This window comes from Dendrobates tinctorius, unplaced genomic scaffold, assembly GCF_039654945.1.
Source record: "Dendrobates tinctorius isolate UK_male_01 unplaced genomic scaffold, ASM3965494v1 ptg000332l, whole genome shotgun sequence".
Lineage (NCBI taxonomy): Eukaryota > Metazoa > Chordata > Amphibia > Anura > Dendrobatidae > Dendrobates > Dendrobates tinctorius.
Genome location: NW_027361998.1, coordinates 8,266,589 through 8,410,767, shown reverse-complemented (window position 1 = coordinate 8,410,767; position 144,179 = coordinate 8,266,589). Strand labels below are relative to the sequence as shown.

Sequence of the window (144,179 nt, the reverse complement as noted above, 5' to 3'; positions counted from 1 at the left end):
GACACCTCAGTGGACCATCGACGGAATTCGGAGCTGTACCATTCGGCTGAGTGCTTCCCTTGCCCCAGACCCAAAATAGTGTCCTCTGCCACCCTAACACGGTCCGGTTCGTCATAGATAAGTCCTAGGGCCTCAAAGAACCTATCTACCGACATCCGTTCAGGGGCAGTAGGGGGCAATGAAAAAGCCCAGGATTGGGGACCCTCCCTAAGTAAGGAGATAACAATCCCCACCCGCTGAGTCTCATCCCCAGACGATCGGGGTCTAAGAGAAAACCATAATTTACAACTCTCCTTGAATATATGAAATTTATCTTTTTCACCAGAAAATGTGTCAGGAAGTTTAACTGAGGGTTCAGGAGAGTGCAAAATAACATCTACAGAGTCACCTGGTGGACAAACAATATGGGAGGTGTTTCCCTGCATGGTCTTAATAGTCTCAGTCAGTTCTTTCTGTAAGAGGGTCTGAGACATGACAAGGGACTGATGATTCACAGAAAAGTCCGGCGCCATCTGCGTCAAACTGGACACTTGATCTGCCAAGTTATGCAGCAGATCCATGGCCAAAGAAAAAATGCAAAATCCCGTTTAAATGTGAGGTTAGTGATAATGTCGTGAAACCTCCACCAGGGGGAGCTGGTGAGGGAAGAGAGGTTATACACTAAGAGCAGCAACCCTGAGCAACAGCACAGGTGCCACAGGTAACGAGAGAGAATAGTCAGACGAACCGAGTCAGAAACTAACAGGAGCAGACGTACCAGAAGGAGCAGCAATACACGTAGTCAAAATACCAAAGCCGAGAGTCAGAAAGCCAGAACATGATCACAGGGTCCAAAACGTGAGACGAAATACGTGGTCGGGGTACAGGCCAGGGAGTCAGATGCCAGAGAGGGAACGTAACAGCAGAAACAAATACCAAGAGACGGGGTCAGAAATCAGTCCGGGTCATACACGTGAATATCAGTCCAAGGCAGGAGGATCACCAGGGTACAAGGGTCAGCGGCTCTAAACTGCAAGCTTGAGCTATCACTAACACTGGTCAGCAGGCTGTGAGGGATTGAAATAGCCCAGCTAGCTCCAGAACGAGGCTGAGGAGATTAACCCCCGCATGACCAGTCCGGAGTGAAGACAGCAGAAGATAAACTCCGGACTGGACCATGACAGCATGAAGATGATTTTGCTCCTGAAGGCACGTTTCTGCTTTTTATACCATGGAAGACAGCTGTCAGTCAGAAACTCTATATACTTTGCAGAGGTCATTTTCACACCTTCAGGAACCTTAAAGGGCCATACCAGCTGTTTCCGGCGCAAAACATGACTCCTCCACCTTCTTGCTAACGTAGGAGCCTTGTTGGGACATAGTGGCCATCCACCAATTATCCACTACTCCATCCATCTGGACCATCCAGGGTTGCTCGACACTCATCAGTAAACAAGACTGTTTGAAGATTAGTCTTCATGTATGTCTGGGCCACTGCAACCGTTTCTGCTTGTGAGCACTGTTTAGGGGTGGCCGAATAGTAGGTTTATGCACCACAGCAAGCCTTTGAAGGATCCTACACCATGAGGTTCGAGGGACTCCAGAGGCACCAGCAGCTTTAAATATCTGTTTGCTGGTTTGTAATGGCTCTTTAGTAGCTGCTCTCTTAATCCGATGAACTTGTCTGGCAGAAACCTTCCTCATTCTGCCTTTATCAGCACGAACACGTCTGTGCTCAGAATCAACCACAAATCTCTTAACAGTGCGGTGATCACGCTTAAGTTTTTGGGAAATAGCTAATGACCAAGGCATTGCACTATTTGATGCTTTTCGGCAGCAGAGAGGTCCTTTTTCTTTCCCATGCTACTTCAAAACTCTGGCCTGCTTAATAGTGTGGAACATTCAGTTTTCCCTTTATTGGGCTCACATGGCAAACTAATTATCACAGGTATCTGAGATTGATTTCAGTGATCCAAAAAAGAGCCCTGATACACAATACCATCAATGGGTTTCATTGAAAATATATATATATATATATGACCTGCAGTAGCGCAATCGCACGAAACGGCCAACGTCCTCACACTCCACTTCCCACTGTCCTGCCGAAGATGTTTTACGGCTTGAAATAAACATTGGATTTCATTGACTGGTGGGTGCCACCCTCCCTTCTTTGCTCATGGACTATATATATATATATATATATATATTACAGTGGGGAAAAAAAGTATTTAGTCAGTCAGCAATAGTGCAAGTTCCACCACTTAAAAAGATGAGAGGCGTCTGTAATTTACATCATAGGTAGACCTCAACTATGGGAGACAAACTGAGAAAAAAAAATCCAGAAAATCACATTGTCTGTTTTTTTTTTCATTTTATTTGCATATTATGGTGGAAAATAAGTATTTGGTCAGAAACAAAATTTAATCTCAATACTTTGTGATATATCCTTTGTTGGCAATGACAGAGGTCAAACGTTTTCTGTAAGTCTTCACAAGGTTGCCACACACTGTTGTTGGTATGTTGGCCCATTCCTCCATGCAGATCTCCTCTAGAGCAGTGATGTTTTTGGCTTTTCACTTGGCAACACGGACTTTCAACTCCCTCCAAAGGTTTTCTATAGGGTTGAGATCTGGAGACTGGCTAGGCCACTCCAGGACCTTGAAATGCTTCTTACGAAGCCACTCCTTCGTTGCCCTGGCGGTGTGCTTTGGATCATTGTCATGTTGAAAGACCCAGCCACGTTTCATCTTCAATGCCCTTGCTGATGGATGGAGGTTTGCACTCAAAATCTCACGATACATGGCCCCATTCATTCTTTCATGTACCCGGATCAGTCGTCCTGGCCCCTTTGCAGAGAAACAGCCCCAAAGCATGATGTTTCCACCACCATGCTTTACAGTAGGTATGGTGTTTGATGGATGCAACTCAGTATTCTTTTTCCTCCAAACACGACAAGTTGTGTTTCTACCAAACAGTTCCAGTTTGGTTTCATCAGACCATAGGACATTCTCCCAAAACTCCTCTGGATCATCCAAATGCTCTCTAGCAAACTTCAGACAGGCCCGGACATGTACAGGCTTAAGCAGTGGGACACGTCTGGCACTGCAGGATCTGAGTCCATGGTGGCGTAGTGTGTTACTTATGGTAGGCCTTGTTACATTGGTCCCAGCTCTCTGCAGTTCATTCACTAGGTCCCCCCGCGTGGTTCTGGGATTTTTGCTCACCGTTCTTGTGATCATTCTGACCCCACGGGGTGGGATTTTGCGTGGAGCACCAGATCGAGGGAGATTATCAGTGGTCTTGTATGTCTTCCATTTTCTAATTATTGCTCCCACAGTTGATTTCTTCACTCCAAGCTGGTTGGCTATTGCAGATTCAGTCTTCCCAGCCTGGTGCAGGGCTACAATTTTGTTTCTGGTGTCCTTTGACAGCTCTTTGGTCTTCACCATAGTGGAGTTTGGAGTCAGACTGTTTGAGGGTGTGCACAGGTGTCTTTTTATACTGATAACAAGTTTAAACAGGTGCCATTACTACAGGTAATGAGTGGAGGAAAGAGAAGACTCTTAAAGAAGAAGTTACAGGTCTGTAAGAGCCAGAAATCTTGATTGCTTGTTTCTGACCAAATACTTATTTTCCACCATAATATGCAAATAAAATGAAAAAAAAACAGACAATGTGATTTTCTGGATTTTTTTTTCTCAGTTTGTCTCCCATAGTTGAGGTCTACCTATGATGTAAATTACAGACGCCTCTCATCTTTTTAAGTGGTGGAACTTGCACTATTGCTGACTGACTAAATACTTTTTTTCCCCACTGTATATATTAATATCTATATTCCAAGCAACTCCTTTAAACCTGTCCTTTCATGCAGAACTGATAAAGCCTAGCCTTCCTACCCTTTTCCATTACTACAAGGTAAAACAACTTTTAGCTCACAGACCAGCCTAATATGACTAGGGACTGTCTCCATTTCCGTGCATTTTAAATTGTCATCAACTGTTTTTCAGGCAAAAGTTTCACTTTATCAGAATCCTGCCAGTACTATAGGTGCAGGAACTCCCTTTCACTCACTTCCCAGCATGCAGTTCTCATGTCATTATCCAATGGCTAGCCTGCCTTGAATCAAAAGTTTGAATCACTGTGTGAGCCAAAATCTCCCACAAGTAGGAACTCAGATGTTAAAAGATCTTCTCATGTCTTATGAGAAAACCCGGCCGACGATGAAAATAACGGGGAATGGCCACAGGCACAGTGAGTTGCTGTCCCTTCATGCTATTATTGAGTGTTTACGGAATTTTTGAAATCTAGAGAAAAGGTGAAGGTTATTGGGGCAACAAAGGAAATACCAAGAATCCCAATGTCATGTGTAATTGCTTTATGGCTACGAAGGACTTTCTTATAATTAAATTTTGTAATGAGTTTCTAGATTAGGACCAAGATAGCGAGATAAGGAGGATGTCATAACCTTCCCCACCTGGAAGCACAAGTGATAGGAATGAGAAGGAGGAGTCACCAGTCCGGAGAATTCCAGCAATAATCAGTAATGTGGAGGGTTAGTTAAGTTTCTGGAGTGAATTGTTTCTCATGAAATTAATGTTTGTGAGTTGTTTTGTGTCAGAGCCGTGTTTCTCAGATAGGGCTCCTCAGCAGCCCGGTCTGGAGCTCTCCTGAGAGATACATCATACTGGGACATAGTTACATATGTTTCCCCAAAAGAGCTCCAAAAAAGCTGGAAATTAGGTTAAAGGAGTTGTCCCCTTTTTAAAATTTGAATAAACAAGCAAATAAACTGAGCTTTACCGAGCTTTCCAGTGTTCCTGCCACTGCCGAGAGTGGCTGCTTCTCAATGGTTATGGAGCCTTAGAACGAATGTTCGTAGGCTTTGAATGATGGAATCGAGGGACGTTGAAGGAATCGTTTGGATTACTTTGAACCTGCGTGGGACCTTCTTCTTTTTCTTCTAATAAATTGGTAAACGAGGGACAGAGTCTTGTTTTTCTTTCTCTCATTTTTAGGTTTTTCAGGTTTCCATTTGTAGACCACGTTGGATTCCATGTCTAGTGGAATAGCTTTGCCATTGACTGTCCCATCCCAGATCTGCCCGCTTTGACAACTGGACAAAACTGGACAAAAGTCACCAAATTTTTACACAACTTCATGTTGTGCAAAAATATTGCAGCATTTGAAGATGTTTTACTTCACGATTCTGGCGGAATTGCGCCCACTGACCCAGGTTATACAAAGGAAAAAAAATTTTTTGTCAGCTCACCAAACCGTAGCAAATGCGAAGTCTGGAGGAATGCAATCAATCCTGGGCGGTGCAGGGAACTTGGATTCCGGAAAATCTTGTAGGCACAATACTTAGGAGATGTTCCAGCAACTTCGACCAAAGGATAGTTAAAATCAAAAGACTTTATTCCAAAAAAATGATTAAAAACAGGATAGATGCTATGAGTAAGGACCCTCTAGTCCGAAACGCGTAAGCGTCTGTTACATTGGTGAACCATATGTTTTTTATGCATCTATCCTGTTTTTAATCATTTTTTTGGAATAAAGTCTTTTGATTTTAACTATCCTTTGGTCGAAGTTGCTGGAACATCTCCTAAGTATTGACCAGGTTATAGTTGTCGCTTGTCCCATTCCATTGGCCACAACATCGGTCTGTGGCCGCTGAACAGGGGAGTGAACGCCACCTGTTACCTGCGGGCATGTTCTTTTGCGTAAATGGCTTTGACAAAGTCACACGCACGTCATACTGCATCGATGAAATAGCGTCAGGCTGACTAACCAGTAGAAGAGCCATGGACGTCAGCAGACAAGTGGGAGAACTCCATTGTCATGGCTGAGGCAATGGGATATGTGAGTGGATTTGCACCAACTCTAGCTCAGATTACTCATCCAAGATTTATTGAAGTAATTTTTATTTCCTTCTCTTGTGGCATTTGCTGATGTTTTTTACATCAAATGATGAGTTGGGCCCACAATGATGTCAAATATTTTTCTTAACAGAATTAATGTTCTGACTCGCACTTTCTGGGATTTTTAAAAACAGATACACAAATTTTTCCTTATATTTTCAGATGAAAATCTTTATGAAATTAAATGAAATACAGAGAAAAAAATTTTTCTAACAGAATTTAATATTTAAAACAATTTTCAATTTTCCAGCTTCAAATTAAAATCTCCATATATTTTAATATGACAAAAAAAAAAAATAAATACAAAAATAAAAGAAAAATACAGGGTGGGCCATTTATATGGATACACCTAAATAAAATGGGAATGGTTGGTGATATCAACTTCCTGCTTGTGGCACATTAGTGTGTGGGAGGGGGAAACTGGGTGCTGACCATGGCGGCCATTTTGAAGTTGGCCATTTTGGATCCAACTTTATTTTTTTCAATGGGAAGTGGGTCATGTGACACATCAAACGTATTGAGAATTTCACAAGAAAAACAATGGTGTGCTTGGTTTTAACATAACTTTATTCCTTCATGAGTTATTTACAAGTTTATGACCACTTATAAAATGTGTTCAAAGTGCTGCCCATTGTGTTGGATTGTCAATGCAACCCTCTTCTCCCACTCTTGACACACTGATAGCCACACTGCGTGCGGTAATGTCACTCTGGGGGAAGGCTTTGCAGCATTGAGAATCTCTCCCCCCATGTGCTCACCCACCTATCCACTCTCTCTTTCCCCATGTGCTGACTTCTCCCGTCTGCGCTCTCTTCTTTGACCTGTCTACCCCATGTGCTATCCTCCTTGTCTGCTGTCTCTCTCCTTCCTGTGCTGAGTTCTCCCCTCATGTGCTGTCCCGTTTGAGCTGTCTCCCCCCTGTGCTCTGTCTCTCTCACCCCTGTGCGCTTTCTTTCCACCCATCTGCTGTCTTCTCCTCTCATGTTATCTCTCATTTGACCTGTGTACCCAATCAGTAAACAGTCAGGGCACAGCATGTCAGGAGGAATTTCTATTTAAAGGGGTTTTCCCACGAATGAAAGTTAATTTTAAAAATTGTCTGTGTCTGACCGTGTACAGAACATACTACATCTCCTGGGCAGGGGAGGAAGCAAAAGACAATACTGACATTACAGCAGGAGATCGCAGAGGATACATTTTGTGAGGTAAAATATTGTTTAAAAACAGTCAGTGAAATATTTTACCTCACAAAATGAATCCTCTGTGATCCCTTTAATGTGACTGGCTTCCTCTGCCTGTAGACACGTTGCGCATCTGCCGCCGGGATAAGCTGAATGATTCACTGCGCCTGCGTGGAATTTGTCCATCTAGTGGCCCACATCAGAACTACACTTACCCATGTCTATGGGAACTATATCCTAAAAGTGTCCTCCCCTACTGTCCCAAGAAGGATGCACTAACTTTCCCTAACTGTACATATACAAAGGACACATACAGTGGGGAAAAAAAGTATTTAGTCAGTCAGCAATAGTGCAAGTTCCACCACTTAAAAAGATGAGAGGCGTCTGTAATTTACATCATAGGTAGACCTCAACTATGGGAGACAAACTGAGAAAAAAAAATCCAGAAAATCACATTGTCTGGTTTTTTTTAATTTTATTTGCATATTATGGTGGAAAATAAGTATTTGGTCAGAAACAAGCAATCAAGATTTCTGGCTCTCACAGACCTGTAACTTCTTCTTTAAGAGTCTCCTCTTTCCTCCACTCATTACCTGTAGTAATGGCACCTGTTTAAACTTGTTATCAGTATAAAAAGACACCTGTGCACACCCTCAAACAGTCTGACTCCAAACTCCACTATGGTGAAGACCAAAGAGCTGTCAAAGGACACCAGAAACAAAATTGTAGCCCTGCACCAGGCTGGGAAGACTGAATCTGCAATAGCCAACCAGCTTGGAGTGAAGAAATCAACTGTGGGAGCAATAATTAGAAAATGGAAGACATACAAGACCACTGATAATCTCCCTCGATCTGGTGCTCCACGCAAAATCCCACCCCGTGGGGTCAGAATGATCACAAGAACGGTGAGCAAAAATCCCAGAACCACGCGGGGGGACCTAGTGAATGAACTGCAGAGAGCTGGGACCAATGTAACAAGGCCTACCATAAGTAACACACTACGCTACCATGGACTCAGATCCTGCAGTGCCAGACATGTCCCACTGCTTAAGCCTGTACATGTCCGGGCCCGTCTGAAGTTTGCTAGAGAGCATTTGGATGATCCAGAAGAGTTTTGGGAGAATGTCCTATGGTCTGATGAAACCAAACTGGAACTGTTTGGTAGAAACACAACTTGTCGTGTTTGGAGGAAAAAGAATACTGAGTTGCATCCATCAAACACCATACCTACTGTAAAGCATGGTGGTGGAAACATCATGCTTTGGGGCTGTTTCTCTGCAAAGGGGCCAGGACGACTGATCCGGGTACATGAAAGAATGAATGGGGCCATGTATCGTGAGATTTTAAGTGCAAACCTCCTTCCATCAGCAAGGGCATTGAAGATGAAACGTGGCTGGGTCTTTCAACATGACAATGATCCAAAGCACACCACCAGGGCAACGAAGGAGTGGCTTCGTAAGAAGCATTTCAAGGTCCTGGAGTGGCCTAGGCAGTCTCCAGATCTCAACCCTATAGAAATCCTTTGGAGGGAGTTGAAAGTCCGTGTTGTCAAGCGAAAAGCCAAAAACATCACTGCTCTAGAGGAGATCTGCATGGAGGAATGGGCCAACATACCAACAACAGTGTGTGGCAACCTTGTGAAGACTTACAGAAAACGTTTGACCTCTGTCATTGCCAACAAAGGATATATCACAAAGTATTGAGATGAAATTTTGTTTCTGACCAAATACTTATTTTCCACCATAATATGCAAATAAAATGAAAAAAAAAACAGACAATGTGATTTTCTGGATTTTTTTTTCTCAGTTTGTCTCCCATAGTTGAGGTCTACCTATGATGTAAATTACAGACGCCTCTCATCTTTTTAAGTGGTGGAACTTGCACTATTGCTGTCTGATTAAATACTTTTTTTCCCCACTGTAATATATATGCAATACTATAATACAGGGATACAAGGTAATATATTACAGTTTTCTATATAATGGTAACACATTCAAGTGGCAATACCATAAGCAATGAGCAGTAATACATACTTATACATGTAGCAGTGCCGCAGGCAATTGTCATAAAACACATCTATAAACATAAGACACCCAAAGAGAAAAGGTCAGGGTAAATCGCCCTTCCTAAATGACATATAAATCCTAACAAACGGGAAGAATAAAGCAAATATCAATCAAGATAAATGCAATAAATTTTATTAATGCCCATAAATTAATAAAAGAGAAGTAACAAACAGGTGTGACAACGCCATATGCATCACGATCAGGTTCACATCATATGAGCAGAAAAGATATAATTACATATATGCAATGTGCATAGTATAATACATCCATACAATGAAAAGGCCCAGACAAACATATAATAGTACACCCAGACAAATCCCAAAAGTGGGGGTATATATAGATGTAACCAAAATACAGCCTCTAATGAGGTATATCCCCCAGGGAAGTTTGCAGACAAATGTCATGGGAAAGGTCCGGGATCAATCTATGACGAGGAAAAAATCCCACTTGTATGTCTGAAACACAGATGATTGCACAAATGCCCACTTAAGGTGCTGCCCAAAATGGAGTAAACATGATGAACTACTAGCAAAGTGCTGTGTGCATACCTGGTGCTGAAGAAAAGAACCCCGACGCGCGTTTCGCATCAGCTTCCTCGGGGGTTGTGTGAAAGCAGAGAGAAGGCCTCCATTATATAGCCAGCAAGAATGCCGCTGTCAAAATGCGGTGTGGCGGCGCTTCCGGTGCTAGCACCGAGCGCCGGAAGCCAAGGAGTCGGCGTCCTACGTCACAGGGCTGACCAGCCAGCGACGTGTCAGCTGGGAGGCGAGGCTCGCGGCGCTGCATAGACGCGTGTCCATGGCAACCTGCAATCCGCCGAGCAACAGGAAGCGCTAGACATACAGGTAACATCCAGAGATCTGTGTCCATACACATAGCATGCGCCAACATAAATCACTAAGTGTGCCACAGTCTGAATGCTGCTGAATATCCAAACCAGATCTTGTGAATAAATAATGGATGAACAAATAGAAACACACTACTCCATTGTTAAGATATAATAATTGATAGCCATATTCCTAATAAAGGAGGCCATATAGTAACCAGGATAGTGCATAAGCCCTAAATCCCAATAAGGAGTACACCATTGGAAGTTAATGATCCCAAAGCATCCCCACAAAAAAAGGGGGGTACACTGTGGAATATATATAAATACCCATTTGAAGAGCACATATACTGTATACAGCTGCTTGTGTCTTCTCTTTTATTAATTTATGGGCATTAATAAAATTTATTGCATTTATCTTGATTGATATTCGCTTTATTCTTCCCATTTGTTTGGATTTATAAACATAAGACAATAGGAGGGAAGGGAGGCATAAAAGACATATCTAACCCCCTTACACTCCTTCTTTCCTTGAACTTGGTCGTCCTCAATCAAGGCACGATACAAAAACCAACAATAATAAAAAACGCAAGAAAACCGCAAGTCATTTGGCTTAATACAAGCCGCGTCCATTACGCACCGCAGTCCATGGTGCACAGGTAACACTCCAAGTTCCCAGTCTTTCAGGGTTGCAATGATAGCCAGTCCCAGGAGAGATGCTCCCCTTTCTCTTGAGGGGAGTACGGACTTTCGAGAGTTTTCCGGTTAAAGAGACAGTCTCTCCTATTTCCAGCAGAATGGGCGCAACAAGTGCAACAAAACAAACAAAAATGAGTCCATAGGCTCCAGGTATAACGCCTAGTTCACAGTCCTCTAGGCCGGGATAAATTTATACAACAATATAAACAACGTTTTGTTTTCAACATTGTCAAAGGCCGAAATGGACGTGTGGCTCTATACTCTGCAGAGCATGACAGGGCTCCCCTGCCTTGTGGGGACGCATAACAGTCCCGTATTAAACATGGTGCAACGTGCACAATGTTTTCTGAACTTATTATTTCTTCATAAAGTTAAACGGCGCGCATCGCGTGTCGCTTTCTCAGGCGTCATCCCTGCAGCGGCATAGGATGTGGAGGGTGCTTCTACAGCACCGTCAGATCTCCGGTTGTGAGCTGATGATGGGGCCTGAACCGACTCCGCGTGGACAGTCTTCCTTAAAGAAGGAGACCCGGTCTCCCGTGTTTAAGAACCTCCCGAACTTGGCGGATGTCACATTTACATAGACCTTGGCGTCCGTTCCGTCCTCTCTAATAAAGCCATAGCCCTGATCGGGAGCTGGTGCGGCGTCCCGCCATAGCACCTCCACCCGGCTGTCATAGCTCTCTACAGACTTCCCATTCCCGTTCTTTCTTATTGAGGATCACCCCATCCACCCAGGCAGCCTGCCTGGGCATGGGAAAGGGGCCCTCTGCAGCCGGTTAGATATGGGCAGCCCCCACAGCTGTGTCTGAATAGGAAGCCGATAGAACCTTCGATGGCTGGGGTGAAGGAGTGGGTTCTCCCATAGGAATGATGGTGCGGACAATGGCCTCAGGGACGAAATTGTACGAGGAGGGCCTCCCTTCCGGGGTGGACGACAAGGGTGCACTCACCCGTTCTGCTGTTGTAGAAGTGGTCGCGGCTCCCAAGACACTGGTTCCTCCCACGGGGACCCCCGCACGTGTGACGATTGACTGGTGTACCGGTTCAGGTGTAACTTCAGTAACTTCAGTGCCTCTTGAGCAACTTTCAGCTCCAGTCCTTGCTAAATTAACAGGGGGGATTCCAATGCGCCCGATCTTCGGGCCAGAGAATGGACCGTCATTTCCGCACCACCAGTATCCTGCCTCTGTAAAGACGGTGTCTCCACCAGGGGGACGCTCCGGAGTCGAGGTAATTCTGAGGTTGGACGGGTAGGAGCCTCCACTGGCTCCTCGCTGACTACTGAAGGCTTGACGCTCGTTCTCTCCTGCTTCCACCTATACTCAATACGGCCCACGCCGTGGCAGCTAGGCACACACGAGTGCTGCTTCGTGCCAGTTCATGGGTACAAGATGGCGCTGCACAGCATCTTCTGGATTTTTCTTCAGGGTCCCGTCCTTCACCGGGTAAGACCGCCTCCAGCCGCCTCTCCCCTCCATTGCTGCTCAGTTGTAGGGAGCGAGGTCTCCTTCTCTTCAGCTGCTCCCACCAGAGGCAGAACCGGCCATAATGACAGGCACAGTTGGCGCCAAATAGTGGTGGCAACGCCCAAGAAGGACGTGGTTCTCTTTGTTTACTTCTCCTTCTCTGTCTTTTCTTGCCATTCTTACCACCGCCATCTTGGTCACAGTGAAGGTGTTGGTTTTTCCTCTACAATCAGTCAAATCAGATGTGAAAGTCAAGTCTGGTGTTGTAAAAAAATTAGTGTTTCTTCATCAACAGCAACTTCTGACTCTTTCTTCTGGTCATCTTCCAGGGGTACAGCAGTCACACATACATTCTCATCATCTTTTCCAGCAGATTCTCCACATGGCAAGGCAACCGCATCCTGCCAAACTTCATCTTTCTCAAGCTCATCACTTGCAGCATTTCCTCGCTGCGCGGTGTCGACATCCTGCCGACTACGTCAAGTGTAAGGGAGGGACAGGACTGTAGTCGTGACATGTAATCCAGTGGCAGCTGTGTCCAGTCCTTCCCCTACATGAAATAATGCTATTCTCCTCAGCATACCTGCATCTCCAGATTCAGCTTCACCCGGGCACTTCCCAGGCCATAATGGCCCTCTTCTAGGTGACCCCCCCTCAATGAAGACACAGTCCGAGACAACGTTAACACTGTCTTTACTTAGGATTTTGCACGTTACATCCACTGTTGGTACATTAGAACATTTGCTTGTTTCCTAAACTTTCCCTTGCTTGTTGTCACTTCCCAGTTCCTTCCAGTCCTGACCTCACAATAATGACATTTCCTTCAGCCTGTTTCACCCCAGACATGAATTCATCAATCACTACGTTTGGTGACCCCTGGTGAAGCATCCGGCCCATCTGTACCGATCTCGTCGAAGCTTCAACTCTTTTCATCTCCTTAGTCCAGCCAACTTCTGCCCTAGAAGCATTGGCCCAGATGGCAAGATGCCACCTTTTCCTTTTCCTGCTCTGACCCACTGCTAAGACATGCAGTGGCCGTGGATAACATGGGCAATAACAACTTAACGTCACGTGACTGCCGAGCTGTCCGGGCCTATAGCCCATGTGGACACTTGGACGCCCTGGCCCCATCTGACTAAAGCACTCTTCATAACTAACCTTAACTCTCAACAGCCCCTCCTACAATTAACCCTTTATTAACATCCTATCCATCCCCACTAGTATGCCCCCATCCAGTGGTCCGCAATATAACTAGACTTACCCGTGTCTATGGGAACTATATCCTAAAAGTGCCCGCCCCTACTGCCCCAAGAAGGATGCACTAACTTTCCCTAACTGTACATATACAAAGGACACATAATATATATGCAATACTATAATACAGGGATACAAGGCAAAATATTACAGTTTTCTATATACTGGTAACACATTCAAGTGCTAATACCATAAGCAATGAGCGGTAATACATAGTTATACATGTAGCAGTGCCGCAGGCAATTACCATAAAACACATCTATAAACATAAGACAATTGGAGGGAAGGGAGACATAAAAGACATTATATCTTACCCCCTTACGCTTACACTATACAGGAGAAAGAGAGGACCCCACTGACCATAAGAGCTTACACTCTAAAGGAGAGAGAGGACCCCACTGACCATAACAGCTTACACTCTACAGGAGAGAGAGGACCCCACTGACCATAAGAGCTTACACTCTAAAGGAGAGAGAGGACCCTACTGACCATAAGAGCTTACACTCTACAGGAGAGAGAGGACCCCACTGACCATAAGAGCTTACACTCGACAGGAGAGAGAGGACCCCACTGACCATAAGAGCTTACACTCTAAAGGAGAGAGAGGACCCTACTGACCATAAGAGCTTACACTCTACAGGAGAGAGAGGACCCCACTGACCATAAGAGCTTACACTCGACAGGAGAGAGAGGACCCCACTGACCATAAGAGATTACACTCTACAGGAAGGGGTGAGGACCCCACTGACCATAAGAGCTTACACTCTAAAGGAGAGAGAGGACCCCACTGACCATAAGAGCTTACACTCTAAAGGAGAGAGAGGACCCTACTGACCATAAGAGCTTATACTCTACAGGAGAGAGAGAACCCCACTGACCATAAGAGCTTACACTCTAAGGGAGAGAGAGGACCCCACTGACCATAAGAGCTTACACTCTACAGGAAGGGGTGAGGACCCCACTGACCATAAGAGCTTACACTCTGCAGGAGAGAGAGAGGATCTCACTGACCATAAAAGCTTACACTCTGCAGGAGAGAGAGAGGACCCCACTGACCATAAGAGCTTACACTCTACAGGAGAGAGAGGACCCCACTGACCATAAGAGTTTACACTCTACAGGAGAGAGAGGACCCCACTGACCATAAGAGTTTACACTCTACAGGAGAGAGGACCCCACTGACCATAAGAGTTTACACTCTACAGGAGAGAGAGAATCCCACTGACCATAAGAGCTTACACTCTACAGGAGAGAGAGGACCCCACTGACCATAAGAGCTTACACTCTACAGGAGAGAGAAGACCCCACTGACCATAAGAGCTTACACTCCACAGGAGAGAGAGGACCCCACTGACCATAAGAGCTTACACTCTACAGGAGAGAGAAGACCCCACTGACCATAAGAGCTTACACTCCACAGGAGAGAGAGGACCCCACTGACCATAAGAGCTTACACTCTATAAGAGAGAGGACCCCACTGACCATAAGAGCTTACACTCTACAGGAGAGAGAATCCCACTGACCATAAGAGCTTACACTCCACAGGAGAGAGAGGACCCCACTGACCATAAGAGCTTACACTCTACAGGAGAGAGAAGACCCCACTGACCATAAGAGCTTACACTCCACAGGAGAGAGAGGACCCCACTGACCATAAGAGCTTACACTCTATAAGAGAGAGGATCCCACTGACCATAAAAGCTTACACTCTATAGGAGAGAGAGAGGACCCTACTGACCATAAGAGCTTACACTCTACAGGAGAGAGAGGACACCACTGATCATAAGATCTTACACTCTACAGGAGAGAGAGGACCCCACTGTCAAGGCAAAATGTCACAGGCCACTCTCAAATTGGATCAGCAGCTGAATGATCCACTCATCTTTCCTTATATTAGATATTGTTATTTTCAGAAACACATTGTGTGGCTCTAATATTAGGGGGAAGCCATGATCAACGAATAAAAAAACATTATATTCTCGGTTAAAGCAATACAGTAGCCATAGAAAGAGACAGGAGAAAGTATTTACTGAATCCTTCCCTTAGTTATTGTCATAGCCCAGTGACCGGCTAGGATGGGTGCATGACTGCAAGTAGGTGATTTGCATACATGTGGTCACTTGCCAACTAGACGTGCACCACCTCGCTCAGTGCAATTGTATTGAGCGAGGCCGGACATGTCTAGTCGGAATGTGGTAAGAAGTATGCAAATCACATACTTGTGATCACATGACCTCCAACTCCCAATACTGACCCTGGAGAATCCTGTATGACAGTATGCACTGAGGATTTTCAAGGCTGCATCCTTATACCCACAGATACCTTCATTCCTCACCGCCATCCAGTCCTTGCTGCATTTTCTGATCTGCCGCCGCTCGCATTGGAATCTCCAGCTTCTCTTACAGCCTCGGACTTACATCTGTCATGGTGTCCAGAGGGTCACTGCGCAAGATGTGTGGAGAGGAGCCGTACAGTGACGTTACACATACAAAGAACCAGCACAGTGCGAGAGGACAGGAGATTCCAATGCAAGCAGCGAGGTATTAGAAGATGAGGCAAGGTCCCCAGACAGGTAGCGGAAGGGCTGGAAAAGTGAGTGATAAGGTGAACATGAGGATTCTTTATAAACCTTTTCATGGCCATTTTGGTTCTGAAAAATGTTGCCATGTTGCTGAGTCAGTGCGAAATGTGAATGCCAAAAAAAAAAATCAGCATTTTGACAAATGTGGATTTTTGTAAAACTCGAATAGAATTTTTCCGCTGATCTCTACTAAGGGAAAAAAAAACTCAACACTCTTTATTTTTCTAGTGTGAATTTAAAACCCACCTTTAAAACCGTAGACATTGTGTATAAAAAAGTTCCAAAAGTAGTAAATGTTTTATAGATCTTATTCCTGTCTCCTTACTACTGGTCTCTATTAGTCTGGAGGACCTAAAAAGTTCCTGAGATGGTGAGCTGAAACCTTCTTCACTATTGAGTTTTGCTCTGGTCGATTGCTAAGAACAGATTTCCAACTTGAAATCATTTTTTTCTTTTTTTTATGATGAAACAAAAATACCCAAAATAGAAGGAAAAGAAAACATTTTCATGGTTGAAATATTAGACAAGTCCCGAGAGACAACCACGTGAGCCTTGGCCGATGTATAATATTAGTTATATCTAATTTTCAGCTACTTTTTCCTTTTTTCGGCTCTGTAAAGCAAATTTTTCATTCACAAAATGCAATTTGCTAAAATGCAAAAATAGAATGCAGAAAATCCCCACAGATCATCCTCAGTTGTTTCTAGTTTATTGTGAAAGGATTAAATGATCTCATGAGTTTTTAATTAGTCGGTTTGTTTTTATTATCTTGGGCTTCATCAGGGAATGATTATTATGGGATTCTAGAAATTGTAAAGTTTTATTTCCTTTTCTATTATTTTAATTATTTTTTAATATAATTTTATTTTTGTACATTTATATTCCATAGAATTGTGATGTTTACGTGTAAATTCTGGGTTGGAAATGAAGTGATAAACTTTTTAATGTAACTTTTTATATCAGTCAGCATCAACATCATATTAATATCAGTTAGAACGAAGTAATAGTAATTTTCCCTGTGACTTTAGATCGTCTTTCTTTTCCTCTTTTGCATGTAGCAAATTACAGTAATAACCAACCTAAAAATAGATAAAAAGATAGGAAACAATAAAAATAAAAAAATAAATAAAAGAAAATTAAATATTAAGAAATATAGCTCTTAAAAGTTCTTATGTAGAAGCAAGACATGAATGATAGGAGGCCGTACTTCTCCTGTAACTGGGGCTGGTAGACCAACCAAGTCACATGGGAAATAAGTTCAAAACATGCATCGTTCATTCCACAATCCCATCTGCTCTCTCGTGACGTGATCGTGGGACAACAATGGGTTATCAGGACATGTGGGGGTCTGCTGATGACCTCATGCCTGTCATTACGATCCTTCTGTGAATGCTGAGGCCCTGCTATTTTTTGCACAAGTGATTGGATGATCGCAACTTCAAGTCCCCTAAGGGGATTATTAAATACAGTGAAAGGCAAAAAAAAAAAAGTTTTTAAAAATATGAAAAAGAAAACAATTAAAAATTCAAATCACCCCCCTTTTGCCCCCATTGAAAGTAAAACAACCAAAAAATACATGTATTTGGTATCACTGCGTTCATAAATATCCAGTCTATCAAAATAAAAAAATAAGTGAAACCAATCAGCAAACGGCATAACAGAAAAAATTTTAAAACGCTGGAATTATGTTTTTTTGACCTTCAAAATATTTCAAAAGTACAACTTTTTTCCTAAAAAAGACCAAGCCCTCATTTATTGATGGAAAAATAAAAAGCTATGGCTCTTGTAAGATGGGGAGGAAAAAATTGAACCGAAAGAAAGGAAAATCGCCCCGGGGTGAAGGGGTAGAAGAGGCAATTATTTTCTAATGGTGGCTCAAATTTCATTGAAAACTGTATTGTTAGCAGTAGAAAAGATGAACGTTTTTACTGTTTTTGTTCTGTTTTTTATTCAATAATTCCTTTTGACTTTTACTTTGCACAAATGTCTCTGTGTTATTTAGCATCCTTTCTTGATATCCATGATTATGAAGTCTATAACTGATAGCGTTACACTGTTGTGAAAATAGTGAAAAAAACGCTGAACAATGTGAATAAGCTCTACTGGCTCTCATACAGTATATTCACCAATTGGTATGGATGATATGCTGAGGGTGTGAGCTTTATTCAAGGGACACAGACTTCCTTTCTTTGGCGCATAGGACATGGCAGTCATTCTTCCTTTTCCTTATAATTATGAAGATACCAAACTTGCATAGATTTTTTTTATTTAAGTGGTGAATTAAAAAGAAATTTGTAAAAAAAAAAATAGTTTTTCTGTCGATAAAGCTGTGTGAGTGCTTGTTTTTTTTCTGGTGTGATGCAAGTTTCATTGCTACCGCTTTGTTTGCTTTGATTGCTTTTTATTGTTGTCTTTTTTTAGTCTATGAATACTGCAGTAACAGCATCGTAACAAAAGCATTTTATTATCTTTCAACTACTACAAACAAGGAGGGGCAGTATTAAACCCCTCAGTGCTATTTTTGATACTAAAACAAAATCCTGAATCCTAGGCTTGTGTGCAACAGAAAGTGTGCTGCCTGCATTGTAATTTTATCATGAGCCACTATTCACTAAAGTGGAACAGGTGAGCAGAGAAAAGAAAAGCAAAGTCTAACGAACGAAGTTATTCTCCATACAACTCATTGCTTGTCACATAACAAATATCACATTTCTGGTTTTAGTTGGGACGTGATGATAAAGTATTTTTAGTTTTTTTTCCATTGCTTTGTTTTCAGAGTCATAAGTTTATTAATGGGTTTTGTTTTTATAGTAACAGTTAGATTTTTAATTGGTGCCATCTTAGAGAACATATTTTGACTTGAAATTTTTTATATTTATTATTTGGGGTGCAGGTGAGAAAAGAAAACATCAATTACAAAGATTATTATTTGAGATTTGTTCATACGACATTTACTATGACTATAGGGTGTGCATGACGGGTTATCGCTACTCTTTGGGTCATGATTTTCAAGTTTTATTACTTTTGCATAACTGTAAAAGGTGTCTATTTCTCAGTGACCGGAGGTAAACTTTATACCTCATTTGACAGCGTGGGAACCGAGACTCTCTGACCGGCGGTAAATATTTCACCACCGATCAGAAGTGGTATTTGCCACGCTGTCAGGCACATGACATCGTGGTAAACTTTGGATGTCCGGGCCCCCATTCAAGTGGTGCTGTTCTGATACACGAACCTGAGCATTCATTTTTTTGTAACTGTCCGGCCGCACCCGGCGGACCTGAACATCCGCCTCTAGTTAAGAAGCATTTTTTAAGAGCAAAGGAGTTTCTTTTGGGTTTTGGGGGGAAATTTTGTGTCCGTAACTGACCATGCAATAATTTCATTGTTGAGATCACATTATTCTTTAAGTGACATGATCTATTTTGACTGTTGCAGTGAGTATGGCCAAATCTTCAGAAATGTGAGTTAGGTAGATTCATATGAATTTGTCATGAAAGTTTGATTCACATTTCTCCAAATCTGAGAGTATAATAAACATAGGTGAAACAAAATAAAAAGTTATACTCATCGGGCCCTCACCTGCCCCACTGCACAACCTGTCTCTAGTCTGGTGATCTTCTTCAGTCTTGAGTGGCTTCTTGTGTGTGATGTAGTGTCCTCCTCCTTTTTCTAGTATCCTTAGGACTGACCAGTCCCTGCATCGTCATGATTTACATTGCGCTGCTATGACATGTATTGCAACTAGAAATATATATGAAAACGGAAAACATGCAGTCATATAGTCTATAAAAATTATCATCTTTATTAAACACATAATTTAAAATTAATTACACAGACAAAGGGCTAAAAGATGTAACATGATGATACCAGCATCCAAAATGCCCAAGGTAAGGTATGTCACTGGATATAAACCATATCACATCAAAATCAATGCAGTGTCCACACAGAAAGAATTCCCAATATCATATAATAAGGTCAGCTCAATGGCAAAAATACATATATGAATATGAACAGCACCTTGAATATGGTGGACAATGTTCCAGGACAATACCCACCTACCCCGATGCGCGTTTCAGTAGAAGTACCTTCCTCAACTAGAAATATAGCTGATCACGACATCTATTGTGACTACATATGAGTGGATCAGCCAAATTTGAATTTGCCTGTCAAAAAGGTTTTTCCAGGGAGATTCGATTGGTTGAGTTATTTTCCATGAATTAAATGAACCTTACGCTCTGTGGTCTCTCGAGATCAAAGAGCATAACGCCATAAGTAAAAAATTAAAAACTCTTGTTAAACTCACTTTTTGCTCACTTCATTTGCCTCTCCGCTATTCACTGCCACCCGTACGGTGCTCGCCACATCTTCGGATCTGCCACTGCTTGCACTGTAACCTTCGATCTTCTTGCATTGTGCCGGACTGCCAGCTGTCATTTCGCCCAGGAGGGTTTTGTGTAGGCAGCAGGAGGTCAACGGCATCATCATGTCATGATGCCTGCACAGAACACTCCCGGATTACATGTCGCCGGGAAATATGGCAGAATGCAAGAAGTCTGAAGATTCCATCGTGAGCGGTGGTGGATCAGAAGATGGATCATCGCCTTATGAAAAAAAATTAAAAAGATGCAAAAAAAAGAAAATGACATAAAAAATATTTTTTCGGTTTACAATTTTTAAAAAAATTAAAATATAAATAAATCTTTTACGTTTGCCTCTAATCATCCTGGAGAATCATACTGTACTGCCAGGCCATTTTTACAGCACCATGAATGCAATAAAAAAAAAAATAGTTAAAGAGAAAATAAAATAATTAATTTTTTTAACAATTTTACCACATTTGTAATATTTCCCTTGTTTTTCAGCACATATTGCAAAATAAAAAGTGTCAATCAAAACTGTAAGACGTCCCACAAAAAAACGAGCCCTCACATTGTTCTATCAATTGAAAAAAAAAAGTTATGGTTCTTAGAAAAAGAGGAGCAAAAACTAAAGCACAAATATGGAAACTTGCATGGTCATAGAGTGGATGAATTGCATCTTTTCATCTTTATTTTTTACTTAGATAATTCTTTCTTAAATACTCATCAGAAATTCTCCTGTGTGATTTTCGTTCCATCGGAGCTTGTTTAAAATTGATTAAAGCTCTGGTGTTTTTCAGAAACCATGTACAATTCCGGGGTGGCTCATGCTCAACATTATATAAAGGATCCCGAATGTGAAGACGCTGGCTGTCCGTGGCCAGATGCCTCACGAGTAACTTTGATGTGTTTTATGAGATTTCAGTTTCACAGTTCTTAACTCATTGACGTGTATAGTCGGGGATTTTTGCTGCTCGGCCATGTAGCTATTTCAAACAGTTGAGGAAATCGGGAGCCTGAAGATCTTCTAGATCAAGATACATTATTCAGTAGATGTAAAATCCGTATGTGAGTAATGGAGGTTAGGACATTGCCTCCTTCTTTACATTGACCCTTCATATCGTACATATTGGATCAACTAAATCTAATAGACCAATAGGTCACTTGTGTTTTGCTATTATTAAGGGCTCGCACCTCGATATTCTCCGTTTGCATGTGATCTGACAAAACATCAGTTCGAGCTCGAGCCAAGTCCCAATTTTGCCCGGCACATGTATGGTTCAGTCAAAGGAAAAAAATCACTTCATGCCCCAGTTAGATCCAATATTCGGATTGCACTTGGCCATGCAATTCACGGAAGCATCGGACTGCACTCGATTTACATGACTGCAGTCTGATTTTCGTGCATTGAGACAATGGAGAAGATGGAGAAGTTTTGTTTTCCATCTTCTACTCATCTAAGAAAGTTGCATAACACTGTAACCAAACTGTGATGAGATCGTGGTCAAAATGTCATTTGCCTAATCATCCTGATTCTCTCCGATGAGAGAATCTACAGTCGTGTGACCCTAGCCTAAGCATGTACCACTTGATTTCAGCGCTTGGTGTCCGTATGATTATTTGCTTGAGTTTCTACCTAGCTTTCAATTTTGGGTCCACAGCTTTAGTGCTCTAAAATTGAACTTATCATGTTGAAAATGTCATGTAATCTGCAGGCAAGGTGTGATGGAGCAGGAGGAACTGGTCAGATTCATACACAATTTAGTGGGAAAATTTTCTGTAAAACTTACATTTTATTAATTAAAATCTCAGGTGTTTAAATGCATACGAGTCCACTGGGTGGTCCTGTTAAATGATAGGCAGTCTACCCATGCAGGGATAGCTGTGCTTCACTGATAGGATTGCCCACTGGACTTCTTTTCATTTAAACTCCCAAGTATTTCAATGAATAAACCACAAGATATACTGAATAATTGCCAAGAAAAAGATATATCATTCTTCTCAGCGTCTCCTTCTCTATACGATGCTGTCCACAGATCAGACTTTATTGTACAATGTGAAAGGATCCCTGTAGTGAGTTCATTTTCCGGTCCACCAGTTGTGAGTTCTCCTTCCAGGCTCCCTCTGATGGTAACTGGAGATAGTGAAGCTGATTTAATCAGTAGTGAACTGCCACCTGATACTGAGGATGGCGATTGGACCTCAGGAATCTCAGACTGGATTTAAAACAGCCGACGCCCTAGTCTGGTGCTGGTGATTCCTTCTGGCTTGTCAGGTCTTGGTTTTCAGCTCTGTTCCAGTCATCTAAAGCTAAGTTTTTCTGCTAATGTTCTCACTTGATTTTGTTGGTCTATTCAGTTTTTTATGTGGTCAGCCAGCCCCGGCTGGGGCTGCGCTAAATTTCCACTCTTATTTTTCTGTATTTGTCAATTTGCTTTATGTCCCTTATTAGATTGGCCTCTTTTTGCTCTGTCTCAGAATATTTCAGAGTGATGATATAGTGGGAGAAGTCTAGTGACGTCAGGGTTAATTTTGCTATCAGAAGTGTTGGACTTTATTTTTGTAGGGTTTTTTGCAGATTGCAGTGTCTTTCCTTTCCTGTCCTTTCTAGTTAGTCTGGGCCCCATCATTTGCTCAGCCTATTTTCCTGCCTGTGTTTGTGCTTTCATCTTGTCTCACCATCAATACATGTGAGGGGGCTGTCTTTCCTTTGGGGTCTGCTCTGGGGCAGTTAGTTTTCCCCTTTTCTTGCTTTAGGCTTATTTAGTCCTCTGGCTGTGATGAAGCGTCTAGGACCATCGTAGGCACGCTCCACGGCTGCTGCTAGTTGTGTGGTTAGGATCAGGGATCTGCAATCTGCATAGTTATCAACCTCTCTGGTTTTCTGTGACTTAGCTTGTTTTGTTTTTTCTCCTCGGTGACCCATTCATAACAGAATCACCAGCCATACCGCAGATTCTAGGGTACTCAAAAGCAAGAAAAAGTTGCTAAAGAAAGAAAAAAAAAGTGTCAGATTTTTTGTTTTTAATTTATTTTTTCTTTCTTTTTTTTCTGGGGTCGTAGGAGGATTTTTTTTTTCCTAATGGAGATTAAGCAATTGTCTGATCGTGTGGAGCAACTTGGTGCTGAAGTACAGGGAATTTCCACCTACCTCATTCAGTCACATGCTGCTGAACCTAAAGGTACTGTCACACTTAGCGATGCACCAGCGATCCCGACCAGTGATATGACGCGGTCAGGATCGCTGGTGCATCACTAAGTGGTCACTAGTAAGCTGTCACACAGGCAGATCTCACTAGCAACATCGCTGGGGACGGGGGTCGCTACTTACCTGTCACACCAGGCGATCCTGCGTCCTCCCGCCCGGCTCCACGTGTCGCTCGTCTTCACAGCAGGAAGCCCAGCAGGAAGCTGACGACGAGAAACAGTCCAGCCTGTTCTCGCGCGATCAGCGATAAGCAGCGGGGGAGCGGGTTGTAGGTAAGTATCACACATAGTGATATCGCTAGCAATATCGCTATAACGTCACAAGTTATAGCGATATTGCTAGCGATATCTCTTAGTGTGACAGGCCCTTAAGATTCCTACTCCTGATGTGTTTTCTGGGGATCGGTCTAAATTTCTGAATTTTAAGAATAATTGTAAATTATTTCTTGCCTTGAAGCCTAACTCATTGGGGAGCTCTATGCAGCAGGTTAAAATTGTCATCTCCCTGCTGCGCGGCGATCCCCAGGATTGGGCTTTTTCTCTGACACCTGAAAATCCTGTTCTGACTAATGTGGATGCATTTTTTCAGGCCTTGGGGTTGTTGTATGATGAACCTAATGCTATTGATCAAGCTGAGAGAACCCTGTTGGCATTAAACCAGGGTCAGGATCCTGCAGAGTTGTACTGTCAAAAATTCCGAAAGTGGGCGGTCCTTACTACATGGAATGATAGTGCATTGGCAGCTCTCTTTTGGAAGGGTTTATCAGAGACCGTATAAGATGTTATGGTGGGATTTCCTGTTCCCTCTGGTCTGGATGATTCTATGTTATTAGCCATTCAAGTTGATCGGCGTTTACATGAATGTAAGACTACACGGGAGGCGCTGCCACCTTTTGAACAAACGTCTGAACCTATGCAATGTGATGGGGTTTTGTCTAGGGGGCAACATCAGGAGTTTAGAAGACGTAATAAGCTGTGTTTTTTCTGTGGAGACGCCTCTCATACTATTTCTGTCTGCCCTAAACGAGAGAAACGTTTTGCACACACATTTACTGTGGGCAGTGTACAACCTAAGTTCCTTTTGGCAATTACTCTGATCTTCTCCTTATCCACGTTTTCTACTAAGGCTTTCGTGGATTCAGGAGCAGCGTTGAATCTGATGAATTTGGACTTTGCTAAATGTTGTGGTTTTTCCATGACGCCTCTGCAGACGCCTATTCCTTTGAGGGGTATTGATGCTACTCCTTTGGCGGAGAATAAACCCCAGTTTTGGACCCAGGTGATAATGCGAGTTGCCCCAGACCACCAAGAAAACTGTAAATGTTTGGTGCTGCATAATTTACATGATACTATTGTTCTGGGTTTTCCCTGGTTGCAAACTCATAATCCAGTTTTGGATTGGAAGTCTGGGTCTGTGGTGAGTTGGGGTTGTCAGTGTGTTCTTAGGGACGCTCCTGTTTTCTCCACCTCTCCCCAGTCTCATGATATTCCTGATTATCTGTCTGATTTTTCTGATGTATTTTGTGACAGTAAGTCTGCGTCTTTGCCTCCTCATAGGAGTTATGACTGTGCAATTAAGTTGATGCCTGGGTGTAAATTTCCCAAGGGTCGGCTTTTCAACTTATCAGTACCCGAGCATGATGCTATGCGATCCTATATTAAAGAGTCGTTGGAGAAGGGTCATATTAGACTATCCTCTTCACCTTTAGGTGCTGGGGGTTTTTTTGTGGCCAAGAATGATGGTTCATTAAGACCGTGTATTGATTATCGTTCCCTTAACAAGATGACGGTTAAATATCAGTACCCGTTACCTCTGATGTCTGATTTATTCTCCAGAGTTAAGAGTGCCTGCTGGTTTACTAAGCTTGACCTCAGGGGGCATTTAATCTTATTCGCATCAAGCACGGGGATGAATGGAAGATGGCGTTTTAGACTCCGGAGGGACATTTTGAGTACCTGGTGATGCCTTTTGGGCTCACTAATGCCCCGTCTGTCTTCCAGTCCTTTATGAATGATATTTTCCGAGACTTTGTGGATAAGTTTATGATCATCTATCTGGATGATATTTTGATCTTTTCTAGTGATTGGGATTCTCATGTGGAACACGTCCGGACTGTGTTCCGGATTTTGAGGGAGAATTCCCTGTTTGTTAAGGGATCAAAATGCCTCTTTGATGTACAGAGGATTTCATTTTTGGGATTTATCTTGTCTCCATCGACTATTGAAATGGACCCGGCCAAGGTACAGGCCATTTTTGATTGGGTTCAGCCTACTTTTTTGAAGGCCCTCAAGAAGTTTTTGGGTTTTGCCAATTTGTATCGCAAATTTATTGGTAATTTTTTTGGTATTGTCAAACCACTGACTGATCTCACCAAGAAGGGCGCTGATGTGCTGAATTGGTCTCCTGAGGCTGTCTCAGCATTTCAGGAGCTTAAGCGGAGATTTACTTCAGCTCCAGTTTTACGGCAACCTGATGTCTCACTTCCATTTCAGGTGGAAGTAGCTGCTTCTGACATTGGTGCAGGAGCTGTTTTGTCCCAAAAAGACCCTGTAACTTCTAAGATGAATCCCTGTGCCTACTTTTCTCGAAAGCTCTCCCCATCTAAATGCAACTATGACGTGGGGAATCGGGAATTGTTGGCCATGAAATGGGCATTTGAGGAGTGGAGACATTGGTTGGAGGGAGCTAGACATCAAGTTGTGGTCCTCACCGATCACAGAAATTTGATTTATCTGGAGTCGGCCAAATGCTTGAATCCTAGGCAGGCTAGATGGGCCTTGTTTTTCTCGCGTTTTAATTTTGTGGTCTCTTTTCTTCCGGGCACTAAGAATGTTAAGGCAGACGCCCTTTCTAGGAGTTTCTTTGCCGATTCCCTTAATGTAACCGAGCCTACTACCATCCTAGGTGAGGGGGTAGTTCTTTCTGCCATTTTGCCCGATTTGAGATGCGCTCTGGAGGAATTTCAGGAGGATAAACCTGAGCGTTGCCCTATGGTAAAATTGTATGTTCCTGACCAGTGGAGAAAGAGAGTGATGCCTGAAATTCATTGCTCCATATTGGCTGGTCATCCAGGTATTTTTGGTACCAGAGATTTGGTGAGTCGGTCTTTTTGGTGGCCTGCCTTATATCGTGACGTTAGGAATTTTGTACAGTCCTGTGGGACTTGTTCTCGGTCTAAACCCTGTTCTCGTTCTAGTGGGTTGCTGATGCCCCTGCTGGTGCCCAAGAGGCCATGGACCCATATCTCAATGGATTTTATTTCTGATCTTCCTGTCTCTCAGAGAATGACTGTTATCTGGGTGATTTGTGATAGATTTTCGAAGATGGTCCATCTTGTACCACTCCCAAAATTGCCATCTTCCGCTGAGTTGGTGCCCTTGTTTTTACAACAGGTGGTTCGGTTATATGGGATTCCTGAGAACATTGTGTCCGACAGAGGAGTCCAGTTTGTTTCCAGATTCTGGAAAGCCTTTTGTTCCAATCTGGGAATTCAGTTATCCTTCTCCTCCGCGTTTCATCCCCAGACCAATGGACAGACTGAGAGAACAAACCAGACCTTAGAGTCTTATTTAAGATGTTTTATATCTGCTGATCAGGATGATTGGGTCTCATTTTTGCCCTTGGCCGAATTCGCACTGAACAATAGAGCTAGTTCTGCCACTTTGATGTCACCCTTTTTTTGTAATTTTGGGTTTCATCCTCGATTCTCTTCAGGGCAACTGGAATCTTCGTCTTGCCCAGGTGTGGACACTGTGGTTGAGAGAATGCAGCAGATATGGGACCAAGTGGTGGATAAGTTGTCACTCTCTCAGGAAAAGGCCCAGCGATTTTCCAACCGGCATAGGACCATTGGTACCTGGTTTAAAGTGGGTGATATGGTTTGGATGTCGTCTAAGAATATTCCTATGAAGGTTGCATCTCCAAAATTTAAGCCAAGATTTATTGGATCTTATAAGATTTTGGAGATTCTTAATCCTGTTTCTTTTCGATTGGCTCTTCCAGTTACCTTCAAGATCCATAACGTATTTCACAAGTCTCTGTTGAAGAGGTTTGTTGAGCCAGTGGTTCCTATGGCAGCACCTCCTGACCCTGTGTTGGTTGAAGGCAATATGGAATATGAGGTAGAGAAAATTTTGGATTCTCGTTGGTTAGACGGAGACTCCAGTATTTGGTCAAATGGAAGGGTTATGGCCAGGAGGATAATTCTTGGGTCTCTGCCTCTGATATTCATGCCAATAGATTGGTTTGTGCTTTTCACCGGGCCCATCCTGATCGGCCTGGTGGCGTGGATGAGGGTTCGGTGACCCCTCCTCAAGGGGGGGTACTGTTGTGAGTTCATTTTCCAGTCCACCAGTTGTGAGTTCTCCTTCCAGGCTCCCTCTGGTGGTAACTGGAGGTAGTGAGGCTGATTTAATCAGTAGTGATCTGCCACCTGATAATGAGGATGACGATTGGACCTCAGGAATCTCAGACTGGATTTAAGACAGCCGACGCCCTAGTCTGGTGCTGGTGATTCCTTCTGGCTTGTCAGGTCTTGGTTTTCAGCTCTGTTCCAGTCATCTAAAGCTAAGTTTTTCTGCTAATGTTCTCACTTGATTTTGTTGGTCTATTCAGTTTTTTGTGTGGTCAGCCAGCCCCGGCTGGGGCTGCGCTAAATTTCCACTCTTATTTTTCTGTATTTGCCAATTTGCTTTTTGCCCCTTATTAGATTGGCCTCTTTTTGCTCTGTCTCAGAATATTTCAGAGTGCAGATATAGTGGGAGAAGTCTAGTGACTTCAGGATTAATTTTGCTATCAGAAGTGTTGGACTTTATTTTTGTAGGGTTTTTTGCAGATTGCAGACAGTGTTTTTCCTTTCCTATCCTTTCTAGTTAGTTTGGGCCCCATCGTTTGCTCAGCCTATTTTCCTGCCTGTGTTTGTGCTTTCATCTTGTTTCTCCGTCAATACATGTGTGGGTACTGTCTTTCCTTTGGGTTCTGCTCTGGGGCTGTTAGTTTTCCCCTTTACTTGCTTCAGGCTTATTTAGTCCTCCGGCTGTGACGAAGCATCTAGGACCAACGTAGGTACGCTCGACGGCTGCTGCTAGTTGTGTGGTTAGGATCAGGGATCTGCAATCTGCATAGTTACCAACCTCTCTGGTTTTCTGTGACTTAGCTTGTTTTGTTTTTTTCTCCTCGGTGACCCATTCATAACAGATCCCATTAATGATAAGTTCATGACTCTTTTTAATCCATCTTGTTCATTTTCCTGTCTTCTTTCAGTCTTTCAGTGTCCTTGGTCTCCTCATGACCCAACATAAGATTAACTCTGTATATTTGTGAAGATATTGCTTAATTTAGTCATGAATCCTTCACCTGATTGGTGTGGTTGATGTAATGAATGGGTTTCTTTTGATGTCGGTGATAAAACTAATGGGGTTTCTTCTGGTTGCTCTTGTCTTGTAACTAGATCTTCATTGACATATCCAGAATTCTTAGAATTATCTCCATCCATTCTTTTTCATCCTTTGGTGCGGTCATCTTTACCTCTTACAGGCAGATTTATCTTCTCCAATTAATTTGTTCTCACGATATGTTCAAACGCAAGTTTCTCCCAAGATAAATGTGAATAATTTGACTGCACTTGGCTTAAAGGATCCTTGACTTGGTTGGACATATTCATTCCATTTCAGGCCTTGACGACCATATGAATCACCAGAAAGACAGTTCCTTGTATTCAGATCTTCAGGTCTTAACTTCTGGAAATGTCTCCAAATCCATTCATCGTTTTGGTCATCATTCTTCTGTTCTTCTGAGCCTAATCGTCTTCTCCAATAACCTTGGTCTTTTTATGATATTCCGCAAACAAAGTAAGAATTTATTTGGAAAATTTGGCTTGAGTCAATGTAGGATATTTGACTTTTCTGGTTTCCATTTTGTCTTTGGGATCACTAAGTAAGACTTTATATGCTTCATTATATGATTTTCACAATTTGTTTCTGGTCTTGAAAAAAATGAAATAATGTGTTTAGATGTAACTATTCCTCAATGTCATTATGAACTTTAATTGTGAACCCCAATGAGGCCAGCGAGCGACTATAATACATGTGAAGTGCTACAGAATATGTCGGTGCTAAATAAATAGGACCAACAAATGGTTTTTACCCATCTAAACTGGTCTTTTATGGGGTGATCATAAGCAAAAAAATTTTATTAGAGTTTAACTGTCAAATACAACCCGATTTTGGTGGTTTGGAGATGCTATTGGCTAATTCCCCTTTCTATGTGCGGCCAGTGTAACGTCCACAGTCTACATGCATGAAGGGATGGAAGATAATAACAAGACACTTGCTACTGAAATAATTCTTTTAGGATTTTCTGATGACTTTCGGATAAACATTGTTCTGTTCTTGGTCTTTTTTTCCATCTACTTGGTGACTGTGATCGGAAACGTTTTTATGATTTTGCTCATCCTGATCAGCCCCAAATTACACATGCCAATGTACTTTTTCCTTTGCAATTTGTCTGTCATTGACCTTTTCTATTCCTGCTCAGCTTTGCCAAAGCTTCTGGTAGACCTCTTCTCGACAGAGAGGATCATTTCTCTTTTTGGTTGTGGCATCCAAGTCTACATCAGTGCTTTTCTTGGCGATATGGAGTGTTTATTGCTTGCCCTTATGGCTTATGATCGATACATTGCCATCTGCCATCCACTTCACTACCCCATTTTGATGAGATGGAAAGTGTGTTGCCAGTTGGCCATCACTCTGTGGATAATAAGCTTTTTCATCTCTGTGGTCCCTTCGCTTCTTATTCCAGTGAAGATTTGTAATCCAAATAGGCTCAACCATTTTATGTGTGAAGTCATAGCCATCATAAAACTCTCATGTGACAATATCTACCTGAGCCAACTAATGATATTTTCTGTAAGCTTCTTCACTCTTCTCTTCCCTTTTTTGTTCATCACTATAACCTACATTTGCATCATCTCATCTGTGCTAAAAATTCAATCGGTGGAAAGATCCAAAGCATTTTCCACTTGCTCCTCACACATCACAGTGGTGGTCATGTTCTATTGGACGGCCATGGTTATGTACTTCGGGTCATCTTCTCACTACTCAACGAACCAAGAAAAATACGTCGCGGTATTTTATGCTATTATGATTCCAATGTTAAATCCACTTATCTACAGCCTGAAGAACAGAGAGGTGAAGAAAGCCTTTTTATCACACATGACTTTGTGCTCTTTGAAATGTTAAGTCCCCGTAAAACACACATGTTCTAGGACAAATATTCACTTCACTCTCTGCAGAAATAGAGAATAGAATTAAATAAGACCTTTAAGATAGGACAATTGGGGTGAGAATGGGTTCCTGGATACTTCTATGATTTCGTTGACTAGTATTATGTCTGTGTGTTGGATGGTAACCAGGACACATAGTGTTATACTGACTCTTATTTCTGTAAAAAATGTAAATAAACTCTTTCAATATTTCAGAAAATTACTGAATTTAATTTTTCGGAAGTCATTTTTTACAAACTAGGAAATAGTATTTTGCATTTAAGAATTCTGGGATGAGGTTTCGTGTTAAGGTTAGTGGTGGACTCCACTGTTAGACGTCACTGACCTGATTCGGTGAGTGCCATTGATGGTACTGACACCATCACTTTGTGATGAGATCCTCACATTCCAGATGTCATTCTAATAAATGAAAATTCCTCTTTTCTATTAGTCACTTTGATTGATGACAAGTTTAATCCAGCATTTGTATTAGTATTATTCGATTGTTACTACAGATGAGCAGATCAGACAGAACTCGACTTCGCCTGTTTGCCCAGATTTTCCCCAGAAGTTCCATCCTCAGAGATGTTATTGTCTGTGAATTTAATGTCCCTTATTATGCTTTGGGGTCTTGAAAAACCCTAAAACATAATAAACATAATACGATAATTTTTTTAAAAATAATCCTTATACTCATCCTGCGCTCACCTCTCTGGCCCTTCCAATCCTCACCGTCACCAGACACTCAGACCGGTGATGGTGAGCAAAGGAGGGTCTAGAGAGGTGAGTGGTGAGTTGAGTATAAGGATTTTTTTTTTTTTTTAAATTTTGATGGCCCAATATGGTTTAGAAAAATGGCGGCTAGCGGCCACTAATTTGCTGCATGATTGTGCAGGCAAATTAGAAAGAAATCCATGTTTTGGTGACTGCAGATTTTGGAAAAATTGTCATAGAATTCAATTTTACTGGCATTTATTTGCTTATCTCTAATTCTTGCTGACCATCCAGTGGACTAGGCCAATCAGCAGACCAAATGTAGGACAATGTCCACTGGCCAATGAGCACGATGCCCTATCAAAACTTCTCCCCTGACATCCGGTCCATTATCAGCTATAAGAGTTTATTCTGCTCCTGGAGTGATGTTCCTGACTGCTACATCCGATAGCTGACTCACCTAGTTACTTTTCCTCTGTCTGTCTCTTGGGTTAATACTTGGACTTATCTATGAACAACTAAAACTCTTCTTGTGCCTGTTGACTTTCTATCTGGTTTTATCCCCCTGACCTCAGCCCCGTCTTCTGAGTTTGTCCTTAACATGTTGCTGTGATCACGCTGAGGTTTTGAACCGGCTTGTCAACTTGCTCCACCAGCCAGCAACTCCTCCATGGATAAAACCATGCCCAAAACAGAATCATGAGTGGATAAGCTAGTAAAAGGTATATATTGACATGTCTGTGTAAGAACTACATGTGCATATTAAAGCACCACTCCAGTGTTTCTTTTTTCAGTGGTGGAGTGGCGCTTTAAATATAAGCCCCCATTCTTATTCTCACCTTCAGGCGGCTTCACCTGTTACCGACGCCGCTCCATGACTTCACCTGTTACGGGGTCGGAAGTCAGAAGTTACGTCACAAGAGCTCAATGCAAGTCTATGATAACCAGAACGAGGTTCTCATAGACTTGTATTGAAAAGTGACCTCTAATGTGCTCCATGAAGCACTGAAGCGCGCCGGCAGGTCACTTTTCGCCGGAGACCAATGGGAGCGGTCTTGGAGAAAGATGAAGGGGATGACAGGTAAGTATGAGACAGGGGGGAAGGAATAACATTTAAAGCACCACTCCTGTCATGCAATAAAAAAAGCTGGAGTGGCGCTTTCACAGTTTAGTGTTGAAATTAAGCTGACTGGTTCCCTTTAAGAGTTTCCATGACATCACATACAGTCCTGGTGAAGGAATTATCTCTGGAGCATATAGGAGTTATTCCCTGCATTAAAAATAATTTTAGATCTGTTTTTATTTTTAATTAAAAACTTTGCAAAAGTTCCAGATCTTAAGAAGAAAGCGCTATTCCTTGGTCCTGGCAGCTTCACTTCCTACTTGCATTTGACATAGGAAGAGTTTCCTGCGACTCTTTGGTGTTTTGTCCCCTTCACTAGTGCTAGGTATCTTCTGGCAATCAGGAATTAGTTAAAGTGGAACCATTGCTGGGACAAGATAGTTTGGTGCCCTAGGCAGATGAAGCTGACGGTGGTCATCCAGCCGCTGCAGGAAGTCGGCGGGTGCGGCTGACATGTGTTACCACTATTAAACAGAATGAATATTCCCTGCTACCTAATTCCATAGTGCCACCCATCTCTCGGTGCTGACTTTGGTGCATGGAGGTGAGCAGTGTTATGGGCAAGGGGAGCAGGAAATATTAATTTTCATTAATAGTGGGCAGACTATTAGCTGGAGCCGCCGGTTTCATGCTGGTCTTTGCAAGCAGACTAAGATTCATCAGACCTTGTTCCTGCCCCATGAGCTATTTTGCACTAATTCTGATTCTATACACAGTTTTGGTTTGGATTTCACCACTTCCTGACACTTTGATTTTTGTTGCCTGGTATCATTTCTCATACACTTAGACAGAGGTAAGTAACATTTTCCACTTTTTTATTATAATAACATGAGATGACGTGGTTAGTTCCAAAGAGAAGGTGCAGCACGGGAGAAGTCCTGGAAGTGTGAATGATGCTTTACGAGACTATGATCAGTTTAGGAGTTTATCAAATGAAAATTATGTTGGGTGAGAAGGTAGATGGAAATGACAGTGGATTTTAAAAATAGCAAATATTGGTATAGACTAGCAAGAGAGTAACCAGAGGAATGACTAACAGGTCTGAGCGATCAGTAGAGCGGGAACAATCATGGGAGAACTCTGGTGTCTCTAACATTTTGTTACTCTCGTTGTCACCCTTTATTATAATTATTTCCCTTTCATTATTAATATATTCAAAGAATTAAATTGATTCTTTTGTCTTCGTGTTTTACCTTTCCATAAGTGAAATTTAAATTTCTTTACAAAAATGAAATGAGAGACCACACACCATAGTAAGGCACAGTATATTTACAAGAAATAAATTCAATGCAATTCCAATTTCCTGGTTGTAATCGAGCAATTTGCCAAATTTGAATTTTGGCAAATTTTCTCATCGCCATAACTTTTAAGATTGCTCTCGTTCGGATAGATCCTAATTATTAGAAGGGTCCATTGGCAAGAGCTTGATCACCAAGTGACAGTTGGAAGCCCGCAGAGGTCATCATGAGTAGTGATGATGAGTGAACCCAAACTGTCCAGTTCGTGTTTCACACGAAACACCTAATGTTCGGTGCTGAACTCCAATCATGGACTTCTCCCGGAAGTCAGTTTTAGTGTTTATAGTCAGGTCAGTACCACACGAACACCAGTCCGTTGCCTGTGTCGGCCTCACAGGTCCTCGGATACCTCTTCTCCTCAGAGGCACCCTATCAATCACCAGTCTCTTTTTCCTGGGGAAACGGCCGCACTGGGCTCACCGATCTGGACAGTGCCTTACTCACTAGGCCGCCCCACAGGTCCAGAACCACAGCTGGGCAGTGGCTTCCCCATCCGTCAGCCTTCCTGGCTCAGCGTTGCCAGCACTGCAACATACGCCTTTGGAAACCGTTGCCCTTAGCAACCGAAACTTTGCAGTCCTCTTCCGTTGCTCCCAGCAACAAGGCTACAACAATGCCCATAGCTTTCTCCACCAAATGTGAGGTAGCGCTGTCATTCAGTTAGGGGATTCTCGCTAGGCAGTGAGCAAAACACATCCGGCACTGGGTTTTCCATCAAAACATAGCCAGTCCATGCGGTTTATTAGCAGCATAAACCCATAGAAGCAGCACAACTTTACAACATCTGCATAGCGTCCATTATAGTGCTTCACTCTGGTTATCAATGTCCAGTACGCAGGCTCTCTTAGCCTCACAATTATCTCACCCACGTCAGGGCTCCTCATGCGGCTTCAGCATCCCGTACATGTTCGTTCCCTCCAGGGAACTCTCAGGCACACATAGCCATTGCTCACAGCCACTTCACACGTGCTGTCAGGCAGGAAGCTCCATCTCCTAGCGGGACCTTCCGCTCTCGACCAACCAGGTCCCAGCATTCACCACATGTGACCTACCCTGGCCACATTATATGGTCTATAGCCACGCCCACCGGGTCACGTGACTATGACCTCATCACAGGTCCTTCACACACTCACATAGCCTTTTAATACAGGCATTTTCAGACACACCCCTGGGTGGGTTTGTAGGTAACCAGAACCCGCCCATCTCTCTAGTTACCTGAAGACTTCTCCCTTACACTTTGAAACAACACCTCAGCAATGATATTGCTGATCACACATCCACAAGTCTCCATCTCAAAGCCACCCACTTTGAGATACATAACCATCCTTCAGGATTCTGCCACTCATCCGTTCTCTTGGGACATCCACACAGCACCCCCTAGCGGACATAGTGGTTACTACACCACAGTCTGTATCTATATGTACCCAGTGTATGTGTCTGTATCTTCATGTGTCCTGTGTATGTATGTATCTGTATGTTTCCTTGGTATGTATGTATGTCTCTGTATCTACAGTATATGTGCCAAGTATATGTATATGTCTGTGTCAATATGTGCCCTGTGTATGTTTGTGTCTCTTTCAATATTGTTATTATTATACATATTTTATAGCGCCATTTATTCCATGGCGTTTTACATGTGAAAGTGGCAAATATAGACAAGTACAGTAAACATGGTGAAAAAAAAGGCACACACAAGTACAGAAGGAGAGAGGACCCTGCCCGCAAGGGCTCACAGTCTTCAGGGGATTCAATGCAATATACTAAAGGAACAGAAAAGCGCAATAGGGTCTTATCTGAGTTAATATTAAAAGATTAAAAGAAATTCACTCACCTATTTGTAGGAGAGATCAAGCACATAGGATTCGTAGTCAGCTGCTGCACGTCCAAAGGTCAAACCGAGTGACCGCTGATACATCAATTCTTATAGAAATAATTTATGGACTTCCATGCGCTGCTTGACAAATTACAGAATCCCACTTACGGTGAAAGATTAATCATTTATTCCAACGCATTTCGAAGTAAGGCCTACTTCTTCCTCAGGGGATGACAAACATCCCCTGAGGAAGAAGTAGTCCTTACTTCGAAACGCGTTGGGAATAAATGATTAATCTTTCACCGTAAGTGGGATTCTGTAATTTGTCAAGCAGCGCATGGAAGTCCATAAATTATTTCCATAAGAATTGATTAGTCTTCAGGGGATGGGTGAGGATATACTAGGAGAGGGTAGAGTTGGTCATGTGGAGGTACAGCAGACTGAGGATCACTGCAAGTTGTAGGCTTGACAGAAGAGGTGGGTCTTCAGGTTCCTTTTGAAGGTTTCCGAGGTAGGAGAAATCATGATGTGTTGGGGTAGAGAGTTCCAGAGTAAAGGGGAAGCACGGGAGAAGTCTTGTATGCAGTTGAGGGAAGAAGAGATACGAGGGGTAGAGAAGGAGATCTTGAGAGGATTGAAGGCTGCGTGCAAGTAAGTACCGGGAAGACCATGTCACAGATGTATGGAGGAGACAGGTTGTGGATTGCTTTGTATATCATAGGGTTTTGAACTGGAGCCTCTGGACAATAGGAAGCCAGTGAAGGGCCTGGCAGAGAGGAGAGGCTGGGGAATAAAGGGGAGACAGGTGAATTAGTGAGGCAGCAGAATGTAGGATGGATTGGAGTGGTACCAGAGTGCTAGAGGTGAGGCCAGAGAGTAGGAGGTTGCAGTAGTCGAGGCGGGAGATGATAAGGGATTGGACTAGTGTTTTTGTGGTTTCATAGTCAAGGAATGTACGGATCCGGGAAATATTTTTGAGTTTGAGACGGCAGGAGGAGGCAAGGGCTTGGATATGTGGCTTGAAAGAGAGCGCAGAGTCGAGGATCACCCCAAGGCACCGAGCATGCGGGACTGGGGAAAGTGAGCAGCCATTGACATTGATGGATAGGTCTGGTGGAGGGGTAGAGTGAGATGGGGAAAGATGATGAATTCTATAATGTATTTGTACAATTCACCGCGCTATACTGAGAAAATATGGTAGTACTGTTTTGCAGGTAGACAATGGTTGTATTGATTATAGAAGTACTGGTACTCACTTGTTGGTGGAGTGGATGTGCAATATTTTATGTTGATTGTATTCCTTAGCTGGCAGATAGTAGTATTCTGTGAGGATGATTTCCCTCTGCTAGTAAATCATGCTGGTGGAGTAATAGTGGTAATAATAATAATAATAATAATAATAATAATAATAATAATGACCATACAATGTGTCTATTCGACACTATAAAGTAATGTACGGTGCTATAATTGCTGTACTTACTGGTCCCTTTGGGCGGTTTGCATTCCCTTGTTGGGTTAACCTTATTTATTCAATAGCAGTGGGGCATGTATTCCTCAATAGCTGTGGTGCTGAGGTAGCTAATGGGGGATAGTAGGATGATAGTTAAAAATACGCCTAAATTGCGGTTAGAATGGTACGCTGTCATATGGCTGACACTTCTGTGTCTGTAATGAGGGTAAAAAACGGGGCCGTCATTGTCCAATTGTCCGACCTAGGCAGTATGCTAGAGCACTATGAATGAAAATAAATATAAATATGTCCGCTATATTAGAAACAATGGTCATGAACTAGACAGACAGTCCTAAATTAATAGGACTCTTGTGCGCTTAGTGGTGCAGGTGATTGCTGGTAGCATAGAAACAGATGCGTTGCCTGTCAGTGAGGGTACCAGGCGGTACAGCATATGGAGAGGAGAGCAGGTGAACGCCAGCACCTCGCGCGCGCCGGCCGGAAGCAGCGCTGAGGACGCGGCGGATTAGGGGGGTGGAGCTCCTGTGGCGTCACTATAGAGGCAAGGATGGGTGCGCGAGAGGCACAAACTGACGCCTTTCGAGGGTGTCTCCCCTCTTCGTCAGGGCTGTGCTAGCTGTCTGTCAGCCCGTTCTTAAATACTTGCTCTCAAAGCTGTAATTAGTGCCCTTAATTGGCTTTTATGAATTCTGTTTTGTCCATGTTTAGTTTTAGAAAGCGAGAAAGAAGAAAACTGAGATAGCGGACAGACAGTGTGGGATTTCAGTCAGTAAGGAGGCGAGGTTGGGTCCAGATAGGTAGATCTGCGTGTCATCGGCGTAGAGGTGGTACTGCAAGCCATGGGATTCTATGAGCTGCCCCAAGCCAAAGGTGTAGATGGAGAATAGTAGGGGTCCTAGGACTGAACCTTGTGGGACTCCGAAAGAAAGGGGGCGAGGTGAGGAGGTGGTGTGTGAGAGGGAGACACTAAATGTTCGGTCTGTTAGGTATGATGAGATCCAGGATAGGGCCAAGTCTATGATGCCAAGAGATGAGAGAATCTGTAGCAGGAGGGAAAGGTCTACGGTGTCGAAGGCAGAAGACAGAACCAGGAGAAGGAGGACAGAGTAGTGTCGCTTGCTCTTGGCGGTTAGTAAGTCGGTAGTGACTTTAGTTAGGGCAGTTTCAGTTGAGTGATGCGGTCAGAAGACAGATTGTAACCGGTCAAAGATGAAACAGGAGGAGAGGTGGGACGACAGTTCAAAATATACATGCTGTTCCAGTAGTTTTGAAGCATAGGGGAGAAGAGCACGAGAAAAGAAGATTAGAGGCCATATATAAGGGGATCACCAGACCATATAGAATAATGACAAATATTGAGTGCAAAAAGCACACAAGACAAAAACAAACATCAAAAACATTAAAAGGTCACACACGGGACATACTGTAAACAACAATGAAGCTCATGCTAAAGCTACAACCACCCACCTGTAACATGTGTACACAATAACCGTTTGCGCCTGTGCATATGAATATAAATATAAACAGCATACCATCTGTCATAAATGAGAAAAAAGGGTTAATTGAGAATTGTAAATTCACCAAAAAAAGGTAATAAATATCCCACCAGCTGCAAATAAATAAATGCAACCACCCAAGACACATGGAAATACTCACAGCAACATGAACGATCTAGCCCACAGAAAAAAGGTACCAAATGGAGAATATAGCAATATAAGCGGAGTGGAGACATGGACAAAGGAGTCCCCAAACCAAGCTAAAAAAACCTGAATAGAGCAGGATGTCATGGTCACGCGTGACTGGACACAGCGCCTCCAGCAGGGCAGATTTAGATGACACGCGTGACCCTGGATACCCCGCCTCCAGTGGGGCAAATTTAAATAATAAAACGTGCAGCTGGATACACCACCTCCAACAGGCGAATTTAGATAATACACGTAACACGTAAATCTGGAAACCCCGCCTCCAGTAAGGCGAATTTAAACAATAAGGGAAAACCAGGGTAACAATAACAATGGTGGCCCTGCGATAGGGAATGGGGAGGTGGAGACCTCCTGCACTCCCCTGAGTCAGTGTCTCTGCACTCCTAGCGTTCCTTAGGACAGTTCCGCACCGGGCGCCGCTCAGGATACCTTTAAACCGTAGCTCGCCCTCCACCTAAATCCTCACTAGTGAAGAGGACGGTGCGGAAACTAATCCCACCACTGCACTAAACACACATAAGGAAAAGAGACAAAACAGGGGAACACCACTTAGCTTTGCTCTGTTGCTTACGCTCCCAGCAACAGAGCCCACAACCTGCGTGCATATTTTCCTCCGACCGGGTCCAACACCATAGTGCAGCCTTGGAGCAAACAGAGTCCTCCACCTAGGTGCAGCTGTCCAGAAAACAGAGTCCAGCATATGAGTCCAGCTTTCCGCAAAAGAGTCCAGCATGTTGAGTTCAGCTTTTCAGCAACCGAATCCAGCATCATGAGTGCAGCTCTACACCATAGCTGCCACTCCACCAAGCCATGCAAGAACTCCTTGCTGACACCATATCTGCAACTCCATCAAGCCATGCCAGCCCTCCTTGCAGACACCATAGCTGCCACTCCTGGACTCTCACTGAGCTGCCCGGGACTCTCTTTCAGCTCCATCCTTCACCCAGGCTTGCATGTAACTGAGGACTATTCACCAACCGTGATTGACACACCTGACACTCTCTTATAGAGCAATCACACCTGTTACATAATTGCGTGCACAAACTAAAGTAACCAAGTGCAATGATGCTCACCACCACCGGGGGGCAAATCTAGCACAAAAGACACCACAGTGCAATAATCCTAATGGCCACCAGGGGCAAAAACCAAACCTTGGCACACAACCAAAGGGAAAAAAGGTTACTTTGTGCATTTATCTGTCAGATCCAACCTGGATCATGACAAGGAAAGACCAATCAAAGATTAGTAAGGCTCACCAATTGCTTTTGTAAAGGTCAAAAAACTGACCTAGGGTAAAATACCCATAAGGAAATGCTGGAGCATGCACAGGAATGGCCAATGCAGCACACAAGAAAACAGAGAGATGCAAGAGGGTATGCCTGACGCGTGTCGCCACTCACAGTGGCTTCTTCAGGGGCTGTTGTTGTCGGCGTACCTATGAGCATTGAACACCATGCCGGACATGCACGCAATCAAAGTGCGATGGGGATAAAAATGGGGATCAATTGTTATTCATGTTTCATGTAGGCCTTGGGTGTATTCCGTTATTACCATTCCGTGATGCCCCCTAAATATTGTTATTGAGGCATGTTAAGTCAGTGGTTGCTTTTTCTTCCACTGTTTCTGGGCAGTTGGCACACGGGTCATATTGCTAGTTAGCCATGGGTTTAGCCACAGGGAAGCGGCTTGGAACAATCAAGCACAGGGGATTTTTGATGATTGCCAGGTGTCTGGGGACTAGTGGTAATACTGATGATGTTGATTTTCACGGTTTTTCTAGAGAGTTGATTGGTCTACATAAATCACTCACCAAGACTTGGTGGAATATAAAATCTTTAGAGGAATATAAAAAATCTGGTTTGGTCCCAAGAAGCTTGAGAGTCCAAATTTTTCCAGCCTGGGAGGCTGACAGCTCTTTTCAAAAGATCTGGGAAAGTAGATTGTTGAAGCGCTCTAATATTGCTATGGACATGTTAATTGAACCCGATAGTGGTATCTTAGTGGTGATTAAGGATAAAATTAAATCCTGTGAAACAAGATTGGATACGTTTGACAAAACGAATCTGGTTGAACCCTTCCGAATACAACTTAAGGCCACAATAGACCAATTTGAAAAAGAGATTATTGGGGGCAAGAAACAAAAATTTAAAAGGGGTCAAGCTGATTTTAAAAATGGACGTGCCTATAGATGGATCCACAAGGGCAATAAGAGGTCGCCTGACCCTGACAATGTTGAAGTGACTGCACTACATGAACTTCCATCTAGTGATTTTTTTGTCTTCCGAACTGAGCGACACCTAAGGCGTATCAGGAGGGGCCGACGCAAAACAGATTCCCAAAGAAAACAAACCAGGAACTACAGGATTTGGTCCCCCAAACACAAGCGGAACACCAGGCAAAACCAGAGACGGTAACTTCTTCATCTGTATCTGATCCCCCATTGGGGACAAGTAAGTTTGAAATCATTAACTTGTCTTCCTATGTCCTGTCTGAGATTGAAGTGTCGATTTTGGAACGTGGTTTATCCTTCTGCCCTACAAACTGTCTTAATAAATTCATACTGATCAAAGATGTATATTTATTTTGCAGACAATTGACTTTTAAGATTTTGTATCATCAACCTTCTGCAATTGATAATCTCCCGTTGGATGAAAGACAGGCGTTTAGAGACCTTATTGAGTTTTTGGAAGAAAATGATGAGGGCCGTACAAGATCACGCTTTTCTGGGAGACTTCCATCACAGGCTACGTCCTCGTTTTCTCTCTTTCCAGCGGTGCAGACCTTTTTTGACACGGCATGTAGGGAGATCAAGGCACTAAAACTTGACCCTAACAGGAATAGAAATATCAACAAATTGGAACCGGCTGCCATCTTGAAACTTGGGGCGAATAGGGATTTTGTTATCAGGGAGGCAGATAAGGGGGGGTAATCTGGTGATTTGGCCTGTGGATCTCTATACAAGGGAAGCAAAACGCCAACTAACTGATTCCGCCTGTTACCAGATTCTTCCCTCGGATCCCACCCAAGCCTTCAAATTAGATTAGACCGGCTTTTGGACACTGCATGGGCCTGTATTATCAATAAACATGAGAAGTATTTTCTGACAAACCACCATCCCAAGATACCTAACTTCTATATGCTTCCAAAAGTTCACAAATCTCTACAGGATCCACCAGGTAGGCCTATAGTGTCGGGGATTGGTGGTTTGTTAGAACAGCCTTGCATTTATTTGGATTTTTTCCTTCAACCCTTGGTCTTTTCCCTTAGGTCTTATGTGAGGGTTTCCACCTTTCTAATACAACAACTTCAAGATTTGGTTCTTCCACCGAATACCTTGTTGGTAACTCTTGACGTGGAATCCCTCTGTACTTGTATCCAACACGATCTAGGAATTCAACCTGTGTCTTTCTTTCTGGACCAGCAGACCTCTTGTGACAGGAAACATGACACCTTCATTTTGGATCTTCTTTATTTTGTGTTGGATAAGAACCATTTTGTGTTTGATCGTGTCCACTATAGACAAGTTACAGGTACTGCGATGGGCGCACGCTGTGCACCTTTGTAAGCAAACTTGTTTTTAGGTTGGTGGGAGATCACTAGGGTTTACTGTCTGGTGGCATTTTCTGCAAATGTTGACAAATGGTTTCAGTACATTGATGATATTTTGTTATTCTGGACAGGCACCCTAGAAGACTGCCAAGACTTTGTCGAAACACTAAATACCAACCCCTGCAATATCCGACTTACAGCACAGTTCTCTTCAACAATGGTGGAATTTTTGGACTTGAGACTTTTTCTTAAGGATTCACGCATATTTAAATTCCTTATATCGAAAACCTACAGCTACAAATAGCTTGTTGCATTTCTCGAGTTTCCACCCGTCCCATTTAAAAAATGGAGTTCCCAAGGGACAATTCTTTCGTTTAAAAAGGAATTGTAGCACCCAGAATTAATTTTTGACCCGGGCCAAGGACCTCACTCTTCGCTTCAGGGATATCCTAAAAAGGTAATTTCGCAGGCCTTTATGGCCGCTAAGAATACCAGTAGGGAACAACTTTTGCAATCACGTCCAGCCAGACCCTCCAAACCACTCAGTGTTATTACCACTTATAATAATCAGTGGCATGATATTTCGGTGTATTCTTTCTGTGGAACCTAGTCTGGTGGCAAGGAGGGCAAAAAGTCTTAAAGACAACTTGAGCCTTAGTCATTTTAAGTGACCTACTGTAAAATTGAACAGGTGTATACGCCTTCAGGGGACTTTTCCCTGTGGTGGTTGCACTATATGTTCATTCACTATCAATTGCAATAGGCTAAACTTCCTATTTCTCCTTTCCAGATTGTTTCTAAATCCTATTTCAACTGGAAGTCTCGGAATTTAGTGTATACCTTGGTGTGTCCATGTCCGAAGATTTACGTCGGACAAACTACACAAGAATTGAGAAAAATAATACAACAGCATTTTTCCAACATAGCAACTGCTAGGAAGGATAAGGGCAAAACACTTTCTTCTGTAGCCACGTATTTTATGCCTATGCATGACTGTCACACTAGAGCAACTAAGGTTATGGGTCTTGAGGCTGTCCAGCCGGATATTAGAGGTGGCAACATCACCCTGGAATTACTCAGACGTGAGTCTAAATGGATTTTTAGGCTGCGTTCATACGTTGCGGTCCTTTTTTGCTAAGAAAGCATCCCATGCAATCCTATGGGATTCCACATTGCTGTGCTAATGCTGTGGATTTTACCGCTGCGGAATCGCATTGTGGTAAAATCCGCAGCATGCTCATTCTTTTTGCGGAATCCCGGGGATTCCGCACCCATAGGAATGCATGAGAATTGCTTACTTTCCACATGTAGCTATGCCCACCATGCGCAAAGTAAGCGAATCATGTGCGGATGGTATCCAGGGTCTGGAGGATAGGAGACTGTCCTCCTGGCCCTGGATACCATAATCTTGTAAAAAATAGAATAAAAATAAAAAATAGTGATATACTCACCCTCCGGCGGCCCCCGAAGCCCTTCCCACCTCTCACCACGCTCTCGCAAGCGTGACGCCATCTCAGGTCCTTCACGCAAAGCATTACTGGGACCGGAAGATGCTGGGAATGCCGCAGAGCAGATCGGGGGCCGTCGGAAGGTGAGAATAACAATATATATTTTTTTTTTTATTATTTTAACATCCTATATATCACATTTCAAGCGATGCCAATTGCTTGGAATGCGCAAGCATTCCGCAAGCGAAAAACGCTTGTTTTCTGCGGGAAAACGCATGCGAATTCGCATGCGTTTTACCTGCGGCGGGAGTGCGGAAATGTTGTGGAAATTTCTGCAGCATTTCTGCAACGTGGGTACATGGGCTAAATCTCAATAGTCTGACTCCGTCTGGTCTGAATGAAGATCTTTTGCTTACTGGTTTTTATAAACAGACCTAATGTCTATTCTTTCTATTTTTCAGACCGTATATCAAATCCGGAATTTATATTTGGCTGAATACGATCAGTGTGGGCCTTCTTCCATCCAGGCTCATAGAAACTCTCTTACTGTTTCTTCTGATATATTTTGCTTTTTTTCAGCTATGCATCCAGGCACTATTGCCATGTTATATCATGTGTAGTGTTGAGCGATACCATCCAATATTCAGAAATATCGGATCGGATCGGCCCGATACAAAAAAAGTATCGGGTATCGCCGATTCCGATCCCGGAAGTCCCATTCAAGTCAATGGGACAGAAATATCGGAATTAAAAAAAACCTTTATTTCCTTGCACTTCCAGTTTGGGAGGGGGGAAGAGTGTGGGCGGTGCGTGGGCGGACACTGTGCGCGACTGTGTGTGCGGGCGGGGCCTGTGCGGGCCTCTCGGGGGTCTGTACAGGCCTGTCGGGGGCCTGTGCCGGCTGCCGGTGGTCTGTACGGGCCTCTCGGGGGTCTGTGCCGACTGTCGGGGGCTTGTGCCGGCTGCCGGGGGTCTATGACGGTCTGCTGGGGGTCTTGTGTGTGAACTTTCTCACACAGCAATGCCAAAAGTGAGACTAGGGACAATTTTTTTACAGTGGCGGAGGAATACAGTGCGGAAGGATACCTACCTCCCGTCACTGGATTCCTGGAGCCCCGTTGAGAGCGGTGGCATCAGCTGATGCTGCTGTTCTCCACGGGAGATCGGCGTGGGACACACACGCGTGGATTTCTGCAGATCAGGGAGTATATGGTTTGTTTGTTATTTTCATATTTTTTACAGTGAGAATGACAATGGCTTCGGGGAACAAAGTGACAAGTAATGGTGAGTATGTTACTCTATGTTATATGTACTGTATGTCTATGTATGTATTGTATGAATGTATGAATGTATTGTATGCAGTATGTATGTAGTATGTATGTTCTATGAATGTAGTATATATGTAGTATGTATGTATGTTGTATGTCTGTAGCATGTTGTATGTCTGTAGTATGTACTATGTATGTAGTATGCATGTAGTATGTAGTATGCATGTTGTATGAATGTAGTATGTATGTATTATGTAGTATGTATGTATGTTGTATGAATGTAGTATACATGTAGTATGTATGTAGTATGTATGTTGTATGAATGTAGTATACATGTAGTATGTATGTAGTATGCATGTTGTATGAATGTAGTATATATGAAGTATGTATGTAGTATGTATGTATGTTGTATGAATGTAGTATGTATGTAGCATCTATGTAGTATGTATGTATGTAGTATGTATGTAGTATATATGTATGTATGTTGTATGAATGTAGTATATATGTAGCATGTATGTAGTATGCATGTTGTATGAATGTAGTATATATGAAGTATGTATGTAGTATGTATGTATGTTGTATGAATGTAGTATGTATGTAGCATCTATGTAGTATGTATGTATGTAGTATGTATGTAGTATATATGTATGTATGTTGTATGAATGTAGTATATATGTAGCATGTATGTTGTATGAATGTAGTATATATGTAGCATGTATGTAGTATGTATGTTGTATAAATGTAGTATATATGTAGAATGTATGTATGTATGTATGTTGTATGAATGTAGTATCTATGTAGTATGTATGTATGTTGTATGAATGTAGTATATATGTAGCATGTATGTAGCATGTATGTAGTATGTATGTATGTTGTATGAATGTATGTAGCATGTATGTATTATTTATGTATGTTGTATGAATGTAGTATATATGTAGCATGTATGTAGTATGCATGTTGTATGAATGTAGTATATATGAAGTATGTATGTAGTATGTATGTATGTTGTATGAATGTAGTATGTATGTAGTATCTATGTAGTATGTATGTATGTAGTATGTATGTAGTATGTATGTATGTATGTTGTATGAATGTAGTATATATGTAGCATGTATGTTGTATGAATGTAGTATATATGTAGCATGTATGTAGTATGTATGTATGTTGTATAAATGTAGTATATATGTAGCATGTATGTATGTTGTATGATTGTAGTATAAATGTAGCATGTATGTAGTATGTAGTATGTATGTTGCATGAATGTAGTATGTATGTATTATGTATGTTGTATGAATGTAGTATATATGTAGCATGTATGTAGCATGTATGTAGTATGTATGTATGTTGTATGAATGTATGTAGCATGTATGTATTATTTATGTATGTTGTATGAATGTAGTATATATGTAGCATGTATGTAGTATGCATGTTGTATGTATGTATGTTGTATGAATGTATGTAGCATGTATGTATTATTTATGTATGTTGTATGAATGTAGTATATATGTAGCATGTATGTAGCATGTATGTAGTATGTATGTATGTTGTATGAATGTATGTAGCATGTATGTATTATTTATGTATGTTGTATGAATGTAGTATATATGTAGCATGTATGTAGCATGTATGTAGTATGTATGTATGTTGTATGAATGTATGTAGCATGTATGTATTATTTATGTATGTTGTATGAATGTAGTATATATGAAGTATGTATGTAGTATGTATGTATGTTGTATGAATGTAGTATGTATGTAGCATCTATGTAGTATGTATGTATGTAGTATGTATGTAGTATGTATGTATGTATGTATGTTGTATGAATGTAGTATATATGTAGCATGTATGTTGCATGAATGTAGTATATATGTAGCATGTATGTAGTATGTATGTATGTTGTATAAATGTAGTATATATGTAGTATGTATGTAGTATGTATGTTGTATGAATGTAGTATAAATGTAGCATGTATGTAGTATGTAGTATGTATGTTGCATGAATGTAGTATGTTTGTATTATGTATGTATGTTGTATGAATGTAGTATATATGTAGCATGTATGTAGTATGTATGTTGTATGAATGTAGTATATTTGTAGTATGTATGTTGTATGAATGTAGTATACATGTGGTATGTATGTAGTATGTATGTATGTATGTTGTATGAATGTAGTATACATGTAGTATGTATGTAGTATGTATGTATGTTGTATGAATGTAGTATATATGTAGCATGTATGTAGCATGTATGTAGTATGTATGTATGTTGTAAGAATGTATGTAGCATGTATGTATTATTTATGTATGTTGTATGAATGTAGTATATATGTAGCATGTATGTAGTATGCATGTTGTATGAATGGAGTATATATGTAGCATGTATGTAGTATGTATGTATGTTGTATGAATGTAGTATGTATGTAGCATCTATGTAGTATGTATGTATGTAGTATGTATGTAGTATGTATGTATGTATGTATGTATGTTGTATGAATGTAGTATATATGTAGCATGTATGTTGTATGAATGTAGTATATATGTAGCATGTATGTAGTATGTATGTATGTTGTATAAATGTAGTATATATGTAGTATGTATGTAGTATGTATGTTGTATGAATGTAGTATAAATGTAGCATGTATGTAGCATGTATGTTGTATGAATGTAGTATATATGTAGTATGTATGTAGTATGTATGTTGTATGAATGTAGTATATATGTAGCATGTATGTAGTATGTATGTTGTATGAATGTAGTATATATGTAGCATGTATGTAGTATGTATGTATGTTGTATAAATGTAGTATATATGTAGTATGTATGTAGTATGTATGTTGTATGAATGTAGTATAAATGTAGCATGTATGTAGCATGTATGTTGTATAAATGTAGTATATATGTAGTATGTATGTAGTATGTATGTTGTATGAATGTAGTATATATGTAGCATGTATGTAGTATGTATGTTGTATGAATGTAGTATATATGTAGAATGTATGTAGTATGTATGTTGTATGAATGTAGTATATATGTAGCATGTATGTAGTATGTATGTATGTTGTATAAATGTAGTATATATGTAGTATGTATGTAGTATGTATGTTGTATGAATGTAGTATAAATGTAGCATGTATGTAGCATGTATGTTGTATAAATGTAGTATATATGTAGTATGTATGTAGTATGTATGTTGTATGAATGTAGTATATATGTAGCATGTATGTAGTATGTATGTTGTATGAATGTAGTATATATGTAGCATGTATGTAGTATGTATGTATGTTGTATAAATGTAGTATATATGTAGTATGTATGTAGTATGTATGTTGTATGAATGTAGTATAAATGTAGCATGTATGTAGCATGTATGTTGTATAAATGTAGTATATATGTAGTATGTATGTAGTATGTATGTTGTATGAATGTAGTATATATGTAGCATGTATGTAGTATGTATGTTGTATGAATGTAGTATATATGTAGCATGGTGACAGGACAATTGTGTACAAGATAATTGTGTACGGACTATTGTGTACAGACAATTGTGTAAAGGCCAATTGTGTACAATGACAATTGTGTACAAGGCGATTGTGTACAAGGCAATTGTGTACAAGGCAATTGTGTACAAGGCAATTGTGTACGGGCAATTGTGTACGGACAATTGTGTACAAGGCAATTGTGTACGGGCAATTGTGTACGGACAATTGTGTACAAGGCAATTGTGTACAAGGCAATTGTGTACGGGCAATTGTGTACAAGGTCATGGAACCGTGTACAAGAGGCAATTGTGTACGGACAATTGTGTACAAGGCAATTATTTGTGTACAGGCCACTTGTACAGGCCACTTTCACACTGACGCTTACTTTCGGTTTCAGTACTCACCCCTTGCAACTTTCACCATGACTTTTACTTGTTGTGTACAGGCCACTTGTACAGGCCACTTTCACACTGACGCTTACTTTCGGTTTCAGTACTCACCCCTTGCAACTTTCACCATGACTTTTACTTGTTGTGTACAGGCCACTTGTACAGGCCACTTTCACAATGATGCTTACTTTCACTTTCATTACTCACCCCTTGCAACTTTCACCATGACTTTTACTATGAGCAAGTCTGAAAAAGACAAAGATAATTGTACAGGCCACTTTCACACTGACGCTTACTTTCGGTTTCATTACTCACCCCTTGCAACTTTCACCATGACTTTTACTATGAGCAAGTCTGAAAAAGACAAAGATGTCCTTAGGCTTGGGGGACACGAGTATATCCTGCACAGGACACGTGATGACAGCATCAAAGAATGGCGGTGCAGGCAAGTCAACAAATTCAAGTGTCCCGCACGCATGCACACATCTGGAGCCGCGATTGTTAAACAGCCGACTGAGCACAGTCACTCTGCAGATCCAGTTCAAGCTGAAGCCAGAGCTACAATGGCTGCTCTGAGGCAAGAAGCAATCAGCTCTCAAGCATCTACTAGAAGCATTGTTGGACAGGTTCTTCGAGACAGGTCTGATGACGTGTTGTCTCGAATGCCCAAGCGAAGTGACGTTGAGCGAAATACACGTCGGGTCAGGCAGCGAGCAAACACCATGCTGGCTCCTCCTCAAAGCATCAATTTTGCTATCCCCCAGGAATACAGCGACATCATTTTATATGACTCTGCAAGAGATGACCCCCAAAGGATTCTTGTCATTGGTAGCAATGAACTGTTGCCTTATTTCGAAAGAGGAGACACATGGTTTGGCGATGGAACGTTCAAGGTGGTGCCAACCATGTTCTTTCAGCTGTATTCTCTCCATGCAAAAGTCGGCAACTCCTATCCTCCCCTGATCTACTGCCTGCTGCCAAACAAGACTGGTCCAACCTATCGTCGAATGATCACGGCGCTCAAAGGGTTGATGCCAGGTGCAAATCCCCAGAAAATTCTTCTTGACTTTGAGATGGCAGCAATGTCAGCTTTCCAAGATGAGTTTCCAGCTGCAGCGATTTCTGGCTGCTTCTTTCATCTGAGCCAGTCCATTATTCGAAAGGTCAATGAGCTGGGCCTAAAGGCTGAATTTGAGGCTGAGGATGGAGAGTTCAATCTCAAGGTAAAATCTTTGGCCTCCTTGGCGTTTGTCCCACCAGCCGAAGTAAGTGCAAGGTATGACGAACTAGCCCAAATCTTCCCTGATGATGATGCTACCAATCAGCTCCTCTCCTACTTTGAGCATACCTACGTTAGGGGGCCAGGAGTATATGGACGCTTTCGAAACGCAAGGTTTACTCCAGAGGTCTGGAATCATTATGCTGACGCTTTGGCCTCTGCCCCCAAGACCACGAATTGCTGCGAGGGGTTTCATAACGCCTTACAAGCACTCTTTCTTTGTGCTCATCCTACCGTGTGGAAATTGTTCAACAGACTCATTAGTGACATGGCAATTCATAGACTTACAGCCCAGAATGCTGAGGTACTGAATGTTGAGCATCCACGAAGCAAGTATGTCCAGCTAGCTGAACGACTGCGTGTGAAAGTGGCTGATTATCACAATCAAGGAGACAAGCTGCGGTATCTACGAGCGATCAGCAACATGCAGGCACGATAGACAAGACCAGCAATATTTGTAGAATAAGAATAGAAGAAGCTTTGAAACTGTTATTCAATAAGCAATCTTACGTTAAAATCAATGATGAATATAGTATTTTCTTTTTTTGGACGTTTAATTTTTTGTTTTCCCTATACTTGTCTGTAAATAATCGTCCGTACGCAATTGTCCGTACACAATTGTCCTTGTACACAATTGTCCTTGTACACAATTGCCCTGTACACAATTGTCCTTGTACACAATTGCCCTGTACACAATTGTCTGTACACAATTGTCCTTGTACACAATTGCCCTGTACACAATTGTCCGTACACAATTGTCCTTGTACACAATTGTCCTTGTACACAATTGTCCTTGTACACAATTGTCCTTGTACACAAGGTGAGTAATGAAACCGAAAGTAAGCGTCAGTGTGAAAGTGGCCTGTACAATTATCTTTGTCTTTTTCAGACTTGCTCATAGTAAAAGTCATGGTGAAAGTTGCAAGGGGTGAGTAATGAAAGTGAAAGTAAGCGTCATTGTGAAAGTGGCCTGTACACAAATAATTGCCTTGTACACAATTGTCCGTACACAATTGCCTCTTGTACACGGTTCCATGACCTTGTACACAATTGCCCGTACACAAATGCCTTGTACACAATTGTCCGTACACAATTGCCTTGTACACAATTGTCCGTACACAATTGCCTTGTACACAATTGCCCGTACATAATTGCCTTGTACACAATTGCCCGTACACAATTGCCTTGTACACAATTGCCTTGTACACAATTGCCTTGTACACAATCGCCTTGTACACAATTGTCTGTACACAATAGTCCGTACACAATTATCTTGTACACAATTGTCCTGTCACCGTATGAATGTAGTATATATGAAGTATGTATGTAGTATGTATGTATGTTGTATGAATGTAGTATGTATGTAGCATGTATGTTGTATGAATGTAGTATATATGTAGCATGTATGTTGTATGAATGTAGTATGTATGTTGCATGCATGTAGTATGTATGTATTATGTATGTATGTTGTATGAATGTAGTATATATGTAGCATGTATGTAGTATGTATGTTGTATGAATGTAGTATATTTGTAGTATGTATGTTGTATGAATGTAGTATACATGTAGTATGTATGTAGTATGTATGTTGTATGAATGTATTATATATGTAGCATGTATGTAGTATGTATGTTGTATGAATGTAGTATGTATGTAGTATGTATGTTGTATGAATGTAGTATGTATGTTGCATGCATGTAGTATGTATGTATTATGTATGTATGTTGTATGAATGTAGTATATATGTAGCATGTATGTAGTATGTATGTTGTATGAATGTAGTATATTTGTAGTATGTATGTTGTATGAATGTAGTATACATGTAGTATGTATGTAGTATGTATGTTGTATGAATGTATTATATATGTAGCATGTATGTAGTATGTATGTTGTATGAATGTAGTATATATGAAGTATGTATGTAGTATGTATGTATGTAGTATGAATGTAGTATATATGTAGTATGTATGTATGTTGTATGAATGTAGTATATATGTATCATGTATGTTGTATGAATGTAGTATATATGTAGTATGTATGTATGTTGTATGAATGTAGTATGTATGTAGTATGTATGTTGTATGAATGTAGTATACATGTAGTATGTATGTAGTATGTATGTATGTTGTATGAATGTAGTATATATGTAGCATGTATGTAGTATGTATGTTGTATGAATGTAGTATATTTGTAGTATGTATGTTGTATGAATGTAGTATGTATGTTGTATGAATGTAGTATGTATGTTGCATGCATGTAGTATGTATGTATTATGTATGTATGTTGTATGAATGTAGTATATATGTAGCATGTATGTAGTATGTATGTTGTATGAATGTAGTATATTTGTAGTAAGTATGTTGTATGAATGTAGTATACATGTAGTATGTATGTAGTATGTATGTATGTTGTATGAATGTAGTATATATGAAGTATGTATGTAGTATGTATGTATGTTGTATGAATGTAGTATGTATGTAGCATCTATGTAGTATGTATGTATGTAGTATGAATGTAGTATATATGTAGTATGTATGTATGTTGTATGAATGTAGTATATATGTATCATGTATGTTGTATGAATGTAGTATATATGTAGTATGTATGTATGTTGTATGAATGTAGTATGTATGTAGTATGTAGTATGTATGTATGTAGTATAAATGTAGCATGCATGTAGTATGTATGTTGTATGAATGTAGTATACATGTAGTATGTATGTTGTATGAATGTAGTATGTATGTAGTATGTATGTATGTTGTATGAATGTAGTATATATGTAGCATGTATGTAGTATGTATGTTGTATGAATGTAGTATATATGTAGCATGAATGTAGCATGTATGTAGTATGCATGTATGTTGTATGAATGTATGTAGCATGTATGTATTATTTATGTATGTTGTATGAATGTAGTATATATGTAGCATGTATGTAGTATGCATGTTGTATGAATGTAGTATATATGAAGTATGTATGTAGTATGTATGTATGTTGTATGAATGTAGTATGTATGTAGCATCTATGTAGTATGTATGTATGTAGTATGAATGTAGTATATATGTAGTATGTATGTATGTTGTATGAATGTAGTATATATGTAGTATGTACGTAGTATGTATGTTGCATGAATGTAGTATGTATGTATTATGTATGTATGTTGTATGAATGTAGTATATATGTAGCATGTATGTAGTATGTATGTTGTATGAATGTAGTATATATGTAGCATGAATGTAGCATGTATGTAGTATGTATGTATGTTGTATGAATGTATGTAGCATGTATGTATTATTTATATATGTTGTATGAATGTAGTATACATGTAGCATGTATGTAGTATGCATGTTGTATGAATGTAGTATATATGAAGTATGTATGTAGTATGTATGTATGTTATATGAATGTAGTATATATGTATGTAGTATGTATGTATTATGTATGTATGTTGTATGAATGTAGTATATATGTAGCATGTATGTAGTATGTATGTTGTATGAATGTAGTATATATGTAGCATGTATGTAGCATGTATGTAGTATGTATGTATGTTGTATGAATGTATGTAGCATGTATGTATTATTTATATATGTTGTATGAATGTAGTATACATGTAGCATGTATGTAGTATGCATGTTGTATGAATGTAGTATATATGAAGTATGTATGTAGTATGTATGTATGTTATATGAATGTAGTATGTAGCATCTATGTAGAATGTATGTATGTAGTATGTATGTATGTATGTTGTATGAGTGTAGTATATATGTAGCATGTATGTAGTATGTATGTTGTATAAATGTAGTATATATGTAGAATGTATGTAGTATGTATGTTGTATGAATGTAGTATATATGTAGTATGTATGTATGTTGTATGAATGTAGTATGTATGTAGTATGTAGTATGTATGTAGTATAAATGTAGCATGCATGTAGTATGTATGTTGTATGAATGTAGTATACATGTAGTATGTATGTTGTATGAATGTAGTATGTATGTAGTATGTATGTATGTTGTATGAATGTAGTATATATGTAGCATGTATGTAGTATGTATGTTGTATGAATGTAGTATATATGTAGCATGAATGTAGCATGTATGTAGTATGCATGTATGTTGTATGAATGTATGTAGCATGTATGTATTATTTATGTATGTTGTATGAATGTAGTATATATGTAGCATGTATGTAGTATGCATGTTGTATGAATGTAGTATATATGAAGTATGTATGTAGTATGTATGTATGTTGTATGAATGTAGTATGTATGTAGCATCTATGTAGTATGTATGTATGTAGTATGAATGTAGTATATATGTAGTATGTATGTATGTTGTATGAATGTAGTATATATGTAGCATGTATGTTGTATGAATGTAGTATATATGTAGTATGTACGTAGTATGTATGTTGCATGAATGTAGTATGTATGTATTATGTATGTATGTTGTATGAATGTAGTATATATGTAGCATGTATGTAGTATGTATGTTGTATGAATGTAGTATATATGTAGCATGAATGTAGCATGTATGTAGTATGTATGTATGTTGTATGAATGTATGTAGCATGTATGTATTATTTATATATGTTGTATGAATGTAGTATACATGTAGCATGTATGTAGTATGCATGTTGTATGAATGTAGTATATATGAAGTATGTATGTAGTATGTATGTATGTTATATGAATGTAGTATATATGTATGTAGTATGTATGTATTATGTATGTATGTTGTATGAATGTAGTATATATGTAGCATGTATGTAGTATGTATGTTGTATGAATGTAGTATATATGTAGCATGTATGTAGCATGTATGTAGTATGTATGTATGTTGTATGAATGTATGTAGCATGTATGTATTATTTATATATGTTGTATGAATGTAGTATACATGTAGCATGTATGTAGTATGCATGTTGTATGAATGTAGTATATATGAAGTATGTATGTAGTATGTATGTATGTTATATGAATGTAGTATGTAGCATCTATGTAGTATGTATGTATGTAGTATGTATGTATGTATGTTGTATGAGTGTAGTATATATGTAGCATGTATGTAGTATGTATGTTGTATAAATGTAGTATATATGTAGAATGTATGTAGTATGTATGTTGTATGAATGTAGTATATTTGTAGTATGTATGTTGTATGAATGTAGTATATATGTAGCATGTATGTAGTATGTATGTTGTATAAATGTAGTATATATGTAGAATGTATGTAGTATGTATGTTGTATGAATGTAGTATATTTGTAGTATGTATGTTGTATGAATGTAGTATGTCTGTAGTATGTATGTATGTTATATGAATGTAGTATATATGTAGCATCTATGTAGTATGTATGTTGTATGAATGTAGTATATATGTAGCATGTATGTAGCATGTATGTAGTATGTATGTATGTTGTATGAATGTAGTATATATGTAGCATGTATGTTGTATAAATGTAGTATATATGTAGAATGTATGTAGTATGTATGTTGTATGAATGTAGTATATTTTTAGTATGTATGTTGTATGAATGTAGTATATATGTAGCATGTATGTAGTATGTATGTTGTATGAATGTAGTATATATGTAGCATGTATGCAGCATGTATGTAGTATGTATGTATGTTGTATGAATGTATGTAGCATGTATGTATTATTTATGTATGTTGTATGAATGTAGTATATATGTAGCATGTATGTAGTATGCATGTTGTATGAATGTAGTATGTATGTAGCATCTATGTAGTATGTATGTATGTAGTATGTATGTAGTATGTATGTATGTATGTTGTATGAATGTAGTATATATGTAGCATGTATGTTGTATGAATGTAGTATATATGTAGTATGTATATAGTATGTATGTTGTATGAATGTAGTATAAATGTAGCATGTATGTAGTATGTAGTATGTATGTATTATGTATGTATGTTGTATGAAAGTAGTATATATTTAGCATGTATGTAGTATGTAGTATGTATGTTGCATGAATGTAGTATGTATGTATTATGTATGTATGTTGTATGAATGTAGTATATATGTAGCATGTATGTAGTATGTATGTTGTATGAATGTAGTATATTTGTAGTATTAATGTTGTATGAATGTAGTATACATGTAGTATGTATGTAGTATGTATGTATGTATGTTGTATGAATGTAGTATACATGTAGTATGTATGTAGTATGTATGTATGTTGTATGAATGTAGTATATATGTAGCATGTATGTAGTATGTATGTTGTATGAATGTAGTATATATGTAGCATGTATGTAGCATGTATGTAGTATGTATGTATGTTGTAAGAATGTATGTAGCATGTATGTATTATTTATGTATGTTGTATGAATGTAGTATATATGTAGCATGTATGTAGTATGCATGTTGTATGAATGTAGTATATATGTAGTATGTATGTATGTTGTATCAATGTAGTATGTATGTAGCATCTATGTAGTATGAATGTAGTATGTATGTAGTATGTATGTATGTATGTTGTATGAATGTAGTATATATGTAGCATGTATGTTGTATGAATGTAGTATATATGTAGCATGTATGTAGTATGTAGTATGTATGTTGCATGAATGTAGTATGTATGTATTATGTATGTATGTTGTATGAATGTAGTATATATGTAGCATGTATGTAGTATGTATGTTTTATGAATGTAGTATATTTGTAGTATGTATGTTGTATGAATGTAGTATACATGTAGTATGTATGTAGTATGTATGTATGTTGTATGAATGTAGTATATATGTAGCATGTATGTAGTATGTATGTTGTATGAATGTAGTATATATGTAGCATGAATGTAGCATGTATGTAGTATGCATGTATGTTGTATGAATGTATGTAGCATGTATGTATTATTTATGTATGTTGTATGAATGTAGTATATATGTAGCATGTATGTAGTATACATGTTGTATGAATGTAGTATATATGAAGTATGTATGTAGTATGTATGTATGTTGTATGAATGTAGTATGTATGTAGCATCTATGTAGTATGTAAGTATGTTGTATGAATGTAGTATATATGTAGTATGTATGTAGTATGTATGTTGTATGAATGTAGTATAAATGTTGCATGAATGTAGTATGTATGTATTATGTATGTATGTTGTATGAATGTAATATATATGTAGTATGTATGTTGTATGAATGTAGTATATTTGTAGTATGTATGTTGTATGAATGTAGTATACATGTAGTATGTATGTAGTATGTATGTGTGTATGTTGTATGAATGTAGTATATATGTAGCATGTATGTAGCATGTATGTTGTATGAATGTAGTATATATGTAGCATGTATGTAGCATGTATGTAGTATGTATGTATGTTGTATGAATGTATGTAGCATGTATGTAGTATGTATGTATGTTGTATGAATGTAGTATGTATGTAGCATCTATGTAGTATGTATGTATGTAGTATGTATGTAGTATGTATGTATGTATGTTGTATGAATGTAGTATATATGTAGCATGTATGTTGTATGAATGTAGTATATATGTAGCATGTATGTAGTATGTAGTATGTTGCATGAATGTAGTATATATGTATTATGTATGTTGTATGAATGTAGTATATATGTAGCATGTATGTAGTATGTATGTTGTATGAATGTAGTATATATGTAGCATGTATGTAGTATGCATGTTGTATGAATGTAGTATATATGAAGTATGTATGTAGTATGTATGTATGTTGTATGAATGTAGTATGTATGTAGCATCTATGTAGTATGTATGTATGTTGTATGAATCATAGAATCATAGAATCATAGAATCGTAGAGTTGGAAGGGACCTCCTGGGCCATCTGGTCCAACCCCCTGCTCAAAGCAGGATTCGCTAAATCATCCCAGTCAGATGTCTGTCCAGCCTCTGTTTGAAGACTTCCATTGAAGGAGAACTCACCACTTCTCGTGGCAGCCTGTTCCACTCATTGATCACTCTAACTGTCAAAAAGTTTTTTCTAATATCTAATCTGTGTCTCCTCCCATTCAGTTTCATCCCATTGCTTCTAGTCTTTCCTTGTGCAAATGAGAATAAAGTTGATCCTTCTACAATGTGACAGCCCTTTAGATATTAGTAGACAGCTATTAAGTCTCCTCTCAGTCTTCTCTTTTGCAAACTAAACATTCCCAAATCCTGCAACCTTTCCTCATAAGACAGGGTTTGCAGACCGGTCACCATTCTGGTCGCTCTTTTCTGAACTTGCTCCAGTTTGTTGATGTCTTTTTTAAAATGTGGTGCCCAAAACTGGACACAATATTCCAGATGAGGTCTGACCAAAGAGGAGTAGAGGAAAATAATGACTTCACGTGATCTAGACTGTATGCTTCTGTTAATACATCCTAGAATTGCATTTGCCTTTTTTGCTGCTGCATCACACTGTTGACTCATATTCAGTCTGTGATCTATTCGTATACCCAAGTCTTTTTCACATGTGCTGTTGCTTAGCCCTATTCCTACCATTCTGTATATGCTTTTTTCATTTTTATTGCCCAGATGTAGTACTTTGCATTTCTCCCTGTTAAAAACCATTCTGTTAGTTGCTGCCCACTTTTCCAGTTTATTTAAATCTTTTTGAATCCTCTCTCTCTCTTCTCTAGTATTAGCTATCCCTCCTAGCTTTGTGTCATCAGCAAATTTAATCAGTTTACCCTCAATTCCTTCATCTAAATCGTTGATAAAGATGTTGAACAATACAGGGCCCAGGACAGAGCCCTGTGGTACCCCACTTGAGACATTCTTCCAACTGGATGTGCAGCCATTTACAACCACTCTTTGGGTCCGATCGCTAAGCCAGTTATGAATCCACCTAACAGTTGCCTTGTCCATTCCATACTTAGTCATTTTTTCAATAAGGATTGTGTGAGATACTTTGTCAAATGCTTTGCTGAAGTCAAGATATACTATATCTACAGCATTTCCTTGATCCACCCAATCAGTGATACCGTCATAGAAGGAAATTAAGTTAGTCTGACATGACTTATTAGTTACAAACCCATGCTGACTCTGTTTGATCACTTCATTCTTATCCAGGTATTGACATACATGTTGTTTAATAATTTGTTCAAAGATCTTTCCTGGTATAGAAGTCAGACTCACCGGCCTATAGTTGCCTGGGTCCACCTTCTTCCCCTTTTTGAAGATAGGAACAACATTTGCTCTTCGCCAGTCTTCTGGCACTTCTCCTGTTCTCCAAGAATTTTCAAAGATTATGGAGAGGGGTTCAAAAATTTCTTCTGCTATCTCCTTCAGTACTCTGGGGTGTAATTCATCTGGACCTGGAGACTTGAATTAATTTAGATTAGCTAAGTGTTTCCTCACTATCTTTCTGTATATAGATATCCTGGATTCTTCTATTCCCTTAATAGGACAGTGAATAACAGTTGGTGTTACATTTCCTTTCTGAGAGAAAACAGATGCAAAATAGGAATTTAAAAGTTCAGCCTTCTCAACATCCTGTCTTACCATTTCATCATTTTCATCCTGTAAAAATCCTATAGCATCTTTGACTTTTCTTTTACTTTTGACATATCCCCAAAATCCTTTATTATTGCTTTTGACATCTCTTGCAAACCTCAATTCATTTTCAGCTTTAGCTAATCTGATTTGTGCCCTGCAGGTTCTGCAGACAGCATTATATTCTTCTTTAGATATGCCTCCCTCTTTCCATTTTATAAACATTTTTTTCTTCCTTTTTAGCATGTGCTTAAGTTCTGTGTTCACCCATCCTGGTTTCCTTAAATGCTTCCTATTCTTCCCTCTGTAGTATATATGTAGTATGTATGTTGTATGAATGTAGTATATATGTAGCATGTATGTTGTATGAATGTAGTATATATGTAGCATGTATGTAGTATGTATGTATGTTGTATAAATGTAATATATATGTAGAATGTATGTAGTATGTATGTTGTATGAATGTAGTATAAATGTAGCATGTATGTAGTATGTATGTATGTTGTATGAATGTAGTATATATGTAGCATGTATGTAGTATGTAGTATGTATGTTGCATGAATGTAGTATGTATGTATTATGTATGTATGTTGTATGAATGTAGTATATATGTAGCATGTATGTAGTATGTATGTTGTATGAATGTAGTATATATGTAGCATGTATGTAGTATGTACTGTATGTTGTATGAATGAAGCATGTATGTATGTTGTATGTATGTAGTATGTATGTTGTATGAATGTAGTATGTATGTATGTTGTATGAATGTAGTATGTATGTAGCATTTATGTATTATGTATGTATGTTGTATGAATGTAGCATATATGTAGTATGTATGTAGTATGTATGTATGTTGTATGAATGTAGTATGTATGTAGCATGTATGCATTATGTATGTATGTTGTATGAATGTAGTATATATGTAGTATGTATGTAGTATGTATGTATGTTATATGAATGTAGTATGTATGTAGCATGTATGTATGTTGTATGAATGTAGTATATATGTAGCATGTATGTAGTATATATGAAGTATGTATATAGTATGTATGTAGTATGTAGTATGTATGTTGTATGAATGTAGTATATATGAAGTATGTATGTAGTATGTATGTTGTATGAATGTAGTATGTATGTAGTATGTATGTAGTATGTATGCATGTTGTATGAATGTTGTATATATGTAGCATGTATGTAGTATGTATGTATGTTGTATGAATGTAGCATGTATGTATGTTGTATGTCTGTAGCATGTTATATGTCTGTAGTATGTACTATGTATGTAGTATGCATGTTGTATGAATGTAGTATACATGTAGTATGTATGTAGTATGTATTTATGTATGTTGTATGAATGTAGTATATATGTAGCATGTATGTTGTATGTATGTTGTATGAATGTAGCATATATGTAGCATGTATGTAGTATGTAGTATGTATGTTGTATGAATGTAGTATATATGTAGCATGTATGTAGTATTTATGTTGTATGAATGTAGTATATATGTAGCATGTATGTAGTATGTATGTTGTATGAATGTAGCATATATGTAGCATGTATGTAGTATGTAGTATGTATGTTGTATGAATGTAGTATATATGTAGCATGTATGTAGTATGTATGTATGTTGTATGAATGTAGTATGTATGTAGCATCTATGTAGTATGTATGTATGTAGTATGAATGTAGTATATATGTAGTATGTATGTATGTTGTATGAATGTAGCATATATGTAGTATGTACGTAGTATGTATGTTGCATGAATGTAGTATGTATGTATTATGTATGTATGTTGTATGAATGTAGTATATATGTAGCATGTATGTAGTATGTATGTTGTATGAATGTAGTATATATGTAGCATGAATGTAGCATGTATGTAGTATGTATGTATGTTGTATGAATGTATGTAGCATGTATGTATTATTTATATATGTTGTATGAATGTAGTATACATGTAGCATGTATGTAGTATGCATGTTGTATGAATGTAGTATATATGAAGTATGTATGTAGTATGTATGTATGTTATATGAATGTAGTATATATGTATGTAGTATGTATGTATTATGTATGTATGTTGTATGAATGTAGTATATATGTAGCATGTATGTAGTATGTATGTTGTATGAATGTAGTATATATGTAGCATGTATGTAGCATGTATGTAGTATGTATGTATGTTGTATGAATGTATGTAGCATGTATGTATTATTTATATATGTTGTATGAATGTAGTATACATGTAGCATGTATGTAGTATGCATGTTGTATGAATGTAGTATATATGAAGTATGTATGTAGTATGTATGTATGTTATATGAATGTAGTATGTAGCATCTATGTAGTATGTATGTATGTAGTATGTATGTATGTATGTTGTATGAGTGTAGTATATATGTAGCATGTATGTAGTATGTATGTTGTATAAATGTAGTATATATGTAGAATGTATGTAGTATGTATGTTGTATGAATGTAGTATATATGTAGTATGTATGTATGTTGTATGAATGTAGTATGTATGTAGTATGTAGTATGTATGTAGTATAAATGTAGCATGCATGTAGTATGTATGTTGTATGAATGTAGTATACATGTAGTATGTATGTTGTATGAATGTAGTATGTATGTAGTATGTATGTATGTTGTATGAATGTAGTATATATGTAGCATGTATGTAGTATGTATGTTGTATGAATGTAGTATATATGTAGCATGAATGTAGCATGTATGTAGTATGCATGTATGTTGTATGAATGTATGTAGCATGTATGTATTATTTATGTATGTTGTATGAATGTAGTATATATGTAGCATGTATGTAGTATGCATGTTGTATGAATGTAGTATATATGAAGTATGTATGTAGTATGTATGTATGTTGTATGAATGTAGTATGTATGTAGCATCTATGTAGTATGTATGTATGTAGTATGAATGTAGTATATATGTAGTATGTATGTATGTTGTATGAATGTAGTATATATGTAGCATGTATGTTGTATGAATGTAGTATATATGTAGTATGTACGTAGTATGTATGTTGCATGAATGTAGTATGTATGTATTATGTATGTATGTTGTATGAATGTAGTATATATGTAGCATGTATGTAGTATGTATGTTGTATGAATGTAGTATATATGTAGCATGAATGTAGCATGTATGTAGTATGTATGTATGTTGTATGAATGTATGTAGCATGTATGTATTATTTATATATGTTGTATGAATGTAGTATACATGTAGCATGTATGTAGTATGCATGTTGTATGAATGTAGTATATATGAAGTATGTATGTAGTATGTATGTATGTTATATGAATGTAGTATATATGTATGTAGTATGTATGTATTATGTATGTATGTTGTATGAATGTAGTATATATGTAGCATGTATGTAGTATGTATGTTGTATGAATGTAGTATATATGTAGCATGTATGTAGCATGTATGTAGTATGTATGTATGTTGTATGAATGTATGTAGCATGTATGTATTATTTATATATGTTGTATGAATGTAGTATACATGTAGCATGTATGTAGTATGCATGTTGTATGAATGTAGTATCTATGAAGTATGTATGTAGTATGTATGTATGTTATATGAATGTAGTATGTAGCATCTATGTAGTATGTATGTATGTAGTATGTATGTATGTATGTTGTATGAGTGTAGTATATATGTAGCATGTATGTAGTATGTATGTTGTATAAATGTAGTATATATGTAGAATGTATGTAGTATGTATGTTGTATGAATGTAGTATATTTGTAGTATGTATGTTGTATGAATGTAGTATATATGTAGCATGTATGTAGTATGTATGTTGTATAAATGTAGTATATATGTAGAATGTATGTAGTATGTATGTTGTATGAATGTAGTATATTTGTAGTATGTATGTTGTATGAATGTAGTATGTCTGTAGTATGTATGTATGTTATATGAATGTAGTATATATGTAGCATCTATGTAGTATGTATGTTGTATGAATGTAGTATATATGTAGCATGTATGTAGCATGTATGTAGTATGTATGTATGTTGTATGAATGTAGTATATATGTAGCATGTATGTTGTATAAATGTAGTATATATGTAGAATGTATGTAGTATGTATGTTGTATGAATGTAGTATATTTTTAGTATGTATGTTGTATGAATGTAGTATATATGTAGCATGTATGTAGTATGTATGTTGTATGAATGTAGTATATATGTAGCATGTATGCAGCATGTATGTAGTATGTATGTATGTTGTATGAATGTATGTAGCATGTATGTATTATTTATGTATGTTGTATGAATGTAGTATATATGTAGCATGTATGTAGTATGCATGTTGTATGAATGTAGTATGTATGTAGCATCTATGTAGTATGTATGTATGTAGTATGTATGTAGTATGTATGTATGTATGTTGTATGAATGTAGTATATATGTAGCATGTATGTTGTATGAATGTAGTATATATGTAGTATGTATATAGTATGTATGTTGTATGAATGTAGTATAAATGTAGCATGTATGTAGTATGTAGTATGTATGTATTATGTATGTATGTTGTATGAAAGTAGTATATATTTAGCATGTATGTAGTATGTAGTATGTATGTTGCATGAATGTAGTATGTATGTATTATGTATGTATGTTGTATGAATGTAGTATATATGTAGCATGTATGTAGTATGTATGTTGTATGAATGTAGTATATTTGTAGTATTAATGTTGTATGAATGTAGTATACATGTAGTATGTATGTAGTATGTATGTATGTATGTTGTATGAATGTAGTATACATGTAGTATGTATGTAGTATGTATGTATGTTGTATGAATGTAGTATATATGTAGCATGTATGTAGTATGTATGTTGTATGAATGTAGTATATATGTAGCATGTATGTAGCATGTATGTAGTATGTATGTATGTTGTAAGAATGTATGTAGCATGTATGTATTATTTATGTATGTTGTATGAATGTAGTATATATGTAGCATGTATGTAGTATGCATGTTGTATGAATGTAGTATATATGTAGTATGTATGTATGTTGTATCAATGTAGTATGTATGTAGCATCTATGTAGTATGAATGTAGTATGTATGTAGTATGTATGTATGTATGTTGTATGAATGTAGTATATATGTAGCATGTATGTTGTATGAATGTAGTATATATGTAGCATGTATGTAGTATGTAGTATGTATGTTGCATGAATGTAGTATGTATGTATTATGTATGTATGTTGTATGAATGTAGTATATATGTAGCATGTATGTAGTATGTATGTTTTATGAATGTAGTATATTTGTAGTATGTATGTTGTATGAATGTAGTATACATGTAGTATGTATGTAGTATGTATGTATGTTGTATGAATGTAGTATATATGTAGCATGTATGTAGTATGTATGTTGTATGAATGTAGTATATATGTAGCATGAATGTAGCATGTATGTAGTATGCATGTATGTTGTATGAATGTATGTAGCATGTATGTATTATTTATGTATGTTGTATGAATGTAGTATATATGTAGCATGTATGTAGTATACATGTTGTATGAATGTAGTATATATGAAGTATGTATGTAGTATGTATGTATGTTGTATGAATGTAGTATGTATGTAGCATCTATGTAGTATGTAAGTATGTTGTATGAATGTAGTATATATGTAGTATGTATGTAGTATGTATGTTGTATGAATGTAGTATAAATGTTGCATGAATGTAGTATGTATGTATTATGTATGTATGTTGTATGAATGTAATATATATGTAGTATGTATGTTGTATGAATGTAGTATATTTGTAGTATGTATGTTGTATGAATGTAGTATACATGTAGTATGTATGTAGTATGTATGTATGTATGTTGTATGAATGTAGTATACATGTAGTATGTATGTAGTATGTATGTGTGTATGTTGTATGAATGTAGTATATATGTAGCATGTATGTAGTATGTATGTTGTATGAATGTAGTATATATGTAGCATGTATGTAGCATGTATGTAGTATGTATGTATGTTGTATGAATGTATGTAGCATGTATGTAGTATGTATGTATGTTGTATGAATGTAGTATGTATGTAGCATCTATGTAGTATGTATGTATGTAGTATGTATGTAGTATGTATGTATGTATGTTGTATGAATGTAGTATATATGTAGCATGTATGTTGTATGAATGTAGTATATATGTAGCATGTATGTAGTATGTAGTATGTTGCATGAATGTAGTATATATGTATTATGTATGTTGTATGAATGTAGTATATATGTAGCATGTATGTAGTATGTATGTTGTATGAATGTAGTATATATGTAGCATGTATGTAGTATGCATGTTGTATGAATGTAGTATATATGAAGTATGTATGTAGTATGTATGTATGTTGTATGAATGTAGTATGTATGTAGCATCTATGTAGTATGTATGTATGTTGTATGAATCATAGAATCATAGAATCATAGAATCGTAGAGTTGGAAGGGACCTCCTGGGCCATCTGGTCCAACCCCCTGCTCAAAGCAGGATTCGCTAAATCATCCCAGTCAGATGTCTGTCCAGCCTCTGTTTGAAGACTTCCATTGAAGGAGTACTCACCACTTCTCGTGGCAGCCTGTTCCACTCATTGATCACTCTAACTGTCAAAAAGTTTTTTCTAATATCTAATCTGTGTCTCCTCCCATTCAGTTTCATCCCATTGCTTCTAGTCTTTCCTTGTGCAAATGAGAATAAAGTTGATCCTTCTACAATGTGACAGCCCTTTAGATATTAGTAGACAGCTATTAAGTCTCCTCTCAGTCTTCTCTTTTGCAAACTAAACATTCCCAAATCCTGCAACCTTTCCTCAGGGTTTGCAGACCGGTCACCATTCTGGTCGCTCTTTTCTGAACTTGCTCCAGTTTGTTGATGTCTTTTTTAAAATGTGGTGCCCAAAACTGGACACAATATTCCAGATGAGGTCTGACCAAAGAGGAGTAGAGGAAAATAATGACTTCACGTGATCTAGACTGTATGCTTCTGTTAATACATCCTAGAATTGCATTTGCCTTTTTTGCTGCTGCATCACACTGTTGACTCATATTCAGTCTGTGATCTATTCGTATACCCAAGTCTTTTTCACATGTGCTGTTGCTTAGCCCTATTCCTACCATTCTGTATATGCTTTTTTCATTTTTATTGCCCAGATGTAGTACTTTGCATTTCTCCCTGTTAAAAACCATTCTGTTAGTTGCTGCCCACTTTTCCAGTTTATTTAAATCTTTTTGAATCCTCTCTCTCTCTCTAGTATTAGCTATCCCTCCTAGCTTTGTGTCATCAGCAAATTTAATCAGTTTACCCTCAATTCCTTCATCTAAATCGTTGATAAAGATGTTGAACAATACAGGGCCCAGGACAGAGCCCTGTGGTACCCCACTTGAGACATTCTTCCAACTGGATGTGCAGCCATTTACAACCACTCTTTGGGTCCGATCGCTAAGCCAGTTATGAATCCACCTAACAGTTGCCTTGTCCATTCCATACTTAGTCATTTTTTCAATAAGGATTGTGTGAGATACTTTGTCAAATGCTTTGCTGAAGTCAAGATATACTATATCTACAGCATTTCCTTGATCCACCCAATCAGTGATACCGTCATAGAAGGAAATTAAGTTAGTCTGACATGACTTATTAGTTACAAACCCATGCTGACTCTGTTTGATCACTTCATTCTTATCCAGGTATTGACATACATGTTGTTTAATAATTTGTTCAAAGATCTTTCCTGGTATAGAAGTCAGACTCACCGGCCTATAGTTGCCTGGGTCCACCTTCTTCCCCTTTTTGAAGATAGGAACAACATTTGCTCTTCGCCAGTCTTCTGGCACTTCTCCTGTTCTCCAAGAATTTTCAAAGATTATGGAGAGGGGTTCAAAAATTTCTTCTGCTATCTCCTTCAGTACTCTGGGGTGTAATTCATCTGGACCTGGAGACTTGAATTAATTTAGATTAGCTAAGTGTTTCCTCACTATCTTTCTGTATATAGATATCCTGGATTCTTCTATTCCCTTAATAGGACAGTGAATAACAGTTGGTGTTACATTTCCTTTCTGAGAGAAAACAGATGCAAAATAGGAATTTAAAAGTTCAGCCTTCTCAACATCCTGTCTTACCATTTCATCATTTTCATCCTGTAAAAATCCTATAGCATCTTTGACTTTTCTTTTACTTTTGACATATCCCCAAAATCCTTTATTATTGCTTTTGACATCTCTTGCAAACCTCAATTCATTTTCAGCTTTAGCTAATCTGATTTGTGCCCTGCAGGTTCTGCAGACAGCATTATATTCTTCTTTAGATATGCCTCCCTCTTTCCATTTTATAAACATTTTTTTCTTCCTTTTTAGCATGTGCTTAAGTTCTGTGTTCACCCATCCTGGTTTCCTTAAATGCTTCCTATTCTTCCCTCTGTAGTATATATGTAGTATGTATGTTGTATGAATGTAGTATATATGTAGCATGTATGTTGTATGAATGTAGTATATATGTAGCATGTATGTAGTATGTATGTATGTTGTATAAATGTAATATATATGTAGAATGTATGTAGTATGTATGTTGTATGAATGTAGTATAAATGTAGCATGTATGTAGTATGTATGTATGTTGTATGAATGTAGTATATATGTAGCATGTATGTAGTATGTAGTATGTATGTTGCATGAATGTAGTATGTATGTATTATGTATGTATGTTGTATGAATGTAGTATATATGTAGCATGTATGTAGTATGTATGTTGTATGAATGTAGTATATATGTAGCATGTATGTAGTATGTACTGTATGTTGTATGAATGAAGCATGTATGTATGTTGTATGTATGTAGTATGTATGTTGTATGAATGTAGTATGTATGTATGTTGTATGAATGTAGTATGTATGTAGCATTTATGTATTATGTATGTATGTTGTATGAATGTAGCATATATGTAGTATGTATGTAGTATGTATGTATGTTGTATGAATGTAGTATGTATGTAGCATGTATGCATTATGTATGTATGTTGTATGAATGTAGTATATATGTAGTATGTATGTAGTATGTATGTATGTTATATGAATGTAGTATGTATGTAGCATGTATGTAAGTAGTATATATGTAGCATGTATGTAGTATATATGAAGTATGTATATAGTATGTATGTAGTATGTAGTATGTATGTTGTATGAATGTAGTATATATGAAGTATGTATGTAGTATGTATGTTGTATGAATGTAGTATGTATGTAGTATGTATGTAGTATGTATGCATGTTGTATGAATGTTGTATATATGTAGCATGTATGTAGTATGTATGTATGTTGTATGAATGTAGCATGTATGTATGTTGTATGTCTGTAGCATGTTATATGTCTGTAGTATGTACTATGTATGTAGTATGCATGTTGTATGAATGTAGTATACATGTAGTATGTATGTAGTATGTATTTATGTATGTTGTATGAATGTAGTATATATGTAGCATGTATGTTGTATGTATGTTGTATGAATGTAGCATATATGTAGCATGTATGTAGTATGTAGTATGTATGTTGTATGAATGTAGTATATATGTAGCATGTATGTAGTATTTATGTTGTATGAATGTAGTATATATGTAGCATGTATGTAGTATGTATGTTGTATGAATGTAGTATGTAGTATGTAGTATGTATGTTGTATGAATGTAGTATATATGTAGCATGTATGTAGTATGTATGTATGTTGTATGAATGTAGTATATATGTAGTATGTATGTAGTATGTATGTATGTTGTATGAATGTAGTATATATGTAGTATGTATGTAGTATGCATGTATGTTGTATGAATGTAGTGTGTATGTAGCATGTATGTAGTATGTAGTATGTATGTTGTATGAATGTAGTATATATGTAGCATGTATGTAGTATGTATGTATGTTGTATGAATGTAGCATATATGTAGCATGTATGTAGTATGTATGTTGTATGAATGTAGTATGTATGTAGTATGTAGTATGTATGTTGTATGAATGTAGTATATATGTAGCATGTATGTATTATGCATGTATGTTGTATGAATGTAGTATATATGTAGTATCTATGTAGTATGTATGTTGTATGAATGTAGTATTTATGTAGCATGTATGTAGTATGTACTGTATGTTGTATGTCTGTGCATGTTGTATGTCTGTAGTATGTACTATGTATGTAGTATGCATGTAGTATGTAGTATACATGTAGTATGTATGTAGTATGTATGTATGTTGTATGAATGTAGTATATATGAAGTATGCATGTAGTATGTATGTATGTTGTATGAATGTAGTATGTTTTTTTTTTTACATTCAACACATTAGCCGGATGATGGGACTACTGCTGTCCCTTCATTGGCTAATGTGTCAATCACTGTCAGTGTAGCAGGCATCGCCCGATGGAACTTGTAGTCCCATCGGACAATGCCTGCACACACACAAGACCCCCCGCAGGCCGCACAGACCACCGGCAGCTGGCACAGGCCCCCGACAGGCCTGTACAGACCCCCGAGAGGCCCGTACAGACCCCCGACAGTCGGCACATACCGCGCATCAAGATGACATCATTTCAGCAGCCAATCACAGCCACAACAGTGGCTCATTGCATTATGGGGACTTCCGATTTCGGTATCCGATATAGAAAAAATATCGGTACTCGGTATCGGAATTCCGATACAGCGAATATCGGCCGATACCCGATATTTGCAGTATCGGAATGCTCAACACTAATCCTGTGTGATATTGTGTATTTGGCTTTTTGGGCTCATTGTATAAAATAAGTATACCAGCTGCGTTAGGGTTTAACTATTGATAGGTTGTGTTGGTGCCCTTGGACCCATGTTCTATAATATAACCAGCATACTATTTTTTCAGGATATCATTTATTGGGTTTTCTGATACCATCTGTATGAGGGTTCTAATATTGTGAGGTTTATATCCCTGGACTTATGTCCTCGTTATTATATTGTTTTAGTTATGATTTATTTATGTTTCAACCATGCTGTATATGGGGTCATTGGTATCGTCGTATTACCATGCTGTATATGGGGTCATTGGTATCGTCGTATTCGTTTGCCTTTTTGAAGGTTATTTAAAATATTGATGATAATAATCAAAAATTGGAGTTTCTTTATAGTTGCGTGGATAGTAACATTTTCTACTATTAAAAAATACTTTCTTGCGCGTAATCCATGGCTTCATTTACTAATATGCTATGGTCCTTCTTTGGGGCTGATTTGCTGTTGCCCCTATACTTCATAACATAACTGCATTTGCTATCATTCATCTTCTATTGCGTGTGCCTTTTTCTGTTCTTTTCAGGCTATTGGGAGTTCTTTAGCAATCTATGGTTGCCTTTAAATGTGTTCTCCCTGTATTTTGTTTTAAGTCACTTGTCGGTAATCCGGAGGCGGCAATGCAATTGTTATGCGGCGGATCTTGTGTGTGGCATTGCGTAATCTTGCCAGTGATTTACCCTTGCGCATGCGCTGGTAAGGTTCGGCTGTTTACCGGCTGCGCCTGCGCAAATATGATTCCTCGGACGACACGTCTGCGCATGCGCATAAGATTGTTTAAGCACCCTTCTTAGCAACAGCCTGTCTCTTGATCCCCGACGCACATTGATTGCGGTCATTTTTGTCTGATTAATTTATATATATTGAGTATGATACGCTGACAACAACAGCCCCTGATGAAGCCACCGTGAGAGGCGGCACACGTCGGGCATACCCTCTTGCATCTATCTGTTTTCTTGTGTGCTGCATTGGCCATTCCTCGGCATGCTCCAGCATTTCCTTATGGGTATTTTACCCTAGATCATTTTTTTGACCTTTACAAAAACGATCGGCGAGCCTTTCTAATCTTTGATTGGTCTTTGCTGCTCTATTCAGGTTTTTTGAGCTTGGTTCGGGGACTTCTTTATTCATGTCTCCATTTGGTACCTTTTTTCTGTGGGCTAGATCGTTCATGTTGTTGTGAGTATTTCCATGTGTCTTGGGTGGTTGCATTTATTTATTTGCAGCTGGTGGGATATTTGTTACCTTTTTTTGGTAAATTTACAATTCTCAATTAACCCTTTTTTCTCATTTTTGACAGATGGTATGCTGTTTATACTTATATTCATATGCACAGGCGCAAACGGTTATTGTGTACACATGTTACAGGTGGGTGGTTGTAGCTTTAGCATGAGCTTCATTGTTGTTTACAATGTGTCACGTTTGTGACCTTTTAATGTTTTTAATGTTTATTTTTGTCTTGTGTGCTTTTTGTACTCTATAAAATATTTTGTCATTATTCTATATGGTCTGGTGATCCCCTTTTATATGGCCTATAATCTTCTTTTCTCGTGCTCTTCTTCCCTATGCCTCAAAACAACTGGAACAGCATGTCCATTTTGAACTGTCCTCCCACCTCTCCTCCTGCTCCCTCTTTGACTGGACACAATCTGGCTTCTGAACTCATCACTCAACTGAAACTGCCCTAACTAAAGTCACCAATGACTTACTAGCCGCCAAGAGCAAGCGACACTACCCTGTCCTGCTTCTCCTGGTCCTGTCTTCTGCTTTCGACACTTTTCTAGTGTTATTCATGTTTCATGTAGGCCTTGGTTGTATCCCATTATTACCATTTTGTGGTGCCCCCTAATTATTGTTATTGAGGCATAAGGGAGAAGAGATATCGGGCAATAGTTAGACAGAGAAGTTGGGTCGATGGAGGTCTTTTTGAGGATGGGTGTGATTGAGGCATGTTTGAAGGATGAGGCGAAGACACTATTTGTAAGTGAGAGGTTGAAGAGGTGGGGTAGGGTTGTGACGAGGTTAGGGATGAGGTGGGATGGAAGCGGGTCAAGCATGAAAGTGGTGAGATCATGAGATGTGATCTTGACAGGAGGGTGGAGAGCAGATCTTCTGTCATGGTGGAGAAGCTGTTTTTGAAATAATAGGGCAGAGCAGCGAAGAGGAGCATTGGGTACTGTGGACAAAAGCTTTCCCTGATCGTATTGATCTTCTGCTTATAGAAAAAGGCAAAGTCTTCAGCAGAAATGAAGGGAGAAGGAGGAGGTGCTGTGGGACAGAGTAGAGAATTGAAAGTGTTGAAAAGCTGTTTAGGGTTGTGAGACAGGGAGTATATGAGAGATGAGAAGTTTGTTCTGCGGCAGTGAGAGTGGACTCGAAGCTGGTGAGGGACTGCTTGTATGCGATAAAGTGCTCGGCAGAATGGGATATCTTCCATGTGCCCTGTGTATCTTTGTGTCTGTGTCTGTATGTGTCCTGTGTATAAATGTGTCTGTGCCGGTATGTGCCCAGTGCATGTACTGTATGTGTCTGTACTCTACATGTTCCCTGTGTGTGTCTGTGTCTGTATCTGCGTCTGCCCAGTGTGTGTCTGTGTCTGTATCTGTATGTGCTGTGTATGTGCCTGTATCTGTATGTGTCCTGTGTATGTGTCTGTATCTGTTCTGTGTTTGTGTCTGTATCTGCTCTGTCCTGTGTCTGTGTCTGTGTATCTGTCCTGTGTGTCTGTATCTGTATCTGTATGTGTCCTGTGTGTGTGTCTGTATCTGTCCTGTGTTTGTGTCTGTATCTGTATGTGTCTGTATCTGTCCTGTGTCTGTATCTGTTCTGTCCTGTGTCTGTGTCTGTATCTGTCCTGTGTGTCTGTATCTGTATCTGTATGTGTCCTGTGTGTGTGTCTGTTCTGTGTTTGTGTCTGTATCTGTCCTGTGTGTGTGTGTATCTGTATGTGTCCTGTGTCTGTATCTGTTCTGTGTGTGTCTGTATCTGTATCTGTCCTGTGTCTGTATCTGTTCTGTGGTTGTGTCTGTATCTGTTCTGTGTATGTATGTGTCTGTATCTGTATTTGTCCTGTGTCTGTGTCTGTATCTGTATCTGTCCTGTGTGTCTGTATCTGTATCTGTCCTGTGTGTCTGTATCTGTATCTGTCCTGTGTCTGTGTCTGTATCTGTCCTGTGTGTCTGTATCTGTATCTGTCCTGTGTCTGTGTCTGTATCTGTCCTGTGTGTCTGTATCTGTATGTGTCCTGTGTATGTGTCCTGTGTCTGTATCTGTATCTGTCCTGTGTCTGTGTCTGTATCTGTCCTGTGTGTCTGTATCTGTCCTGTGTCTGTGTCTGTATCTGTCCTGTGTATCTGTATCTGTATCTGTCCTGTGTCTGTGTCTGTATCTGTCCTGTGTATCTGTATCTGTATGTGTCCTGTGTATGTGTCCTGTGTCTGTATCTGTTCTGTGTGTGTCTGTATCTGTGTGTGTCCTGTGTCTGTATCTGTATTTGTTCTGTGTGTCTGTATCTGTATGTGTCCTGTGTCTGTATCTGTGTGTGTCCTGTGTCTTTATCTGTATCTGTTCTGTGTGTCTGTATCTGTATGTGTCCTGTGTCTGTATCTGTGTATGTGTCTGTTCTGTGTTTGTGTCTGTATCTGTATGTGTCTGTATGTGTCCTGTGTCTGTATCTGTATGTGTCCTGTGTCTGTATCTGTGTGTGTCTTGTGTCTGTATCTGTGTGTGTCCTGTGTGTGTCCTGTGTATCTGTCCTGTGTCTGTTTCTGTCCTGTGTGTGTGTCTGTTCTGTGTTTGTGTCTGTATCTGTATGTGTCTGTATGTGTCCTGTGTCTGTATCTGTTCTGTGTATGTGTCTGTATCTGTGTGTGTCCTGTGTCTGTGTCTGTATCTGTGTGTGTCCTGTGTCTGTGTCTGTATCTGTATGTGTCCTGTGTCTGTATCTGTGTGTGTCTTGTGTCTGTATCTGTGTGTGTCCTGTGTGTGTCCTGTGTATCTGTCCTGTGTCTGTATCTGTCCTGTGTGTGTGTCTGTTCTGTGTTTGTGTCTGTATCTGTATGTGTCTGTATCTGTATGTGTCTGTATCTGTATGTGTCTGTATGTGTCCTGTGTCTGTATCTGTTCTGTGTATGTGTCTGTATCTGTGTGTGTCCTGTGTCTGTGTCTGTATCTGTCCTGTGTGTGTGTCTGTTCTGTGTTTGTGTCTGTATCTGTGTGTGTCCTGTGCTGTATACAGTAATCTGTATGTAGATGCACGGTGTCTCTTCGCCCCTGCCTGCTCCTGTCTCTGTGGTTGGAATGTGACAGTCTGTGACATGTGTGCACTCAGCCCCATCCCTCGATGACGTCTCTTTCACGCCCTCTATGGCTGCATCACAGCTGAGTCTCTGGTCACATGATTTCATATTCTCTGCATACAGGAAGCTGAGACTGTATATACAGTATATATCTCATCCCAACAAGCTGCTGCCGGTACATGACGGAGCGGAGCCCGGGCGCAGCGCACAGACATGGCGTGGACCTCGTACCAGCTTATCTTGGCCGGGATGATGCTTGTCACAGGCTCCATAAATACGCTGTCAGCCAAGTACGTATCCTCTGTGTCGCTGCACTGCTGTGTATATACTGTATATACAGGTGTAGCAGAGCTGAGTTTGTCACGTCTGTAAATCTACACTGAATTGTAAAGTGCTGCGGAATTTTTTTGGCGACATAGAAATAATAAATTATTGTTATCATGATGCAGGAATAATAACACGCTCGCCTCTGCTACATCACTGTGATCATATAGACGAGGAGAGTGTCACCGAGTTTGACGTTACTGGTTATACAGGTTATTTGAGGTGTTCACCATACCACATGGGAATATTCGGGGATTTCCTGACCCGGGAAAGGTCAGTAAACAGCAGGGTCCATGATGTAGTGTGCACTGATACATTGTAGCAAGGTCTCTGATTCTGCAGCAGAGGGTTTGTTACAGTTGCATCCATTCTACAGACTGCAGACTGACACCACGTCCTGCACTGATGCCGGAGGGGCGGCTGCAGTTATTGTGCTGCTTTCTTTATGACTCTCATGTCCCTGTTATACTGAGCTCTTTTTCTTGCAAGCATTGCGTTCGGTTGTAATTGTTTTCCTCATCCTAAGGCCGTGTGCACACGTTGCGTTTTTGCTGTGTTTTTTTCTTCAGTGCGGATTTGTCACAAAATCTGAAGGTTTTCCTCATCCCAGAACAGTGAGTGAGATTCCTAAGGTCTCGTGCACACCTTGCATATCTGTGTCCTGTAGATTTGGAGCAGATTTCATTGAGTGAGAAAAATCTGCACCAAAAATGTAAACAAAAAAAAAGCGCAGCAAAAATACTGCAAAAAAGCAGGAAAAACATGGCAAAAATGTGACAAAAGGTAGCAAAAATACAGCACAAATGTGCGTTCTTGTTCCTGCATTTTCCTAAAAAGAGATGCAGAAATGTTGCAGAAATCTCTGCCCCAACCACTTACAGTGCGCACGTCTCCTGTCTGCCCCAACCACTTACAGTGCGCACGTCTCCTGTCTGCCCCAACCACTTACAGTGCGCACGTCTCCTGCAGTCACAGCTCAGACGTTCCTAGGTCTCCTTCTCTCCCGCTCTCCACCTCTGGGTCCTTTCTCCTTCTGGATAATCCTACAGTCCCATAAAGAGTGATATTGTATTGTGCTCTTTTCATTGTATTGTGCTCTTTTCATTGTATTGTGCTCTTTTCGCCTCCTGTATTATGTTTCATCTTTTATTACATTCCTTGCTGGTTTTGTATTTTGGGGCATTGGATGAATTCTGCCCTGAGACATTGCAGCAAATTATCAGCGCAGGAGAGAGATATCTGCTGATGAGAAGAGTCCAGAGGCTGAGCAACCAGGAGGCAGCAGAGGTTACAGGAGGGTATCCACCAGGGGGCACACTGCTGGCACTGATAATGGAGCACACTGCTGACACTGATAATGGGGGTCCACTGCTGGCACTGATAATGAGGACACACTGCTGTCACTGATAATGGGGCACAATGCTGGCACTGATAATGGAGCACACTGCTGGCACTGATAATGGTGCAAACTGGTGGCACTGATAATGGGGGCACACTGCTGGCACTGATAATGGGGGCACACTGTTGGCACTGATAATCAGGAGCACACTGCTGGCACTGATAATGGGAGCACACTGCTGGCACTGATAATGATGACACACTGCTGGCACTGATAATGGGGCACAATACTGGCGCTGATAATGGGGGCACACTGTTGGCACTGATTATGGTGCACACACTGGCACTAATAATGGGGGCACACTGCTGGCACTGATAATGGGGGCACGCTGCTGGCACTGATAATGGGGGTGCACTACTGGCACTGATAATGGGGGCGCACTGATAATGGGGGCACACTGCTGGCACTGATAATGGGGGCACACTGCTGGCACTGATAATGGGTGCACACTGCTGGCACTGATAATGAGGACACACTGCTGGCACTGATAATGGGGCACACTGCTGGCACTGATAATGGGGCACAATGCTGGCACTGATAATGGGGGCACAATGCTGGCACTGATAATGGGGCACACTGCTGGCACTAATAATGAGGGTACAATGCTGGCACTGATAATCGGGGCACACTTCTGGCATTGATAATGGGGCACACTGCTGGCGCTGATAATGGAGCACACTGCTGGAACTGATAATGGGGCACACTGCCGGCACTGATAATGGGGGCACACTGCTGGCACTGATGACGAGGGCACACTGCCAGCACTGATAATGGAGCACACTGCTGGCACTGATAATGGTGCAAACTGGTGGCACTGATAATGGGGGCACACTGCTGGCACTGATAATGGGGGCACACTGTTGGCACTGATAATCGGGAGCACACTTCCGGTACTGATAATGGGGGCACACTGCCGGCACTGATAATGGAGCACACTACTGGCACTGATAATGGGGCACACTGCTGGCACTGATAATGGGGGCACACTGCTGGCACTGATAATGAGGGCACACTGCTGGCACTGATAATGGGGCACACTGCTGGCACTGATAATGGGGCACACTGCTGGCACTGATGGTGGGGCACACAGCTGGCACTGATAATTTGGGCACACTGCTGGCACTGATAATGGGGGCATACTTCTGGCACTGATAATGGGGGCACACTGCTGGCACTGATAATGGGGGCACACTGCTGGCACTGATAATGGGGCACACTGCTGGCACTGATAACGGGGGCACACTGCTGGCACTGATAATGGGGGCACACTGCTGGCACTGATAATGGGGCACACTGCTGGCACTGATAATGGGGGCACACTGCTGGCACTGATAATGGGGCACACTGCTGGCACTGATAATGGGGGCACACTGATGGCACTGATAATGGGGGCACACTGCTGGCACTGATAATGGGGCACACTGCTGGCACTGATAACGGGGGCACACTGCTGGCCCTAAAAATGACTTTTTTAAAAGGGAGATTTGTGAATGCAGCTCTGGATGTGACTTGAGCAAATAATATGAAGTAATGCAAATTGGATGAAAGTGATGTGGAGAAAAGTAATGAGTCTCTGCTCTTTTAATGTTTATTTGCTAAGTCAATAATTGACCTGGAAATTAGAAACAAATAAAATCTTAGCAGAGAAATCCGCTGCTTCCTGCAGGGAGAGGAGACATAATGTTACATCACTGGGACAGAACCTCATCAGAAAGATGGAGAGTGAAAAGGAGGCGGAGCCAGAGGCAGAGCTCCTCCCCTCCAGCTCCATAGACTCTCATCAGTACTAACTGTCATCTCATCTCAATAATGTGGCATTAGGTGTTTAATTTTATTTAATAAAAATTTTACCTGGAAATTGAGAAGTTTGAGAATGAAGGATCAGTCCTGGAGGAGAAGCAGATTTAGGTGACTCTTTAATAACCCATATGTAATCTTCTCTTAACTAATTGTGCAGAATAAAAACATTAGATTTTTTTCCTCCAAAATGTAAAACAAATAGAGAACTTCAGTGAATTCTAATAATAATCTTTAATCTGTATTTTTATATAGCGCTAACATATTCCGCAGCGCTTTACAGTTTGCTCACAGTCTCATCATAATTCATATCATTCTACCATCTGAGCCGGGATATTCTGTGTCCGTTTCGCCTTTGACTTCTGTGTCATCTGAGGTTCTTCCGTGTTTGCATTTTTAGAATCACCATTCATGTAAAACTGTGGTCATGCGACGATCCGGGTCGTGATGAGTCAGACGTCATTGCGGCTCAGTCACAGGAAATCTGCTCCTTACTCAGCAGTCACATCTCCTCTGTGCACAGGACGCCGAGGACTTGTGGTCGGAGCAATTATTATCTGCAGCTAAAGAACATCAGTAATGTCAGAAAAAAATGGGAAAATGTAGGAAACAGGTGACATAATGGCCAGAAATGGTGTCACTCCTCACGTGCACACAGTACGGCTCAGTCTGAACAGTCACCTGCGCTTACACTATCATAGACCGATATCTGGGGCTGATATACCCGTGCGCACAATGCCAGGAGGCAGCACTAAAGCCACAGTAATATATGGTGCAGAGAAAACCTAGAGGGAAACCTCATCCTACAAAGGTCCATCTGTCCTACTGGGAGAGACCAGTACAGATATCACAGGGTTAATGCACATAACATTACCCCATCTCTAAAGCTGTCTACCAGATGTCACCTGCAGTCCTATGTAACACGTGATCTAGAGTCTCAGCTCTGCTATCAGTTCTATACGATGGGGGGTAAGGTCCATTCTCTGCTGTTGATCTTCCGCACCCGTCAGTGACACTTTCTCTTGGATTGTGGATATAATAATCCTTCAGTTCCGCAGGAATCTGTAACTGATTTATGGCCCGGTCTCTAGTCGCATCCAGAGCTGCATTCACAACGCTGCTGTTTCCCTAGTTCTGTAGCAGCAGCTGATTGTTTTGGGGGCTGCGGTGACAGTAAGGCCTCGTTCAGACCTCAGTGACTTTTCTCGCACTGTGGTAAACGTTGCGATTTCCATCGGTGATTGCTCGGCATCACCTTTCACCGTCTGAGCTTTATTCGTCTTTTCTTTTTTGCGGGTGAGCGGGTTTCTCTCGCATTTTCTAGCAAACAAAAATGACGTGTGATTTGGTGCAACAGGCGGACGTGTGAACAGTCCCTTAGATTATAAAGTCCCATCAGTGACAAAAAGAGGAGTGAATGGGGCTGTCACAGGGTCCATGTCCGGTATCACACAATCAACCGAGCGAGAGATGAGCGAAAGGACAGTCAGGAAATGTCAGCAGGGGCTCATCAAGAGGCATGGGCACATTCAGGCTACAGATGGTAACTGAGCTGAGTCAATTATTGGACGTTTTGTAAGGTAATTAAGATTGCTGCCTATGCAGAGCGCTGCAGATGATCTCAAGCTTATCGCGACTACTGGGCTCTGTAAAGACAGTGAATGAGATGACAGAAGCTGACCAGTTATTGGATGAGGACAGCAGGGAATCCTATGCACTGCTCTTCTGTGCTCTCCGCAGCTCTCTTCCATACCACGCCACATCTTGTTATTTTGTCAGAGGAGAGGCAGAGAACAGCAACGTGGGCTGGTCCAAATTTAAAAAGTGTCCCCTGAAAAAAAAAAAACACAGTATAATACAGTGTACATTTTTACACTAGTTCTACACTTAATTAAGGTTAGGGCTAGGACTAAGTTTGATTAGCACTACATTTATGGTTAGGGCTAGGGTTAGGGCCAGGACTATTGTTGTGGAAAAGGTTAAGGCTATGGATAAGACTTGGATCAGGGTTAGGTTTAGAGGTAGGGATAGGCTTCATTTAGGGCTCGAATTAAATCTAGGGTTAGTTTTAGGGCTAGAGATAAGTCAATGGCTAGGGTTATGGTTTCTTGAGTTAAGGTTATGGTTATCCTTAGGTCTAGGGCTGAGGTTAGGGTTAGGGCTAGGGTTATAGTTAGTGATAAGGCTTTAATTAGGGCTAGTGCTAGGATTAGTGGTAGGGTTAGAGCTATGGATAAGCCCATGGCTAAGGTTATGGTTAGGGCTACAGTTAAGGTTATGAGTAGGCTTAGGTCTAGGGCTGAGGTTAGGGATAGGGTTAGAACTAGGGATAAGATGTTAGTTAGGCATAGGGTTAGTGCTAGGATTAGTGGTAGGGTTAGAGCTATGGATAAGTCCATGGCTAAGGTTATGGTTAGAGCTACAGCTAAGGTTATGAGTAGGCTTAGGTCTAGGGCTGAGGTTAGGGTTAGGGCTAGGGTTATAGTTAGGGATAAGGCTTTAATTAGGGTTAGTGCTAGGATTAGTGGTAGGGTTAGAGCTATGGATAAGTCCATGGCTAAGGTTATGGTTAGGGCTACAGTTAAGGTTATGAGTAGGCTTAGGTCTAGGGCTCAGGTTAGAGCTAGGGTTAGAACTAGGGATAAGATTTTAGCTAGGCTTAGGGTTAGTGCTAGGATTAGGGGTACAGTTAGGGCTAGTGTTAAGGCCAGGGTTAGGGTTAAGGGTAGAACTAAGGTAAGGGCTAGGTTTAGGGTTAGGTATAGGGTAAGGTTTAGGATTAGGGTCAGTGCTAGTGTTAATGTTAAGGATAGGGTTAGGGTTAGGATTAGGATCAAAGCTAGAGCTAAGATTAGGGATAGGGTTAGGACTAGCATTAGGGCAAGGTTTAGATTTAGGGTTGGATAATAAAATAGTTACAAAAAACAAAAAGACTAAATTTTCTTTATTCTTTATTTTTAAAATTGTAGCTCAAATTTCAGCAAAACCTCAAAAATAGGGAGTCAAAGTACAAACTATGAGTGCATCAGTATTCTTTCAATACGTGTGCGTGTGCAATAAGGGGTGTATTATTGGAGTGGTGGAGGCGACTCAGTCCATGAGTAAGGGGGGCACAGAATTCCCCTCTTGCCCTGGGTGCTGGCCGCTCACTGATCTGCAGCATTGCTGTCAGTACACTCATGGGTTGTTTTCAGGCGGTCGCCCTGTTTACCTGGATCATCTGGGGGGTCAGCAGCAGGTTCTCACCTGTCACTGACTCATTGTCCTGACACGTTCCCTATTCTCAGCTGACAGACGAATTCCTGAGACGCAGGGAGAAAACCAGTGTGACCAGTGCAGGGAGAAAACCAGGGTAACCAGCGCTGGGTGCAGCGTCATACACAGAATGGGGGACAAAACTGACAATTGCACGGGGCCCCGAACTCATACACTAGAAGAAATAAATTCAGTGTGCATTATCGAAAGAATATGTTAGACCTATAGGGTTTTTTATTTGGGACCTATGTTGCAGTTTTATACAGGATCTATAGGACTGTATTATGTGGGATTTTAGAATTTATGGCAGTAATATATAAGTATAGCTAAAACATGTAGGATTTATTGTATGGAGCGATATGAAGTTGACCCTGCAAGTCTCTGTTATGTGGGAATCATATAGCAGTATTATTTGTGAACTATATGGCAGTGTTATCTGGGAATTATATGGAAGTATTACCTGGAAACAGTATAGCAGAAATATGAAGGAACTATATAGCATATTATCTATAAAATCTATGGCAGTATTATCTAGGAAATCTATGGCAGTATTATCTAGGAAATATATGGCAGTATTATCTAGGAAATATATGGCAGTATTATCTAAGAACTATATGGCAGTATTATCTAGGAAATATATGGCAGTATTATCTAAGAACTATATGGCAGTATTATCTAGGAAATATATGGCAGTATTATCTAGGAAATATATGGCAGTATTATCTAAAAACTATATGGCAGTATTATTAGGAACTTTATAGCAGTATGTTCTAGGAACTATATGGCCTTATTACCCGGAAACAGTATAGCAAAATTAGGAGGGAACTATATGACAATAAAAGGCCCATTTATAGGAGTCGACCAGGACAGCAGTCGTGGCTGAGTCTAGCGTGCTTTGCATGCCCTGGCCTTCCACTACATGAAAATCACATTCTTCTGGCAATGTACTTGCCTGCTCCTTCCCTGCATCATCAGGGTCTCCACTTCGGTCCTTAGGGTTACCTCCGGTCACTTCTGAATAAACAGAAACACAGTCCAGATGCATCTCAAAACACAAAACTTTACTCTCATATCTTCTCAGCACTTCCAGATCCATTACAGCATTAACAACAGGTTTCATATCATACGTCACTTCAGCTTTCCCTGTATCTCTCCCTGTCACAGAGCTCGAGATCGGGTCCAACTGTAGTATTGGGTTTTCCAGCGTCCCCCTGGGAAAATGCTCCGTTTTTGGGGGTTCCCTCAGCCGTTTCCCCCCGGCTTTGAGGGCATCAACCTATGTAACCACCTGCCACATTGTGAGTTACCTGCCCGTCTGTCCTGCTGTGACTTCTTGTCACGTAGACCCATCTTGTGTGACACTACCAGCAGGCCGGTAACTGAAACAACAAGACATGGCATGTGAAACTGTCCTGTGTGACACGGCCCGCAGGCCGGTAACTAAAACAACAAGACACGGGGGAAGGGGAAACAGTTACAACGGTGGGCCCTGCGATAGGGAACGGGGACATGGAGACCTCCTGCACTCCCCTGAGTCAGTATCCCTCACACTCCTGACGTTTCCTATACAGGCTCCTCACCTGTCACCGAGCCGGAACCTGTCACCCTAGCACACCCTACACCTATCCCTTGCTAGGGAGCTGGGTGGTGCAGGCACTGGCCCCAACGCTGTGCTAATACACACCAGGGAAAAATACAAACAGGGAAACACCACTTAGCTTTGCTTTGTTGCTCTTGCTCCCAGCAACAGAGTCCACCACCAGAATGCAGCTTTCCTCCTGAATAGCAGCCACCAAGCTTTGTCAGAGCTGCAAGGAAATCCCCTCTGACTCCTTCCACACCAGGGCTCTGACTGAGCTGCCAGGACCCCTCTCTAGATCCTTCCTCCACCAAGGATGGTTGAAATGAACACTATCACCAACAGTGATTGCAACACCTGACACTCTTTTATAGCAGAGCCAGAGCAATCACACCTGCTTTATAATCACATGCACTAAACTAAAGAAACCAGAGTGCAATGATGCTCACTACCACCGGGGGCAAACTAGAACAAAAGACACCACTGTGTAATAATCCTAAAGGCCACTGGGGGCAAAACCAAAACTTAAGCACAAGCTTAAGGAAAAAAAAAGGTTAATGTGCTTTTATCTGTCATGATCCAGCATGGATCATGACACTTCTTCTTTAACGCACACACCTGTCGCTCTAACTTCTGTGACTGCTGCAGCTGTGACGATGCTATTTTAATTGCTCTGGGAAGGCTGGGCTCTTTCTTTACATAGAACATTACAGGTTATCTATTCCCTATGTGGGCACTTAAGCCCATCTGAGCCCTATGGGCGCTCAGCCCCCTTCTGCTGAAAACCAAGAAGATCCCTTCCTCTAACCTAAGTGACCCATCCTATATTAACTATTTACACTATTGCTAAGCCTAAATCCTATGTTATACTCTCTATCTCCATCTAGTGGTCTAATACTAATATTACACTTTCCCTTCATAACACATACAGTATATAGGAACATTATTTACACATTTTTAGGACAGCATACAATACACATTTCACCGACACTATGAAGCAATTATATATAAATATTACATTATATACATTATACATCGGGACATGTTTAGGGGTTCAGGACGACTTTCCCCACCCTACTACACATTCGTAGTATGATCCTTACAGACCCATGTCGCCATCTGGTGGTGGGTCTGCAGAACTGCTTATTTATTAGTTGATATACGACATTGTAATATATACAGTGGGGAAAAAAGTATTTAGTCAGTCAGCAATAGTGCAAGTTCCACCACTTAAAAAGATGAGAGGCGTCTGTAATTTACATCATAGGTAGACCTCAACTATGGGAGACAAACTGAGAAAAAAAAATCCAGAAAATCACATTGTCTGTTTTTTTTTTCATTTTATTTGCATATTATGGTGGAAAATAAGTATTTGGTCAGAAACAAAATTTCATCTCAATACTTTGTGATATATCCTTTGTTGGCAATGACAGAGGTCAAACGTTTTCTGTAAGTCTTCACAAGGTTGCCACACACTGTTGTTGGTATGTTGGCCCATTCCTCCATGCAGATCTCCTCTAGAGCAGTGATGTTTTTGGCTTTTCGCTTGGCAACACGGACTTTCAACTCCCTCCAAAGGTTTTCTATAGGGTTGAGATCTGAAGACTGGCTAGGCCACTCCAGGACCTTGAAATGCTTCTTACGAAGCCACTCCTTCGTTGCCCTGGCGGTGTGCTTTGGATCATTGTCATGTTGAAAGACCCAGCCACGTTTCATCTTCAATGCCCTTGCTGATGGAAGGAGGTTTGCACTCAAAATCTCACGATTAATGGCCCCATTCATTCTTTCATGTACCCGGATCAGTCGTCCTGGCCCCTTTGCAGAGAAACAGCCCCAAAGCATGATGTTTCCACCACCATGCTTTACAGTAGGTATGGTGTTTGATGGATGCAACTCAGTATTCTTTTTCCTCCAAACACGACAAGTTGTGTTTCTACCAAACAGTTCCAGTTTGGTTTCATCAGACCATAGGACATTCTCCCAAAACTCCTCTGGATCATCCAAATGCTCTCTAGCAAACTTCAGACGGGCCCGGACATGTACAGGCTTAAGCAGTGGGACACGTCTGGCACTGCAGGATCTGAGTCCATGGTGGCGTAGTGTGTTACTTATGGTAGGCCTTGTTACATTGGTCCCAGCTCTCTGCAGTTCATTCACTAGGTCCCCCCGCGTGGTTCTGGGATTTTTGCTCACCGTTCTTGTGATCATTCTGACCCCACGGGGTGGGATTTTGCGTGGAGCACCAGATCGAGGGAGATTATCAGTGGTCTTGTATGTCTTCCATTTTCTAATTATTGCTCCCACAGTTGATTTCTTCACTCCAAGCTGGTTGGCTATTGCAGATTCAGTCTTCCCAGCCTGGTGCAGGGCTACAATTTTGTTTCTGGTGTCCTTTGACAGCTCTTTGGTCTTCACCATAGTGGAGTTTGGAGTCAGACTGTTTGAGGGTGTGCACAGGTGTCTTTTTATACTGATAACAAGTTTAAACAGGTGCCATTACTACAGGTAATGAGTGGAGGAAAGAGGAGACTCTTAAAGAAGAAGTTACAGGTCTGTGAGAGCCAGAAATCTTGATTGCTTGTTTCTGACCAAATACTTATTTTCCACCATAATATGCAAATAAAATGAAAAAAAAACAGACAATGTGATTTTCTGGATTTTTTTTTCTGTTTGTCTCCCATAGTTGAGGTCTACCTATGATGTAAATTACAGATGCCTCTCATCTTTTTAAGTGGTGGAACTTGCACTATTGCTGACTGACTAAATACTTTTTTTCCCCACTGTATATATTGTATATATAACTGTGTAACATGTCTTTATTCTCCCTCTATGGGAAGGACAATGATATTTTGAAATTTAACATAAAACATAGTAACATAGTTAGCAACGCCGAAAAAAGACATTTGTCCATCCGGTTCAGCCTATATTCCGTCAGAATAAATCTCAAGATCTACGTCCTTCTAAAGAACCTGATCACTGTAACATACAATATTTGTAAATGTATCTACCTTTGCTTGCTCGTAGGTGGGCTGACAATTTTGACGCTAAAGGATGTCATGGATCCCCGTCTCATCAGTTTGAGCATCCGTTCCTGCAGGTGAGAGACATTCGTGTAATACTCGGTCCTATGGAGGAGGAGAACCTGAGGTTTTCCAGCACTCGGGTCAAAAATATAGTTTGGTTCCCCGTCCTGTACACAGCTTAAATGGTCAATCAAAGTACCAGGACATGCTCACGGCCCCTGCTGGCTGTGTACTGAAGCCGCTGCCACACTGTCCGCCCTTATTAGTTATGACCACTACACTGTTGACCTTTATTAGGCACTGACACATTGTCTTCCTTTATTATCTAATACAGTACCACTGTCCTCTTCTAGTTAGCTATAACCACCACACTGTCCCTATCTTAATTGTCCCACCTCCATACAGACCCCTTTGCATGTCCCCCATACTGTCCAGTCTCTACATTGCGCACCCTCAGATTTTCCCTCCATACTTCCCCCTCACATTCGCTCCTCACCTATAAAAGTCCCATTTTTCTTCAGGTCAATTGGAGTGCTTAACTTCCAGAAAGACAGATATGACCTCATCTTGTTGTCATATGTCACCTTCAATCTGAAAGTTCAGGCAGTTAGAGATTCAGTTGTTTGTAGGCTAAGCCTGAATACTGCTGAAATACAAGATCAAGCCCCACTTTACGGCAAGCCTGAGTCCCACTGTAGGGCATCCTGAGTCCCGCTGTAGGGCGAGCCTGAGTCCCACTGTGGTGCAAGCCTGAGTTCCGCTGTAGGGGGAGCCTCAGTCCCACTGTGGTGCGAGCCTGAGTGCCGCTGTAGGGCGAGCCTTAGTCCCACTGTGGTGCGAGCGAGCCTGAGTGCCACTGTGGGGTGAGCCTTAGACCTGCTATGGGGCGAGCCTGTGTCCCACTCTAGGGCAAGCCTGTGTCCCACTATGGGGCGAGCCTGTGTCCCACTGTGGGGTGAGCCTGTGTACCACTGTGTGGCGAGCTTGATTCATCTTGTAGGACATGCTGAGTCCCACTTTAAGGCAAGCCTTAATCCTGCTGTGGTGCGAGCCTAAGTCCCATTGTGGGGCGAGCCTTATTCTCACTGTTGTGTGAGCCTGTTTCCTGCTGTGGGGCGAGCCTGAGCTAGGTTATAGTGCAAGCCTGTTTCCCGCTATGGGGCGAGCCTGAGCTAGGCTATAGTGCCAGTCTATGTCCCGGTGTGGGGCAAGCCTGCGTTCCATTGTAGGGTGAACCTGAGTCCTGCTGTGGGCCGAGCCTGAGTTCCATTGTAGAGTGAACCTAAGTCCCGCTGTGGGCCGAGCCTGAGTCCACTGCCTGGTGAGCCTGAGTCCTCCTGTAGTGGTCCGCTGTATGAGAGTTCACCTGTAGGGCGAGCCTATGCCCTGCTGTGGGGCAACAAATTCTGATGAGTTGCGATACGTAGCAACATAAGGTTATTGCAGCACATTTTCATAAAATTGTGTGAACCCATCAGTCAACGACAAGGTGGTCTCATTGGGTGGGACAATGTAGTAAACAGACTCATCTTGCCAGGGGTCTGAGGACCCAAGATGAGCTCAGGGCAGGTAGGATCACAGCCAACCCTGGATAAAGAGAATAACATCAAGCTAAGTAGTAAGTGATCTCCGATATTAGCAGAAATTCCAAAAACAAGGTGTACCCCAAAATGTGAGTAAGGAGGTCTCCTGTAATTGGCATTACTTGTGGTCAGATGTCAAACTTTTGTGTCAGGCTGTAGAGCTTGCGTCTCTCTTCCAGGCGGTGGGCATGTTCCTGGGAGAACTCTCCTGTCTGGCCGTCTTCTACATCCTGGTGTTCAAGGACCGCCGATCCGCAGAGCCGACCCTGGCGCCTTCTCAGCCTTTCAACTCCCTTCTCTTTCTTCCGCCAGCGATCTGTGACATGACTGGTACCAGTATCATGTATGTGGGTGAGTACAGAACAGAGCTACGCCTGTCACATATCATAACCAGTCCTACAATTGGGGGGTTTCTGGGGGGTCTATAGAAATCAAGCTTATCCTTGTGAATTAATCATCCTTTCCAAAATCTGTGCTTGAATGAGAACCTCTAGTTCGAACGTAGATGCGGCGATCCTGCACGTATCCTGGCCTGCTCTCAGTAGTGGATCATCCAGTGTGGACAATGCTCTGTGGTCTACATTGTAGCACACTGGCAGAGAGATCAGTGTAACATCTAATGATGAGGAAGGGTTTAGCTCACAGAGCATTGTCTATTCAGATCAAGACTGGAAATTTCCAGGGTTCCTGCCCCTGAGCCGGCCGGTTGGTGCACCGGGTGCTCGCCTTCCTGACTTTCTTGCAGTGTATTTTTACTAATTTGCTGTATTTTTCACGTTCCAGCTCTGAACATGACCAGCGCTTCCAGCTTCCAGATGTTACGAGGAGCCGTCATCATATTTACTGGTCTTCTCTCCGTTGCCTTCTTGGGCAGGAAGCTGGAGTGCAGCCAGTGGATGGGAATCCTGGTGACCATTGCTGGCCTGGTCATCGTGGGATTGGCCGACTTAATCAGCGGTTCGAGCACAGGGAGGAACCTCAGCGAAGTCATTACAGGTCAGGTTTTGTGTGTACTGCCGCTTTAACATCACTCACGTGGTTCTAGGAAAACTGAATCAGGGCGGAAGCCAGAATAAGTCTCTGGTGTCACCGGCTCACATTCACATCTCTGGGTCCAAACCTTTGTGTCTTGCCAGTTGTTCCAAACTTTCAGCCAAGTGCATGGCTCGATCAAGATCGATGGAGGTCCCGGGGCAAAACACTGACCCTTACAGTGCCTAAACCATAGAGGAAAAACAATAGTTCCATACAGTGCCCAAATACTAATGTCGAAATAGCAGTGCCAACCTTGCCCAAATCATCCGCTATACTACTTGCACCAGCTCTCATTCTCGATCCTCCGCAGAAAATGCAAGTCAGGTGGTATGGACTTACAGGCGAAAGCTGCTGTGTTAGGGCTTATAAGAATCCCCATGGTGCATACATTATCCTGTGGCCCCTAAGCCCACGTGGTACCAGACATGCAAGATATTAGATACCGCTCATCTTCTCCTCTCCTCCACTCTACAGGGGACCTGCTGATCATTATGGCCCAAATTATTGTAGCCATCCAAATGGTGTTGGAAGAGAAATTCGTCTACAAACATAATGTGCATCCGCTCCGAGCTGTGGGCACAGAGGGTGAGTGCAAGCTGCGCGCCATGACATTCAATCGGCAAACCAAAGATGCCCATAACCTTTCACCAGTTAACGTGGTCAAAATCTGCAATCACATGTTCACTGTTTTTCTGTTTTTGCATTTTGGATTCTGCTGGTTTTCTGTTAACTCTCAGGTTGAGCCACTTTAAACACTTTGACTAATACCAATATTACAGATTGATAAAAGCAAAACTTCACCCATTGTTGAATTTTAAATTGAATCAGTCCTAGCATAATCTAGAGAACGGTTGTCGAAAGTGGACATCCCCTTGAAGAAAGTCCTGGGTGGGAGCCATGATAGCAAAACATAAGCTAACAGTCACTTGTATGTCTCCCACAGGTCTGTTTGGATTTTGCATCCTCACTTTACTGCTGATCCCGTTCTACTACATTCCCGCAGGCGATTTCAGCAGCAGCGAGCGTGGCGTTCTGGAAGACTCCTTGGACGCTTTTTGCCAAATGGGCAACCAACCCCTCATTATCTTGGCTCTACTGGGCAACATCAGTAGCATCGCCTTCTTCAACTTTGCTGGTATCAGCGTCACAAAGGAAATTAGTGCCACCACTCGTATGGTGCTGGACAGCCTCCGGACCGTGGTCATCTGGGTGGTTAGCCTCTCGGTTGGATGGGAGAAGTTCCATGCCCTGCAGATCCTGGGCTTCATCATTCTCCTACTGGGAACCGGACTTTACAATGGGCTTCACAAACCTCTGATGTGTGGACGTTGCAGACAGGAGAGCGAGGAGACGCGAAGTCTTCTTCAAGATGAACGGACGTCCGTTAATTCCGACCCCTGATGATCATTAATGGAAGTTTTTAGCAAAATGTTGTGGACTTCTTATCAAGAATTCAATTCCAACTAACGTTTCCATTTGGGACAGAGTATACATAGAGCACACGTACCACCATCTCTGCACTCCATCTCTGACCTACCAAATTTTCGTTGTTGGATTATTCCCCGAAGTTTAAGAAAGTTATAAAGTAGCTGGAATTAAAAAATTTGGAAAGCAATTTTTTTTTTTAAATCCATTTTTTTTATCTAATTTGGCTCAAACATTCTTCATCTCCCCCCTGGAGGGATTTAATTTACATCAGATATTTTGGCCCAATTTGCGCCAATTTGTGAATAATGTGCCTTTTTAAGCTAAAAAGTTTCAAAACAAATAAAAGATGAAAAATAAAGACCATTTTTGAATTTGCACAAAATTCATGAACCCCCCGTTCGCCATTTTGAAGAATTTGTAGCAAAAATTGACAACAAATACCTCAAGAAAAGTTAATAAAAAAACCCGCAAATGATGACTCTTGGCCTTAGTCCTCCGATAGTCTACTTGGTAATTCTAAAATGAAAAGGAAATGGGGAAATTTCCGCAAAGTTTTTTTTCTGGATGTGTCCTGCTCTTCACCTGACCTTTGCAGAGGTCCTATCAATCCCGGAATTAAATGTGTCTCCTTCAGTTTCTTGTGCACTTTCCTCTACGCTTCTGTTCTTTTTCTCATTTTCTTGAAGAAAACCTTCAGCAGATTAATACTGCCTGAGACATAGAAAGAGACCTGGATTGGGGTGGGTAAAAGCCATCGGGGACCACATTTGACACATACAGTAGACCCCAAAGTATAACACACAGTCAGCGTCTGATGGTGTGGGCAGCAAGAATCTGCTGACCAGTTCCCTTTAAAGTCTGTCTTGATCCTAAATGTATCTATACTATATTGTGAAACATCTGAAAATCTCCTCAGGGGCGGGTCTTCAACTGGGATTGGACTATACATTCCTTTTGCACACCTACGAGGGGAATAAACAAATATGGACATTCTAAAGGATATCCATGAAGGTTTTTTTTTTTACTAGGTCCAAGATTTGGTGGAGGCCCGCACTACACGATGAACTTACTCTTCGCAGTTCTGGCATAAATCTTTTTTGCTTATTCTATGTGTCTTGACCATATATTATTATATTACCATTCTCCTGCTGCCTTGGCCACACTTGCACAAATACAGGTCTTCTAAAAATTGATTGATAGGCTACTAATCTTAGCATCACCTACGACGGTGGCTGATGTTTGGGACTCTTGAGATGGAAGGTGGAGTGGACATGTACTGAATAAATTTTGATTTTAAATGCACAAAATTGATGCAAATCCAATAAAATTTTTATTTTATCAATCGACTTCTGTTATTTAAGTGATTGTCCGGTTTGAACTGATATATCAGGTTGCAAATCAAATTTCCCTGTCGAATTCAAACTTCCCAATTTCGGCAGATTCGTTCATATCTACTCACTAAAAGTTGGGCATGATCACTGCTTGTATTGTCCCATTTTAAAGGAATCTAGCGTAAAAAAGAAGTAACTTCATTACCAATCTTCATTCTAAGTCTCTAGTTGTTTTGCATGTCCTTGGCAGAGTTATGTGACTCCATGAGTAGAGGCAGGAATTATAGACATGTGTGGTTTGATCCTGCAGTGGGTACAGTGGAGGTGGTTGCACATCTATCTATCTACATGAGGCCTTAGCTCCCCACATACATTAGAGAGCTGTCATATGAGGGACGGTCCTCCTGGCAGCTGTCTCTCCTGACTCCGCCAAACACAGGAACGCTCAGCCGAGTGATCCTGTGATGTCTATGAGATCATCTGCCTCCTCCAGACTATTCTGTCCACCAGATTTCTCTTTCTCCTCCAGACACCTCTGTCTTCAAGGGTATTCTGTTATCCAGACTCCTCTCTCTTTAAGAAAATTTTTTCCTCCAGACTTTTCTTTCTCCTCTAGAATGCTCTGTTCTCAAGACTATTCTGTCCTTCAGACTCCTCTGTCCTCAAGGCCATTCTGTCCTTCTGACTCCTTTTTTCTCCTCCAAACTCCTGTCCTCCAGACTCCTTTGTCCTACGGACTTCTCTATCCTCCAGACTCCTCTGTTCAATATGCCCCTCTCTCCTCCTCCATACTCTTCTGTCTTCTAGACTCTTCTGTCCTCCAGACTCCATTGTCCTCCAAACTCCCCTATCCATCAGACTTCTTTGTCCTCCTCTGGATTCATCTGTCCTCTAGACTTTTCTGTCCTTCAGACTCTTCTGTACTTCAGACTCCTCTGTTTTCCAAACTCCTCTGTCATCACCAGACTCCTTTGTCCTCCCAACTCCTTTGTTGACAAGACTATTCTGTCCTCCAGACTGCTGTCTTCTCCAGACTCCTTAGTCTTCCTGACTCCTGTATCCTTAAGGTTATTCTGTCCTCCAGACTCCTCTTTCTACTCCAAACTACTTTGCCTTCCAGACTCTTCTGTTCTCCAGACCGCTTTGTCTTCCAGACTCTTCTACACTTCAGACTTCTCTCTTCTTCTCCAGATTCCTCTGTTTTCCAGACTCTTCTGTCCTCCAGATTCCACTGGCCTATAGACTCTTCTGGAAACAGCTTATCTCCCAAAAAAAAACAAAAAGATCAGCCTTCGGCAATGGCGTAAGCATTGAGCCCTAATGCAAAATTTACGACATGACCCCAACTATCCCAGGTCTTTGATAGTACTGTTCTCATATGGGCCAAGAATACCTTTGGACGCCACGGTTCCGATACCTGTGTGCATCTGTAACCCTTCCACCCATTATAGTCAGGAGTCTAACGGGGAAGAGTCGGAGGCCTCCGAGTCCATACGCATTAGACCATTTTAGACAAGGACTCGGAATGCTCCATAGCAAAATGATGCTGAATGGAGACTAAAAAATTGTATCCATGTTTGGATTTCTCTGTTTTTGTATGAGGTCTCTCAGGTTTAGTTTCTGGGACTGAACTTCCATCTGGAGCATCCCCCATATCTGATCTTGGAAGGCGGAGTGACAAATACTAGGCCATGATTACAGCTCTGACAGCCACTGAGTTCCATATCATTAACCATTGTTTGGGAGATTATTTTGAATACCATTGAAATGTACATTAGTGTGGCGCCCCTGAGGCTCAGTCGCCACAGAGGTACTGCACCTCCTCCTGAGGTGTGGTGCCCCACCATCCAGGTCAGTTGGAGGCTCCTAACCACGCTCCAACATCTGCATCCCACACAACACAGTAGTTCAGCAAAGCCACATTGCGGCTCCCTGCTTGGAGTGTAGCAGAGCACCTTTGGTGGCTCCCTGCTTGGAACATGAAACGTGCTGGGAGGCGTGTGGAGTTAGAATACATAAAAGAGCGGGAAGGATTAGTAGTTAGTGAGATTCAGTCGGGAAGTCACTCGGAGAGGAGTGAGGAAAGAAGATCCCTGGGAGAGGGATCGAGGAAGGAGGTGCTGCAGCAGATCTCAGTGACCTGGGTCTGCTGGCACGGGAAAGGAAAGACGGAGAAAGATATTGAACTGAATCCTGATCTTCCATAAGAAGGAGAGACTAGTACGGAACGTAGGAGTAAAAGGGAACAGAGGACGTGGGTTAGAGGAAGAACCCTGCCTAGAAGTTCTAAGCGCAAGGCCGGGGCCCGGTCCCCGAGGTTGTATGGATACTAATGGTCCTGCAGCAGACACCGGTGGAGTAGTGAGCTGTAAATGCACTACTCCCATCTAAGACTTGAGGGCACAACAGCAACTTGGATAGTGAGCCGGGACTCAGGAGTAAGGAGTCCCTGAAGCAGGCTACAGCTGTCAGCCGTACAAGTAGAGTTCTTGGGAACATCTGTCAGGAGGCACTCCAGTGTAACTCAGTACTAGGAGATCTTCACTCTTAAAGGCGCTATAGAGGAGACTTTCAGAAAGGTACATGTTGGCGGAGTGTTGGAAGGGAGTATTCCATCTTGCCTGGAGGTTGACTGAGTCCCTGACCCGGAGGACATGGCACGGAGGCCGGCACCTGTGTGTACTACAGACTGTGAGTAAAGCTTTGGAACTACAAGCCCTGGTGTCCTCCATTGATTCTTGCGTCAACACACCCAGCACTGCTGCATCTGGGTACCAGCTTCTACACGGCCTGTGCCTCTCCTCTACCCCTACATCTACACTGCCCTGGGGCTACAGCTCCACCTGTGGGGAGCTTCACCATCTTGGCTGCAACACACCACCAGCCCCAGAGGATCTGCATGCAGCGTCGGCTTAACATCTCACTTGCCGAACACCACAGGTGGCGTCACGAACTATTCCATTAACTATATTCCACCATTCATTCTCCCCTGTTAATTGGGCGCCCAGGGCCACGGACCGGGTCACTGCTGCTGTGACACTCCCCTCTGAGAGACCGGCCCGGTACCGAGTACCCCACAGCCCTGGGAGGGCGACCCATTAGTCTTATCTGCAGCTACAGTATAGGACAGTATTATATAAGATCATATGGCGCCATTATGTAGGATCTCAAAGGCAGTATGCTTAGTATACGGCATATTATTTGTGTGTTCCTTAGTGGTATTATTTAGGATGTATATGGCAGTATTCTCTTGGGGCTATATGTCAGAAATGTACAGGCTCTTGTAGGCGGTATTATTTGCATTCTGATTTTTTTGGGGGATGTATATAGTAAGATTTTCTTGGCACAATATGACAGTATTATGTGGAACTATAAGGCAGTATTATCTAGGTGCATGTAGGCAGTATTATTTGTATTCTCAATAATGTTTGGATCTATATGGCATATTGTGTTGCTCTTGAAGGCAGTATTATCTGTTTTGTCAATGGTGGTAGTGTGTGGCGCTATATGGCAGTATCATGTTGCTCTTGAAGGCAGTATTATCTATTTTGTCAATGGTGGAATTATTTGGGATGTATGTATATCTCACTTACTTATTTTACACCATTTGGTGGCATTGTCTGGAAGCTTATGACGGTATTGTGTTGGGTCTTATAGGTGATATTCAAATTCATATTATTTGGACACCATATGGTGTTATTGTTTGAGATGTATATGGCAGTAATTTCTTGGACTGTATGATGGTACTTTGTGACTCTCTATGGCGATATAATGTAGGTTCTGTAGGCAGCATCATTTGCATACTATATATTATTTGGGCAGTATATGATGGTATTATTTGGGATATATACGGCAGCATTTTCTTGGGACTATATGGCAGTGTTGTGTGGAACTGTATGGCAGTATTACATAGGCAGCGTTACTTGCATAATATACATTATTTGGGCAGTATATGATGGTATTATTTGGGATATATACGGCAGCATTTTCTTGGGACTATATGGCAGTGTTGTGTGGAACTGTATGGCAGTGTCACATAGGCAGCGTTACTCTCATGCTATATATTATTTGGGCTCTACATGGTTGTATTATTTTGAATGTACAGTATATGGCGGTAGATTATTGGCTTTATATGGCGGTATTATGTGCAGAAATTGGGAAAGCTGACTAAAATTGCAGGCAGGACTCCAGCTTTTGCTCATGTTTCTCTGTCTTTCGCAGACATCCTTGATACTTGTGTCTTCATCCTTATTCCTCATACAAAGACCTGAATAAGCCAATGACCTTTATCCCAAATTCTGCAAGAAAACCTATCAAACCTCCACTTTGCCAAACCCGTCCTCAGGTTCCCTGAGCTCCAGCGTAGTGTGAAATCAGGGCGTTCAGTTACCTCCTCACAAACTCTCTGGCTGGAAAGAGGAAACACGATCTTAGAATTATCTACTTGGCCTTTGTCACAATAAAGAGATTTTCTTGCACCTTGAAACTCTGCAACCAGAGCCTCTGTCTCCAGTTTCCGCCAGACCTGATTTTTATCTTCACGCCCCGATTCCAAATATTTTTTCGTCTCTTAACTTCCAAAAACAACTTGGAAAATACAAGGCTGACTCCTCGGGGATATTCTCTCCGGCCATTTTCTCAGTCTGTTGCAGAGGTCGCAGACACCCAGTGATGGATGCCTGCACCCTCCGGGAGCAAACACTGCAGACTCGTTTGTCAGTCTTCACTGCACATTATGAAATTATGGATTCACTATGGTACAATTTAATAGTTAATATATGGCAGTGTGACGAAAGGTCACCCTGTGCCACCAATATGTCATGATCCCACCACTGGCACGGGTATGTCAGCGGACGTAGGGATGCGACGCACTGCCGGCACACGGTTATCACAGGCACAGTGGGGGATAATCTTAGTTATGCCGCCTCTGGCACCATGTGACAAACATATACAGCAAGCTAATCTTGCTCTAACAATTTATCGCAGGGGGGTATTTTGGTTGCCCCACCACTGCTAACAACCTTCCAAGAACTGCGGGAATTTATGTGTATCCCACTTTTTCAGTTCCACTTTGGAACTGACAGCTCTCCGGCGCCCCCCTTACTCTCAGGTCAGTCAGGGAACTGCACCTAGGATAATTAGTCGCCGGATGGGCTGCTTGTTGTGCACATGCAATTAGACTACTGCAGTAAGGGAATTATCGATGCTTTGGCCGCGGCCACTCATTCAGCATCTAAGACCCTTCTGTACTGCCAATTAGCCCAACCAACCGAACACACCACGCTGCCACCAGCCACGCTTTATTTAATCAAAGAGTTAATTAAGAGGGTCCGTGGCAAACCCCCAAATTAGTAGCGATTATTTAAAAAAGGCGCATAGTTCGTTTCTTAGAGCATGAAGACAGACTGATAATTTTATCATTTATTCCCAAAATGTGGGCAGTGATTACACAGATAAAAGTTGTAACAAAGTTGAGGCATTAAAGATGTACAATGCAAATATATAAAAATAACAGGGATGAAAACCAAAATTACACTTACAGTTGCTTATGGTTCTTTAGGCAAGCCATGTGGCTCGGGGGGGAGGGGCAGCCAACCACACATCCCCGGACATCTGCAGGTCTTTCTAGCATGGCATCTGCAGCTTCAACTGAGGAATTGTAAGGGAGGGGGTACCTAGGGTCGGTTACATCATGAAAGGGGCAGTCTGGGGAAGTTCAGCCCTCCTTTCTCCAAGTTTCCATTTAACTAAGAAACTTATAAAAACCATATCTTAATGAGGGAAGCTCGTATAAGCACACAGATGGTCTCATTTTTCTCAATTTATCGAATCCAATAAAACAACATCAAACATGCCATAATTAAGACACTCCATTTGGGAGCAATCCATATCTCAGTTTCTGGAGGGGTTAGAGCCGTGAGAATTAGGGATTAGAAAGTTGGTTTCGTGCCCTTCGCAGAAATGAAATTATTATATCTCTGCTGGGAGGGAGGTGCACGCTAGAGCTTCTTTAATATCTCTCATTGTTTTATTTCAGCCGCATGTCTCAGACAAAGAAATGCTGTCCCTTAACTAACCAACATTCCTTTCTACAACAGGAAATGGACGGTGTCCTGTTACCAAATGCAGGCAGAGAGCTGTAAGTGAATAAGTAGGGAGAAACAAAAGGAGGGGGGCTGCAGCTGTGTGACAGGGAGATTTTCTCCTAGAATGGAGGATTCTGGAAGGTTCCAACAAAATCATGACTTACAGTACATTACAGGCAGTATTATATTTTCACAGTATGGTGATATTATAGAGCTGCTATACGGTGCACCATATGTGTATTATTTAGGCACGTTATGGCGGCATTATATGTTCACTTCTGTACAATTTGATAGGTACAGTATGGCAGTATTATATAATCACAGTATCATGGTATTATTTAGCTGCTATAGGGTACAAAAAAAATCTGGGAATCGTACAGTTGTATTATTTAGGCACTATAGGGCAGCATTAAGTATTGACATACAGCACATTTTGGCAGCTGTTGTATGGCGGTAATATGTGGGCACTGTATGTTAGTATTATAGCCATTGTCATTGGGGATTAGCAGTATTATAACACTTTCCATTTTCACAGGAACATGAGGCCCATCTGATTTATGTGTTGTTCTTAAAGAGACCCTAGTGCTTTATGGGGCCAATAAAATAATATCGTCGATATACACTGTGTGCACAGTATTAATGACGACGATGGATGACACCAGACACCTCCAACGTTAAAGGTCTTTTATTTTATTTTTCTTTTACATTTTTGGTCCCTACAACAAAAAAAAAAGCAGCAAACGACAGAACCAGTAGTAGTATAACAGTAGTAAGACGGTAATAGTGCTGTATGGGGAGAGATGAGCATCCAGGATCCGGAGCGGAAGTGGTAAAGGCTGAGATCTGCGGGGACGTGGAAGGTGGAGGCTTCAGGAGCCACTATGGTCCCCCCACGTCCGATCAGGCGGCCTCGCTGCGGGAAAAACAAAGGAACAATCCGATGTCAGCAGATTACAAAAAGGCGAAATCTAATCCCATATTATTCCCATAAAAAATCCATCACCCAAATCCCAAAAGAAAGTGGAATGACGACCGCACCTGGATGTTCATCTTCTATAAAAAATAGTCACCGGGTAAAAAAAACACCCCCATTATAAACCAAGAAGCTTCTAACATATTACAAATCCGACATCACGGAATAAACCTCACATGATTTCCTTCTTGAATCTCTTTAAAGCCTCTTCAGCGACAAGCTCTGCAAAATTTGGATCCTGTATACGGATATGGCCGGGTACAGTGAAGGTAAAAGGCTCCGAATCAAAAAGGTTCACTGTTACAGTGGTCTCAGAAGGCTCCCCCGCACTGCTGGAGTGTGCCTGAAAGGGGGAGAAAACACAAAAGTATATAGATATGGCCCCATATATAGGAATGTAACTACTATAATACTGCCCCCTATGTACAAGAATATAACTACTATGATACTGCTCCTATGTACAAGAATATATCTACTATAATACTGCCCCCTATGTACAAGAATATAACTACTATAATACTGCTCCCTATGTACAAGAATATAACTACTATAATACTGCTCCTATGTACAAGAATATATCTACTATAATACTGCCCCCTATGTACAAGAATATAACTACTATAATACTGCTCCCTATGTACAAGAATATAACTACTATAATACTGCTCCCTATGTACAAGAATATAACTACTATAATACTGCCCCCTATGTACAAGAATATAACTACTATGATACTGCTCCTATGTACAAGAATATATCTACTATAATACTGCCCCCTATGTACAAGAATATAACTACTATAATACTGCTCCCTATGTACAAGAATATAACTACTATGATACTGCTCCTATGTACAAGAATATATCTACTATAATACTGCCCCCTATGTACAAGAATATAACTACTATAATACTGCTCCCTATGTACAAGAATATAACTACTATAATACTGCTCCCTATGTACAAGAATATAACTACTATAATACTGCCCCTATGTACAAGAATATAACTACTATAATACTGCTCCTATGTACAAGAATATAACTACTATAATACTGCCTCTATGCACAAGAAAATAACTACTATAATACTGCTCTTATGTACAGGAATATAACTACTATAATACTGCTCCATATGTACAAGAATATAACTACTATAATACTGCTCCCTATGTACAAGAATATAACTACTATAATACTGCTCCTATGTACAAGAATATAACTACTATAATACTGCTCCTATGTACAAGAATATAACTACTATAATACTGCCTCTATGCACAAGAAAATAACTACTATAATACTGCTCTTATGTACAGGAATATAACTACTATAATACTGCTCCATATGTACAAGAATATAACTACTATAATACTGCTCCCTATGTACAAGAATATAACTACTATAATACTGCTCCCTATGTACAAGAATATAACTACTATAATACTGCTCTTATGTACAGGAATATAACTACTATAATGCTGCCCCATGTACAAGAATATAAGTACTGTAGTACTGCTCCTATGTACAAGAATATAACTACTATAATATTGCTCCTATGTACAAGAATATAACTACTATAATACTGCTCCTATGTACAAGAATATAACTACTGTAATATTTCCTCTAATTTCAAGAATATAACTACTATAATACTGCCCCCTATGTACAAGAACATAACTACTATAATACTGCTCCTATGTACAAGAATATAACTACTATAATACTGCCCCCTATGTACAAGAATATAACTACTATAATACTGCCCCTATGTACAAGAACATAACTACTATAATACTGCCCCTATGTACAAGAATATAACTACTATAATACTGCCCCTATGTACAAGAATATAACTACTATAATACTGCCCCCTATGTACAAGAATATAACTACTATAATACTGCCCCCTATGTACAAGAATATAACTACTATAATACTGCTCCTATGTACAAGAATATAACTACTGTAATATTTCCTCTAATTTCAAGAATATAACTACTATAATACTGCCCCCTATGTACAAGAACATAACTACTATAATACTGCCCCTATGTACAAGAATGTAACTACTATAATACTGCCCCTATGTACAAGAATATAACTACTATAATACTGCCCCCTATGTACAAGAATATAACTACTATAATACTGCTCCTATGTACAAGAATATAACTACTATAATACTGCTCCTATGTACAAGAATATAACTACTGTAATATTTCCTCTAATTTCAAGAATATAACTACTATAATACTGCCCCCTATGTACAAGAACATAACTACTATAATACTGCCCCTATGTACAAGAATATAACTACTATAATACTGCCCCTATGTACAAGAATATAACTACTATAATACTGCCCCTATGTACAAGAATATAACTACTATAATACTGCCCCTATGTACAAGAATATAACTACTATAATACTGCCCCTATGTACAAGAATATAACTACTATAATACTGCCCCTATGTACAAGAATATAACTACTATAATACTGCCCCTATGTACAAGAATATAACTACTATAATACTGCCCCTATGTACAAGAATATAACTACTATAATACTGCCCCTATGTACAAGAATATAACTACTATAATACTGCCCCTATGTACAAGAATATAACTACTATAATACTGCTCCTATGTACAAGAATATAACTACTATAATACTGCCCCTATGTACAGGAATATAACTACTATAATACTGCTCCTATGTACAAGAATATAACTACTATAATACTGCTCCTATGTACAAGAATATAACTACTATAATACTGCCCCTATGTACAGGAATATAACTACTATAATACTGCTCCTATGTACAAGAATATAACTACTATAATACTGCTTCCTATGTACAAGAATATAACTACTATAATACTGCTCCTATGTACAAGAATATAGCTACTATAATACTGCTTCCTATGTACAAGAATATAACTACTATAATACTGCTCCTATGTACAAGAATATAACTACTATAATACTGATCCTATGTACAAGAATATAACTACTATAATACTGCCCCTATGTACAAGAATATAACTACTATAATACTGCCCCTATGTACAAGAATATAACTACTATAATACTGCCCATATGTACAAGAATATAACTACTATAATACTGCCCCTATGTACAAGAATATAACTACTATAATACTGTCCCTATGGACAAGAATATAACTACTATAATACTGCTCCTATGTACAAGAATATAACTACTATAATACTGCCCCTATGTACAGGAATATAACTACTATAATACTGCCCCTATGGACAAGAATATAACTACTATAATACTGCTCCTATGTACAAGAATATAACTACTATAATACTGTCCCTATGTACAATAATATAGCTACTATAATACTGCACCTATGTACAAGAATATAACTACTATAATACTGCTCCTATGTACAAGAATATAACTACTATAATACTGCTCCCTATGTACAAGAATACAACTACTATAATACTGGTCCTATGTACAAGAATATAACTACTATAATACTGCTCCTATATACAAAATATAACTACTATAATACTGCCTCTATGTACAAGAATATAACTACTATAATACTGCCCCTATGTACAAGAATATGACTACTATAATACTGCCCCCTATGTACAAGAATATAACTACTATAATACTGCCCCTATGTACAAGAATATAACTACTATAATACTGCCCCCTATGTACAAGAATATAACTACTATAATACTGCCCCTATGTACAAGAATATAACTACTATAATACTGCCCCCTATGTACAAGAATATGACTACTATAATACTGCTCCTATGTACAAGAATATAACTACTATAATACTGCTCCTATGTACAAGAATATAACTACTATAATACTGCCCCTATATACAAGAATATAATTACTATAATACTGCTCCTATGTACAAGAATATAACTACTATAATACTGCCCCTATATACAAGAATATAACTACTATAATACTGCTCCTATGTACAAGAATATAACTACTATAATACTGCTCCTATGTACAAGAATATAGCTACTATAATACTGCCCCTATGTACAAGAATATAACTACTATAATACTGCCCCTATATACAAGAATATAACTACTATAATACTGCCCCCTATGTACAAGAATATAACTACTATAATACTGCTCCCTATGTGCAAGAATATAACTACTATAATACTGCTCCTATGTACAGGAATATAACTACTATAATACTGCTCCTATGTACAGGAATATAACTACTATAATACTGCTCCTATGTACAAGACTATAACTACTATAATACTGCCTCCTATGTGTAAGGATATATGAGGACACAGCCATTAATTCACCTGTAGAAATAACATTAGCGTCAGTGCCCACATGTAGCTGTAAGTACTGGAGTGTAGGTAATGTGAGACATACTGTGATACATAGTAACACAGTAAGATGGCGCCTGTGCACCTCGATTCGTGTTGTGACGCGGTGTGTTATATTACCCCATTTCCCCATTTGTTATTGCTTTTTCTGCTTGGTATAGTTATATTTCTCGTACATTTGGTTCCATGTGCACTGAGTTTTTCTGTAGACTTATTATTACGCAGTGCTGACCCGCTGTTGTCTTCCATGGTAACATTTTGTTGCATCACGCACCTTGTCCTACGGCTTTAGTTGGTTTCTTCCTCTATATATATAGGCACTCACTCTACATTTTAGTTATGTTATGCCTTGTACTTACTGTTGATACTTGGAATACCCCATTCTTGTTGCCTTCCGTGAGATTGGCGAGCTTGGACACCCATCCATACTGCCCACTTAGGTCTTCTAGAACATTGGTGGCGTTGAGCATCTTCTCGTGCACCTTCTGCAGTAACTCCTCGTACTGGTTGCTGAACCTTTCCGCCTGACGAACTGATTCCTCAAACTTTTCCTTTAGTTTTCCATACATTTTATCTTTCCCGGTGCAGTCTGGATGAGGAAGAAGACGTTCCACCATCGTCATCTACATCATCTGCAGAATATCTCAACTTTGCCAACATTATCAGCTAGATCATTCTCTATCGTCATCATCATCCTATATCATCATCGTCTACATCATTCTCCATCATCATCATCATCCTATATCATCATCGTCTACATCATTCTCCATCGTCATCATCATCCTACATCATCATCATCTACATCATTCTCCATCGTCATCCTCATCCTATATCATCATCGTCTATATCATTCTCCATCATCATCATCCTACGTCATCATCGTCTACATCATTCTCCATCGTCATCATCATCCTATATCATTATCGTCTACATCATTCTCCATCGTCATCATGATCCTACATCATCATCGTCTACATCGTTCTCCATCGTCATCATCCTACATCATCATCGTCTACATCATTCTCCATCATCATCATCCTACATCATCATCGTCTACATCGTTCTCCATCGTCATCATCATCCTATATCATTATCGTCTACATCATTCTCCATCGTCATCATGATCCTACATCATCATCGTCTACATCGTTCTCCATCGTCATCATCCTACATCATCATCGTCTACATCATTCTCCATCATCATCATCCTACATCATCATCGTCTACATCGTTCTCCATCGTCATCATCCTACATCATCATCGTCTACATCATTCTCCATCATCATCATCCTACGTCATCATCGTCTATATCATTCTCCATCGTCATCATCATCCTATATCATTATCGTCTACATCATTCTCCATCGTCATCATGATCCTACATCATCATCGTCTACATCGTTCTCCATCGTCATCATCCTACATCATCATCGTCTACATCATTCTCCATCATCATCATCCTACATCATCATCGTCTACATCGTTCTCCATCGTCATCATCATCCTATATCATTATCGTCTACATCATTCTCCATCGTCATCATGATCCTACATCATCATCATCTACATCGTTCTCCATCGTCATCATCCTACATCATCATCGTCTACATCATTCTCCATCGTCATCATCATCCTACATCATCATCGTCTACATCGTTCTCCATCGTCATCATCATCCTATATCATCATCGTCTACATCATTCTCCATCGTCATCATCATCCTACATCATCATTGTCCACATCATTCTCCATCGTCATCATCATCCTACATCATCATCGTCTACATCGTTCTCCATTGTCATCATCATCCTATATCATCATCGTCTACATCATTCTCCATCGTCATCATAATCCTACATCATCATCGTCTACATCATTTTCCATCATCGTCATCATCATCCTACATCATGATTGCCTACATCATTCTCCATTGTTCTTCAGTGTCATCATCATTCTTCATGACCAGAAGTCGTCACCATTAGTCTCGACATCTTAAAGGTCATCCTAATTACCACATATGGTGGAGAAAGCAGACATCATCATTTACACCGTCATCCACATCCTAATCATCCTCAGCTTTAGCTGTACATCCTAATTAATCATCATCCATATCCACTCCAAGCATTATCTACATCATCCTCACCATATTCTGTGTCACACATAATCATATACATCCTAATCAACATCATAAGTCTTCAGTATCTACATTATCATCATCATCATCCTTCTCACCATTCCCGGGCTTTATTATCAGTGTTAATCACTCTATACAGGGTGGGCCATTTATATGGATAAACCTAAATTAAAGGGGAACTTCCTGTTTGTGGCACATTAGTATAGATGGGTGGTGACCACGGTGGCCACTTTGAAGTCGGCCATTTTGAATTGCATCTTTATAAATGGCCCACCCAGGTCTATCCATATGAATGGCCCACCCTGTACATCTACATTGTAGTCACCACATTTGGTAACCAGCTTTACATTGTCTGCACCAATGTCATCATCATTACTTTCCAATTTACTTTGTATGTCATCATCTACATAGTATCTTACTTCATCATCATAATCATCATCATCATTTGTCCGCCAAGCCATGAACACATTCTTGCTGGTTACCCTCTGGATCATTACCTATGGCCAGGATCTCCTTGCACTTTTCACACTTGTCTGTCATCTTCAGGCAGCCGGCAGAGTTCCTCCTCAGCTCCCGGCAGACAATTTTATCATCTGTGGAATTTCCTGATCAAAAACAGTTTAGAAACCTTTCACAAATCAGATCAGTAGAAATAATTATTGTCGTGTTCCCAAGATCTCATCACTTTCCCGGCTTCTGCTTGCTGTCAGTAACTGAGATCACCCTTTTGTTATATTCAGAGGCAGCAGCCCTGTAGTATCTAGTGCTGTCCTCAGCTAATGTATACACTTGTATCCAGTGTGGACAATGCTTTATGTCCTGATACATTGTAATAAACCGGCAGTGAGATTTCTGCAGCTACTGCTGGTCTCTGCCCATTACCAGCAGAGTCAGAGCACACAGCACTAATATGACAATACGATAGTTAGGGGACAAAGAAATCTATGGCGTGACATCTTACCTCTTCCCTCAATGGGCTGACGGGCGAGATGGTTGTGTCTCTCCATTATCTTCTTTGCAGCCTCAAAAAGAGATTCAAAGTTGCTGGGGAAAAACGGTTCGAAGAGCGTGGACCTCTCCCTGCGGGACTGTTTAGTGAAGGGAAACTGCAGTCTCTCAAAAGGAAATGAATTCCAGCCTGGAGCACTAAACGAGCTCTGGAAGGGACTGGAGATGAAGGGCTTCATGTGGTTGAAGGCTTTAATACTGTCCTGGAAAAGTTCGTCCATGCTGTCCTCCACAATGCTGTACCCATCCTCCAGGTCCTCAAGCGTCATGTGCTGCTGCTCTTCCTGCCGGGTCAAAGCGTCCACCTTATCTCCATTGTGGAAAATGTTAAACGGAGACGATCTGTTCAGGAAGTCTTCAAACTATGGAGAGAAGAAAATAGTGGACACATGGACTATGTCTGAGGCCGTGAACATCCACAGGAGCTCTGCTCTCCAGCTTCATATATTAAAGAAAAATTGAGTCTAACCAACATGCTGGGTCTCTACAAGGAAATAAGTGCAAATCTGGATGTTGGTCGACTAGATGGGATATATCAGGACGTTGATACTGTACCACATAGCAGCCTTGTACTGATGCTTCAGAAGTCTAGACTAGGGGACACTATATGCAGATGGGTAAAAAACTGGTTAAGGGGACAAAGTCATTAGTGGGGATTACAAGTATTAGAGCTGGGAGCTATGGAGACCACAATGACTAATAAAGGCAGCAGTGGGGACCACGAGGTTCAGTACTATGAGCAGTGGGGACCACGAGGATCAGTACTATGAGCAGTGAGGATCACAAGGATCAGTACTGTGAGCAGTGGGGACCACATGGATCACTACTGTGAGCAGTGGGGACCACGAGGATCAGTACTATGAGCAGTGAGGATCACAAGGATCAGTACTGTGAGCAGTGGGGACCACGAGGTTCAGTACTATGAGCAGTGGGGACCACGAGGATCAGTACTATGAGCAGTGAGGATCACAAGGATCAGTACTGTGAGCAGTGGGGACCACGAGGTTCAGTACTATGAGCAGTGGGGACCACGAGGATCAGTACTATGAGCAGTGGGGACCACGAGGATCAGTACTATGAGCAGTGGGGATCACAAGGATCAGTACTGTGAGCAGTGAGGACCACAAGGATCAGTACTCTGAGCAGTGGGGACCACAAGGATCAGTACTGTGAGCAGTGGGGACCATAAAGATCAGTACTATGAGCAGTGGGAACCACAAGGATCAGAATTGTGAGCAGTGGGGATCACATAGATCAGTACTGTGAGCAGTGGGGACCACAAGGATCAGTATTATGAGCAGTGGGGATCACATAGATCAGTACTGTGAGCAGTGGGGACCACAAGGATCAGTACTGTGAGCAGTGGGGACCACATGGATCAGTACTGTGAGCAGTGGGGACCACAAGGATCAGTAGTGTGAGCAGTGGGGACCACAAGGATCAGCACTGTGAGCAGTGGGGACCACAAGGATCAGCACTGTGAGCAGTGGGGACCACAAGGATCAGTACTGTGAGCAGTGGGGACCACAAGGATCAGTACTGTGAGCAGTGGAGACCACAAGGATCAGTACTATGAGCAGTGGGGACCACAAGGAACATTACTGTGAGCAGTGGGGACCACAAGGATCAGTAGTGTGAGCAGTGGGGACCACAAGGATCAGTACTGTGAGCAGTGGGGACCACAAGGATCAGTACTATGAGCAGTGGGGACCACAAGGATCAGTACTGTGAGCAGTGGGGACCACAAGGATCAGTATTATGAGCAGTGGGGATCACATAGATCAGTACTGTGAGCAGTGGGGACCACAAGGATCAGTACTGTGAGCAGTGGGGACCACAAGGATCAGCACTGTGAGCAGTGGGGACCACAAGGATCAGTACTGTGAGCAGTGGGGACCACAAGGATCAGTAGTGTGAGCAGTGGGGACCACAAGGATCAGCACTGTGAGCAGTGGGGACCACAAGGATCAGCACTGTGAGCAGTGGGGACCACAAGGATCAGTACTGTGAGCAGTGGGGACCACAAGGATCAGTACTGTGAGCAGTGGAGACCACAAGGATCAGTACTATGAGCAGTGGGGACCACAAGGAACATTACTGTGAGCAGTGGGGACCACAAGGATCAGTAGTGTGAGCAGTGGGGACCACAAGGATCAGTACTGTGAGCAGTGGAGACCACAAGGATCAGTACTATGAGCAGTGGGGACCACAAGGATCAGTACTGTGAGCAGTGGGGACCACAAGGATCAGTACTGTGAGCAGTGGGGACCACAAGGATCATTACTGTGAGCAGTGGGGACCACAAGGATCAGTACTGTGAGCAGTGGGGACCACAAGGATCAGTACTATGAGCAGTGGGGACCACAAGGATCATTACTGTGAGCAGCGAGGACCACAAGGATCAGTACTGTGAGCAGTGGGGACCACAAGGATCAGTACTGTGAGCAGTGGGGACCACAAGGATCAGTAGTGTGAGCAGTGGGGACCACATGGATCAGTACTTTGAGCAGTGAGGACCACAAAGATCATTACTGTGAGCAGTGGGGACCACATGGATCAGTACTGTGAGCAGTGGGGACCACAAGGATCAGTACTGTGAGCAGTGGGGACCACAAGGATCAGTACTGTGAGCAGTGGGGACCACAAGGATCAGTAGTGTGAGCAGTGGGGACCACAAGGATCAGTACTGTGAGCAGTGGGGACCACAAGGATCAGTAGTGTGAGCAGTGGGGACCACAAGGATCAGTAGTGTGAGCAGTGGGGACCACAAGGATCAGTACTGTGAGCAGTGGGGACCACAAGGATCAGTAGTGTGAGCAGTGGGGACCACAAGGATCAGTACTGTGAGCAGTGGGGACCACAAGGATCAGTAGTGTGAGCAGTGGGGACCACAAGGATCAGCACTGTGAGCAGTGGGGACCACAAGGATCAGCACTGTGAGCAGTGGGGACCACAAGGATCAGTACTGTGAGCGGTGGGGACCACAAGGATCAGTACTGTGAGCAATGGGGACCAAAAGGATCAGTACTGTGAGCGGTGGGGACCACAAGGATCAGTACTGTGAGCAGTGGGGACCACAAGGATCAGTACTATGAGCAGTGGGGACCACAAGGAACAGTACTGTGAGCAGTGGGGACCACAAGGATCAGTACTGTGAGCGGTGGGGACCACAAGGATCAGTACTGTGAGCAGTGGGGACCACAAGGATCATTACTGTGAGCGGTGGGGACCACAAGGATCAGTACTGTGAGCAGTGGGGACCACAAGGATCAGTACTGTGAGCAGTGGGGACCACAAGGATCAGTACTGTGAGCAGTGGGGACCACAAGGATCATTATTGTGAGCAGTGGGGACCACATGGATCAGTACTTTGAGCAGTGAGGACCACAAAGATCATTACTGTGAGCAGTGGGGACCACATGGATCAGTACTGTGAGCAGTGGGGACCACAAGGATCAGTAGTGTGAGCAGTGGGGACCACAAGGATCAGTACTGTGAGCAGTGGGGACCACAAGGATCAGTAGTGTGAGCAGTTGGGACCACAAGGATCAGTACTGTGAGCAGTGGGGACCACAAGGATCAGTAGTGTGAGCAGTGGGGACCACAAGGATCAGTAGTGTGAGCAGTGGGGACCACAAGGATCAGTACTGTGAGCAGTGGGGACCACAAGGATCAGTAGTGTGAGCAGTGGGGACCACAAGGATCAGTACTGTGAGCAGTGGGGACCACAAGGATCAGTAGTGTGAGCAGTGGGGACCACAAGGATCAGCACTGTGAGCAGTGAGGACCACAAGGATCAGCACTGTGAGCAGTGGGGACCACAAGGATCAGTACTGTGAGCGGTGGGGACCACAAGGATCAGTACTGTGAGCAATGGGGACCAAAAGGATCAGTACTGTGAGCGGTGGGGACCACAAGGATCAGTACTGTGAGCAGTGGGGACCACAAGGATCATTACTGTGAGCGGTGGGGACCACAAGGATCAGTACTGTGAGCAGTGGGGACCACAAGGATCAGTACTGTGAGCAGTGGGGACCACAAGGATCAGTACTGTGAGCAGTGGGGACCACAAGGATCATTATTGTGAGCAGTGGGGACCACAAGGATCATTACTGTGAGCAGTGGGGACCACAAGGATCAGTAGTGTGAGCAGTGAGGACCACAAGGATCAGTACTGTGAGAAGTGGTGACCACAAGGATCAGTACTGTGAGCAGTGGGGACCACAAGGATCAGCACTGTGAGCAGTGGGGACCACAAGGATCAGTACTGTGAGCAGTGGGGACCTCGAGGATCAGTACTGTGAGCAGTGGGGACAAGGATCAGTACTATGAGCAGTGGGGACCACAAGGATCAGTACTGTGAGCAGTGGGGACCACAAGGATCAGTAGTGTGAGCAGTGGGGACCACAAGGATCAGTACTGTGAGCAGTGGAGACCACAAGGATCAGTACTATGAGCAGTGGGGACCACAAGGATCATTACTGTGAGCAGTGGGGACCACAAGGATCAGTAGTGTGAGCAGTGGGGACCACAAGGATCAGTACTGTGAGCAGTGGAGACCACAAGGATCAGTACTATGAGCAGTGGGGACCACAAGGATCAGTACTGTGAGCAGTGGGGACCACAAGGATCAGTACTGTGAGCAGTGGGGACCACAAGGATCATTACTGTGAGCAGTGGGGACCCCAAGGATCAGTACTGTGAGCAGTGGGGACCACAAGGATCAGTACTATGAGCAGTGGGGACCACAAGGATCATTACTGTGAGCAGCGGGGACCACAAGGATCAGTACTGTGAGCAGTGGGGACCACAAGGATCAGTAGTGTGAGCAGTGGGGACCTCGAGGATCAGTACTGTGAGCAGTGGGGACCACAAGGATCAGTACTGTGAGCAGTGGGGACCACAAAGATCAGTAGTGTGAGCAGTGGGGACCACATGGATCATTACTTTGAGCAGTGAGGACCACAAAGATCATTACTGTGAGCAGTGGGGACCACATGGATCAGTACTGTGAGCAGTGGGGACCACAAGGATCAGTACTGTGAGCAGTGGGGACCACAAGGATCAGTACTGTGAGCAGTGGGGACCACAAGGATCAGTAGTGTGAGCAGTGGGGACCACAAGGATCAGTAGTGTGAGCAGTGGGGACCACAAGGATCAGTACTGTGAGCAGTGGGGACCACAAGGATCAGTAGTGTGAGCAGTGGGGACCACAAGGATCAGTACTGTGAGCAGTGGGGACCACAAGGATCAGTAGTGTGAGCAGTGGGGACCACAAGGATCAGCACTGTGAGCAGTGGGGACCACAAGGATCAGCACTGTGAGCAGTGGGGACCACAAGGATCAGTACTGTGAGCGGTGGGGACCACAAGGATCAGTACTGTGAGCAATGGGGACCAAAAGGATCAGTACTGTGAGCGGTGGGGACCACAAGGATCAGTACTGTGAGCAGTGGGGACCACAAGGATCAGTACTATGAGCGTTGGGGACCACAAGGAACAGTACTGTGAGCAGTGGGGACCACAAGGATCAGTACTGTGAGCAGTGGGGACCACAAGGATCAGTACTGTGAGCAGTGGGGACCACAAGGATCATTACTGTGAGCAGTGGGGACCACAAGGATCAGTACTGTGAGCAGTGGGGACCACAAGGATCAGTACTGTGAGCAGTGGGGACCACAAGGATCAGTAATATGAGCAGTGGGGACCACAAGGATCATTATTGTGAGCAGTGGGGACCACAAGGATCATTAATGTGAGCAGTGGGGACCACAAGGATCAGTAGTGTGAGCAGTGGGGACCACAAGGATCAGTACTGTGAGCAGTGGTGACCACAAGGATCAGTACTGTGAGCAGTGGGGACCACAAGGATCAGTAGTGTGAGCCGTGGGGACCACAAGGATCAGTACTATGAGCAGTGGGGACCACAAGGATCAGTACTATGAGAAGTGGGGACCACAAGGATCAGTACTGTGAGCAGTGGGGACCACAAGGAACAGTACTGTGAGCAGTGGGGACCACAAGGATCAGTACTGTGAGCAGTGGGGACCAGAAGGATCAGTACTGTGAGCAGTGGGGACCACAAGGATCATTACTGTGAGCAGTGGGGACCACAAGGATCAGTACTATGAGCAGTGGGGACCACAAGGATGGGTAATATGAGCAGTGGGGACCACAAGGATCAGTACTATGAGCAGTGGGGACCACAAGGATCAGTACTATGAGCAGTGGGGACCACAAGGATCAGTACTGTGAGCAGTGGTGACCACAAGGATCAGTACTATGAGCAGTGGGGACCACAAAGATCAGTACTATGAGCAGTGGGGACCACAAGGATCAGTACTATGAGCAGTGGGGACCACAAGGATCAGTACTATGAGCAGTGGGGACCACATGGATCAGTACTGTGAACAGTGGGGACCACAAGGATCAGTACTATGAGCAGTGGGGACCATAAGGATCAGTACTATGAGCAGTGGGGACCACAAGTATCAGTACTATGAGCAGTGGGGACCACAAGGATCAGTACTGTGAGCAGTGGGGACCACAAGGATCAGTACTATGAGCAGTGGGGACCACAAGGATCAGTACTATGAGCAGTGGGGGCCACAAGGATCATTACTGTGAGCAATGGGGACCACAAGGATCGGTAATAAGAGCAGTGGGGACCACAAGGATCAGAACTATGAGCAGTGGGGACCACAAGGATCAGTACTATGAGCAGTGGGGACCACAAGGATCAGTACTATGAGCAGTGGGGACCAAATGGATCAGTACTGTGAACAGTGGGGACCACAAGGATCAGTACTATGAGCAGTGGGGACCATAAGGATCAGTACTATGAGCAGTGGGGACCACAAGGATCAGTACTATGAGCAGTGGGGACCACAAGGATCGGTACTATGAGCAGTGGGGACCACAAGGATCAGTACTGTGAGCAGTGGGGACCACAAGGTTCATTACTGTGAGCAGTGGGGACCACAAGGATCAGTACTATGAGCTGTGGGGACCACAAGGATCAGTACTATGAGCAGTGGGGACCACAAGGATCAGTACTATGAGCAGTGGGGACCACATGGATCAGTACTGTGAACAGTGGGGACCACAAGGATCAGTACTATGAGCAGTGGGGACCACAAGGATCAGTAGTGTGAGCAGTGTGGACCACAAGGATCAGTACTATGAGCAGTGGGGACCACAAGGATCAGTACTGTGAGCAGTGGGGACCACAAGGATCATTACTGTGAGCAGTGGGGACCACAAGGATCAGTACTATGAGCAGTGGGGACCACATGGATCAGTACTGTGAACAGTGGGGACCACAAGGATCAGTACTATGAGCAGTGGGGACCATAAGGATCAGTACTATGAGCAGTGGGGACCACAAGGATCAGTACTATGAGCAGTGGGGACCACAAGGATCAGTACTATGAGCAGTGGGGACCACAAGGATCAGTACTGTGAGCAGTGGGGACCACAAGGATCAGTACTATGAGCAGTGGGGACCACAAGGATCAGTACTATGAGCAGTGGGGGCCACAAGGATCATTACTGTGAGCAATGGGGACCACAAGGATCGGTAATAAGAGCAGTGGGGACCACAAGGATCAGCACTATGAGCAGTGGGGACCACAAGGATCAGTACTATGAACAGTGGGGACCACAAGGATCAGTACTATGAGCAGTGGGGACCACATGGATCAGTACTGTGAACAGTGGGGACCACAAGGATCAGTACTATGAGCAGTGGGGACCACATGGATCAGTACTGTGAACAGTGGGGACCACAAGGATCAGTACTATGAGCAGTGGGGACCATAAGGATCAGTACTATGAGCAGTGGGGACCACAAGGATCAGTACTATGAGCAGTGGGGACCACAAGGATCAGTACTATGAGCAGTGGGGACCACAAGGATCAGTACTGTGAGCAGTGGGGACCACAAGGATCAGTACTATGAGCAGTGGGGACCACAAGGATCAGTACTATGAGCAGTGGGGGCCACAAGGATCATTACTGTGAGCAATGGGGACCACAAGGATCGGTAATATGAGCAGTGGGGACCACAAGGATCAGTACTATGAGCAGTGGGGACCACAAGGATCAGTACTATGAGCAGTGGGGACCACAAGGATCAGTACTATGAGCAGTGGGGACCACATGGATCAGTACTGTGAACAGTGGGGACCACAAGGATCAGTACTATGAGCAGTGGGGACCATAAGGATAAGTACTATGAGCAGTGGGGACCACAAGGATCAGTACTATGAGCAGTGGGGACCACAAGGATCAGTACTGTGAGCAGTGGGGACCACAAGGATCAGTACTATGAGCAGTGGGGACCATAAGGATCAGTACTATGAGCAGTGGGGACCACAAGGATCAGTACTATGAGCAGTGGGGACCACAAGGATCAGTACTATGAGCAGTGGGGACCACAAGGATCAGTACTATGAGCAGTGGGGGCCACAAGGATCAGTACTATGAGCAGTGGGGACCACAAGGATCAGTACTATGAGCAGTGGGGACCACAAGGATCAGTACTATGAGCAGTGGGGGCCACAAGGATCATTACTGTGAGCAATGGGGACCACAAGGATCTGTAATATGAGCAGTGGGGACCACAAGGATCAGTACTATGAGCAGTGGGGACCACAAGGATCAGTACTATGAGCAGTGGGGACCACATGGATCAGTACTGTGAACAGTGGGGACCACAGGGATCAGTACTATGAGCAGTGGGGACCATAAGGATCAGTACTATGAGCAGTGGGGACCACAAGGATCAGTACTATGAGCAGTGGGGACCATAAGGATCAGTACTATGAGCAGTGGGGACCACAAGGATCAGTACTGTGAGCAGTGGGGACCACAATGATCAGTACTGTGAGCAGTGGGGACCACAAGGATCAGTACTGTGAGCAGTGGGGACCACAAGGATCAGTACTGTGAGCAGTGGGGACCACAAGGATCAGTACTGTGAGCAGTGGGGACCACAAGGATCAGTAGTGTGAGCAGTGGGGACCACAATGATCAGTACTGTGAGCAGTGGGGACCACAAGGATCATTGCTGTGAGCAGTGGGGACCACATGGATCAGTACTGTGAATAGTGGGGACCACAAGGATCAGTACTATGAGCAGTGGGGACCACAAGGATCATTACTGTGAGCAGTGGGGACCACATGGATCAGTACTGTGAACAGTGGGGACCACAAGGATCAGTACTCTGAGCAGTGGGGACCACAAGGATCAGTAGTGTGAGCAGTGGGGACCACAAGGATCAGTGCAGTGAGCAGTGGGGGCCACAAGGATCAGTAGTGTGAGAAGTGGGGACCACAAGGATCAGTACTGTGAGCAGTGGGGACCACAAGGATCATTACTGTGAGCAGTGGGGACCACAAGGATCAGTACTGTGAGCAGTGGGGACCACAAGGATCAGTAGTGTGAGAAGTGGGGACCACAAGGATCATTACTGTGAGCAGTGGGGACCACAAGGAACAGTACTGTGAGCAGTGGGGACCACAAGGAACAGTACTGTGAGCAGTGGGGACCACAAGGATCAGTAGTGTGAGAAGTGGGGACCACAAGGATCATTACTGTGAGCAGTGGGGACCACAAGGATCAGTACTGTGAGCAGTGGGGACCACAAGGAACAGTACTGTGAGCAGTGCGGACCACAAGGATCAGTAGTGTGAGCAGTGGGGACCACAAGGATCAGTACTGTGAGCAGTGGGGACCACAAGGATCAGTAGTGTGAGCAGTGGGGACCACAAGGATCAGTAGTGTGAGAAGTGGGGACCACAAGGATCAGTGCAGTGAGCAGTGGGGGCCACAAGGATCAGTAGTGTGAGCAGTGGGGGCCACAAGGATCATTAATGTGAGCAGTGGGGGCCACAAGGATCAATAATGACATCAGTATGGACCTTGGTCTTAAGTGTAGAGTAATATACCGTTGTTGTAGTGCTGCATATACAATATTTATTCCTTCCAAAGACCTTACAAAGGACCAGGGTCTTGTGAAGGATAGGCATTTCCGGCAGCTAAATAGGAAAGGGTTCTTTACAGTTAGTGCAGTCAGACTGTGGAATACCGACCACAAGAGGTAGTAATGGCCGGCACTAGATCAGGATTTATAACAGGGCCGAATGCTCATCTCTCTAATGCTATTGTAGGTTCTAATAAAACTAGCGATAGAAAATGTATAACTGGTGGAGAAAGGCTGATCTCAATGAACTCTGTCTTTTTTTAACCTATTAACTATACAACTATGACTTTGTTCTGGAAATGTATATAACCGCAGTACGTTTTATGACCACCACGTGGCACTACAGAGAATTACATTGTGTTTTAGGTGCTAGATCCTTCCAATAGCATACCTTGTGGTCTGGTGTGGTATTGCACTGCTGTATCACCAGCATCCAGAAGATGGCACTGTGCAATGTTACATGTAATGTAACACTTGGCTCCAGCTTTATCTTTTTCAGTGTAGTTATCTACAGTGGCTTGCAAAAGTATTCACACCCTTGCCATTTTTCATGCTGTGCTACCTCGCAATCTAGAATTTCATTTATTTTTTTTTAAGGGTTGGCGTCAGGTCATGTGAAGAACATGCCGACAACTGTGAACATTTGGTTTTCTTTTTATTGTGAAGCAAACAACAAATAAGACAAAATAACTGAGAACGTCATTGCCCATAACTATTCACTCCCCTAAAGTCAGTACTTTTTAGAGCCTCCTTTTGCAGCAATTACAGCTACAAGTCGATTTGAATAAGTTTCTAAGAGCTTTCCACATCTGGTCACTGGGATTTTTGGTCATTCCTCAAGGCAAAAGTGATCCAGCTGCTTCACGTTAGATGTTTGCTCTGGTGAAAAGCGATCTTCACGTCTGACCACAGATTCTCCACTGGAATAAGGTCTGGGCTGTGACTCGGCCACTCCAAAATATTTACATGTCTCCCCTAAACCATTTGAGTGTTGCTTTGGGTCATTGTCTTGTTAGAAGGTGAACCTCCGTCCCAGTCTCAAATCACTGACAGACTGAAACAGGTTTTGCTCAGGAATATCCCTGTATTTCGCACCATCCTCGATTAGGACCATTTTCTCTGTCCATGATGCTGAAAAACATCCCCACAGCATGATGCTGTTTCCACCATGTTTCACTGTGAGGAAGGTATTCTTGGGGTGATGTGTTGGGTCGGTTTGACACCAGACATAGGGTTTACTTTGGTGGTCAAAAAGTTCAAATTTGGTCTCCTCTTAAAACAGCACCTTCCTCCATACATGTGGGGAGTCTCTCACGTGTCTTTTGGCAAACTCAAAATGAGCCTTACAATTTTTGTGTATAAATAAAGGTTTTTTCCTGCCCACTGTTCCATAAAGGCCACCTCTATGGAATGTACGGCTTATTGTGGTCGTATGGACATATACTCCAGTTTCTGCTTGGGAACTCTGCAGCTCCTTCAAGATTACCTTTGGTCCTCTCTGATTAATGCCCTCCTTGCCTGAGCTGAGAGATTGGGTGGTGCTCTCTCTTGGAAGGTTTCTTGGGGTTCCATGTTCTTTCCATTTGATGGTAATGGATTTAATGGTGCTCTGGGGATCATCAGAGGTTGGGAGATTTTTTTTATAACCCAGCCCTGAGTTCTCAGCAACTTTGTCCCTGACTTGATTGGAGATCTCCTTAGTCTTCATGGTGTTGTTTGGAGATCTCCTTGTTCTTCGGAGTGTTGTTTGGAGATCTCCATGGTCTTCATGGTGTTGTTTGAAGATCTCCTTGGTCTTCATGGTGTTGTTTGGAGATCTCCTTGTTCTTCGGAGTGTTGTTTGGAGATCTCCATGGTCTTCATGGTGTTGTTTGGAGATCTCCTTAGTCTTCATGGTGTTGTTTGGAGATCTCCTTGTTCATCAGAGTGTTGTTTGGAGATCTCAATGGTCTTCATGGTGTTGTTTGAAGATCTCCTTGGTCTTCATGGTGGTGTTTGGAGATCTTCTTGGTCTTCATGGTGTTGTTTGGCGATCTCCTTGGTCTTCATGGTGTTTGGAGATCTCCTTGGTCTTTGCGGTGTTGTTTGGAGATCTCCTTGATCTCGATGGTGGTGTTTTTAGATCTCCTTGGTCTTCGTGGTGTTGTTTGGAGATCTCCTTGGTCTTTGTGTAGTTTGGTGATCTCCTTGGTCTTCATGGTGTTGTTTGGAGATCTGCTTGATCTTCATGGTGGTGTTTGAAGATCTCCTTGGTCTTCGTGGTGTTGTTTGGCGATCTCCTTGGTGTTCATGGTGTTGTTTGGAGATCTCCTTGGTCTTCATGGTGTTTGGAGATCTCCTTGGTCTTTGTGGTGTTGTTTGGAGATCTGCTTGATCTTCATGGTGGTGTTTGAAGATCTCCTTGGTCTTCGTGGTGTTGTTTGGCGATCTCCTTGGTGTTCATGGTGTTGTTTGGAGATCTCCTTGGTCTTCATGGTGTTTGGAGATCTCCTTGGTCTTCATGGTGTTGTTTGGAGATCTGCTTGATCTTCATGGTGGTGTTTGAAGATCTCCTTGGTCTTCGTGGTGTTGTTTGGCGATCTCCTTGGTGTTCATGGTGTTGTTTGGTGATCTCCTTGGTCTTCATGGTGTTTGGAGATCTCCTTGGTCTTTGTGGTGTTGTTTGGAGATCTCCTTGATCTCGATGGTGGTGTTTTTAGATCTCCTTGGTCTTCGTGGTGTTGTTTGGAGATCTCCTTGGTCTTTGTGTAGTTTGGTGATCTCCTTGGTCTTCATGGTGTTGTTTGGAGATCTGCTCGATCTTCATGGTGGTGTTTGAAGATCTCCTTGGTCTTCGTGGTGTTGTTTGGCGATCTCCTTGGTGTTCATGGTGTTGTTTGGAGATCTCCTTGAGCTTCATATTGGTGTTTGGTTAGTGTTGACTCTTGTTAATGCTGTTGCAGTCTCTGTGGCCTTTCAGATTATTTAAAGTGTATATACTGACAGATGTGGCAAAAGGGATGAATACATACTGTATGCACATGCAAATTTTTCGGTATTTTCTGCCATAAATGTAATTTGTGCCTATATTTTTCAAACTTCACATCACACACAAAGCGGATTACAAAATATTTACACACAGGTTGCGATGTAACAAAAGAGGTAAAAAGCCAAGGGTGTGAATACTTTTACAACTCACTGTATTTCATGTCACATTCACTATTCATTGCCATTTAAAACATTGGGAGATCTGGTTGACGCCTCCTGCATAATTGCCAAAATCCATCTCTAGGATCGTAGCTTATCACATATCACATCCCCCACCTCAGTATATGGTCCCTTAAGAAAAAAAAGTAAAATCTTATATTAAAATACAGATGTGGCAGAGCTGAGTCAGTGTGATAGGAGCAGTGTGACGTCACCAGCTCTGCTACGTCTGTAAGTCATGGTGTCATATTATAATCCCACCTGGCGTCCGACCAGTCCGGAGCCGCTGCGGCACGTCTTGGAATAGAAGCGGACGCAGGAGTGCTTCAAGCAGGGCTTACACTCCTCCCACAGCGCCAGCACCGTCTCATTGCAGAGCTCCTGATTGTCCGAAAGCTGCTGCTCAGATTCAAGGGCGTCTTTGAGGGCGTCCTGAAAACAAAGCGATAGGAACAATGACATCAGACAGGTGGGGTCACAGATACCCCCTGAAATTCTCTTCGCAGACTGTGACCCTCCCATATGATCAGTGCTCTCCCCTTCTGAAACCCTCTGTGCTGCTGTGATCATCAGGACCCTGGTTCCGGTGGGTCGGCACTGACCTCCTTATTTCTCTTGGTTTCCTCCAGGGAGCGCAGTATCTCCTGGTGCTCCTGTCCAGTCTGGTCCATAAGCAGCTTCATCTGTCTCACTCCGTTCATGGCGCTCTCGAACTGGGTGGTGATGTACTTACTGCCCTCCTCCGAGACGTCTGCATTGGAGAGATGTAGCAGAGCTGAGCGAGGCACCAGCATTTGTGTCACCTACTATTTTGGAGCTATGTGGAATTTTTCAATAGATGGCAGCTGCATTGTTACTCCTTAATCGAGTAAAGATAATAATTGTATTTTTATGCCATTTTCATATTAGGACTTTTTAGATTCTGACCATGTTGGAGGAAATGTTAAAAATAATTTTCTTTGTTTCTTTTTTATATCTTTATCTTAAAAGCTCAAAGAATCACTGAGATATTCATTATACTATAATATTGCCACACAATGCATTATTGTCATTTTCATATAGTGAATAACAACATTTGGATCCTCGGGGGCGGAGCTACAGGTGGGGTTTGCACACATGCTGTTATTTCTTGTTTTGCTTTCTTTCTGTTTTTGTTTAGTTTTTCCTTTTGCCTTTGATGTGCTGTACCTGTGATGTGTTGTACCTGTGGTGTGCTGTACCTGTGATGTGCTGCACCTGTGATGTGTTGTACCTGTGGTGTGCTGTACCTGTGGTGTGCTGTATCTGTGGTGTGCTGTACTTGTGGTGTGCTGTACCTGTGATGTGCTGTATCTGTGGTGTGCTGTACCTGTGATGTGCTGTACCTGTGGTGTGCTGTACCTGTGGTGTGCTGTACCTGTGGTGTGCTGTACTTGTGGTGTGCTGTACCTGTGGTGTACTGTATCTGTGATGTACTGTACCTGTGGTGTGCTGTACCTGTGGTGTGCTGTATCTGTGATGTGTTGTACCTGTGATGTGCTGTACCTGTGGTTTAGTGTATCTGTGATGTGCTGTATCTGTGCTGTGCTGTACCTGTGGTGTGCTGTATCTGTGATGTGCTGTACCTGTGGTGTGCTGTATCTGTGGTGTACTGTATCTGTGATGTACTGTACCTGTGATGTGCTGTATCTGTGATGTGCTGTACCTGTGGTGTGCTGTATCTGTGATGTGCTGTTCCTGTGGTGTGCTGTACCTGTGATGTGCTGTACCTGTGATGTGCTGTACCTGTGGTGTGCTGTACCTGAGATATGCTGTACCTGTGATGTGCTGTATCTGTGGTGTACTGTACCTGTGGTGTGCTGTACCTGTGGTGTCCTGTATCTGTGGTGTGCTGTATCTGTGGTGTGCTGTACCTGTGGTGTGCTATATCTGTGGTGTACTGTATCTGTGATGTGCTGTACCTGTGGTGTGCTGTACCTGTGGTGTGCTGTACCTGTGGTGTACTGTATCTGTGGTGTGCTGTACCTGTGGTGTGCTGTACCTGTGGTGTGCTGTACTTGTGGTGTGCTGTATATGTGATGTGCTGAACCTGTGATGTGCTGTACCTGTGATGTGCTGTATCTGTGATGTGCTGTACCTGTGGTGTACTGTACCTGTGGTGTACTGTATCTGTGATGTGCTGTACCTGTGATGTGCTGTATCTGTGATGTGTTGTATCTGTGGTGTGCTGTACCTGTGATGTGCTGTACCTGTGATGTGCTGTACCTGTGGTGTGCTGTATCTGTGGTGTACTGTATCTGTGATGTACTGTACCTGTGATGTGCTATACCTGTGATGTGCTGTACCTGTGGTGTGCTGTACCTGTGGTGTGCTGTACCTGTGATGTGCTGTATCTGTGATGTGCTGTACCTGTGGTGTGCTGTACCTGTGATGTGCTGTACCTGTGATGTGCTGTACCTGTGATGTGCTGTATCTGTGGTGTGCTGTATCTGTGATGTGCTGTACCTGTGGTGTGCTGTACCTGTGATGTGCTGTACCTGTGATGTGCTGTATCTGTGGTGTGCTGTACCTGTGATGTTCTGTACCTGTGATGTGTTGTACCTGTGGTGTGCTGTACCTGTGGTGTACTGTATCTGTGGTGTGCTGTATCTGTGGTGTGCTGTATCTGTGGTGTGCTGTACCTGTGATGTGCTGTACCTGTGATGTGTTGTACCTGTGGTGTGCTGTACCTGTAGTGTGCTGTATCTGTGGTGTACTGTATCTGTGATGTGCTGTACCTGTGGTGTGCTGTATCTGTGGTGTGCTGTACCCGTGGTGTACTGTATCTGTGGTGTGCTGTATCTGTGGTGTACTGTATCTGTGATGTGCTGTACTTGTGATGTGATGTTCCTGTGATGTGCTGAATCTGTGATGTGTTGTACCTGTGGTGTGCTGTACCTGTGGTGTACTGTATCTGTGATGTGCTGTACCTGTGTTGTACTGTATCTGTGGTGTGTTGTACCTGTGTTGTACTGTATCTGTGATGTGTTGTACCTGTGATGTGCTTTACCTGTGTTTTACTGTATCTGTGGTGTGCTGTACCTGTGGTGTGCTGTACCTGTGGTGTACTGTATCTGTGGTGTGCTGTACCTGTGGTGTGCTGTACCTGTGGTGTACTGTATCTGTGGTGTGCTGTATCTGTGGTGTACTGTATCTGTGATGTGCTGTATCTCTGATGTGCTGTACCTGTGATGTGCTGTACCTGTGATGTGCTGTATCTGTGATGTGTTGTACCTGTGGTGTGCTGTACCTGTGGTGTACTGTATCTGTGATGTGCTGTATCTGTGGTGTAGTGTATCTGTGATGTACTGTATCTGTGATGTGTTGTACCTGTGATGTGCTGTACCTGTGGTGTGCTGTATCTGTGGTGTGCTGTACCTGTGGTGTGCTGTATCTGTGATGTGCTGTACCTGTGATGTGCTGTACCTGTGATGTGCTGTACCTGTGATGTGCTGTATCTGTGATGTGTTGTACCTGTGGTGTGCTGTACCTGTGGTGTACTGTATCTGTGATGTGCTGTATCTGTGGTGTAGTGTATCTGTGATGTACTGTATCTGTGATGTGTTGTACCTGTGATGTGCTGTACCTGTGTTGTACTGTATCTGTGGTGTGCTGTACCTGTGATGTGTTGTACCTGTGGTGTGCTGTACCTGTGGTGTGCTGTACCTGTGTTGTACTGTATCTGTGGTGTGCTGTATCTGTGATGTGCTGTACCTGTGATGTGCTGTATCTGTGGTGTAGTGTATCTGTGATGTACTGTACCTGTGATGTGCTGTATCTGTGATGTGTTGTACCTGTGGTGTGCTGTACCTGTGGTGTACTGTATCTGTGATGTGCTGTACCTGTGTTGTACTGTATCGGTGGTGTGCTGTACCTGTGGTGTACTGTATCTGTGGTGTGCTGTACCTGTGGTGTAGTGTATCTGTGATGTACTGTATCTGTGATGTGCTGTATCTGTGGTGTACTGTATCTGTGATATGCTGTACCTGTGTTGTACTGTATCTGTACTGTGCTGTACCTGTGGTGTGCTGTACCTGTGATGTGCTGTACCTGTGGTGTGCTGTATCTGTGGTGTGCTGTACCTGTGATGTGCTGTATCTGAGATGTGCTGTACCTGTGTTGTACTGTATTTGTGGTGTGCTGTACCTGTGGTGGACAGTATCTGTGATGTGCTGTACCTGTGTTGTACTGTATCTGTGCTGTGCTGCACCTGTGGTGTGCTGTACCTGTGATGTGCTGTACCTGTGGTGTGCTGTATCTGTGGTGTGCTGTACCTGTGGTGTACTGTATCTGTGATGTGCTGTACCTGTGTTGTACTGTATCTTTAGTGTGCTGTACCTGTGGTGTACTGTATCTGTGATGTGCTGTATCTGTGGTGTACTGTATCTGTGGTGTGCTGTACCTGTGATGTGCTGTACCTGTGATGTGCTGTACCTGTGATGTGCTGTACCTGTGATGTGTTGTACCTGTGGTGTGCTGTAAATGTGGTGTACTGTATCTGTGATGTGCTGTACCTGTGTTGTACTGTATCTGTGGTGTGCTGTACCTGTGATGTGTTGTACCTGTGGTGTACTGTATCTGTGGTGTGCTGTACCTGTGGTGTGCTGTACATGTGGTGTGCTGTACCTGTGGTGTACTGTATCTGTGGTGTGCTGTACCTGTGGTGTACTGTATCTGTGATGTGCTGTATCTGTGGTGTAGTGTATCGGTGATGTACTGTATCTGTGATGTGCTGTATCTGTGGTGTACTGTATCTGTGATGTGCTGTACCTGTGTTGTACTGTATCTGTGCTGTGCTGTACCTGTGGTGTGCTGTACCTGTGATGTGCTGTACCTGTGGTGTGCTGTATCTGTGGTGTGCTGTACCTGTGGTGTGCTGTACCTGTGGTGTGCTGTACCTGTGATGTGCTGTACCTGTGGTGTACTGTATCTGTGGTGTGCTGTACCTGTGGTGTGCTGTATCTGTGGTGTGCTGTACCTGTGGTGTGCTGTACCTGTGATGTGCTGTACCTGTGGTGTACTGTATCTGTGGTGTGCTGTACCTGTGGTGTGCTGTATCTGTGCTGTACCTGTGGTGTGCTGTACCTGTGATGTGCTGTACCTGTGGTGTACTGTACCTGTGGTGTCCTGTACCTGTGGTGTGCTGTATCTGTGATGTGCTGTACCTGTGGTGTGCTGTACCTGTGGTGTGCTGTACCTGTGATGTGCTGTATCTGTGGTGTGCTGTACCTGTGGTGTGCTGTACCTGTGGTGTGCTGTATCTGTGGTGTGCTGTATCTGTGGTGTGCTGTACCTGTGGTGTGCTGTATCTGTGATGTGCTGTACCTGTGCTGTGCTGTACCTGTGGTGTGCTGTACCTGTGGTGTGCTGTATCTGTGGTGTGCTGTATCTGTGGTGTGCTGTACCTGTGGTGTGCTGTGTCTGTGATGTGCTGTACCTGTGGTGTACTGTACCTGTGGTGTGCAGTATCTGTGTTGTACTGTATCTGTGGTGTGCTGTATTTGTGATGTGCTGTACCTGTGGTGTACTGTACCTGTGGTGTACTGTACCTGTGATGTGCTGTACCTGTGATGTGCTGTATCTGTGGTGTGCTGTGCCTGTGGTGTACTGTACCTGTGGTGTGCAGTATCTGTGTTGTACTGTATCTGTGGTGTGCTGTATCTGTGATGTGCTGTACCTGTGGTGTACTGTACCTGTGGTGTGCAGTATCTGTGATGTGCTGTATCTGTGGTGTGCTGTACCTGTGGTGTACTGTACCTGTGGTGTGCAGTATCTGTGTTGTACTGTATCTGTGGTGTGCTGTATCTGTGATGTGCTGTACCTGTGGTGTACTGTACCTGTGGTGTACTGTACCTGTGGTGTGCTGTACCTGTGATGTGCTGTATCTGTGGTGTGCTGTACCTGTGGTGTACTGTACCTGTGGTGTGCAGTATCTGTGTTGTACTGTATCTGTGGTGTGCTGTACCTGTGGTGTACTGTACCTGTGGTGTGCAGTATCTGTGATGTGCTGTATCTGTGGTGTGCTGTACCTGTGGTGTACTGTACCTGTGGTGTGCAGTATCTGTGTTGTACTGTATCTGTGGTGTGCTGTATCTGTGATGTGCTGTACCTGTGGTGTACTGTACCTGTGGTGTACTGTACCTGTGGTGTGCTGTACCTGTGGTATGCTGTACCTGTGGTGTACTGTACCTGTGGTGTGCTGTACCTGTGGTGTGCTGTATCTGTGATGTGTTGTACCTGTGGTGTGCTGTACCTGTGGTGTACTGTACCTGTGATGTGCTGTATCTGTGGTGTACTGTACCTGTGGTGTGCTGTACCTGTGGTGTACTGTATCTGTGATGTGTTGTACCTGTGGTGTACTGTACCTGTGGTGTGCTGTACCTGTGGTGTGCTGTATCTGTGATGTGTTGTACCTGTGGTGTACTGTACCTGTGGTGTGCTGTACCTGTGATGTGCTGTATCTGTGGTGTACTGTACCTGTGGTGTGCTGTACCTGTGGTGTACTGTACCTGTGATGTGTTGTACCTGTGGTGTTCTGTACCTGTGGTGTACTGTATCTGTGATGTGTTGTACCTGTGGTGTGCTGTACCTGTGGTGTGCTGTACGTGTGTTGGGCTGTACCTGTGGTGTAACTTAAGTCCTGCGATGTTAAATGGTGACGTGAGTGTCTCTGCGCCGTCAGTACAGGCTCGGCTCACACTACAGACGGAGCGTGGACATTCAGTCCAGTCCACCCCTCAATAATAAGAGGCTTCCTTTAGGATAACATTTGTCCAGGAATGGTCTGATAACCGAGGTGATGATTTGTCTCCAAAGCCTCCAGATATCGATCAACCATCTGTGGGAAATGCTGGAAAATTCCGATCCATGGTGGCCGCAACGAGCAACGCGCCAGATCTGCCAGATTTCTCAGGATACCTACAGAAGCCTTGATGGACCACCGACGTCATAGTAGGCCAGTGGATTTAATGTTTTGGCTGATTGGAGTATATTATTTGTGTACTGTATGGCAGTATTATTTGGCATTGTACGGCTGGAGATGGTACACTTACGTTTCAGGCTTTCTGAGCGGACCAGGGCCTCAGTGGCTCCAGACAAAAAGACGACCAGGAGAAGGAAGAAAGTAAACGACTTCATCTCTGACTCTAGAAACAATGTAAAGAAACAATTAGCGGCGGCGGGTAGGAGTCCATATGGCGATAGTCATACAATGCACGGCCCTTGATAAAGCAAAAAACCTGAGGGCGCTACAAAATAAATAACGGGATCACAAACCACACACTTAAGGGTATAGTAATGAACTGAGAAGAAAAGAAGTGTGTATAGCGAGTAAGTGTGTATAGCGAGTAAGTGCGTATAGCGAGTAAGTGTGTATAGCGAGTAAGTGTGTATAGTGAGTAAGTGTGTATAGCGAGTGTGTATAGCGAGTAAGTGTGTATAGTGAGTAAGTGTGTATAGCGAGTAAGTGTGTATAGCGAGTAAGTGTGTATAGCGAGTGTGTATAGCGAGTAAGTGTGTATAGCGAGTGTGTATAGCGAGTGTGTCTGTATAGCGAGTAAGTGTGTATAGCGAGTAAGTGTGTATAGCGAGTAAGGATCACCATAGAGATAACAATACAAAAATGTTGTTATCTAAACAAGATCGTCACGCACACAGAGAGAAAAACAATTAAAAAAGCCAAACGGCTAAAATGCAACAACAGAAAGCCCATGTAAGGACGGACTGTCCTCCTCCATTGGGAGCAAAATAAGAACAAAATGAGTAAGACAAGCAGCACAGGGATAGCGAGCAAATAAGAAAATTCCACAAAGGCTAAAAGTGTATATACAGATATGAAGAAAGTTACACATTTATGACAAAGTACAACCTGTGAACCTATGTATGCACATAAAGGCCCAAGCAGAAAGGACAACCTGTAGGGATCGTGTTACATACTGGACCATAATCACCTTCTTCCCGTGTCCTCCCCACAGGGATAACTGACCAGGGCGCCTGATTCTATGACTGCTCACAATTTTTGCCCTCTCCCTGCCTCCACTAGTGTTAAGGCTAGGGTTAGAACTAAGATTAGGGTTAGGATTAGGACAAGCGTTTGCGCTAATGTTAGAGCTAAAATTCGAGCTAGGGTCCGGACTAGAGTTAGGACTTGGGTTAAGAATAAGATCAAAGTTAGGGCTAGTATTATGACTAGGGTTAGTGCTAGGGTTACAGTTAGGATTAGGATTTGGGTTAGGGCTAAGGTTAGAATTAAAATAATGGCTAGAGCTAGGGTTAGGGCTAGGGATAGGGTTAGGGCTCGGGTTAAAACTAGGATTAGGGTTACGCTAGGATTAGGATTTGGGTTAGGGCTAAGGTTAGAATTAAAATAATGGCTAGAGTTAGGATTAGGGCAAGGGTTAGGACTAGGGATAGGGCTAGGGTTAGGGCTAGGGTTAGGACTGGGATTAGGGTTAGGACTAGGGTTAGGACTAGAGTTAAGGTTAGGGTTAGGGATAGGGTTACAGCTAGGATTAGGACTTGGGTTAGGGATAAGGTTAGAATTAAAATAATGGCTATAGTTAGGGCTAGAGTTAGGGTTAGGGCTAGAACTAGGGATAGGACTAGGGTTAGAACTAGGGTTAGGGCTAGGGTTAGATTTAGGGCAATGGTTAGGACTAGGGTTAGTGCTAGGGTTACAGCTAGGATTAGAACTTGGGTTAGGGCTAAGGTTAGAAATAAAATACGTGCTATAATTAGGGCTAAAGTTAGTCCTAAATCTAACCTTGCGCTAACCCCAGTCAGGACTAGGCTTACGTTTAGTACTTGTGTAAGGACTAGTGAGCAGAGTTACTGGTTGTGATAGGATTAGGGTAATAAAACAGTTACATAAAAAAAATGGCAAAAACATAATAAGTTATAAAGTATGTAAGAATATAGAACAGGGGATTAATGCTGGACTCAGCGACTGTTGACAGCCCACAGATTAGGGGGCGCACTATCAATGCCTTTCCTGGGGGCCGTGGAAACCCACGCTATTCTGCATCTTAGCTCTCTCCACTATCTAGTAAGCTCCACACCATTACTCATCCAGAGCCTCCGGGTTCATGAGTATAATGCTAGAACGGCTATGACGACTGGCATCCAGGAGTAGACGTAGGAGGCGAGGACTGACTGTAATCTGTGTGCAGAAGTTGTCGCTCCCCGGGGCCCATACTTTTGGTTGTTTTTAAGCATCCAGCCGTGGTCACAGCGGCGGGGGGGATGACACACGCCGATTATGTAACCTGTTCCCAGAAAATTATGTAACTCCGTTACTGGTACGATGCGTGGAAAAGTCCACTCACCGCAACCTGAGGGGCGCCGCCGACGCCATGGGCCCCGGACTGGATTTATAACTCAGCACCAGGGATGGAGTCACCTCTGTAAACACCGATAGATAATAGATCCTATTATTCTCTGTTATCAGCCACATGGGAATACAATCTATTACTCCCTGCTATCTGTCACCTGCAGGGACTGTGATCTCCCTGTTAACCCCATTAATCCCACATTGCAGCCACCGCTGGTGACCAGAGCCGGAGGATGGGGGTGTCTGTTACTCTCATACTGTTTGCTTTCCTCCAATTCCGGGCAGAGGCGGAATGGTGGGGGTTGTCATCCCCAGATGTTCTCCCTGAGGCGGCTGCAGGTGACCTTGGCTGGTGACGCAGAACTTTGTGCCTCCAGTTAGTGAGGCTGGTGGACTATAATCATCTTATAATATACAGACGATCGTTCTTCCAGAGGTCTCAGAGTCTGGAGGGGCTTCATCAGAGAAAATATGAAGTGCAGAGGACGGGGGGGAGTCACTTCTCTGATGAAGTCCCATCAAACTGTTTGGGAAGTCCGGAAGAAGACAAGGTGAGTCCTGTGCCTGCCAAGAGTAAAGCCTCCTGAGACCACTCATGTGTGGGGGCTTCTCATCCATAGAGGGGGTCTCTCACTATTATATCTAAGAACACAGCCATGAATAAAGAATGGGATCTAATCATCCTACAAGACCAACTTCTCTCATCATCCAGGACAATGTGGTGATGATGATTTTTCCCTCATGATGGCGACCAGGTCACCAGGGAAAAGTGAGAACTAAGTGGATTGGGGAACAAAACATTGCCATTTTTGGGTCCAGGAGCCCCCCCCCCCAGATCTCAGAGACAACCTTAGATCAATCCTCAAAAAGTGACAAAAAAAAACAAAAATTGTGACAACTCCAAGCTCTGATGAGACAAGAACAGACAAACATCAGTCAGGATCTGTACTGAACCCGAAATCCAGCAGCCGGGGTGAAGAGCAGAAGTGTAAAGGAATAAGGGGCAGGAGTGTGGAGAATAAGGAGCAGGAGTGTGGAGAATAAGGAGCAGGAGTGTGGGGAATAAGGAGCAGGAGTGTGGAGAATAAGAGGCAGGAGTGTAGGGAATAAGGGGCAGGAGTGTGGAGAATAAGGGGCAGGAGTGTGGAGAATAAGGAGCAGGAGTGTGGGGAATAAGAGGCAGGAGTGTGGGGAATAAGGGGCAGGAGTGTGGAGAATAAGGGGCAGGAGTGTGGAGAATAAGGGGCGGGAGTGTGGGGAATGAGGGGCAAGAGTGTGGAGGATAAGGGGCGGGAGGGTGGGGAATGAGGGGCGGGAGTGTGGAGAATGAGGGGCGGGAGTGTGGGGAATGAGGGGCGGGAGTGTGGAGAATAAGGGGCGGGAGTGTGGAGAATGAGGGGCGGGAGTGTGGAGGATAAGGGGCGGGAGTGTGGAGAATGAGGGGCGGGAGTGTGGAGGATAAGGGGCGGGAGTGTGGAGAATAAGGGGCGGGAGTGTGGGGAATGAGGGGCAGGAGTGTGGAGGATAAGGGGCGGGAGGGTGGGGAATGAGGGGCGGGAGTGTGGAGAATGAGGGGCGGGAGTGTGGGGAATGAGGGGCGGGAGTGTGGAGAATAAGGGGCGGGAGTGTGGAGAATGAGGGGCGGGAGTGTGGAGGATAAGGGGTGGGAGTGTGGAGAATGAGGGGCGGGAGTGTGGAGAATGAGGGGCGGGAGTGTGGAGAATGAGGGGCGGGAGTGTGGGGAATGAGGGGCGGGAGTGTGGAGAATGAGGGGCGGGAGTGTGGAGAATGAGGGGCGGGAGTGTGGGGAATGAGGGGCGGGAGTGTGGGGAATGAGGGGCAGGAGTGTGGAGAATGAGGGGCGGGAGTGTGGGGAATGAGGGGCGGGAGTGCGGAGGATGAGGGGCGGGAGTGCGGAGGATGAGGGGCGGGAGTGCGGAGGATGAGGGGCGGGAGAGTGGAGGATGAGGGGCAGGAGTGTGGAGGATAAGGGGCGGGAGTGCGGGGACTAAGGAGCGGGAGTGCGGAGAATAAGGGGCGGGAGTGCGGAGGATGAGGGGCGGGAGTGCGGAGAATAAGGGGCGGGAGTGCGGAGGATGAGGGGCGGGAGTGTGGGGAATGAGGGGCGGGAGTGCGGTGGATGAGGGGCGGGAGTGCGGAGGATGAGGGGCGGGAGTGCGGAGGATGAGGGGCGGGAGTGCGGGGAATGAGGGGCAGGAGTGCGGAGAATGAGGGGCAGGAGTGCGGAGAATGAGGGGCAGAAGTGTGGAGAATGAGGGCACAGGAGTGTGGAGAATGAGGGGCGGGAGTGTGGAGAATGAGGGGCGGGAGTGCGGAGAATGAGGCGCGGGAGTGGGGAGAATGAGGGGCGGGAGTGGGGAGAATGAGGGGCGGGAGTGTGGAGAATAAGTGATAGGAGTGTAGGAAAAAAGGGGAAGAAGGGTGGGGAATAAGGGGCTGGAGTGTGGAGACTAAGGGGCAGGAGTGGGGAGAATAAGGAGCAGGAGTGCGGAGATTAAGGGGCAGAAGAATGGAGAATAAGGGGCAGGAGTGCGGAGAATAAGGGGCTGGAGTGCGGAGAATAAGGGGCAGGAGTGAGGACAATAAGGAGCAGGAGTCTGGGGAATAAGGGGCAGGAGTTGGGAGAATAAGGGGCAGGAGTCTGGGGAATAAGGGGCAGAGGCCTGGGAATATTTATCGAACTGTTAAGTATTTGTCAATAAAATGTAACAACTTGTAGAATGTTTACAATTATTCAGTTACCATAGAAATATCAAAGAACATGGAAGCAGCAAAATGTGAAAAACAAAAATCTTAAATCTTTTGGCCACGACGATATGTTAAAAAGTCAGAATGTCAGAAGGACAGAGCGACATTATGTAACTTAATAAATGGAAACATAAGAGATAAAAATAACGGATCCATCAGCAGCAGCGGCTGACAATTTCTAGTAGAAATGAAAGGAAGACGATAAAAATTTATAAACAGCAAATCAATTACAGATTCCAAATTATATCTGTGGTGTTACATAGGACTGCATATGACATCTACTGCATTATCTGTACTCAGAGAGTTATCGCTGTTATCTGTGATGTTACATGGGACTGCAGGTGACATCTACTACGTTATCTGTACTCAGAGAGTGATCACTGTGTTATCTGTGCTGTTACATAGGACTGCAGGTGACATCTACTACATTATCTGTCCTCAGAGAGTTATCACTGTGCTATCTGTGGTGTTACATAGGACTGCAGGTGACATCTACTACATTATCTGTACTCAGAGAGTTATCACTGTGTTATCTGTGATGTTACATGGGACTGTGGGTGACATCTACTACATTATCTGTCCTCAGATAGTTATCACTGTGTTATCTGTGGTGTTACATGGGACTGCAGGTGACATCTGCTACGTTATCTGTACTCAGAGAGTGATCACTGTGTTATCTGTGCTGTTACATAGGACTGCAGGTGACATCTACTCCATTATCTGTACTCAAAGAACGATCACTGTGTTATCTGTGGTGTTACATAGGACTGCAGGTGACATCTACTACATTACCTGTACTCAGAGAGCTATCACTGTGTTATCTGTGGTGTTACATAGGACTGCAGGTGACATCTACTACATTACATGTACTCAGAGAGTTATCACTGTGCTATCTGTGGTGTTACATAGGACTGCAGGTGACATCTACTACATTATCTGTACTCAGAGAGTTATCACTGTGTTATCTGTGGTGTTACATAGGACTGCAGGTGACATCTACTACATTATCTGTACTCAGAGAGCGATCACTGTGTTTTCTGTTGTGTTACACAGGACTGCAGGTGACATCTACTACATTACCTGTACTCAGAGAGTTATCACTGTGTTATCTGTGGTGTTACATAGGACTGCAGGTGACATCTACTACATTATCTGTCCTCAGATAGTTATCACTGTGTTATCTGTGGTGTTACATGGGACTGCAGGTGACATCTGCTACGTTATCTGTACTCAGAGAGTGATCACTGTGTTATCTGTGCTGTTACATAGGACTGCAGGTGACATCTACTCCATTATCTGTACTCAAAGAACGATCACTGTGTTATCTTTGGTGTTACATAGGACTGCAGGTGACATCTACTACATTACCTGTACTCAGAGAGCTATCACTGTGTTATCTGTGGTGTTACATAGGACTGCAGGTGACATCTACTACGTTACCTGTACTCAGAGAGTTATCACTGTGTTATCTGTGGTGTTACATAGGACTGCAGGTGACATCTACTACATTATCTGTACTCAGAGAGTTATCACTGTGTTATCTGTGGTGTTACATAGGACTGCAGGTGACATCTACTACATTATCTGTACTCAGAGAGCGATCACTGTGTTTTCTGTTGTGTTACACAGGACTGCAGGTGACATCTACTACATTACCTGTACTCAGAGAGTTATCACTGTGTTATCTGTGGTGTTACATAGGACTGCAGGTGACATCTACTAATAATAATCTTATAATAATCTTTATTTTTATATAGCGCTAACATATTCCGCAGCGCTTTACAGTTTTGCACATATTTTCATCACTGTCCCTGATGGGGCTCACAATCTAAATTCCCTATCAGTATGTCTTTGGAGTGTGGGAGGAAACCCACGCAAACACGGGGAGAACATACAAACTCCTTGCAGATGTTGTCCTTGGTGGGATTCGAACCAAGGACTCCAGAGCTGCAAGACTGCAGTGCTATCTACATTATCTGTCCTCAGAGAGTTATCACTGTGTTATCTGTGGTGTTACATGGGACTGCAGGTGACATCTACTACGTTATCTGTACTCAGAGAGTTATCACTGTGTTATCTGTGGTGTTACATAGGACTGCAGGTGACATCTACTACATTATCTGTACTCAGGGAGTTATCACTGTGTTATCTGTGGTGTTACATGGGACTGCAGGTGACATCTACTACATTATCTGTACTCAGAGAGTTATCACTGTGTTATCTGTGGAGTTACATAGGACTGCAGGTGACATCTACTCCATTATCTGTACTCAGAGAACGATCACTGTGTTATCTGTGGTGTTACATAGGACTGCAGGTGACATCTACTACATTATCTGTACTCAGAGAGTGATCACTGTGTTATCTGTGATGTTACATGGGACTGCAGGTGACATCTACTACATTATCTGTCCTCAGATAGTTATCACTGTGTTATCTGTGGTGTTACATAGGACTGCAGGTTACATCTACTACATTATCTGTACTCAGAGAGTTATCACTGTGTTCTCTGTGGTGTTACATAGGACTGCAGGTGACGTCTACTACATTATCTGTACTCAGAGAGTTATCACTGTGTTCTCTGTGGTGTTACATAGGACTGCAGGTGACATCTACTACATTATCTGTACTCAGGGAGTTATCACTGTGTTCTCTGTGGTGTTACATAGGACTGCAGGTGATTGATGTAAATGTATCCATGTTTATGATGTAATAAATAGAATAGTTACAATCTATTCTTTCTAGGACGCAGCGCTGGAGACAGATTATGTACATTGTTGCAGCATATGTCAGTGCTACAGAAAGGATAATGAATAGTAATAAACTGCTGAACCTGTGAGAATATTCTTATGATGTGCAGCAATAGATTCTGATCAGACTGTCTGTAGCTCCTGCTGTAAATGAGGCAGAGGTTCCTTCCTTACCTGGGAGATGTCTGGCTGCGTAATATTTGTGCAGGATATGCAGCGAGGTCTGAGATTCACATATATTTATAGGGAGCCTCCTATTCTCACTGTAGAGGATCCTGAGTCATCAGCCAGGAATGAACCACCAGCAGCAAACCATCTGCAGAGCTGCAGTACAGGCAGGAAGCCACCAGAGGTCGGGCTACAGAAAACATCATTGTGCTGCATCTTCTGACTGCAATACTTACAGATGGCCACTAGATGGAAGACGTCCTATTAGAATTTCTGTGCATCACTTCTCAGAAATGGTCTGTAGAAAGTTTGTATTTGTGTCATGGTCACCTGACTGTTGTCTACAGGAACAGTTTAGTGCAAATGCTCAAAAAAACATGAGTACTAAGTAAATGTCAAGGATGACGAAGCTACCTTCTAAAATTTCTAAACCTTTTATACGGATTGAGCAATGGATGACTTGTTCCTTAACCAAAAAAACAATCTGAGTTAACTCTCTGGAAGATTTTACTGAGACACTTGTACTAATATAATCCTTCTATTTTCTATAGGAAACGATTACTAAAGCAGAGTGTCACCTATAGTGCCCCTGTATAATGAGGCAATCGTTTAATGATCGCTCTTGGACCAGACCGTTAGATCCCCATCCATTTATTTAATCAATAGCTTCAGCCATGTATTATCTATCAGACATGGTCAGTATTTCTCTTTCTGAACTTCACTTACTCCTCTTTTTCTCTCTGTCCCCTTTTTTAACCTTTAGTTTCAACCTCATCACCTTTATTAAATAAAATATCCAGGGGTGGTGAGGGACCCCATTGCGTTCCCCTTCACACTCCCTTCTTTATCCAATGTCCTCTCCTTTCTCATTTACTTTCAGTGTTTCTTGTTCTCCCAATTTCTGTATTTCTTGCTTTCTCTTTCTTGTTTTTATCCTTATCCACAATATCATCACTTATATCGCGTAAAACAAGGGGTTTTGAAGGATTCCGTAACTTTTGGTTTTGCTCTCTTTCCTAATCCTTCATTTCTCTCTTTTCCTTTTTCTCCCTTTCAGCTCTCAAAATGGCTTTTTTACCATCTTCTAATCCATTATGTATACCAAGATATTGTCTTTTATTTTTTTTCTAACTCTTTTATTATGTAATGACCTACACCAAGTTAAATAACCAGGGGTGTTGGAAGACCCCACAGCTTCTTTTTCTAGATCTCATTTTCTTTGGTTTATCTTCTCTTTTTTCAGTCTTCCTTTGCCTTCCCTCAGCCTCTAGCTCATGACCTACAGTTATATTAAATGGGTTGTCTTCTCTTCTATCCTCAGGAGTGCACAGCACCCATTTCCCAGCTTTCATCTTGTTTGGTGGTGATGTGCTCCTGATTATTGGCAGCTCGGACCAGTGGCATGACAGAGCTGCTGACCTGAACTGTGCACTCTCAGATGCTTCTGGCAGAGACACTTTTGACAACAAAGCAATGTGGAAACTTTAAGGGTATGTGCACATGTGAATTGATTGCTGTTTTTCCTGTGGGGTTTTTTTTTTCACTTATTTGTGACCCAAAAACTGAAGAGTTTCCTGGTTCCAGCAAAGTGAATGAGATCTTTGAAGTCTCATGCACATGTAGCTTATTTTTTCCTTGCAGTTTTCAATCAGTTTCATATCCTCCACATGTCGTTACTTATGCAATTTTGCAAATCTATTCAAATGATTGGGAAAAATGCATTTAAAGCATCAAAAAATGGGCTGAAAGCTAAAAAATGAGTTTTTCCTGCCTACGTGTAAGAACATAATCCGTGCACATACCCTACAGCCAGATTCAGTGATCTAGCCTGCTTCAGAGCAGTGGTGGCTTACTCTTTAGCAAAGCGCTTGCCCAAGTGCTGCACTTCTTGACTAGGAGATCGACCACCACTGATAGACTGAAGAGGTGGCCAATTAACAATGAGAAGTAAACTATCAAATTAAATATCCCTTTGATCTTGGGAACAGAGAGCTTTTAATGATAAGTAAATTGCAAAGTTGTTTGCATTTATAAACAATTTGCAAATGTATCCATTTTATAATAATGATGCAATTACATTAGGTAAAATAGTAAAATTTGGTGCAAGACCCCATAGAGCACTTTCTCTATCTTCTTCTTTTCTTCCTTCTTCCTTCCTTCATTCTTTTCTCCTTTCTTCTTACCATCTTTACTCCTTTCTTCCTTCCTTCCTTTCTTTTCTTTCCTATCCCCCTTTTATCATCTCCTTCTGGTTACCCCCTTCTTTTTTTCATTTCCCCCTGCTTTTTCTCAAGCTTTAACTCATGACCTACGTGTATATCAAGTTAAATGGTCAGGGATGTTGTTGGGCCCCATAGCTTTCCCTTTTTCTTCATTATCTATGATTTATATATTATAAAGTTGTTTGTGTTTATAAACAATTTGCAAATGTATCCATTTTATAATAATGATGTAATTACATTAGGTAAAATAAAAAAATTTGGTGCAAGACCCCATAGAGCACTTTCTCTATCTTCTTCTTTTCTTCCTTCTTCCTTCCTTCATTCTTTTCTCCTTTCTTCTTACCATCTTTACTCCTTTCTTCCTTCCTTCCTTTCTTTTCTTTCCTATCCCCCTTTTATCATCTCCTTCTGGTTACCCCCTTCTTTTTTTCATTTCCCCCTGCTTTTTCTCAAGCTTTAACTCATGACCTACGTGTATATCAAGTTAAATGGTCAGGGATGTTGTTGGGCCCCATAGCTTTCCCTTTTTCTTCATTATCTATGATTTATATATTATAAAGTTGTTTGTGTTTATAAACAATTTGCAAATGTATCCATTTTATAATAATGATGTAATTACATTAGGTAAAATAAAAAAATTTGGTGCAAGACCCCATAGAGCAGGGTTCCCCAACTCCGGTCCTCAAGGCCCACCAACAGGTCATGTTTTCAGGATTTCCCTTGTGTTGTACAGGTGATGCAATAATCACCTGAGCAATACTAAGGAAATCCTGAAAACATGACCTGTTGGTGGGCCTTGAGGACCGGAGTTGGGGAACCCTGCCATAGAGCACTTTCTCTCTCATCTTTTTTTCTTCCTTCTTTCTTCCTTCCTTCATTCTTTTCTCCTTTCTTCCTTCCATCTTTACTCCTTTCTTTCTTCCTTCCTTTCTATCTTTCTTTTCTTTCCTATCCCCCTTTTATAATCTCTTTCTGGTTACCACCTTCTTTTTTTCATTTCCCCCTGCATTTTCTCAAGCTTTAACTCATGACCTGCATGTATGTCAAGTTAAAAAGTCAGGGATGTTGTTGGATCCCATAGCTGTCCCTTTTTCTTCATTATCTATTATTTATGTATTCTAAAGTTGTTTTTGTTTATAAACAATTTGCAAATATATCCATTTTATAATAATGATGCAATTACATTAGGTAAAATAAACAAGTATGCTGCAAGACCCCATAGTGCACTTTCTTTCCCTTCCTTCCTTCCTTCCTTCCTTCCTTCCTTCCTTTCTTCTTTTCTCCTTCCTTCCTTTCTTTTCTTTCCTGCCCCTCTTTTATCATCTTTTTTCTGGTTACCCCTTCTTATTTTCATTTCCCCCTGCTTTTTCTCAAGCTTTTACTCACGACTTTCACGTATATCAAGTTAAATAGTCAGGGGTGTTGTTGGATCCCATAGCTTTCCCCATTTTTCTTCATTATCTCTTTTTATATCATTATGTCTTTATTCCTTGTTGTCTCTCACCCTCAGCCTTCTGCTCATAATCTACTGTACATGCATAGCAAGAAAAAATTCAGGGGTGGTAAAAAAACCCATAGCGTTTCCTTTTGTCCACAGCTGTGCACAAGACATCCACATACCAGACTTTGCAGCTTACATCTTACATTATTATATTCATGCTGTGTTGCTTTTTCATGTATTTTTTTACTTTTTAAATACTTCCTGGCAATAGAGGCGATTTCTATGCTCAGTGTATTGCCTTTAAAGGTAAAGGCTGTTATAAGCATAGCTAGTTTCCAGGGCTCAATGCTAGGGCCAATAAAGGCAGTTCAGGCAGCAGTTCAAGTTATAGTTTTCCCACAGTGCTGTCAGATACATGCTTGCACCATCACCTCTTATCCTGCTAGCCACTGCCACAGTGTGCCAGGCAGTTCAGCTGGCAGGGATTCCAGGTGGTACATAGAATTATCTGCCCTAGCTTCAAATGCTATATGGTGAGCCTTGGTGCATCAAACTACTCTCCTGAACTGCCCTCTATGGTGCAGCTTTCTTGGCACTGCTACATCACTGGTACTGAACTGTTTTTAACATGATAAAGAGCTAATGGAAGAGAGAAGGCACTGACAATATAGAGCGGCTGCTTTTCATCACTTCCAAAACTCATCCGACATCTGCATAATGAGCTTGTATCTTGGCCCCCCGCCAGACCAAAAATAAATGGAGTTGTGTAACACGGTGTGACACGCTTCCCCGCTGCTGTTTGGCAATCGGGCGTCTGCATGAATACAGTCACTCATTTATATTCAACGAGGCACTGACCTCCACGAACTTCCCAACTCAACGCAGTCCTGATTAATAGTAACCTCAGGCCCAGCCGAAAATACAAGCGGGGAAAGTGAAGCAAGGATGTAGGTCAATTTCAGACAAACCAAATGTAATTATAATGCGTTGTAAAAGTATTCAGCCCCAGAGCATAATTCATTCATTCATTCCTAGATTCATTAAAATATTTACAACCCACCTGGCTTTTACCTGTCCCACCATCCAGCCCTGCTTCAGTTGTATTCTTAAGTCCGGTCTTCATTGGGCCATCTTCGTGGTTTGCCAGTAGATGCTGAAGATGGCCCAATGAAGACTCTACCGATGACCTGACTTAAGAAAATGACCTGCGCAATGGGCCCTTCCTGCCCCTTTATAGTTTTGCTTTATACAGATCAGCCATCATGGTTGCTGGATTCATTCCAAACAAAAAAACGCAAAAATTTGGATTTGGGTGAATCTGAATTTTTTTTTTTAAAAACTTGGCTTTCCTCAAAACAATTTGCTCATCTACATTTTTAGGGATTTGAATAACTTTGCAACATGCTGTACACAGTGCCTTGCGAAAGTATTCGGCCCCCTGGAACTTTTCAACCTTTTCCCACATATCATGCTTCAAACATAAAGATACCAAATGTAAATTTTTGGTGAAAAATCAACGAGTGGGACACAGTTGTGAAGCTGAACGAAATTTATTGGTTATTTTAAATTTTTGTGTAAATTCAAAAACTGAAAAGTGGGGCGTGCAATATTATTCGGCCCCTTTAACTTAATACTTTGTTGCTCCACCTTTTGCTGCGATTACAGCTGCAAGTCGCTTGGGGTATGTCTCTATCAGTTTTGTACATCGAGAGACTGAAATTCTCGCCCATTCTTCCTTGGCAAACAGCTCGAGCTCAGTGAGGTTGGATGGAGATCGTTTGAGAACAGCAATTTTCAGCTTTTTCCACAGATTCTCGGTTGGATTCAGGTCTGGACTGTGACTTGGCCATTCTAACACCTGGATACGTTTATTTGTGAACCATTCCATTATAGATTTTGCTTTATGTTTGGGATCATTGTCTTGTTGGAAGACAAATCTCCGTCCCAGTCTCAGGTCTTTTGCAGACTCCAACAGGTTTTCTTCAAGAATGGTCCTGTATTTGGCTCCATCCATCTTCCCATCAATTATTACCATCTTCCCTGTTCCTACTGAAGAAAAGCAGGCCCAAACCATGATGCTGATACCACCATGTCTGACAGTGGGGATGGTGTGTTCAGGGTGATGAGCTGTGTTGCCTTTACGCCAAACATATCGTTTGGCATTGTTGCCAAAAAGTTCGATTTTGGTTTCATCTGACCAGAGCACCTTCTTCCACATGTTTGCTGTCTCCCAGGTGGCTTGTTGCAAACTTTAAGCGACACTTTTTATGGATATCTTTGAGAAATGGCTTTCTTCTTGCCACTCTTCCATAAAGGCCAGATTTGTGCAGTGTCCGACTGATTGTTGTCCTATGGACAGACTGTCCCACCTCAGCTGTAAATCTCTGCAGTTCATCCAGAGTGATCATGGGCCTCTTGGCTGCATCTCTGATCAGTCTTCTCCTTGGTTGAGATGAAAGTTTAGAGGGATGGCCGGGTATTGGTAGATTACAGTGGTATGATACTCCTTCCATTTCAATATGATCACTTGCACAGTGCTCCTTGGGAAGTTTAAAGTTTTGGAAATCATTTTGTATCCAAATCCGGCTTTAAACTTCTCCACAACAGTATCACGGACCTGCCTGTTGTGTTCCTTGGTCTTCATGATGCTCTCTGTGCTTCAAACAGAACCCTGAGACTATCACAGAGCAGGGGCATTTATACGGAGACTGGATTACACACAGGTGGATTATATTTATCATCATTAGTCATTTAGGACGACATTGGATCAGAGATCCACAATGAACTTCTGGAGTGAGTTTGCTGCACTGAAAGTAAAGGAGCTGAATAATATTGCACGCCCCACTTTTCAGTTTCAGAAAAATTTAAAATAACCAATAAATTTCGTTCAACTTCACAATTGTGTCCCACTTGTTGATTCTTCACCAAAAATTTATATTTGGTATCTTTATGATTGAAGCATGTTATGTGGGAAAAGGTTGAAAAGTTCCAAGGGGCCGAATACTTTCACAAGGCACTGTATGTCTTAATATAAAGCAAAGTAATAACTGGTGCTCTTGAAAGTTAAGAACAAAGTTATTCCATGATTATGTTTTCATTCCTAGGTCAAGACAGATGACACTCAAGTCCCGCCTGATTAACAATATCCCTCGTGATTGTGAATCTGTCGGTAAAGTCTGTGAGTTTCTGGTGATTTTTGCACTTCTCTTACTCTCTCGCTTGTGGCACTGCAATTATTTTGTTTGCAGCCAGATGGCGCTAGAGATCTACGTGATTTCTTTCAGCATTTTTAAAGTGAATTTTTAATATCAGGTCCATAATTTTCCAAATGTACAGATTTACTTTTTTTTACCTTGTCGAATGTGATTGATTCCACAAAAGAATTTTCAGATTTCTGAGGTTTATTGTCTCTAAATGACACCTTATCTATGCCTAGTGCAGGTTCCGCGGGGACGGGGCAAAGTTCTCATTGGTTTACTTTGATCCTTTGTGCGTTGTGTCCTTGTGTCAGTCCTTACTGCAGCTCTGGCATTACATTCATGAACCAGGAGGATCAGGATGATAGATCACCTCGGTGCGTAGGCTTGTGGGAGCATTCATAGAGCATCTTGTGCTAAGCACATGGGCCACATCTGGGGTCTCTGGGGATGGATGTTCCGCTTGCAGGACTCCACTGATGGTAAATGCACTGTTTATTCCCCGGAACTGCAGATCCGAGGGGAATGTCACTTCATACTTCTCTCTATGTCTCCAGAAGAGACACGCACAGCCCCTGACCCCCAGTGACCCCCGAATTGTTATTTTGCAGAATTCTTTACTTGTGTGATAAATGAAGAGGAGGAACATGGAATCAGCCGGACTGAAGGGGAACAGCAGAAGATTTCGGTTATGATTGTGCAATCCTTGGTTGATTTCGACATTTAACCCTTAATCTTCCATGCCCTCATAAATCTCTGTTTTTGACATCCAGGAGAAAAAAAATGATGATGTACAGATGGCAATTCTCAGGTTTTCACAGTCATTTTTATAAATTATTGACTTTTTTAATAACAATATCACTGGTCACTAAGCTTTACATCAGTATCACAATTCCAATTCTGTACAGAAGATTTTTCAGCATTCTCATTATCATCACGCACAAAGTGATGTCACAATACAGGGATAATACACACAGAGATGTCACAGTACAGAAATAATACGCAGTGATGTCACAGTACAGGAATAATACACACAGTGATGTCACAGTACAGGGATGATACACACAGTGATGTCACAGTACAGGGATAATACACACACAGTGATGTCACAGTACAGGAATAATACACACAGTGATGTCACAGTACAGGGATGATACACAAAGTGATGTCACAGTACAGGAATAATACACACAGTGATGTCACAGTACAGGGATAACACACACAGTGATGTCACAGTACAGGGATAATACACACAGTGATTTCACAGTACAGGGATAATGCACACAGTGATGTCACAGTACAGGGATGATACACACAGTGATGTCACAGTACAGGGATAATACACACACAGTGATGTCACAGTACAGGAATAATACACACAGTGATGTCACAGTACAGGGATGATACACAAAGTGATGTCACAGTACAGGAATAATACACACAGTGATGTCACAGTACAGGGATAACACACACAGTGATGTCACAGTACAGGGATAATACACACAGTGATTTCACAGTACAGGGACAATACACACAGTGATTTCACAGCACAGGGATAATACACACAGTGATGTCACAGTACAGGGATAATACACACAGTGATGTCACAGTACAGGAATAATACACACACAGTGATGTCACAGTACAGGGATAATGCACACAGTGATGTCACAGTACAGGGACAATACACACAGTGATATCACAGTACAGGGGTAATACACACAGTGATATCACAGTACAGAGATAATACACACAGTGATGTCACGGCACAGGGATAATACACACAGTGATGTCACAGCACAGGGATAATACACACAGTGATGTCACAGTACAGGGATAATACACACAGTGATGTCACAATACAAAGATAATACACACAGTGATATCACAGCACAGGGATAATGCACACAGTGATGTCACAGTACAGGGACAATACACACAGTGATATCACAGTACAGGGGTAATGCACACAGTGATGTCACAGTACAGGGACAATACACACAGTGATATCACAGTACAGGGGTAATACACACAGTGATATCACAGTACAGAGATAATACACACAGTGATGTCACGGCACAGGGATAATACACACAGTGATGTCACAGCACAGGGATAATACACACAGTGATGTCACAGTACAGGGATAATACACACAGTGATGTCACAATACAGAGATAATATACACAGTGATGTCACAGCACAGGGATAATACACACAGTGATGTCACAGTACAGGGATAATATACACAGTGATATCACAGTACAGAGATAATATACACAGTGATTTCACAGTACAGAGATAATGCACACAGTGATGCCACAGTACAGGGACAATGCACACAGTGATGTCACAGTACAGGGATAATACACACAGTGATGTCACAGTACAGGGACAATACACACAGTGATATCACAGTACAGGGACAATACACACAGTGATATCACAGTACAGGGGTAATACACACAGTGATATCACAGTACAGGGATAATATGCACAGTGATTTCACAGCACAGGGATAATACACACAGTGATGTTACAGCACAGGGATAATGCACACAGTGATGTCACAGCACAGGGATAATACACACAGTGATGTCACGGCACAGTGATAATGCACACAGTGATGTCACAGCACAGGGATAATACACACAGTGATGTCTTTGCACAGGAATAATACACACAGTGATATCACAGTACAGAGATAATACACACAGTGATGTGATATCACAGGGATAATACATGCAGTGATGTCACAGTACAGAGATAATACACACAGTGATGTCTTTGCACAGGAATGATACACACAGCGTTGTCACAGTA

The 144,179-nt window shown here is 41.9% G+C and overlaps 3 protein-coding genes across 3 annotated transcripts; 2 read left to right on the top strand and 1 right to left on the bottom strand.

The window, feature by feature from the left end:
- Window positions 1-29,835: 29,835 nt before the first annotated feature.
- LOC141074321 (olfactory receptor 2A7-like) lies at window positions 29,836-30,780 on the top strand. The gene has a single exon (XM_073561949.1). It carries the CDS (start codon window positions 29,836-29,838, stop codon window positions 30,778-30,780), a length of 945 nt encoding a protein of 314 aa, XP_073418050.1.
- Window positions 30,781-75,048: 44,268 nt separating this feature from the next.
- On the top strand, window positions 75,049-91,740 carry SLC35F6 (solute carrier family 35 member F6). The gene is made up of 6 exons (XM_073561971.1): window positions 75,049-75,261; window positions 86,350-86,422; window positions 88,111-88,282; window positions 88,715-88,927; window positions 89,441-89,551; window positions 89,910-91,740. Exons 1-6 carry the CDS (start codon window positions 75,185-75,187, stop codon window positions 90,365-90,367), a joined length of 1,104 nt encoding a protein of 367 aa, XP_073418072.1. The 5' UTR covers window positions 75,049-75,184; the 3' UTR covers window positions 90,368-91,740.
- Window positions 91,741-98,480: 6,740 nt separating this feature from the next.
- Window positions 98,481-134,659, bottom strand: CLU (clusterin). Its single transcript, XM_073561970.1, has 9 exons — window positions 134,503-134,659; window positions 126,534-126,626; window positions 120,066-120,214; window positions 119,725-119,895; window positions 106,246-106,654; window positions 105,782-105,889; window positions 103,510-103,739; window positions 98,961-99,127; window positions 98,481-98,724 (listed from the first exon to the last, which is right to left on the bottom strand). The coding sequence occupies exons 2-9, from the start codon at window positions 126,616-126,618 to the stop codon at window positions 98,712-98,714; spliced, it is 1,332 nt and encodes a 443-aa protein (XP_073418071.1). The 5' UTR covers window positions 126,619-126,626; window positions 134,503-134,659; the 3' UTR covers window positions 98,481-98,711.
- Window positions 134,660-144,179: the final 9,520 nt, after the last annotated feature.

Bases quoted from the DNA above. Each gene is read 5' to 3' on its own strand.
- LOC141074321 (XM_073561949.1), top strand. From the start codon at position 29,836: ATGCATGAAGGGATGGAAGATAATAACAAGACACTTGCTACTGAAATA.
- SLC35F6 (XM_073561971.1), top strand. From the start codon at position 75,185: ATGGCGTGGACCTCGTACCAGCTTATCTTGGCCGGGATGATGCTTGTC. The intron at 86,423-88,110 runs GTGAGAGACATT...TCTCTCTTCCAG, and splicing joins TTGAGCATCCGTTCCTGCAG to GCGGTGGGCATGTTCCTGGG. The intron at 88,283-88,714 runs GTGAGTACAGAA...TTCACGTTCCAG, and splicing joins TACCAGTATCATGTATGTGG to CTCTGAACATGACCAGCGCT.
- CLU (XM_073561970.1), bottom strand. From the start codon at position 126,618: ATGAAGTCGTTTACTTTCTTCCTTCTCCTGGTCGTCTTTTTGTCTGGA. The intron at 106,655-119,724 runs GTGGGATTATAA...TTCTCTCCATAG, and splicing joins CCGGACTGGTCGGACGCCAG to TTTGAAGACTTCCTGAACAG. The intron at 99,128-103,509 runs GTAAGTACAAGG...TCCCCCTTTCAG, and splicing joins GGGTATTCCAAGTATCAACA to GCACACTCCAGCAGTGCGGG.